General features: G+C 35.4%; 6 protein-coding genes and 2 long non-coding RNA genes across 29 annotated transcripts; 6 read left to right on the top strand and 2 right to left on the bottom strand.

Moving 5' to 3' along the window:
• Window positions 1–17,103: 17,103 nt before the first annotated feature.
• On the bottom strand, window positions 17,104–22,314 carry LOC123718229 (oocyte zinc finger protein XlCOF28-like). Its single transcript, XM_045674688.1, has 5 exons — window positions 21,970–22,314; window positions 21,221–21,356; window positions 20,769–20,828; window positions 20,504–20,614; window positions 17,104–19,667 (listed from the first exon to the last, which is right to left on the bottom strand). The coding sequence occupies exons 1-5, from the start codon at window positions 22,096–22,098 to the stop codon at window positions 18,523–18,525; spliced, it is 1,581 nt and encodes a 526-aa protein (XP_045530644.1). The 5' UTR covers window positions 22,099–22,314; the 3' UTR covers window positions 17,104–18,522.
• A 389-nt stretch (window positions 22,315–22,703) lies between these two features.
• On the top strand, window positions 22,704–46,609 carry LOC123718226 (zinc finger protein 98-like). Of its 9 annotated transcripts, XM_045674686.1 has the most exons (7): window positions 22,704–22,947; window positions 24,446–24,581; window positions 25,764–25,850; window positions 27,204–27,332; window positions 32,511–32,750; window positions 37,492–37,650; window positions 41,292–41,364. In XM_045674686.1, exons 1-6 carry the CDS (start codon window positions 22,813–22,815, stop codon window positions 37,599–37,601), a joined length of 837 nt encoding a protein of 278 aa, XP_045530642.1. In that variant the 5' UTR covers window positions 22,704–22,812; the 3' UTR covers window positions 37,602–37,650; window positions 41,292–41,364. The 9 variants fall into 9 exon arrangements, with proteins under 9 accessions (XP_045530642.1, XP_045530635.1, XP_045530643.1 ...); XM_045674679.1 differs by lacking the exon at window positions 37,492–37,650 and having other exon boundaries at window positions 41,292–43,583; XM_045674687.1 differs by lacking the exon at window positions 32,511–32,750.
• Window positions 39,086–40,822, top strand: LOC123718232 (zinc finger protein OZF-like). Its single transcript, XM_045674703.1, has 2 exons — window positions 39,086–39,359; window positions 39,686–40,822. Exon 2 carries the CDS (start codon window positions 39,721–39,723, stop codon window positions 40,819–40,821), a length of 1,101 nt encoding a protein of 366 aa, XP_045530659.1. The 5' UTR covers window positions 39,086–39,359; window positions 39,686–39,720; the 3' UTR covers window position 40,822.
• A 145-nt stretch (window positions 46,610–46,754) lies between the features above and the next one.
• LOC123718233 (zinc finger protein 845-like) lies at window positions 46,755–47,890 on the top strand. Its single transcript, XM_045674704.1, has one exon. It carries the CDS (start codon window positions 47,143–47,145, stop codon window positions 47,764–47,766), a length of 624 nt encoding a protein of 207 aa, XP_045530660.1. The 5' UTR covers window positions 46,755–47,142; the 3' UTR covers window positions 47,767–47,890.
• Window positions 47,891–58,082: 10,192 nt separating this feature from the next.
• On the bottom strand, window positions 58,083–94,714 carry LOC123718230 (zinc finger protein 652-like). 14 transcript variants are annotated; one of them, XM_045674697.1, is made up of 10 exons: window positions 94,409–94,714; window positions 93,605–93,755; window positions 93,393–93,434; window positions 92,949–92,990; window positions 92,295–92,336; window positions 91,886–91,927; window positions 84,502–84,618; window positions 83,625–83,813; window positions 74,523–74,995; window positions 73,313–73,354 (listed from the first exon to the last, which is right to left on the bottom strand). In XM_045674697.1, the coding sequence occupies exons 1-9, from the start codon at window positions 94,562–94,564 to the stop codon at window positions 74,532–74,534; spliced, it is 1,245 nt and encodes a 414-aa protein (XP_045530653.1). In that variant the 5' UTR covers window positions 94,565–94,714; the 3' UTR covers window positions 73,313–73,354; window positions 74,523–74,531. The 14 variants fall into 14 exon arrangements, 13 of the variants coding, with proteins under 13 accessions (XP_045530658.1, XP_045530646.1, XP_045530650.1 ...); XM_045674702.1 differs by lacking the exons at window positions 73,313–73,354; window positions 74,523–74,995 and adding an exon at window positions 58,083–58,173; XM_045674690.1 differs by lacking the exons at window positions 73,313–73,354; window positions 74,523–74,995 and adding an exon at window positions 70,712–71,406.
• A 1,418-nt stretch (window positions 94,715–96,132) lies between these two features.
• On the top strand, window positions 96,133–101,514 carry LOC123718145. The gene is made up of 3 exons (XR_006754928.1): window positions 96,133–96,592; window positions 96,785–97,022; window positions 97,649–101,514. It is a non-coding gene; the product is annotated as an uncharacterized LOC123718145 (long non-coding RNA).
• Window positions 101,515–105,030: 3,516 nt separating this feature from the next.
• Window positions 105,031–107,714, top strand: LOC123718200 (the record flags this gene model as incomplete). The annotated part of the gene is made up of 2 exons (XM_045674640.1): window positions 105,031–105,205; window positions 106,267–107,714. Coding segments are annotated over 2 exons (1,383 nt in total), but the record flags the coding sequence as incomplete, so codon positions are not given.
• Window positions 107,715–119,477: 11,763 nt separating this feature from the next.
• On the top strand, window positions 119,478–119,985 carry LOC123717975. The gene is made up of 2 exons (XR_006754898.1): window positions 119,478–119,610; window positions 119,798–119,985. It is a non-coding gene; the product is annotated as an uncharacterized LOC123717975 (long non-coding RNA).
• The last annotated feature ends 9,618 nt before the right edge of the window (window positions 119,986–129,603 follow it).

The raw sequence follows: 129,603 nt of genomic DNA, 5'->3' as shown, positions 1-129,603 counted from the left end.
ATGAAATTATTTGAAATATATAGAGTGGATGCAGTGGGATTAATATTAATTATAAAATGTTGTATAAAATATATATTTCCTATGAAGAATAAAGATGGTCGCCCTTTGACAAATTCCAACAACCATACTGTAACGACCAAATGACCAGAAAAGATGACACTGATTATATTCTCTCACACGATAGCCTTGTCACGTGGCCATGCATTTGACTGGTCTCGCCTGCTGCAAATCACTGTCATTTCCACTCTATATATTATTGGTTATTTTTTCTTAGATATAAATTAGATAAGTGCTTGGGTTCGTGGGGTCGTAAATGCTCAGAATTTATTAGTGATGTGCAAAGAATAGATTTTATATAAAAAAATTGAAAATTTTAAAAATTTGCACAAATGTAGTGTCGCACTGTTAATAGATTTTAGAATGAGAAATTATTTTTTGAAGGCGGATTTATTATTTTTTTATTAATCAAGTCTACGGTTAGTTGCAGAGTTAGACAACGAAATAAGCAGACACAAAATGTTTATTAAAGGACTACATTTATTTTTATTTAAAAAAAAATTAAAATAACTTTTTCTTTCCTGTATAAAATTTTTAGATGACATAATTTTGGCACCTGTTTGAATTTTTTTGATTTAAAAATAGTCTTCAGTTATTTTTAGTATTCGCTAGAATGCTCATAAATTGAACGCTTGAGTCGATTAGTAGCCCCACCATGGGTTCGACATACTCGATAAATAAGAATTAGTTTGCGTGATATATGACATACGTATCTATGCTACGATTCATACGTAAGTTAGGGTTTTAAACTGTCAAACGCATGGTCAGGCTACTTGAGCATTTGTTTGTCTGTCAAACGCATGGCCGACTGTTTTGTGTCCAATTATCGACTTGTCTAATTGTGATTGATTGTTTTGCTCGAATGTAAAATTAATCTTCAACAATAAATTTTGTTTAAGCGCTGATATAGATGTAAGCCTATTTTATTTATTGGTATATTTGTGTAAATGGTTGGTTGGTATATGTGTAAATATTTTATTGAAATATATTTTTATTTGCTGTATTTTTTTTGTTTCGCATTTCGCACGGGATCACAACGGATGTCTCTGTAGTTTTACATAATACGATGACAAGACTTTTAAAACCATTTCAGATTATTCGAGAGTAAAACCTCCACTAATGTTTTTTTTTCCATTCGCCCGCCAAAACGCTTCTCATTACAAAATGGCGTCGCATTTTTTAAAACGTCAAGATTTTACGTGTTAATAACATTGGTGTGATTACCCGATCAAAATAGACTCCGATGAATTATTATGGAGGGTCACCTCTCCCCAACCGAACCAATAGCAGTGCTAAATGCCTGGTTTCCCGCAAACCTATCAAATCTGTAATGGGGCCGTTCCAGTATTACGTAACTACTAATACACCCCCATATCTTTGACTTTCTTCTTTGGTCATTACGTCAACAGTAATTGTTTATACTTGAAAACTAAATGCATTTTTGAGGATTCCTACAAAAAAGTAACGTTTATGTACTATTACTAGAACTTTGCATACTTTTGCTGACAAGAGGGAGGGGAGGGATAAATCACAAAAGTAGTGATCCGTCCGTAACATTTTACAAAATAAGAATTTGTCCATTTATCATGTGTTAAATGGACGAATCATCAAAAATTATTAGTAAAGAAATGTAACTATATTATAAGAGTATATATCTTGAGATTTTTTTAATCATTCTTAAACAAGATACCAATGACTGGCCAATAATAACTATCATAAAACGAGTAAGAAAACACTTTTTAAACGGATTGAAGTTATGTATTATTATTCTAATTTTTTCCGACGTTTCGCGTCACTTTGACCACGCACGCGCAAGAAAGCAAAAAAAAATGAAATCTGAAATTATGTAAAGATAATTATAAGTTTATAGTAATAATACATAGCTTCAATCCGTTTATAAAGTGTTTTCTTAATGTGTAAAAGCTATGTTAACAAAAGACAATACTATAAAACGAGTATTTTATATATTTATATATGATGATAACAAAATTGATTATAATAATAATAACTCGCACTGCTGCCTATCATTAGCGTCCGCTTAGGAGTGCCCATATGCTCTCCGCAAAGTGTCTTTGTGGTAAAGTAGCCTTGATACCATGGCCTCCATGCTAAAAGAGCTAAAAGAGTGCAGGTCGTATTTCTCGCCACGCCGCGCTTAACATTATACGCCGCTCTCTTACCTAATGTTCCAACTATTTTGGAGACAACAGGCGTCGCAAAAAATGATGGCTAGCGGCATTTACATTTACTGCCAGTTCTCAAATCAAGGGTGTAAAACGGAAGAGAAGAACTGGCAATAAACTCTCCGCCACTCTTTTTAATCGCCAAGTTTTTTTTGTATTACACAACGCTTGTAAGGAGCTGCAACCACCATGTTCCACATGACATCAGCAGGATGATCGTGGGAACAATACGCAAATATTTAGTCGAAATAACTGACATCACCGCATACACGAATTCAAGTACGATCAGTCACCACAAACCGGTTGGTACTTCACGAGTATGACGCATGGTCAGCCATCGCTGCCCCCCCCCACTCTCCATATTTTAGGGAGAGAGACAACCCGATGCATGGACGCCGCCACAAGCAATGACATTTAAGCGAGCATGACGATCCTTGAAATGTGAACGTCAAGTTAGTTCAACTTTCAACGTTAGTCTCACCTCTCGGACGGATAATAAACGGCTCAAATAATAAAAGACCTTTTCCTTCAAATTTGATCTTCGATTTTGTTCAATTTGGAGTAACCTCCAGTGGAGTTCAAGTGCTCAGCTAATTTAAGATTTAAGTCGGCGCCTGTTAGATAGTACCGGTCACCCCAGAGCTGGTCCTTTCCTCGCTCAACGAATAACGATCACCATACAGCGAGGCAATGCTGCCAGCATTAACGGACTAAACTTTCTCAATTTGTGTTAATTTTTTCTTTATAATTACAGACATTAACCTCAATCATAAGTTCTAGATATATAACAAATGCAGATTTTAGAACCTATATAATTCCAATAAAAATAATTCAAAGTTTTATATACTACTACTACTTTACTTACCATACTTTTATTAATTGAATCCATTGTATATATTACAACTTTTGAGGAGTTTATAAAGACAGCTACTAATAATTGTTTAAAATATTAAAGTTAAATGTACCCGATTATAGAATGCTATATTCGAGGTCTACCAGTTCCAAGCAAGAACCTGAGGTGGTAGTCTACTTTCGTATGAATCGCGCGCACACCAAGTTGTGGGTGGGACACAACTTGATTACATGAATAAGAATTCTAGCGAGGTAGACTTATTTGTTTGTATTTTATTTATTAACACTTTGTTACATTACAAGATAAAAAAATTGAACATAATTAAATCGAAAGGATCTCTTTTTAATCGCCAACTGGCGGTTATCGCTTTCGAACGATCTCTGGCCCAGGCAACCACTGTGAGTAAAGAAAAAAAATGTATTTGTAGGTGATTAGTACATGTCGTAATGAAACAGTGATGTGTCCTGACAAGGACAGTTGTAAACGTTATCGTCATGAAACAATAATTTGTTCTGAAAAGAACAGTTAATTGGCGTTATCGTTAGACCACGATATCAAACTGTTCTGAGAAGAACACGTTCGTACTGTAGGTGATTAGTACGTGTCGTCATGAAACAATAATTTGTTCTGAAAAGAACAGTTAATTGCGTTACCGTTAGGACAACTTTTTGCCGCGCCTCGATTTTATCGTCTACGCACCCTTCGCATCTTGGTACCACATGTTACCACTAGTGGCCAGTGTAGGATAATTTTTGTATATAAATCTACAGTTTTTAAAAATTAAACACATTCCACGTTCCATCTTCACCTCTTCTCAACGAATTATTAGGAAGTTTTATTTTAACCAAATAAGGACCAATCAACATTAAACCAAAACTACCTAAATATTAAATTACATAAGATAGGCAAAAATACATGTACACAGTTATTAAGACAAAACTAAAAAGGAACAAAAAAAAACTAAACTAAAAATGATACATTATTATGATGAAATTATCAAGAATGGCAACGCAGCAAACCGTTGTTATGCGCTCCCAGCCAGTGACGACGCCTACTGCTAGCTACGCGTAATTTAACCCTCTGTGTTTATCGCAATGTAACTGCAGGTGTGTTAGGTATAGTTTATAGTGATTTGAATAAGTTTTATTTTATGAAATTTTTTTGTGAATGTAAAAATTTGGGGGGTGTAGTGTAGGGACACGTGTAAGCATGAATGTGTCGAGTAAGCGTTTTGATGTATGAAAGAGATTTATGAAGTAGCGATCAGTAGTTACTGCGCACTGCGATCGCGTGTGGACGTAGATTAGTATTGGGGAAAATATAAACTACAGTATTGAGTACCGAAGTCCTTTTATTAATCTGCGTATCCACAAGTAATTCCCATCCACAGTTTAGGATAACGTATTATAGAACACAGTTACGTTACAATAGAAAGTAAAAATACACATAAATAAAGATAATTTAAGATAAGTTCACAAAAGCTGCTTGTTATATTATAAGTTATTTATTTTTATTTTAAGCCTTAAATTATTTCCCGATCCACTAATATCCCGTTATCCTGTGTGTTACAGTTATAATTATTTGTAACAGTTAGTATGCATCAGGAACCCTCACCGGTAAAGGTCTCCTCCAAGGCTTGCCATCTTTCTCTATCTCGAGCTATTTGCATCCATTGAGGACCCGAGATTTTTTTGATGGCATCATCCCATCGAGCGTAAGGTCTGCCTCTGTACCGTTTGCCTGGTGTGCCTCTCCATGTAGTTACTACTTTCGTCCACCTGTGATCTAGATATTATTAGTTATAAGATCTTTTTATTTATATCCGAGGGGGCAATGCATTTGCACATCCCCTGCCCCAGGAGTATGCGGGACTCACCTCTGCTCTCAGACTGGGTGAGAAATACCCACTAAAACCACCTCAAGTAGTTCCTACAAAGCCGCGTTAAAGAGGCTCCGGGGTTGCTCTCGCATTGTACCGGAACCTCAATGGTATCTTACGCTCCAAAGCCTCCAGTGCAGTTCACACTACATAGGAGGTAGGATATGGGGATATCTTCTTGTATTTACTCCGCGTCATCTAACCCTAGGATTCCTAACTCCAGCACTCGTTCTGCCCTCTCCTTCTAGGTCACAGAAGAATACTGCATTCCATACCTCGTCTCTGCCGACCATTTTTTGGACAACGCAAGTAAACAAGGTTTCTTCCCACCACAAACAAATGGCGACGTAGCTAAGATCTGTATGTATGTAAGTATGATGTGTTGATTCCCGCCGCACTTATAAGATCTAGGTAAATACATTGTTAATGTTAAATCGGTGTAGGTATAATTATGTAGTTCTATCGTATTTGTAGTAAATATAAAGAATTTAACGAAATATTATATTTTTTTCAGTCTTCGTATATAAGGAAGTCGTATTAGTAAATATAACAATAAAATAAACAGTATTTACAATTTTCTTAACCTACATAGTATTAATAAATATAAAATTAAAACATATTTAAAAAGTTTGGTCCCTGTGGCAGTGTCGCTTTAACGCTGGCAGCATTTCCTGATTCTATTGCGATACTTATTCGTCGAGAAATCACCAGCTCTGGAGTCACCAGTATTACCAGGCTTTAAATCTTTAATTAGCGCCTGTGAACGTCCCAAAAACAAAAAAATTGGAGGAAAGACGTGGATATGTGAAAAAAAACAATAAACTCGTCATACTGTTTCATATATTACCTACAAACTGTGCTCAAAATAATATATAGGTATTAGAAATCTATATAATATCTCATCTGTGCTCGACTAATCAATATTATCTCGAAAAGTAAAAATCATTTATTCATATAGGTTACACAATGTTCACTTATGAACGGCAAAAAAAAAAAATATTAATTGTCTCTAATTTTACATTTAATGCCATTTATTTATTCTCAAATGAATGGACGAAAAGAATAAACTGGCAATAAACTCTCCGCCACTCTTTTTAATCGCCAACTTTTTTGTTATACACAATGTTTGTAAGGAGCTGCAACTATTGCACGATGTTCCACATGACTTCTTAAGTAATTAATAGTAAATTTGTTATGATAAAATAAATTAAATACAAAGATTTGTACTCTATCAGCAGGAGGCATGGTGAAATAGGAGCACGGAGTTACATTTCCGTCGGAAAAACACGCAAATAAAGCCGCACAAAATTCATCTTCCGAGAGCGACGGCTTTCAAACCGTCGGCCGGAAGAAAAAGCGTTCGGTCAACGGCGGTCCCCCCGCCAAAAGGCCCACTCAAGCCGCCAACCCTCCGAAGAGGGATCTTAGTTCTCTATTATCGGGAAAACCTGCGCCCCCCGCCCCCGCGGACCGCATCAAAACCCCCCCGCCCGTGTACGTTAGGGACAAGGGCGCCTGGCCGGCGCTATCAAAAATTCTCGACACTAAGTCGATAACTTACAAGGCCCGAACGTTAAGGGATAACCTTTGCGTTCAGGTATTTTCATCTGATCACCACCGCTTTTTAACTTCATACCTTCGCTCTGAAGGTATCGGTGGCCACACCTTCCCCCTGCCCGAGGAGCGCGTCCTAAGGGTAGTTATTAAGGGCATTCCCAAGGAGATAGACTCCGGGATTGTCCAATCGGACCTCATTGAGCAGGGATACCCCGTAAGGGATGTATTCCGCATGCTCAAGAGAACAACTAAAGAAGAGTACGACATGGTACTCATTGTCCTCGATCCCACCCCGAGTGGGAAAAAGATATTTAGCCTGAGAGAGTGTTGCAAGCTCTCGGGGCTGAGGGTTGAAACCCCCCTCAAACATTCCTTCACACGACAGTGTCACCGCTGTCAACTCTACGGGCATGCAGCCCGTAACTGTTTCGCTAGGGCACGGTGCGTAAAGTGCCTAGGCGACCACGGCACGGCGGACTGCAAAAGAACGCTTCCGTGCGCTGAGCCACCGGCGTGCGTGCTTTGCGGGCAACAGGGCCACCCAGCGAATTATCGCGGGTGCCCTCGTGCCCCCAAGGCGCATAAGCCGGCGTCTGGGCGCACGGCGGGGCGCGATGCGGTCCGTCGTGGCGCGCAAAGCCCACGTACGTGCCGGCCCCACCTCCTAAGAATAGTGCCTGGACCCCCCGTTACGGAGGGCCCTCCCCAGCTCACGTCAGAGGCCTTCCCGCCTCTGCCAACAAAATCGGCAGCCGTGAAGCCTTCCCAGGCGCCGGCGCCGACCCCCGTCATAACGGAGAGGCCCACACGCAAGGTGAGCCCTCCGGCTAGCGGAGGCCGCCGCGGAATCAGAAAAGGTCCGCGACGCCTTAAATCTCGCGTTTAGCATCGTAGACGCGTTAGACATAGACGCTCTTGTCGCCTTCTCCGAGGCTTTCAAATCCGCCAATAACGCGGAAGACAAGAAGCAACTTGTAATCGAGCACGTCCAGCTCCTTAAGTCCGTGCGACAATTTGCAGACTCCACCACACCGCAATAGCTACGACCACGTCTAGGATCAAGGCTCGATCACTGTCCGTAGTGACTTTCAATGCAAACGGTTTCAAGCCGCAGGCAGATTTGGTTCGAGATTTCCTCGTTCGCCACCAAATAGATATTTTCCTAGTACAGGAATCTTTCCTCAAGCCCAGCGTTCGCGCTCCCAGATTCGCGAATTACAACGTAGTGCGAAACGACCGACCTACGGCGAAAGGCGGTACGCTCATTTATTATAGACGAGCGCTTCACTGCTCGCCGTTAGACCCGCCCTCCCTTACCAACATAGAGTGCTCTGTGTTGCGCGTAGCCATGACCGGCCATCAGCCGATTATTATCGCGTCGGTGTACCTCCCTCCCGCCAAGGACATACTAGAGAGCGATCTCAGAACCCTGTTTGCGATGGGCCCCTCGGTCTTATTAGTCGGGGATCTCAATAGCAAACACGGGGACTGGAATAGCTCAAAACAGAACCCTAATGGGTTAGCCCTCAATAGGCTTATAGACGTGCTCAATTTCAACGTCATTGCCCCCATACAACCGACTCGCCGTGGCATAACAGGCAACGGCCTTCTCTCAACGGACGTCATAGACGTAGCGGTTTTACGTAACGTGGCACTACAGCCGCGAAGCGTAGAGACGTTACACGAGTTAGACTCGGATCACTTCCCGGTTCACTTTGAATTCGGCCCTAACACTGGAGAGAAGAGGTTCAAGTCCATTGTCGACTGGCAGAAGTTAGACGAGGCCCTCAAGCCCGCCGACACCTCTGCTCTCCCAAATGTCCCCGACAATTTAGTCTCGTCCGCTCACGCGTTAGACGCGATCTCCTCGGTCACTAATCACATTCAGACCAAGGTCGCCGAGTCGTCCCGGACGGTCCCAGATGAGTTCGCTCAACGCTGGGAGCTTCCCCCGGACGCGAGGCGTCTATTGACCGAGAAGAACGCGGCGACTCGCGCCTTCGCCAGAGCACCGACCGACGAAAACCGCAGAGCACTCCGCGCCTCGCAGCGCCGAGTCAAAGAGCGCATGCGGGAAATTAGAAACGAACGCTGGGATCGTCTTACCAGCGAATTGTCACCTTCGCACACGACCTATTGGTCTCTCGCGCGTTCCCTTAAAACCGACACGGTGGCGTCCATGCCCCCTCTCAAGTGTCCAAATCTGCCTGACGCATTCGACGACGACGAAAAAGCCGAGTGCTTAGCCGTCAACCTAGTGGAGCAGTGCACCCCGTATCTCGATCATAGCGACCCGGCGCACGTCGAACACGTGAACCGCGAGGTCGAACGCATCGTAGCACTGCCCCTCCCTCCCGAGCCGCTCCCTCCTACGTCGATCGCCGATGTCAAAACTCTAATAAAGAGTTCACTGCCTCATAAATCTCCAGGTCTCGACGCCATCTCGAACAAGGTCCTCCGGTGCCTCCCGCCCCATCTGATATGCCTACTAGTGTCCATTTTCAATTGCCTCCTTGAAAACTGCACCTTCTCGGCGCAGTGGAAAGAGGCCATTGTCATTGGTATTCACAAACCAGGCAAACCCCGTAACAACCCCAACAGTTACCGCCCTATCAGCCTTCTCAATACGCTTAGCAAGCTTTACGAGAAGGTACTTAAAAAGCGCCTCCTAGACTTTGCCCTAGATAAGGGGCTCATTCCCGATGAGCAGTTTGGCTTCAGGCCGGCCCACTCGTGCGTTCATCAAGTCCATCGAATCACGGAGCACATCCTCTCCGGGATGAATAGCTCCCTGAAACCGAGAGCCACGGGTGCGCTCTTCTTCGACATAGCGAAAGCTTTCGACAAGGTCTGGCACAACGGCTTGGTTTACAAGCTCTACCACCTTAATGTGCCACTAAGACTCGTGCGTATCGTACACGACTTCTTGTCCGACCGCTCAATGCGCTATCGCGTAGAAGGAACGTTATCGTCTCCTCGCCCCATCATGGCCGGAGTCCCTCAGGGCTCGGTCCTCTCGCCCCTTCTGTTCACGCTGTATACCGGCGACATCCCTAGGGCTCCCAATGTGGAGCTAGCCCTCTATGCCGATGACACCGCTCTCTATACCACCCACAAAGATAGAGGTGTCATTGTGGACAGACTCCAGACCGCTACCACGTCGTTAGGCGAATGGTTTCGGAAATGGGGCTTCCAAATAAATCCCGAGAAAAGCGTAGCAGTTCTCTTTGCCAGGGGCAACCCCGGTGCTATCGCTAGGGATAAATTTCACCTCAAGACAGAGGTAACTCTATACGCCAATAATAAAAATAGAAATTCACAGACTAGGGTAAAAAACCGCCTTCACCGGGGAAGGCGAGGACCTTTACTTCGCATTTCGCTCACTCCAGTGAGCTTCCGTCCTGCCCTTCAGGCGATTGACCACCCCGCGACGGCCCAAGCCGAGGTTCGAGTCTCACAGGAGACGCCCTTGCGCTAGCCGCGGGACAAAACGCCATTCTGGCCGAGCTACGCTCGCCAAAACAGCCCGAGCTGAGCTGTAAAGGCCCTTAAGGCCAACAGCGAGATTCCTTCTTCTATATTATAAGCTATGGAAAAAAAAAACAACTCAAGCAGTCGTTCATCGACCATTGCCCGGTGCACACGTTACGTAATTACCGAGTAGCCTTCGAAATATTTACCTATTGAATTTGTTCATTGAAATCGTATTGAATTAAGAGACTGAAATTATAATTGGAATAAATCAAGGGATTCGGAGAAAACTTTGTGTTTGTTATTTTAACAATGTCGGGGCCTGACGCTACATACTTATATACCTACACAGACCTCAAGTAAATTATTAGTATTGTTGGACTAATCGCCTTTGAATATATATTTATATATATATATTATCTTTAAAATTTGTAGTTTATCAATTATCTGCAAACAAATTAACAAAAATATTGATGAAAGATAATATTTTACCAACTTTCTTACGGACTTTCTTGGTCGCAGCGCATCTTCATAGTGTTTATAATCTATGATTTTATTGCCAACGTCAATTGCAGTAATATAATAAACATGAATTACTCGTTTTAGTTATAAAAGTGAAATTTCTTTATCGGTGTTGGAAAAAAATTCCCGGCGCATTTTTCAGTTACGCGTTACGCGCCATCTTTTTCCTGTCCCTACCACGGTTGATTCGACGGGATTCGAAGCCATTAATAAAAAAAATATAAAATAACGATAACAATGACAGTATTAATTATGTTACAATTAATGAAATTCTGTAATAATCTTAGTAGTAATAAGGTAAAATGAAATAATTGTATTCATGTCTATCATAATAAAAGGTTTTTGTTAAACTTTATTTAACTAATTTTTGTAAAGTTGCATATAGTTGATCATTTTTCGAAAAAATAAGGTCATACATTTTCACTTACGTGTGTACACTAGTACACGCACACATTTTTTATTATATTTAGAATTATTATGGCACAATTTTCTTGTTACTAATTGTTAAATGTGTGTTTAATAATATGAAAGAGATATACAAAAACGACACGGAAGCGGGAAGTATGACTGCCATTTCTAAAAATCTAATACATTTTCCTCTGCAACTGCAAGAATGGTTGTGGTCCGCGATGTGGATGCAGGAAAGCTGTGTTGTTATCTTTAGCCTGCGGCCGGTGTAATGGGCAAGCTTCTCTAAATACTTCACCATATCTGTGTGATATCAATGACCCCGAAAACTGCAAGAACTGGAGACAAAAGTCGTTAAAGACGACGAAGACAGAGTGATTAGAAATTTTAAAGCAACTGAAAGACTAGCATATTTCTCTGAGCGTATACGGTCGTTTCGGCATACGCGCTTCAAAAAACTGGCATATTTCGGCGTGATCGCTCGAACCGGAACCTTCCGAATTTAAATTTGAACTAGTTTTTATTATTATGAACTTTTTTTTTATATTTGAACATTCATTTATGTATTAAATTGAATTTGTCAATAAAAACATTATTGCTTTATTTTTAATTAGGAACTAATTAGCATAAATAAGATTAGAATTAAAATAGTTTATTTTACCTTGGAATATCAATAGTCGCTGACACAGGATAGTTTTTGAGACTAGTTTTAGGTACCATAGCTGACTAACGAACTCTTTTCGAGATACTATTAGGCCTTAGGCCTATATTTAACCGGAAGTGATAAACATGTTTGCAACTTATACCAAATCACGGCACACACTTCTTTTATTATTGTACTTAATGTTCTTTGTCCTCGACGAAAGTTATAATGCAATTCTCTCATCATCATCCACTTGTGAGGTACCTGTAGTTAACAAAAAGTAATAAGTAATATAATTTTATTTCCAGGGTTAGTTTTGCAAAAAAGATGGAAAATCATCGGACCATGCTATGCGCGGGAAGTCAAACGCCAAAAAGATTTAAAGTCTGGTTCTGGAGCCACTCACGCATATATATGTATTCGAAAAAGGGGATACATGTATTTTAAGCAGTTACAGTTTCTACAAAAAGTAGTAGCTATCAGAGAAGGTGTAGAAGAAGAAAATTCGGGGAGCACTGAAGTAGGCCAGCGACCTAAACAAAAAGTTACAAACAAACGTAAACTAATTACGAAGGCCACAGCCGAAGGTTTAAAAAAAAAACCAAATGTTTTAAACTAATTTAATTTAAAAATAAAATTACAATTTAAACTATAATTAAAATACGGCTAAACAACCCGAAGTAAGGAAACTGAATGCACATTAAATATGAAAATAATAAGGCTCGAAGAGGCTCCAATTGCTGACACTATGCAACGTGAGGTAAGTTGCGACATACGAATTCCGCTGACAACATGTTAGGGACGTGTTATTCTCTATATATTGCGAAATGCAGATTCCACGGTATAGGGCTACGTAACAAACTAACAGTGGGTGATGATCCCTTTGTTCAAGCATTAAATAATTCAATTGAGCAATGACGCCAGAGGGACAACAGAGTATGACGAAGATCGGCTATTGCTGCTTTCATTGTTGGGCACATTAAAAATCTACCTCCTCAAGTTAAAATCGCTACCAAAATAAAGATGCTAACTTTGTTGGACGCGTCAGGTTTTTCTGGTAACAGGACGTTTGATTATGCTGATCGGTGTTGATTTATTTGAGTAAGATTGCAAAAATTAATCATTGTATTGACTACTTCCTGTCATTTGAATGAGCGATCGAGCCGCCATCTTGTCGAGGCGCCAAATTGTCTTTACCTCACTCTGCTCCAGGTCATTTCTTATTCATTCCAATTTGTATCGTGGTAGGAAGCAGACATATCACTTCCAAGTTAAACAGTGAATATATTTCTTTATTACGGATACTGTGTGTGTATAATTTCCGTGCCCTAACAAGAATTACAACAATCGGTCATTTCGGAATTCTTCAGAAATTAATCCAGGTGGCAAAATGGTGAGTCATCAGACCTATCATCCTGGTTATTCGATGCAACGGCAAGTGATTGCCCCTAAATATCCTGGACCGAGTTACAGGACAAACACGAATTATCAGAATGAAACTATTACAAGTAGTCCTAATTCTCCATATAATTATATGAATACAATGACATATGTAAGTTCTCCAAGCGACACACATGATTCACATGACTCAGAACCACTTATGGATCTATATAGCACTTAAACGTTCATGGCTTGTTTGTTTGTCTACATTTTATAATAAAAGTTGCTTTAAAAATGTTCATAGTTTAACTTACCTTAATGTAACTAACAACTTTTGTTCAGAACTGATCGATTTTCTTAATATTGTGTCTTGTTTCAACAAATCATTTTCACGCAGTCAGTAATTCATCAAAGGACCTCTCGGACATCCTGACATAGTTAAAAAAACTTATCCGGATATCTTCTTAGATCGTCGTATTTGACGAATTGTCCTTTCTTACAGCGATCGGCTAAATAAGGATGAACCCACCACTATTTCTTTTTTCTCTTGAACTCTCTTTTCCTACGTACATACAGCTGCTGTCTCTTCAAGGTCCATTTTGATACTGTCGTGTGGTGTGGCGACTCTGGTGTCTTAGTTTGGTAGCTTATAGACACCCGGTGACGCAACTAGTTGTGCCACTGTGGTGTCCCGGTGAAATGGCTCTCATGGCTACGTCTGGCGTAGTAATTTATTATTTTATTAAATCAAAATTTAAAATTTAATTTTCATGTAAAATATTAATAATTAGGAGAGCACTAGCCTGACTAACAATTTCTTTCAGGATAACTAAGTAAAAAACATTATTAAGAGACTATGAAGAAGCAAAAAAAGTTCTAAGGTGTTCTAATGCGGCAGTAAAAATATAATTGTTATTTTTATTATTGAGATCAAAATGTCGTTCGATACCTAGATTTATCATAGAAATTGAAAATCGGTCGTGTATATGGAACAACGCATTGAAATACTACTCTGATCGCAACTTGAAAAGTAAATATAAAAATGAAGAAAAAAACCAGCTATGTAAGTTTTTTATTAATATTTTGAACTTATATTTCTATCTTGCCATGGCGGCAAATGCGGATCCAGCTTTGGCGCCAGGAAGGGATTACATAGTCGTGGTCAAGTCAAGAACTTAAAATTTAATTTTGATAACAATAGATACAAGTTAAAACTATGTATTTTCTTAATGGACGTAAGTACTGTACTTAAAAAATATTTATTCTTTATTGTACACTTGAAATACTAAACCATACTAACTTGTACATAAACACGTACATATTTATACACATTCTCTTGAAGAGATCCAGAGAAGAGACGCACGGAATGAGGATTTATATTCCATAACCGTAGTGAATGATTTGTCATAACAACTAGAGGTAGGTATGTCGAGGGGAATGACGCAAATGTTAAGTGGTGGTACGACAGGAGTTTCCAACAAACAAATTACAAACAAAATCAATTTTTCTTTTACGTCTTCTCCCGGAACGCGTTTTTATAAAGATGGAGAAGGGCCAGTCCAGATTTAATTCTGATTTTAAGAATACTTATAAAGGTACACTTATAAACACATTACAGGTGGAAGTCGTCCGAATCCGATTGGGGTTAGGTCTAGCTAGTAGTCCACCATACAGATTTTATGTAACTACATACCTTCAATATTTGATTAATTAAATATAATATAGTAACTTTGTATGATGGCAAAAGTTTGAGAACGAACGCATCGAAAATTTGAGTTTTACCGCGCCACACTTGTGTATGGTGACCAAATATATAAATAAAATCATTATGTTCAATTAGTAGTCCTCCTAAATCCTGGAACCAGCTCAGGGGGCACACAAACCCCCCCTGGAATCGCCGTTGGGTAGCGGGTTATGAATTACAAGAGTATGCACGTTTGTCTCGAACTGTTAATGCAGTTCTCCCTCCTCTATTACACTCCTGATCTGTAGCAGGTTGGAACCCCGTTACTGTCAATGTGAAATATTTGATAATTGGTATATTGTATGTATGTACACTCGATATAACGGCGTGCTCTAGATAAACAATAGTTGTTGTTTGTAACTGAGATTGTGTCCTCTATAAGGTCTCATGAGCATGTGTTGTCCGAAAGCTTCATCTCCTACAATTGTATATGGAATATTGTCACCATTTTCTATCAGTGGTTTGGCCTCAGGGATACTTAAAGAATTGCTCATGAGGTTAGTGTAAAAAGAACTTCAACATATATATATATATGTGAAATTATAACTAGCATCACATATTGCAAGTAAATCAAATGAAAAGTAATATTTATAGATGCAGTATAGTGATCCGGAATTTATTGGCTGAATTGTTGTTGTGTGTTCCGATAATGGCACTAATGCAATGAGAAAAGTTGGAGGTTTTTTAAATTGCAATGCTTTCCCAATCATTTTTTATAGTAGGTATTATGAACTTGTGTTCGCATATAACGTCACAAACTTCTCTTATTATTGTATAACCGAGTCTATAGTTGTAATATAGTTCCATAAATGTACAACCTGTTGCAAGATACCTGCAAAAAAAGTATTATTATTATACCTAACTTAAAATTTACTTTCAGCTGTTACATTACAAAGAAAGTGGAAGAGTAACCGGTGTTAGCAAGTGGTGGTGGATCACGTAAAAGTGAATGTCCTCTTTCAACAACTGCAATTCTTTAAAAAAAATTGTAGCTGTAAAGGAGCCTGAATACGTAGTCGACGAAGAACCTGCGGAGAATTCTAAACCAGATATACAGATGTTACCACATGTTACCACTAGTGGCCAGGTAGGATAATTTTTGTATATAAATCTACAGTTTTTAAAAATTAAACACATTCCATCTTCACCTCTTCTCAACGAATTATTAGGAAGTTTTATTTTAACCAAATAAGGACCAATCAAACTAAACCCAAAACTCCCTAAAAAGCTCTACAGAGAAGCATCGAGACGAGAGAAAATATTGACGCAAAAACTGATAACGAAGACAGGTTATTTATGTTGTCTTTGGTACATTAAAAAAGTGGCCTCAGAAAGAAAAATGTCTACGAAAATTAAGATAATGTCTATACTCGACGACGCAACTAAGTCTGAATATTACCTCCAAAGCTCATGGTCGCAATCCCATCAAATGCAACCGTCTCTTTCACACAAACCATCCTGGATATTCTACTCGTTTCGGAGATTCTGAAATGCCACACACCGTACATGCATGCTCCCGTGTCGAGTCTGTCAAGTTACTCCAAATAATCCATTTTAGACATGTATGAAAAATGTTCAATTATCTGAGGATGTCACTAACATCTGATGAATTATTGAGTTTATGTCGGCAAAGCGGCAACTACTTGGCGATATCACTGGCCACGTCGCTATGGCATCTTTTTTATGTAATAGCAGGCAAACGGGCAAGAGGCTCACCTGATGTTAAGCGATACCGCCGCCCATGGACACTCATATTGCCAGAAGGCTCGCAAGTGCGTTGCCGGCCTTTCAAGAATTGGTACGCTCTTTTCTTAAAGGACCGACTCGACCGAAGTCGAATTGGTTATACTTCAGTGGGCAGCTGGATCCACAAAGTGGTGGGCGAAAACTGCCTTAGAAAACGCTCAGTTGTGGAACGGACGTCGAGGTGATACGGATGGTATTTTGAATTTTGCCTTGACGTCCGATAAAGAAACTCAGCAGCGGGTATTAGACCGAACAAATCTTCTGAACCATGGTAAATGCGGTAGACGATGCAGAGAGACCCAAAAAGTGATTGGTCGTCGACGATTCGAATCCCTCTTCGTTGAATGCGGTCAAGTGGAAGGAGCTGGTACTGGGGAGCTCCCGCCCAGAGGTGAGAACAGTATTCCATGTGGGGCCGAATTTGCGCTTTATAGAGTTGCAAGCGGTGGCCCGGAGTGAAGTACCGTCTCGCCTTGCTGGCACACCAAGCTTTTTGGAGGCTAATTTAGCCTTCCCTTTTAAATGACCGGTGAGGTATGGACTTAGGTCCAGTCTGTAGTCTTACAGATGTCTGCACGAATTCGACTAAGAATTCTAGATTCGGAAGGGCTATGTTGATTTGTTTGTGTTTAATAATCTCAAATAAAACTAATTCCGCTTTCTAAGATTTTGCCATTATAGCCAAAACGCGTAATCTTTAAAAGATATCACGCCAAGCTGTGTAATGTCCATAGGCAGACCATAGGCAGGTTTTTCTCATATCTTCAATAAAGGACGAACCAGGTCATATCAATTTCTACCAAATAAAAGACTCGTGATATAAATTATTTATTATATCTACAATTAACCAAATATCACAAGACCTTAAAGAAACTATAACATATATGCTTATTTCTTAAATAAATGAAAATAAATGATTTTTAATCAGTCCTTGAGTATATTTACAATTAGGCGTGTAAATTTATGTTACATATGAAAAGATATTGCTATAACTTTTAATGATTGCTTAAATAGTATACGATTTCCGTTTGATTTGACACCGATTTTGGTGTCTATGAAATGCCTACTCAAGAGAGCAGTACTTAAACTAAACAAATTATTGCACTTATTCCTTAATATTCTCTAACTTATACAATTCCGTATTTACAATCAGCCAAATTATTACTAAGCCTGTCGAATCGGGATTTAAATTCAATTTTATACGTCAATGACCGTCAGTTAACGAATTCAGACGTACGATAGAATCGCAGATTAGGATTTGCTGTGCCAATTCCACGTGGTATCTGCCCCCAGTTTATTTCGTAGATGGCGGCGCTGGTATGCCTCTCCGTCCCTCTTGCTCTCGAATTAAGACACACTAGGGGAACGTTTTGGAGGGTTCTGGAAATTATGAACTAACAGAATTTAAAATAACTTTATCTATAGGTTCTATTGGCTAATAAATAATCGGAAATGGTTTTTAAAAACATATCTAATGCTTATCAAATGTCTAACATTATTTATTTATTTATTTCGTACTCCAACGAACCTTTATTCGTGTAAATGATGTAAAGTGAGAGAAAAAGAGAACCATGTGGTTTGAGGTAGTGCTTTTTTAGTTCTGTTAATAAGGCCACTCATTATAGCTCGAACGTCACCATCTTGCGAACGTTCATATAGACTTACGCATAATCGCCAAACATGTTTTACCGCATAGACTCTACTCTCTGCCTTTTTTTGCTTTCTACCGTCTTCTGTCTATTCTTCTTTCTCTTTTTATCCCAGTCTGCTTTCTCTTTGTATCTCGGGCTTAGTTCTCTTCGTATCTCGGTCTTCTATCTCTTCTTATCCCGGGATTATTTATATTCTCATATCCGTCTTCTTTCTCTTTTCCTCTCTGTATTGTTTCTCTTCATATCCCGGTCTCCTTTCTCTTTTTATCTCGGTCTTATTTTTCTTTTTACCCCGGGCTTAGTTCTCGTCATATCTCGGTCTTCTTTCTCTTCTTCTCTCTGTCTTCTTTCTCTACCCCTTTTGTATTTCTATCTGTAACTCTTGTTTTATGCTTATAACTGCCATTACTTGTTCCACAAAATAACCTTAATTAGCTTTAACACTGATAGCTTTAGCGGCATTTTCGAACTCCATCAGCGAAATACCATGATTCGACAGCATATGACTCTTCATACTACATTTCTGGACAAACGCCAGCCCACACAAACCACATTTGAACCGCCTATCATTATTATGTATCCGCATATGCTCTCGCAACGTCTTCTTTCTCGCGTACGCCTTATGGCACACCGTGCAACTGAACACCCTCTCCCCATTATGTCGTACCATGTGCTCGTCTAGCGACTGCTTGATGAAGAAGCCCTGCTCGCATAGGGGACACTTGTGGTTCCTCTCCATCAGATGCACCTTCTTGATATGCGAGGTCAATTTGGATTTTAAAATAAACGACTTATCGCAAACATTACATTTATAAGTTGCCGCGGAAATGTTGTGTTCGTCATACATATGCCGATTCCTTTGATAATAACTGTTGAACGTTTTGTCGCAGTGCGGACAGTTTGTCGTGTAGCGCGCGCTCGTGTTATGTGTGTATTTCTCGTGGCATTTCCTGCGCACGAGTGTCGTGAACACTTTATCGCAATACGTGCACTTAAAATCGCCTATTTCGTGTGTACGTTTGTGATTTTTGAGACGGTGTCTATTTATGAAACCCATATCACACTCGTCACAAATGTAATTACGGTAATGGCCGTTCATGTGTTGCAGCAGCATTTTGAACGTTTCGAATGTCGAGTTGCACAACGCGCAGTTGAGTATATCACCGTCGGTTAGTTTGAACTCGAATATATAATCATATATATCGGGGAAGAACTTCTCGTTGTGTTCGGATGTCAAATGCTTTTTTAAAGTCGGTATATTTTGCACGCGTTTCAAACACAGTTTACAATGTAAATCGGAAATGTCAATTTTTATAGATATATTACTTTTGTCGAGTCGTTTGTCCGTGTGTTGTGTGTCCGCGTGGTTGTCTTGCACGTGTGTGCGTAATTCGTTTATGTTTGTACAAGTCGTCTTGCACGATGCGCAAACGATTCCACTGAGCGTCTTATTAAAAAATGGCGTACAATTAGAGTATTTTAGTATTTTGTTCACGTTGTATGAATGTTTCGCGTTATCTGATATATCAGCATTTTTCGTGCTAAATATCTTCAATGGCAGGTCGTCACAATCTGAAAGTATGATTGTGTTGAACCAATAGTTCAAGATTCGTTCTAAACGTGATGGAGAACATAGTGAGGAAACCGGCTTTTGAGACAAAAAGTCGACGATTCGGATACAGAAGGCTGATCAACTTGCCTATTAGATTATCAAATGATCATGAAACAGATACAAAAATCTGAGGCCCAGACCTAAAAGGTTGTTTTTGAAGTGAAACTTCTAAATCGGCGTTGGAAAAATATTTACCGTCACATTTTAGGTGATTCGAAGCCATTAATAACAAAAATATATAATAATGATAACAATGGCAGTAATAATTCTATTAAAATTAATGCAATTCTGTAATAATCTTAGTAGTAATAAGGTAAAATGAAATAATTGTATTATCTGTATTCATCTAATTTAACTTCATTTAACCAATTTCTGTAAAGTTGCATATAGTAGATAATTTTTCGAAATATAAGGTCATAAAGAAGTTTCACTTCTTACGTGGGTACACTAGTAAACGCACACATTTCTTAAATTTTTATTATATGAATAAAATATTTCAAACAGAATAATAAGATAAATTAGTAGTGTTTTAGTCGCGTGCGCATCTTATTCCTGAAGTTGGATAGGACCAATGAACATTTCTAAGTGTTCAGGCACCGAAGGATCACCTACTTGACTGTTAAGATATGACCACGACAGCCACAGGTTTAAAAAAATTGAATTTTATAAAACAATGGACAAACGGGCAAGAGGCTCATCTGATGTTAAGTACCTGCCGCCCTTAGATGGTCGCCAGTGCGTTGCCGGCCTTTTAAAAATTGGTCCGAATTACTAAGCGCGGGTTACATAAACTCACCATCATCCTCTGTAAGTCTCTTACGTCTTCTCTTCCGTTTGATATCCTTCAAGCCAAATATTTCCGCTAATTTATCTTCCGAGTCTATGTCTGGTAGGGCTGTAGTCATATCTGATAAAATCAAATAACTTTGGAAATATATACTAGATTATTATTATTTAGCCCCATCCGGCTTATTACACTATACTTAAGTATAGTGAAGTAGCCCCTTAAGTGCTTCTACCCTCTAAAGGCGTCTCCAATCTAAAGGAAATACCCAACTTACCAAAAAAGTAACTGTCGCCATCATCTATCACTTCCTCCTTCACATTTGTCATTTCTTCCTCTGAAATTGCAGAAAAAAATTAATCAATAACTTTTTTGTTAAGTTTTATGGATTAGTTATGGATATGTTGAGCCAACTAGATTTATTTGCCGCTCAATTAACAGCCTAGCTGTTTAACTAGCGGCCTGAAAGATGTTCAGCTAATTGATCAAACTGCTAGGCAAATGACTTGGATCTGTGATGTTTCATTTCATTCAGTTTATAAAATGTAACAAATACTATGGCTATATATATTTTTCAGATTGTTAGTTAAACAGCACCGTCTCATTAAAAGGCTAGGATGTTAATTGAATGGCTAACTAAGCTAGTTGGCTGCGACATATGCATACAATGAAATTTATTTGCAAAAGCATATGGTTCATAAAATAGCTCTTATAAACAAAATATCTTACTCTTGATATCTTTAATGGCCAACTGAAACTCCTTCTGACATCTTAACACTTGATGCTTGAAGTCAAATGAGTCTCGGAGACGAGTTATGCATATCTCGCATATACCGCCATCAACACCTGAGATGTCTATTGGTAACTGTAATATCAATCAACACAATCAAATAAAGTGATTCTCCATAAGTTCTGATAAGCATGTATGTCCTAGCTGAATATTGACTACAGCACATATAAGAGAGGAGTACAGCACTCGACGAAATAACCACATACTTATTTAGTAAACAAGTATACAGAGATATGTGGTCTTTGTCTACCCCATCAGAAAAAGGTGTGATAATATAAATAAATAAGTTAAGGAAAATACTATAGAAAGTACTATATTTTTTAACTGTTTTAATATTGAATATTTTATAGCATGTTATGATTATAAGAAATTATTGGAAACACTTTTATTATAAGATATATTTATAATGCCTATAGATTTAAAAAAAATAGTTTAAACCATCTAGCAACTTTCAGACTTAAGATAATGATTAACTGGAATATGTTGTAGCGTTGATACAACTTCAATAAAATTAATACATACACTAGCATTTAAGTATGGAATATAGAGAAATTAAGTACCTAACATAAAAATCGTTTAGAGAACATTATAAGCATATAAATGTAACAAATGGTTTCTACTTAAAATACAAGACAACTACGTAATAAACTACGTAAACAATATAATTGAAAGTTCATTAAAAACTTACATGAATTTCAAAGCAATCTTTTAACATATCGGCATATATTTCGTGTTTTCCAAAGCAAGTGTACGATGATTTTAGCTCTTTGTCGGGGGGCCGAGCCAAACAACACCGGCACAACGAATTTGTATTCATTCTTATCTATTAATTAACTTATTACTATGAAACTACTGAAATGATTAATGAACACAATTTTTGTTTATCAAATTGAAGTTGTACGAACAAATTACAAAATATTAAGTCCAAATTAAATCATAAATGTTAACTATCACTGTCAAAATTGATGGGTTTTAGTGCTAGTCTATGATTGGCCTGGATCTCTCAATGTCCCTGGATTTCATTTTCCTAACAGAAAATACATTTACGTCGATATAACCTGTCAAAATGAAAAATATAATTGCTTAGTGCAATGATAGGTTGTAAGTGAGATTAGTATACTACGCTACAGTTATGGCTGTTCCTCTCGGCCAAGCGCGTTTTTCTGTTAAAACCGAAACATTATTTTACGCCATTACCATACCATTTGAATACCTATATTTGACCTTTGCTATAAATAAAAACGTTGAGAAATTAACTTAACATTAAAATTGCAAATAAAATATCACGCCATTTAAACGAATTTTTAATTAAAATTTACGTAACGACATAGATAAAACAATACGTTACAAGGTATTATATAGTCTGTAACAATAAATATTGTATATTACTGGCAGCTGGCAAGTGGCAACACAAATTTTTAATGTTTTATAATGGCGGATCTTCGATTAAGGCACGCCAAGAATATACCGCTAATTAATTCCTAAGTGTATAATTATTAGTGAAGTTTATGTGGAATTAGATATATAAACAATGGAAGCTTTGAAGGACGGAATGTGTCGGTGTTGTGCCTCCGAGGGTACTTATAAAGACTTCACAGCTTCATATCAATGGATGGGTGCCGAAGAAGTATATGGCGACATGTTAAAGGATTGCTTCGATATTACTGTAAGTATAGTTTAGTTAATACCTATAATAATTATATCCCTTAAGGGAGTTTCGATAAAAAGTATTTATGAAAATGATGTATTTCAGTTATTGATCGGCTGTCGGCTTGGCTCCGTATTTGTTCAGCGCGTTCATTTGTTTTACACAGCATTAGCTATTAAAACTTGTAAATATTCGTTAAACTAATATATGTTTATAATGTATTTTAAATATCGTATCATCTTACTTTCGTGGATAACATTACCACTAATAGTCACAGAAAGTACATAAAATGTTTAATATTACTTTTCCTCAGTATATCTTAAGCTTATATCAAGAAATTCCGTGTAAAATTAATACTATACATAGAGAGTATAAAAGAACTTTCACTGCTTGATTTGCGTTTTTGTGTTTTATTATGCCATAATTTTACAAAAAAAAACCTAATAAAAAGTTTTTGAATTTAAATACAATCATGTCAAACACTCATTTGGAGAATTGAGATTTGTGAGACCAAAATCCTGTTGATCTATTCCTATTTAGTGACTAATAGATTCCATTCAAGATCTTACCAATAAAAATCTGTTATTCTTGACATGATTCTGAAATCAATACTGAAATTCATTGTTTTTTTTAAAATGATGTATACAAAAAAATCACACTGAATAAATAGCTTTTTGAATATATGGAACTAACTCAGTTGAGTAAAAGTTTATAATAACAGAATTTAGAATGAAAGCTCATTCTTTTTATTTATCATATATTACTAAGAAAGTTTAATTTAATTAGACTATATATATAAGGTATGACAATCCTATTAGTCAAATATTTGGTATTTTATGTTAAAAATCTGTATTTATATACCTGTATCTATATAATGTAAAGTTACTGTAAATCTAATTAGGTAGATAACATTGTAAAATAAATAAGATAATGAAGGTACAAGCTTGAACTTATAAATTTGCAAAACATATAACATAAAGTGCAATAAAAATATTTATCTTCTGTGTAATAATTGTACCTCCATGTTCTCCAGAAAGTCTGAGTAAAATATTTGTTTTAAAAAGTTTTGTATGAAATAACTAAGAGTGTTAATAGTAAAGTAATTGACATAGTTGTTTGCAACACTACATATGTAATTTAATAACTGTTTAGTATTTATATCTTATGAACAAATACTAATAAGATGGCTATGTTTAAGAGGGACTCAAATATAAAAATCTGTTCTGATGAATGAGAGAATGTTAAGTAATGTTATATTAAGCATCATTATATGGAAGTAGGCTGATTATGTTATATCACTTGATATGTGATTTGCATGTAGGGTTTCAAAATTATAACAGTTCATTGTGCTGGGGATATACTATATTACATCACTGGGCTGCACTTCAAATGTTGAATTTACTAAACATTGCTTATACAATCCTTTCATTCTATATAAAAATAACTTTACATAAAGTACAGACAGGCATAGCAATATAGTTTACACTATTAAATTTTTTTATTTTTGTTTCAACAGCTGTCAACGTCACTGGTGAACAATGGTGGTATTTGCGAGGTCTGCATCACACAATTACGGAATGCATTTAATTTTAAAAAACAGGTACAAAATACTGAAGAACAATTTAAGAGGATGCAAGATAAGTTTTTAAAAGGTATTTATAATTTATATTTAGTACATTGGCCAAGAATGGGGCAGTGATATTCTTTAATTAGCCTTTGTTTGCCTAAGGCCATTTTGTGTTTTGACATGAATTAAACCCTGTATGTTGGAATGATTGCATATTTTTTTAGAGTAATAGTGTATTAAGGAAATATAAATAACTGACTAAAATATAGTTTATAAGAGCAGTGTTGGCCTAGTTGCTTCAGCATGCGACTCTCATCCTTGAGGTTGTAGGTTCAAACCCCGGCTGTGCACCAATAGACTTTCTTTATGTGCGCATTTAACATTCGCTCGAATGATGAAGGAAAACGCGAGGAAACTGGCTTGACTTAGATCCAAAATATCGACAGCGTGCGTCAGGCATAGAAGGGCGATCAGCTACTTACCTATTAGATTAACAAATGATCATGAAACAGATACAGAAATCTGAGTCCCAGACCTAAAAAGGTTGTAGCGGCAATTGTTTTTTTTATATACTTTATAATTCAAATTTTTGGGCACATAACTAAAACTTCCGAAAATGAAATCCTTGAAATCCTATCTCACAACTCCTTTCTTGGCGAATCCTTTAAGGCCTCTGCAGTTAGGCTATGTATTCACTTCCGGTCCCTATTAGGTTAGCTCCTTCTCTATCTTCCTCTGTACAAACAATACCTGTCCACATTCTATCCCTAACTTTCTTACAAACTACTAACTGACGTGAGACTGATCTTAAATTATGGTGATTTATGTGCACTTTTTATTTTTATGGTTTAGTTTGTTGTTTTATTTTTGTTCCTGTTGAGTATTGTCTCAACAACTATGTGCAATATGTATTTTTGCACTTCTTGCCTACCTTATCCAATTTAATACATTTTTTTTCTCTTCTCACAGTGGTTGCCTGGAAGAGATCGCTCAAAAGCGATAAGGCCGCCAGTTGCTCTCCTTTTAATTAAATTAATGTCTATATATAATAATTTCTAGAACATTTTCAAGCCATAAATTTATATTTAGTATAATATAGACCGTGGCTGCTTCTTCAAAAAATATTTTTTTTTTATTGATATTGCTATTTGCACATTAATCCTAGGTCTTGTATATTGTGATTTTAAAATCTATTTCAAATATAACTATAATATGTAACTATATCTAATTGTGAAATATTGTTAAGCATTCATCTTATTTGTTGCAGGGGATATAGTTAAAATAGAATTGAACAATGATCCAATGGAAAACTCTGATGGTGGTGATAATATTGATGATGATTTCTCTAGTCCTGGTTAGTATCATGTGTATTTCATGCTTATAATTGTAATGCTTCATCATCAATATTCATAATTCATCGGCTTCATTTGTAACAACTTTAATCTGAGCCGTGTAAGCTTTCGGACTCTTAGACTCTTATCTCTGAGAATGTGGCTTCAATCAGCCGGAATCAATAGACTTTCTTTGAGCCCTTTTAACTCTGACTATGGCGAGGGAAAATATGGTTGGAAATGCTTGCCTTGGACCAAAAAATTTGATGATGTGACTGTGAGGTTGGCTTCTATTTACCTATTAAAAAAAACAAATGATGACAAAGCAGTTATAGATAGACCTAAAATCATCTATTGCCACTGGTATTTTCTAACGAACGAATTCTTAAAGAATATTGACATTTGACTTTTTAAATAATATTTATAGGACTGGCCATTTTGAGTAGGATTTTTTTTTGAAACTAACTAACTATGAATATTGATTTCGAATTAGTATAATTAACTAAAAATGCTTTATGATATACAACATTCTTTGTTCGTTTTTCTGGCGCGTATATAAATAGTTTTGTTTGTATTCCGACAGAACTGGCCATGTGAAAAACATTGATTTCCAATATTAATGCCACAAACAATTAACGACTGTAATTATTTTATATGTATTTTATCAATATAATAACTCCGATCGAAGCATTTGCTTTAAACGATATTCAGTTTTCGTACATCCTCTTTGACGATATTTGCAGCACGCATTCAATGTCAATGTTATGTCAAACGTCATAAGGTTACATGAAAAAAGTTTGAATTGTAAAAGCGCTATGCACTGAAAAAGAATTGCTATCGTAACAAAAGTTATGATTACTTAATATGGTGGTTAAGTATTCTTAAATTGTCTAATTTTCCGCGCGATTTTCCTAAGTTTTTCTTTCATAACAACCTTCTCTTGACAGTAATAAACACAACAAAAAAAGAATTAGCAATTCGGTCCAGCCGTGACCAAGGGAAATAGGGATTCATTTATATATATATAGATAGATAGAAAAATGAATCCAGGACTCCCGAGTGTACTGTGCCTAGTATTGTTTGTTATCTACATAATAATATTTTTCTCTACTCTTACCTTGAGCTAATATGGGATTGTGGCTGGATTCGCCTGCGTTGATAAAAATATCTATAACAAAATTTAAATTATTACAAATAGTTGTATTCCCTGTTTTAATATCATTAAGAGTGAATCGCGTCTACTATAAAAAAACATCATTATTATTATTTTGTTTTTAAATCAGCTAATTTTTAATATTTTTTTATTTTTCCGGCCTATCTTTGAAACATCCAAATGTTCTGGTGTAACGCATTTAAGAGATGCTTTACAATTTCAGAATATGACGTACCAATCCAGTCGATTAAAATTGAGAAGATGGAATCGAAAACGAAAAAGCGACCAGCTAGAGCCTCCACGTCGAAGGCGAAAAAGCCCAAGGTGGAAGTTGGCGAGCCGTCGAATAAACGTAAGTGTGATTTTCGTTTAGAAGGTTCAATGGTTTTGTGTTCACGGGCATCAAGGCTTCGTATATTTGCTGGTTGGAGCAAGCTGGTATCGTCTTTTGTTTTACTAGCTGTTGGAACTGATATAACTGTTCAGTGTACCCTTACGGCTTGATGGCTGTATTGCTGTTGCCATGGTTACGACATTTTGACGGACTATACTGTTCTATCTTTCATATTAGATGTATATAGTATCTGTGAAATAGTTTAACTATAATACGTATGACAGTTAGAATCTTGTTAAAACGAAATTTTTCTATAACTAATGGGCTCATCAGGTCTGCATAATTGTTTTTTTCCAACTGTTATTTTTTCTTATAAATCTTCTTATATATACCAAATTTATAAGATTTATATGATATAGCTTTTTGATTACAATGATATGGAGAAAAAGTTCGATAAGTCAGTCACAGACTATGAAACATTTATAATACTATAGAATGATCAGCCACAGAGTATAGGATGCATGCATCAGGAATAAAGTAAAAATAAACATAGACAATAGAATTGAATGTTGCCATTCTTTCAAGATTTGTTCAATTTATACAATACAATAAATTACCGGACCTCCTTTCTGTATTCCTTACAATTACTACGTGTTCCGTTTGCAACTAAAATCCCTTTTGCTTTATCCTTTATTGTTTTATCTTTCTTCATAATCAATAATAATATTAAGATGTAATATGTTTATGTACATATTTTGTTAACTAGCTTATCATTTTGTTGACTTTTTTTCGCATGTAGTTTCCCAACCTTTTACTTGAACTTGGCATAAAATTAAAACTATTGCCATAATATAAAAAATACATTAACATTATTAAAAAATCTTTCATCGCAGACCTGTGTTATCGTTGGCCAAAGACTAGATTCTTAACATGGTCATATTTTACATCAAGCCGTATGAAGTGCTATTTTTTTTTTATTAATGTCATCTTGAACACAAAAACATTAACCTATTTATCAAGATTATGGAAAAGTTACGTAATTTCATATAAATATTAGTATTTGGAGGTCTTCTTTAAGATATTATAAGTAAAAGTAAAAAAAATTAAAAGAAACTATAAATATGGTTATGGACGTGTGTTATCTTTGGGGCCGTTCAAGATTTACGAAACCACTATGGATAGGAGGGGGAGTGTGAAAACGAAATACATCTTCGAGGATTCCTACAAATAATCACAAGAAGGGGGGAGGATATATTGCAGTAAATCTGCTTACTTGAACGGCCAACGATAATTATTAGTTGGGCTTCAGCGTTCGACTCTCCCTGAGGTCGTAGGTTCGATCTCCGGCCGTGCACCAATGGACTTTCGATCTATGTGCGCATTTAACATACGCTCGAACGGTAGAGGAAAACATCGTGAGGAAACCGGGCACGTGGGGCTGATCACCTACTTGTCTATTAGATTGACAAATGATCATGAAACTGATACAGAATCTGAGGCCCAGACCTAAAAAAGTTGTAGGCGCTATTGACTTATTTTATTTACATATATATATAAATATGAGTACAGTAAATTATTTATTTATTTATCTTGATTAAAAGATATAAAAATTCAGTTATTTCATATAGTGTGTTAAATTGGTTGATGCAAAATTCAATTAAAACATTTGAATAGGTATTTTACAGTGTTTAAAACGAAAAAGGAATTGGCATATTTAACGTTTTTTTTTTAAATTTATACGTAAACTCTTCCATAATTTTTTTCCCTCGTTATATTTCTGTGTTAGCAACACCAACTTATGACTTAGTTTGTGTTGCTGTTTGTGTTATAGAGGCTTTGCAAAGTTATAGTTTTATTCTACTTTTGTACAATTGAGAGAGAATTGAAAAATTACGAGAGTAGATTTGATTCGAAGTAAACCGATCTATGGAGGTTAAAATATTCTTTCGCTGCATAAATATCCAAAATTTTCCTTGCTCCAAGACGTTCGAACTCTTTTTATCTGCAACTGTATGTCGTTGTTAGGGATGGCCACGCTTCCGCCTTTCCAGTGGCCACCAATCAGGCAATGTTACATGAACCTACTAAAGTAGGTACGTCAATAAACCCATATTTATCAAAGTTTGGGTCCATTTTAATTATAACTTTGCATTGCTACCTGTTTTTTTAGTATAGAAATATTAGCTATTATTTTAAGACTTGAATTTACACAAACAAATATCTTTTAAACATTAAGTGAATTACGGAGTGATAGTTTTTTTTTTTATTGGACTTCGTCATCAGTTGTAAATGGGAGACGAACGCAAAGGTAAGCCAAGCCGCCTTTCCTATTTACTTGCGATGAGACTGACAATCTTTAAAAACATATTACAGAAACTAAAATAACTAGTAATAAACGAGCTATTCTTACGTATATTTAAACTTTTAAAATATTATAAACACGAGTACGAAATACTCGAATTCGTTACGTTCTAGGCAATTGTTTGGGGATGACGCGATATCCATAAATGCGCTGACTTTGAAGTGTCAAAAGTATAGTTAAATTTGGGCAAAGCTTTGGGCTTTTATACATACGTGTCATAAGTGAAAACAAGCGAAGAATATAAGTTAAGAAGATATGGATGAAGATAATTGAGATTACTTCGTTTCTGTTATAGGAACAGAAGATGATGCCCCCAAACGCAGAAAGCGGAAAGTGAAATCTGATCATAGCGCTACCCCGGAGCGCATTGAACATAGAGTTAACCTTACAACAATACTACAATACTCCAACGCCAGCCCTTTTAGGGATAAAACTATGCGCGGCTTCTCCTGTCTCTACTGCGCGAAATATTTCCAAACAATTGACGAGTTACGCAAGCACACAGCGCTACAAATCGAAAAGAATAAAATCAATAAAATGCTCGATTATAAACTCAGCTACAATCCCATAAAAGTCGACATCACAGACCTCGCGTGCAGCATTTGCCAACGCTCGATGAAGGACTTGAACGAACTAAAAGACCATTTGACAAGCGAACATAATAAAACAATTCATAGAAATATAAAGGATATAATCCTGCCGTTCCGATTAGAGAACGGACAGAGTTTCGCCTGCGTTCTGTGTTCGGTCGTTCATATTTCGTTTAAAAATTTGTATCATCATATGAGCAGTCATTACAGGAATTACTGTTGCTCGAAATGCGGCGTTGGTTATATAACGATAGCGGCTTTGCGTAAACACGACAAGACCCACTTTCAGGGCAACTTCTCTTGCGACTTTTGCGATAAAACGTATACGTCGCTGACGAAGAAGCGCAACCACGAGAAAGGCGTGCACACTGGCGGTTGGCTGCGCAACAAATGCCCGCACTGCCCGGAGATTTTTGTTAGCTACTACGATCGTAGCGAGCATTTGGTGAAAGCGCATAATCAGGCGCCGTTAATATTCCCATGCAACGCGTGCAACAAGACGTATAAGAAGAAATTCGAATTGAACAGGCATATACGGCATCATCACCTCCAGCAGAAGAGCTTTCTGTGCGATAAGTGTAACGCGAAGTTCTTCTCGAAGCGCGGCCTAGTTGATCACATGACTAGGCACACGGGCTCGGAGGTGTGCTCGTGCGATCTATGCGGCAAGACGTTTTCGCGGCTGCGCACACTGAAGGACCATTTGAAAATACACGAGGACGACAAGAGGTACCAGTGCGAGGTCTGCAAGAAGACGTTCATGCAGAAGTGTAGCCTGAAGAGTCATATAAAGCTGCACCAGGATGACTTGGATATATTCAAGGAGTTTGATGATGTCAAACACTTGATTGATAATCGGGAGATGACGCTGAAGGAAATTGCGGCTGAGAGCAAGAGGAAGGCCGAGGAGGAGAAGAATTGGTTTGGCAAAAATGATGCGGACAGCTGAAAGAATAATCACTGTTTAGCATTAATGAATATAAAGATTTTTTTATAACTAATATTTTACTACAGCTTGATGCGTATAGTATTCTTGTAATACATGGATACCATTGTGTATAATACGAAAATTGTATATAGTGTATGTTTTACCACAGACTTGAATAACATAGTTTTAATGGGTATATGAACGTTCAACTTTTCGCGTGAACTATACCGGAGGGGAGTGGTAGATTTTGACATACGGGAGTTATGGTACGCCCTAAGGATCGTTTCTGAAGCTTAGCGTGAGATTCAGAGTCCAGACTTAGCGCCGAGTCTGGCTCCCGTACGTCAAAAATTATAGTCAATTTTACACAATACAATTCCGTTCGTAGTTCTTTGAAAATTATATGTTACAATAATCAACATGAATATTTCGTGTCCGTGTCAATTAACGCGTATATCAATTGATATGTTTAATATATGCGATCGTTTAAAATATGAAAACACAACCCTGCGTATAGATACCGGTAAACATCTTGAACAAATGTCCTTTCCTGAAGCGATGTTCAGGTTTCACTTGGGGGGGGGGCAGGGGGGGGTGACGTGTCGATCGCGTGATTGGTAAATGAGTTGACGTTTGTGTCTCGCGCTGTGTACGATACGTTTGTAGAATTTGAGGTTTGTTGACGGTATGTCAAAAGTTTATAAATCAAATAATAAATGAATATAAAATGTTTATTTCTTTAAAGTAATCTTGAAATTCTTAATAATACAATTTCTCGTTAGACTGTCCCGTACACAAACATGACGATGGTATCAAAATAAATTTTAATAAATATTTGTAGCATTCGAATGAACTTAAACATATAATCAAATTAATTACAGCGAGAAATAATTAAGAAAATGTGTGCGTGTACTAGTCTAGTGTATACACGTAAGAAACGAAACTTCTTTATGATCTTATTTTTCTAAAAATGATCTACTATATGCAACTCTACAGAAATTACTTACATAAAGTTTTACTATACTTTTATTATCAAAGACACGAATACAAATAATACAATTATTTCATTTCACCTTATTACTACTAAGATTATTACAGAATTTCATTAATTGTAATAGAATTATTACTGCCATTGTTATCGTTATTATATATTTTTGTTATTAATGGCTTCGAATCTCTTCGAATCAACCGTGGTAGGGACAAGAAAAAGATGGCTCGTAACCGAAAAATGTGACGGTAAATAAAGAAGTTTCACTTCATAAATCAAATTAATCACGGCGAGAAATAATAAAGACAAAAATATTTTAATTTTTCAGTTTTCGAGATGCGTTCAAAAAATGCAGAGAAATGTAAAAAATATCGTAACCGAAAAAAAGAGGCGAATCCAAAAATAAAAAAAATAACATTAACATCGGCAGAAAGGTCTCGGATGTATAGGTTGCGGAAAAAACAACTCGTTCAAGGAATTGTATCATCTGTGAATGAAGTTTTGTATACTCCATCATCTTCGAACTCGCTAATGACGTTTGATCAATCGCCTCAGCCCGTAACTGCCGGTAAATATGATTCTCTTTTCTCCGTCATAATTTAATTGAATTATTGAAGTTATACTTCATCTGGCGCGTTCGAGAAAGATGGGAGTTAATTACGATGCGCACGCGCATCGTTGCAAAAAATCTACACCCTGTAGCATAGTCAACCTTTTAGTTGTTTCTATTGTTAGTGTCGTTTTTTCTACAAACGTAGAATGAGGCTAATGATACAATTGTTGAAAATATTTTTATCTTGTTACGCCAAAGAAGTATAACTTCTAACGCGTGTACATAACGCACACGTGTTTTTTTAAACTTATTAAAAAAAATCTATGCTCTATGTTTCGACAACTATATAACTCGGTTGATGTCAACAAACAGTTGAAATCTTTTTTTCTATTGTCTATGTTCGTGTGTGGATAGCTCACTCACGTGTTGCCACTCGCGCGAGTTGCACGCGTTGTCGTGTCGGTACTTGTCGTTAATCCATCTATACAGTAACGCTAATAGGTATATTGGTCAAATTATGTTTCATTCGATATTGTCAATCTCTTTTGAAATTGACGAGACTGTCACCTAGGGAATTGTATTGCAATAAATAATTTGAATAAGCTGCTTTTTTATTGTTTTCGTTTCGCTCCTAACAATATTTCAAAATTTTATTGATTTTACCTCTGTTAAGGAGGGTTTTTTTTCTTACAAAATATCACAACCATATTTCTGTAATCATTTTGATGTACATTTATTTTGATATTATTATACTAGCGGACCCGACAGACGTTGTCCTGTCTTAACTATGGATATTGAATTCGAATTGGTACAATTAACTGAAAAAAAATTACAGAAACCAAAGGGTTTATTATTGTAATGTTTTCTGATGTGCATCCTTTGTTTGTTTTTCTGGACATCTGTAAATTCAGGATTCTATTGTATTCTTCATAACCAAGTATACCAAGTGTTATTTTAGTAACGTGTTTGTTAGTTTGAAATGAAATCTCAAATTTTAACTATAAAAAGTAAATTAATGAAACAAACAACCTTTTTAGGTCTGGGGCCTCAGATTTCTGTATAACTGTTTCATGATCATTTGTTAATCTAATCGGCAAGTAATACTATGTGTTAAATGCGCACATAGAAAGAAAATCCATTGGTGCACAGCCGGGAATCGAACCTACGACCTCATTTATGAGGGCCGCACGCCGAAGCCACTAGGCCGTCACTGCCCTAAACCCATAACCATTAATTATAATAACAGCTCGAATTTTGATTTATATCAACCAGTTCAATTAGTAGTACAATAAGTACAGTATGTAGTACAATTATTACACTCATGAGCAGTGTGGTCGCTCTGTGAAGCCTGTGAAGTGCCCAGGAGACTTCCGTGCTTCTGGATGGAGTTAGGCTGGCTTTGTTAGCCAGGACTTTACGCACAACGGACCATTTATGAGTCTAAGTGCGGAAACTGAGTCCACCAAGCTATATATAACTTGGGAACAAACCGTGATCCATGTGGTATCAAATTATTTCTATTAATATTATTTTCTATGTAGCCAAGTTGACATTTCAAGGATCGTCATGCTCGCTTAAATGTCATTGCTTATGGCGGCGTCCATGCATCGGGTTGTCTCTCTCCCTAAAATATGGAGGGGGGGGGAGCGATGGTTGACCATGCGTCATACTCGTGAAGTAGCAACCGACTTGTGGTGACTGATCGTACTTGAATTCGTGTATGCGATGATGTTAGTTATTTCGCCTGTGTATTTGCGTGTTGTTCCCACGTGAATGTAATTGCGTGCCCCTATTTCACCATGCCTCCTGCTGATGTCATGTGGAACATGGTAATGGTTGGAGCTCCTTACAAACGTTGTGTAATACAAAAAAAAACTTGGCGATTAAAAAGAGTGGCGGAGAGTTTATTGCCAGTTAACACACAAAATTTCACTAAAACCGTGACTCGAGAATTTTTTTAGACTATCGAGGTTTTCATATGGATCCCTAACTTTTTTTTATAATATTTGATAACCCACAGAATGTACTGCATTCTCTCTGGTGTAAGATTTTTTCGATCCACTAATGGAGTATATTTCATCCAATCAAATTATTTGTGTAGACTAGAGTACTAGACGACTCCAGTATGTATTTGAAATTTGCGTACAATAATATTACATACGCTTCAATGCTTCTTCAATTGTTTTGTTGTAATTTACGACCAAAAGTTAAACGGTTAAAGTTTACGTTGCTTAGTTTAGCAGTGTGATATGCCGAACGGCGGAAAGCTGAACGCTCTTTTTCTTTTATAGGCCGTACCGGAGCACGAAAAAAACCAAAACGGACCTTTAAAGAAGATAATGATAGTGAGCTGTGTGATAACGATAAAGTATATCGTGAAAAGCATGTGTCGGAAATGCAGAAACAGTGGCACAACTTGAATATACTGCTAACGTGTTCGAATATAACACCGTTCAAAGATCGCAATGATGCTGGATATATATGTGCCTACTGTTTCAAGACTTTCCCCGACCCAAACGAATTAAGGAGACACACGCACTACGATCACGTTAAGGAGAAACACTCGTACAAGGCAGGCTCCGGGATGAGCAGCTTTGTTGCGTTTCTGGACATTGTTGATCTGAAGTGCAACTTATGTGATAAGCCAATGGAATCTATTAACGCGTTAACAAATCATCTCGTCGATGACCATTACAAGGAGTACTACTCGGACGTAACGGATTATTTCCAACCCTTCAAACTAACGAATGAACAGCAGATCAACTGCTGCCTCTGCACTGCAATTTTCCACAATATGAAACTGTTAATGCAGCACATGAACGAGCATTACAGGAATTTCATATGCACCATATGCGGCGCTGGTTTCGTTAATAGCTTCCGTTTGAATCGACACGAGACGACTCACGTGAAAAAGAAATCTAGTTTCCCTTGTCGGCACTGTGGGCTGGTCTTCGCTGCCGAGTCTAAAAAGAAGGCTCACGTCAATACAGAACATAAGGGCGTTGCTGGCGATAGTGTATGCCAAATATGCAAGGCTCGCTTCAAGAATTACTACCAAAAGACACGGCATATGTCGCAAGTGCACAATGTCGAGGGCATCAAATGTGATATGTGCGAGAAAAAATTTAATTTGAAGTCGAATTTGATGCTGCATATGCGGAGTGTTCATTTAAAGGAACGCCCGTATGCATGCTCAGTGTGTAGTATGGGTTTCTTTATAAAGCGCCATATGCTGGGCCACTATCTGGCGACGCATACGAATGAGAGGAAATTCAAATGTGATATATGCAGTAAGGCATATGCAACGCAAAATAGTAGGAGGAAGCATATGAAAAAAAACCATGGTATCACTAAAGCTAAAAGCCAAACCGCTCTCGTGTAGTTTAATATCGTGTGATGAATATTTATAATATGATTTTATATTAATATCTTATACATATGTGATAATATAGCGCTTAGATCTGTAATGTTTTTTATTAATTCTACGATAAACACACACTTTAAATTATGGGACGAAACTTTTTGGTGCTATGTTGTGTCACAGAACAAGTACGCATAAGCATTTACTCAAAATTAAATATCCTCATGTATCGTAAAAATGTTAGTAAATTCGTAAAGGAGGAACAAAAATTTTCCGCCTTTTCTTTAGTTGTTAAGATAAATCGTCCAAATAAAAACGATGTTGGAACATTAGAAAGCCGTAAAATCGTCTTAAAATATATTTAAAGATTGAAATACAAATATGTATGTGGTATTTGTAAATAAAACACTTGAAAAACAATAGAAAAAGCTAGGTTTGCTTCCTCGCTCCAATTTAATAGTAATCAAAATTTACGAATAAAAAAATGTGTGCGGTTACTAGTGTACACACGTAAGAAGTGAAACTTCTTTATGACCTTATATTTCGAAAAACTCACTATAAACTTTAAACAGAAATTGGTTGTTAAATTAGAGAAAGTTTTACTAGTCTTTTATTATCATAGACATGAATACAAATAATGCAATTATTTAATTTTACCTTATTACTACTAAGATTATTACATTGCATGAATTGTAGTAGAATGATAGTATCATTGTTAAACGACATTCTATCCCTACTTCGCTAGAGAAAGTACTCTTCGAATCAACCGTGGATAAGAAACAAGATGGCGCGTAACGGAAAAATGTGACGGTGATTGTACGGTTTTTTCCAACGCCGATGAAGAATTTTCACTTCAATAATTATTTATTCAAACAGACAATCATAACTCCATATGGTTATTACTATATTATTTACAATATGGTCCTAAATATTATATGAGTAGGTTAGCTTTAAAGTAGATTAAATCTTAAAATTATAATGGCAATCCAGTCCTCTCGCTATTACGCTCTGGTGAGTCAGTTATCCTTATACAGCTCGTATAACACGTCGGGATCGTACAATTGAAAAAAATATTGATAATATCTGCGTGAAGCGGCATTATCAATGATCCAAACACATCTATGACTATGTTAGCATAGTACTAATACTAATATTTCTGATACATTTTTGTTTAAACCTTAATATATGCATGGTGAACTTTAAGCGATAAATTTTCTAAAGGTCTTATGTATAAAATATAGTATGTATTGTATAATGATGTTACGGGTTTGGGAAGATACGAATTCTGATATATGGATGCTTGTATAACTTTCTAGAATGTGACGAGCGTAAACAATAGAAGCACAAATGGAATCACCGACAAAGTAAAGGATTAACTAGTACTTTTCTTTGTAGGTGACGTCAGCAAATTACCTAAAACAACTTTAATGGAAAATTCACGGTCTAATATATTTGAACCTATTGTTAACCTAAAGATTGGAGAAGAGGAGGAGTATTCCCTCTAAGATATCGAAGATTGTGAACCCAAATATCTCATTTATGACGAATATCGAGGTAAGAAAACAGATGGAAGCCACTGAGAAGTTCCGAATTAAAACCTATATATACGAACTAATACTTTTACAAATGCCAGAAGACCGTGATTACACTATAATGTTTTTATTTGGAGATAAAAAGGATAAAAGTGAGATAGACGAGAAATTAATAAGCTCTAAACATAAACAATTGAAGGATGTCGTAAATGAAACACACGAAAGAGAAATAGAAAAAACTCATTTTAATTTAAGACAAATTACAAAATTCACAAACGCGACACAAATCCGCACACTTAAAAAAGCACACGGCCTACCACAAGCAAATTAGTGAATTGAATTGCAGTGGGTTTGGTCATAAAATGTCTTCATCATTCTGCTGCATCATTTGTGATAAAATCCTCAATGATGTAAATGAAATAACCTCACATCTTGAAAACGAACATAATCAAAACATTCACACTGATATTAATAACCAATGTACCAATAAAATTTAAATCGGATACATTGCGTTGTGTCATCTGTTTTCGTACCTTTAACAAATTCAAGGCTTTGTTAGAACATATGAACACACATATTAAGAATTATACATGTTCAGAATGGCTTCGTTAACCGGGCACGGCTAAACGACTGAAATACTGGTACATATAAATGTAATTGGTGTCCGAAAGTTTTCACGAAAGCACGCAACATGAAATTGCATCGAAAAATTGTTCACATACGCTGTGAAAATGTTAATAAATGTTCTCAACATACAGATCGTAAGAGACACATATAATAAGCCTGCGTGGAGGCAGAGTTGAACTGCTTAAGTGCAAGTTGAACATTTTCTACTAAAGGAGCCCTCAGAACACATACGAATCGTTTGTTTGAGAGGCGTTTTGCCTGTACGCTGTGTAAAATGAATTTCTTTGTTAAGTCAGAGTTGCAAGACCACGTGGTTAAGCACACCGGCGTACGGACCTTTGAATGTGGTGTGTGTCACAAGACACATAAGATACATGAAGACGATCGAAGGTTATGTGCGATTACTCTGGAAAAGTGTTTATTCAGAAGGTTACGTGGCGAAGCCATATCCTTTCGAAACATCGCGTGGATGTTTAGGTATTTCTTTCTCGGAATATATTTTTATTATTGATCTTTGGTGTACGTTGAAAGGTTTTTAATTGTTAGGGTGTTAACTCTTGGTTGAATTATTAATAATTACATATTTAGTTATAATAAAGCATTGTTAACTTAGAAGCTTTATTTTCAAATACCCACAAAATATTAGTCTGTTACTGTCAACAATATTAGATATTTTTTTTTAATTTAACAGCGTAAAAAATTTCAAACAAGAATCGTTTAGGAAAATAACGCAATTAAATAATCTTGATTTTTTAGATTAAATTAAGTATATACTTTTTTGAAATGTGTTACCATGGTTCATTGTTTTTTGTATATAAGTCTGGTTATGATTGAACACTTAATAGTAATTTAGTGATTCTTGACTAACGTGAAGATATCTGATGGTTTCTGCATCTCTTTTGTAGATTTTTTTCTCTTCAATTTTGATTGCAGACATCAATAATTATTGAATTGAATCATTGAACGACTGGATGCTAGTAAATCCAATATAGATTCAATACCTGATTAAACTATGATTATCAAGTATAAATGAAACAAATCGCTTACAACTCCGAAGTTCTTGCGGCATTTTGACTACTTAACTTTCAATTTACTCTTATTTTCGTGAGTATCACATATGTCACAGAAAATCGTAATCACTATCCAACCATGCCTTACACACGAATCTTCGGCACCTTTTGGAACGTCACCAAGCTCATTACCAACCTTCTGGGTAACATCCTCATACAGTGCTTCTTCATGAAACTAGCAGAAAACTATAGCAGCTTGCCTTTGGTATCATGGCATTATAAAATCTGTAAATTTAAGATCGGATCTCTACGGTAAATTTATATACTGCGTAATTACTACGATGAATTAATTTATTGCATTGCAAAAGACGCGTGATTCACTTTCTGAATATCAGTAAAACCAATATTTTATCTTTATAGGTAAACGACCGGGTGTTAAAATTGAAACCGAGTCGATGGATACTGTTAAAACAGTGAAGAAGCGCATTACAAGAATGAATACAAAAAGTAAGCTTCAAATGAATAAACATATGCACAATATTGAGGAGATATTAAAGTGTTCTAACGCTACACCTATTCGTGGCTACGAAGGGCAAGGCTACAGATGTTGCTATTGTTCCCAACAATATTTAAAACCAAGCGAACTCAAAGCTCACACTGTTGAGACACACGAAGGCATCACCAAAGCAGATTTCGGATATCCCCATATAGAAAAATTTAATGTTAAAGTTGATATAACCGATCTTCGATGTAAACTGTGCGGGCATAGTATTGATAATATAGATGTACTAATTAATCATCTCATCAATGATCATAATAAAGCGATGTACACAGATATTAAAAGTCATATAATACCATTTAAATTTGACAACAGTGAAGGTCTTCGTTGCTTCATATGCTCGAACAGATTCAATGCGTTCAAGGCGATATTGGAACACATGAAATTGCATATAAGAAACTTTGTCTGCCCAATTTGTGACGCTGGATTCATAACTCGAAGTCAGATGAGATATCACCGCCAGACACATAAGACTGGTTCATTCAAATGTGATCATTGCGACAAAGTGTTCAGTACGTCCCTCAAATGTAAAAGTCATGTGAGGAGCGTTCACGAGAAGAGCGTTTTGAATAAGTGCGGATTTTGTGATGCGACATTTATATCCTATAGGCATAAACAGAAACATCAGTCCGAAGAGCACGGCCTGGAATGTCAAGTTAAATGTGACGCATGTGGGCGTTCCTTTCAAAGTCAGGGTTCATATAGAAAGCATTTGCGGGCGAACCACTTAATGGAGCGTCAGTTTGAATGCTCGTTCTGTGAATTGAAGTTTTTTACGGTCACTGGATTGAATAGGCATATGGTAAAGCACACAGGGTCAAGAGACTTTAAGTGCGATGTTTGTCAGAAGGCGTTTGGACGTCGAAATACGTTGAGGGAGCATATGCGTATTCATGCTGACGATAGGAGATTTAAATGTGAATATTGTGGATTTGCTTTTGTCCAAAAGTGTAGCTGGCGCGGCCATATGCGCACGAGGCATGGTGAAGAGGTTTAGATTGAAAATATGATTATGTTTATGCAAATATGTTCATTATTTTATACATATAGTATTTATAAATAAATAGATGAAGAATTTAAATCTTTTTCTTGAATATATCTTTTAAGAGGTATTCATAACTCTACCGAACTACATGATCATACAATTTTCTTGCAAAACTTTGTTTCTGATTATGTAGTGTTTTAATTTCCTAAGGACACTGCCTATTTGGTGTGTGTTGATTCATTTTTGACAAATCCTGCATTATAATGATCAATATATTTGTACTGTTAAAATCAAATTTACTATGTTCTGAAAGTTTATAGAAATTATGCTTCTGCAATAACAACAACTGAACTATATGTGTTATTAGTTTGAATGATGTACTAAAAGTAAGCAATAAAATCAAAATTGCTGAGACACTTTACTATCTCGATATAGAATTAGAAAATGTTTGAACACCAATAAAATAAACGTTTTCTTTATAGGTATACCCACGGATGTTGTTGTTAAAATGGAAAGAGTAGATTCTGATTCGGAAGAATATGATGAGGAATGGCAATCCAATTTGGCAGTGTTTACATCGACAAAGGAATCTGAGAAGATCAGCTTAAACGAGGAAATGAACAAGCACTGGGTTAACATACGGGAGATACTGAAGTGGTCCAACGCTACGCCAATAAGGAGTTATGGTGGCAGAGGATACCTTTGCTGCTATTGTTCTAAACAATTCGTTGATCCCAGGGACTTGAGAGCTCACACATCACAGTCCCATATCGGAATAAATGATGCATGTTTTACGAAGAAAGCACATTTGAATGGCTACTGTATTAAGCTGGATATAACCGAACTGTTTTGCAACATTTGCGGTGAATCCATAGACAACGTGGAATTGCTGTTGGACCACCTTTCGAAGTATCACAGTATACAAATCTACACGGATATTAAGAACCTTATAGTTCCATTTAAATTTAATAGTGAGGAACTGCAATGCTGTATATGTGATGAGAAATTTGGTGCTTTCAAAGTGCTGTTGGCGCATATGAATGATCACATCAGGAATTATGTATGCGAAGTGTGCGACGCTGGTTTTGTCAACGTGAAGCAACTGCGCGGGCACGCAGAGATCCATAAAACTGGGTCGCACAAGTGTGAGCAGTGCGGCAAAGTTTTCTCCACGATGCGCTCCTGCTCGTTCCACATGAACAGGGTGCATCGCCGTACCTTCGTTTATAAGTGCGGTCACTGCTCGCAATCGTTCAAGGAGTCCAGACAGAAGCAGAAACACCAACTGGAGGTGCACGGCGTGGGTGCTGTGATCACGTGTGAATATTGCGAGCGTTGCTTCAAAAATCAGACGACTTACAAAATCCACGTAAATCGTGATCATCTGAAATTACGGAAGTTTGCCTGTACCATGTGCGAAATGAGGTTTTATAAGTGCAGCGATTTACACGATCATATGGTGAGGCATACCGGTGAGCGTGTTTATAAATGCGACATATGCCAGAAAGCGTTTGCGCGACGTAAAACATTGCGGGAGCATACCAGGATTCATCTTGACGATAAAAGATTTAAATGTGAACATTGTGATAAAGGTTTTGTTCAGAAGTGCAATTTGCGTACACACCTCTTAAACAAACACAAACTAATTATTTAAAGCGAACATAACAGCACCTTATATCCTCATATGAAATCATTCAAAACTCGAGGGATTCTTAAAATATTATTCGAGTGTTTGAAAGATCAAATGGTTCGATATTTGCTAGAGATAATAAAGTGTTCAATTATTGTTACTGTTTTTCTTTGACAATGTCAAAAGTTTAGAAGTTATCGTGTATATATGTATTCATAACGTGAATTAATGAATTCGAAAGGACTCTGTTATTCTGGGTTCCTTCAAAGCACATTGCTGCTGGTCTGACGGCTCTAACTCCTTTTTAAGAGAAAAAGTTCCTAAATGCTTTTTCATGACATTCGTTTTGTAGACAAGCTTTTGGCTTGACCTCTGCCAAAGGTTTTGATGTATCGTTCTCATGTCAATCATAACAAAATCATAGATTCGTGTACGTTGATAGTTAGAACTAGTCGCAAAATGTACTTCAATACAATATTTCTGTCTTGCTCTTTGCAACTTTGAATTGTAGTGATATATTTCGAAATGAAATTTTTTTGGGGAACTCTTGATAACTATACCAGTTTTGAATTAACGAGAGTCGACTGTATGTTACAGTACGAGGCATGCCTTTAGTTTTGACGTTTGAAGACAAAAAACACAACTAGAACCTTTAGTACTTTTTATTGTTTTTCAAAGTATCTTAATACACTTTTCCATTCGCTCGTAACAGTTATTCTCAAGTGAAGGTGTTCAAAATGGCCGACTTGAAAGCGTCGACTACTTCTTCACCGCGAAACCTTTGACCACGAATACTTTCTTAATTTTAGGAAATGTACAGATATCGTTAGGTCAGGACTCAGGACTGTATGAGGATGGTCAAGAATTTCTACGTTTGAGGAGCGCTTTTCGAGAAAGATTCATTTTCGTACATAACCTGACAGTTCCTAATAATTTTGACGTGACAACGTCTTATAATTCGATGGAGCCGGCTGCACGCACGAATAAACATGACTCATGCGGCGTTACGTCGCTCTGAGACGTTCTATTTATGGCTTGAAGTGCAAGCGAGAGCGCGGTACGAGCGACAAAGAGGCACAATCGGCAGCGTTCAACATCCGTAATTGTGTTCTCCACTTACCTCCTTCTCTATATCCATACAAAATATCTATCAAACAAATAAAATTAAAGTTTCTTTTCAAAAAGCAAAGATTCCATCAGTGTTTTCTTATGACGTTGTCACGTTCAACTATTGTGAGTTATCATACAACCGATTTTTTTTATATAATGGCAATAGTTATCCTAATACATTCAACTGTTTTGAAATTCAAAATGGATTCGATTATGATTCGAATATAGAACATTTCCAAATTCAAAATTGCCGTGTAATATGAAAACCACAGAGCTTAAAAGGCTTGCCTCGTATTGTTAGGGTTATGCAAACGCGTAAATCACGATATGAATAGTTGGAGTGTTAGGAAGTTACCGTTGTCGAAAACAAATACTTGAATCTGATATGGATTTTATTAAAGTACTTTATCAATTGCTTTTTTCTTTAATTCACTGTCCTTACAATTTCAATTATAATCCTGGGTTTTCATGGAAGTAAAAATACAAATAAGATAAGATTCCCATATGTGCCTTATGTTTGATATTTGTATGTTGTGGCTGCAATTTATAAAATCACCGGCGTGAATTGAACGTCCACGTTGAACTGTAAATTGTCTAGAAATAGAAACCATTTATTTTCTTCAATTATATTTTTCTTCTGTCTCATTGTTACGTACTAATTTACGATTGGTTTAGCTGATTATAGGGTATCCGGAAGCTGTATACATATATTCCCTTACTCGGAAAAATAATATGAGCTGGCTGTCGCGTGTCAGTATACAAAAGGAAGGAATCCAAAAATCGAACAGACTAAAGTATTGCGGTGTGTCCAACTCCACGCATTGGATCCTTATTAATATAATCAGTAAATGCGGTATATGGTCAGTGCGCACGCGATAACGGTTCGAAATAACTTCGTATGCTTGCGCCATTACGCCGGAACACCACCTCTCATATCGGGTTCGTATGTCAAAGTCAAAATTGTCAATTGTCATCCTTTCACTGACTCCGATTTATCACAAACATTGAGTATAAAATATATAAAAATTTGATTTATTCATTAATGTGTCCTGTGATTTTTTCACATTTAACAAAATTCATTCTTAAAAGCACTCGCAACCTCTGGCATTGAGTGTCAATGGTTTGTTAAAATCAGGTGAGCGTACTCGATTTTCTTTAAAAAATAAATAAATAATACTACTTCCTATAGTTTATTATCGACTATATAATTATATTTCAATAGTTCAACATATGTTGTGTGTGTCGTTACCCTAACAACTGAACAATAAATAATTAAATGTATAATATCTTCTTATTTCTATTAATATTGTAATTCTAGATTACACACTAAACATGAGTTTTCAGTACAAACTGTTAAAATCTAGAGTAGTGGGCGATGTTAAATAAAAAATTCGATATGACGATGATTCGTTATCGAAAATGTATTATTATGTAAATATGTTAAATATTTAAACGAATTTGGTCTTAGACGCCAACAATGAATTACATAAATACATTTCTGGGATGTTCTCAAACTTATAACATGGTCGTGTATGCCGTCACGGTGCCAAAGCTCCGTTGAGTTGGTATATCCTGAAAAATCATTACATATTTACCTCCACTATAAACTTAATATAAGAGTACAAACATGTACATTTTTTGGACAAATCACTGACGGAATATTATTAGCAATCAACGTGCCATATACATAAATCGAATAAAAGATTGCCTAATAGGATGATGTTCAGTCATGAAAATAATATAATACTAAACAGTAATCAATGTACTACAAAATACGTTTTCTTTATAGGTAACACTCCCAAACCTGTCGGATTAGCAAGTACCAGGAACCCAGAATTAAAAAAACATTTCGATAATATAGAGCTCATATTAAAGTGGTCCAATGCGACTCCAATCAAGACGTATGGCGGTAAAGGCTATACGTGCTCCTACTGTCTACAACAATTCCTAGTACCAGCTGATCTAAAGAAGCATACAATTGAAACACATAGCAAAGTTGTAGGCCCAATAGTAAAAAAGTCTGACTTAAGCGTTTTTCATATGAAACTAGACATTACTGACTTGGAATGTGTATGTACAAGAACACTTGATGATATAGAGGAGCTTGTAGATCATTTGATTGAACAACACGATTTATATTTTCATACTGATGTCAAAAATTACATGATACCTATTAAGTTTAACAACGATGAACTCCGATGCTACATATGTAAAAACAAATTTTGTTCGTTTAAAATGCTTATAAAGCACATGAACGTACATTTTAGAAATTTCGTCTGTAACGTTTGTGACGAGGGCTTCGTTTATAGTAAGCAGTTGAAGAATCATTCGGCAACACATATGACTGGGTCCTTCAAATGTGATAATTGTGATAAGTCATTTGACACAAAGCAAAAGTGTGGGTACCATATAAGATCCGTGCATTCTATGAAAGCGCGAAATAAATGCGGGTACTGCGGAGAGTTTTTTAGGGACTACCGTACCAAAATTTCACACCAGTACAAAGTGCATGGGGTGGCATGTGTCTTCAAATGTACCGCATGCGAGAGAAGCTTTATAAGCCAGCGGGGCTATCAAACTCACATGCAAAGGTATCACCTAATGGAAAGACGACATCCCTGCAAATATTGTGATATGAAGTTCTACTCAACTTCCGAATTAAAATGCCATCTTGCCAAACATAATATTGAAGTCCCTGTGTTCAAGTGCGACATTTGTATGAAATCGTATAAGAGAAAATCGACGCTACGTAATCATTTGAGAATCCATTCTGATGATAGGCCATACAGATGTGAGGTCTGTAGTAGAACCTTCGTCCATAAGTGTAGTTGGAGGAGCCATTTGACCTCTAAACATGGCATTATACAACCCAAAGTATCGTCGTCTTATTGTAAATATGATTAAAACATTAAATTGGAAAAATATATTATATATAATATATCCTTATTTCCTGAAAATATTTTCTTCTAAATCATTTTACTGCTGCCGTGTCGATGATTAAGTTGTATTACCCGCCCTCGGTTGATTGTATTGATGCCTAAACTGTACGAGTATATAATTGTGCGGAAGTGGTTTAATATGTCCTTTTATTTATAGGTCCACGACGTAGCCACACAAATGATCTTATTGATGATCAGAGTGTCAAAAAACAAAGAGAAAAGAAAGGTGTAGAATTGGCTAAACATCGTTACAACTTGGTGGAAATTCTGAGAAACTCAAACATCACACCAATACGATGCCGAGGCGGTATTGGATATGCGTGTTGCTATTGCGCACAAGAATATACTGACCCAGCACATCTTAAAGCACATACATTGAACGAACATGAAGAAAATGAAAGGCTACGTCTATTGGACGGAAAAGACTTGTATAAATTTCACGCTAAACTTGATATAACTGAACTGAAATGTACGATTTGTGAAACAAAAATCAACAGTCTGGAACAATTTATCGACCATTTGATTAATAATCATCACATCAGCCTGCATACAGATATAAAGAATCAGTTGTTCCCATTTAAATTCGATAAAGAAGCACTGAGGTGCTGCATATGTGACGGTGTTTTTCACAAGTTCAAATCCCTCCTTGAACACATGAACGTACACTACCGGAACTATATTTGTAAAGACTGTGATGCAGGTTTCGTCAATCGCAGTAATTTAACTCAACACGCAAAAAGCCATCAGCTTGGCACGTTCAATTGTGATTTTTGCTCGAAAGTATTCGATACATTTAGAAAGAAACGGTCCCACGAAAAATGCGTCCACACCCATTCACATACACTCAACAAATGCGGTTATTGTAATGAGAAATTTCGGGATTACAGCAGAAAAGAGAAGCATTTAATCGATGTTCACGGTGTTATTAACAAGGATACAAAGTGTCAGGCGTGCGACAAAACATTTAAAAATCAAAAGGAATACAATTCACACATAAAAAGGTTGCATCTAATGGACAAGCGGCACAAATGTTCCGAGTGTGATATGGCCTTTTTTACTTCTGGCGAGTTGAAGAATCACGCCGTGAAACATACGGGGGAACGTAGTTTTGTGTGTGATGTGTGTCATAAAGCGTATGGACGGCAGAAGACACTCAAAGAACATATGCGTATACATAAAGATGATAGGCGGTTTAAGTGTGAGCATTGTGGCAAAGCATTTGTCCAGAAATGTGGATGGCGTGGACACATGTGGGCGAAACACGGAGAGCATAACTGAGTGTTATTTCCATAACTTTTTAGAAGTGAAACTTTTATGAGGGTAATTTTTTACGGATGAGACGTCACGATAATGTGCAGCGTTTTTTTCGATGAACAGGGAGAGAGCGATTGAGAGAGTGAGAAAGGGAGATCGAGAAAAATACGCGCTATTGGTTGATGTATTCGTTTAGTAGTTACATAATAGAACTAAAGCTCATGGCAATTCTGTCGCATAATGTCTTGTGCAGTAAACGCAGATTTTTTATTTATTTATATTATCGTTAGCACGTATACGTGCTTACGATCTACGTACGTGGGGCTTTTACCTTAGTAATAATTAATTTACAAAGAAGTCTCACTTCTGACATGTCTACTTTGAACGCACGCACTTTTTTCACATACAATATGTTTATGATGTTTCGTAATACACTTTCTCATACATACGTAATTGTACGCCAATTTCAAAAACAGTAGTGTAGTTCCAAATAAATGGTCATAATACGAGTATATTTATGTGTTTATCTAATATTTTGCAAACACACCTGTTGCAAATAAATCTCGAATTAAAAACTTTTCTGTCAAGATTACAATTAAACAAAACTTGATGCTTCGAGCTCGAAATCAATTCAGAATAATATTTTTCCTTATAGATATATATATATAACGGTAACTGCTTTGTTTATAACTGTATATAGTAATACGACTATTCTTATTATTAATATTTATGTATATTTTGTACATATAAAATATATTTAATACAAGATGGCTTTTTTATCCGGTCCGGAGGCTTTAGCACATAGTATTTAAATGATCGTAATCCTTGGGAATGATTTGCTCCAGTTCAAACAACGTCCTTGTCTTGTTAACTGCTAGTAAATGTAAATTTAGAATCAAATTAATATCTATTCCGATCATAAGTGTTCTTTTTTTACCTATATGAATAAATATACTTTGACTTTAAGTTTGAAATACTAGAACTAGTTTCTTGTATCGAAAACTGGAAGCGAACTTCTCTATTAAGATGACTATATTTGTGTAATGTTACTGTTTTTTTTATAAAATCTTTGAAACTCATTTTCGTAAAATGAATGTCATGAATTCTTAAATCACGTAAGTCAATAACGATTTGATGTACTGCATAACCACAATTAAAACGTACTAAGTGTAAAGGAGTTATCTGGCAAGTGAACTTCAAGATTGTAATGGTCTCGTTTTCTTTATAGGTGGAAAGAAAAGTCGCACGAAATTGACGTCTCAAAGAGATAGTGAAAATGATCAAAATGATCCACCAAAGGTTAAACACGGTCACGAATTAGAGAAACATCGGACAAATATTAGAGAGATTATACTTTGGTCAAATGCAACGCCTATTCGTAATCGCGGTGGCATTGGCTACGCGTGCTGCTTCTGCGCTAACCAGTTTCCAGACCCTGCAGACTTAAAAAGTCATACGATAGCTGCCCATGATGATATTACTAAATCCACGTTCATGAAAGGAAAAGATATGTATAGCTATTTTGTGAAATTGGATATAACCTTTTTAACCTGTAAAATTTGCCTACAAAGTTTCGATACATTGGAAACGTTAATGGGACATTTAAAGTGTGAACATAACAAAAATATCTCCACTGATATCAATAATCATATTCTTCCATTTAAGTTTGATAGTGAACCGCTTAGATGTTTCATATGTCTTAATGTTTTTAACAAATTCAAGGCGCTGCAGGAGCACATGCATACGCATTACAGAAATTTTATATGCGACGTTTGTGATGCTGGATTTGTTAATAGACATATACTCCTCTGCCATAGAGAAGCACACAAACTTGGTACATTTAATTGCAAACATTGCACAGAGGTGTTTGATACTATGCGAAAGCTAAAGCAACACGAACGAAAGATACATAACGGCTTCAATATGCCGTACAAATGTGGTTATTGCGATGAGAGATTCAAAGAAAGTTTTCACAAGTATGAACATCTCGCTAAAGTTCACGGCATTGTGGGTCCCACTGTTAAGTGTCAGGCATGTGATAGAACGTTCACAACGCAGCAGACGTTGTTGCTGCATACAAAGAAGTACCATTTGATGCAAAAACAGCATAAGTGCTCGTACTGCGATAAAGCATTCTTTGGAAAGAGGGAACTGAACGATCACATAGTCAAACATACTGGAACAAGAGAGTACCGTTGTGAAGTATGCTTCAAATGTTATGGACGGTCAAAAACACTTAAAGAGCACATACGTAGACTGCACTCTGATAATAATTAGTGCTTTCCTGACTTTGAATATTTCCTTTGGCCATCATAACTAAAATACACTCAAAATTGGGCTATGATCACTGTGAAACATGTACCTTTTATGAACTCTATAAAGCGCAAATTCGGTCACATATGGAGTACTGTTCTCACCTCTGGGCGGTAGCTCCCCAGTACCAGCTCCTTCCGCTTGACCGTATCCAACGCAGTGCGATTCCAATTGTCGACGACCAGTCTTTCGACACTTGGAGCACATACGTAGACTGCACTCTGATAATAATTAGTGCTTTCCTGACTTTGAATATTTCCTTTGGCCATCATAACTGAAATACACTCAAAATTGGGCTATGATCACTGTGAAACATGTACCCTTTATGAACTCTATAAAGCGCAAATTCGGTCACACATGGAGTACTATTCTCACCTCTGGGCGGTAGCTCCCCAGTACCAGCTCCTTCCGCTTGACCGTATCCAACGCAGAGCGATTCCAATTGTCGACGACCAGTCTTTCGACACTTGGCGTTGCGTAGAGATGTCTGGTGTGTCTGTATCTTCTTCCTCATTTACCTTGGTTTTGTTGATTGATGTTTTAAAAGTTTATTACTTCATTTTGATTTATTGTATTTGATAATAACCATTAAACAAACGTTTTGAGATGAGCTAATGTCGTAGATGTTACAATAAAAATAAATACACTTACGTGGATATGGCAAGGGGAGCGGAAAAGTGGAGAAACAATAAATGGAAAGGAGGAAGACAACCTAGAAGGTGAATAGAACAAATGAAGGAAAAGAGAAAATATAGAGTACAGAGAAGCGGGATTCGGAGGAGGCCTTGCCTATGAAGAGGAACACAGATACCTAAAAAGATGAGATAATATGTTTAATGATAATATAAATGTGTTTAAGTGTAAATGTATCTAAACAAAAGGCTTTTATTATTATTTTATTAAAACATATTAAAAGTTTGTACAGCTTGCAAGCTAGTGTACTGTGAAATGTCTGTTTTGCCATGTATATTATTTCCAGGAAAAAAATATTTGTTCAATAAAAATAACCTATGTACTATAATAAAAATAGGGGTTGATCGTAGAGGGGTGACAATTAAGGGTAGCATAAAAATATTTTTTTTAAATACCTACAAAATAAAAATAATATTTGTGGGTGGACAGCCCTTATCGCTTAGGGTGTTGATTAAGACTTACTGAATATGCATAGAGAACATTCATAAGCATCGGTCGAGCCGTTTCGGAGGAGTATCTGTATAGTATATGTAGTGTATGTATGAGCAAGCTGCACTGGATAACTAAATATGCCCTACATATCCATAACCCCTACAGACGCACCCTAAGTCATAAATAGTGAGACAGGCGGAGTCCTACGGTTAGGATCAAAGGTTCAAGGTGGTTTATCGCAAAGCAATCGGGCAGGCTCACCACGATAATTAAGGGCTTGAAGGAGTCTTCAAGGAAGAAGCGAGAAATGAATAAGACAGAAATATTCAAATCTGATTTATTGTTCAAAGACAATATCTTAATAATAACACACACACATACGTGATATTATTTTAGTGAGCTGTTGGTGTACTGAGCACCTTCAGCTATTAACATTTACAACGACCACGTGAGATGTGTCAGCAGTTGATCTATATCCAAATAAGATATAATTAAAATTGCTCTTCAGTTGTTAAGAATTGGATCACATGTGATGCAGCAGTTGGTTGATGTTTGAAAATGAAATGAGAACATAGTTTATTTTTATTTATTAGTTATATTATGGCTTTATATGCGAAATTTATCAGTTTGTACTTTTGATATTTGAACATGTTTTAAATTAATCTGATTATAATACAATTTTTTATTTCGTAACCTAACCAATATAACAAAAATTATATTTAATAAAAAATAATTATACTAATGAATAGCCAAAGATGGAATACACAATATTTACAAAAAGGTTCGAACATTTACAAAAGAGTAACAATAAATATTATTCAATACATTTAACTAAGTACACCTAATTTGGCTGTGTTGTGTGATGGTGTACTCGTGATGCAGGTGATTTTGTGCTATGAATATTCTAAATACACCTGTTATATATACAGTATATTTCCCGATAGTTTAATAAAACTTAGTGGTCGTTGTTAGTCCGGACTTCACCATACAATACTGAAAATTTTGATACAATATTTTAAAAAAAGTTGAGTGAATTAAAATGTCAGTTCTAAAACAAACTAACGATATTGTTACTAGTTAGGTATGTGTTTCTTTACCAAAGGGGTGTAAGTCATTTTGACACCGAATTTCTTGGAAAAATTACCAGGTTATTAGGCTCCATATAAAACTGCTTCAAAAAGTTTAGTCTCATAAAAAACGGTAACTTTACGTAAATTTTACTTTTTTTTCTAATAAATAATAATATCGTGAAATATTTTATTCAACCCGAATAATATTAAACAATTGAGAAAAAAAACACACACCCCACATTCATCGTTATCTCTGCTTTAACTCGTATTTAACCTATCCTAAAAGTAAATTTGTATATAGACAAGACACTTTTACTAGGGCTATTAAATATTTTGAATTAAAATTTCAAATAGGGTCGATAATTAATCACAAAAAATCGCTCATAAGATTGCACTATACTACCTTATTTCTTTAAAAGGCAAGTATAGAATTTTCAAAAAATTTAAAATCTAAATAAAAAGCAAATGATTTAAAAAGATTCTTCTTTGTAGGTGTTCGAACAATAACAATTGAAAAGGGAGACGCGAAACGGCGGATACAATTGAAGATGTTACGACATGGATCAAACCATACCGAGACGACAAAAGACAAACAAAATCTAAAATATATTCTCTTATACTCTAACGCGAATCCTATAAGGAATAAAGACAGCCTTGGCTACGGTTGTGGCTTCTGTCCGGAACAGTATCAAGAACCCTTAGATCTCAAAAAACACTTTTTCAAGGAGCATAACGACGAAAGACTTATAAAATTCATGTCTGATAGACTATTTGAGCACGTTGTTAAATTGGATATAACAACGTTAAATTGTGCAATCTGCAACGTACATGTTTCCGATTTAGATGAGTTGATCACGCATCTTAAAATTCAACATCGAAAAAAAGTGTTCACGGATATCAAAACCCCAATATTGCCATTCAAATTTGATACGCCAGAGCTTCGTTGCGCTGTTTGCTCAACTGAATATACAACATTTAAATTACTCCAAGAGCATATGAGTTCGCATTTTGGAAATTACATCTGCAATATATGCGGTCACTCCTACATGAGTGAAAAGCTGCTTGCAGGTCATTTGAAGAGGCACAAAGTTGCCGACGTAAAGTGCGATCAGTGCGATAAAGTGTTTGCAAATATATTCAGAATGCGCGATCATCAAAAGCGCACGCACCTCGGTCAGACAAAACGGAATAAATGTCTAATTTGCCTCGAGAGATTCACGGACTATTGGAAGAAAGTCGAGCATATGGTTAAAGAACACGGTGCGCCTCCCGTTGTTTTGAACTGTCAGGCTTGTGATAAAGTGTTTCACAACCAGAGAGCTTTATCGATGCATACCAAGAAAGATCATCTTATGGAGCGACCGCATAAATGCGAAGAGTGCGAAATGAAGTTTTTTAATAAGAGTGGATTGCAGCGTCACATGGCCAAGCATACTGGCTTAAGACTTTTTCAGTGCGACGTTTGCTTCAAGTCTTATGGTAGAAAGAATACATTGAGAGAGCATATGAGGATCCACGCTGATGATAGGCGGTTTGTATGTGGACATTGTGGTCAGGCTTTTGTACAGAAATGCAGCTGGCGTAGTCACATGAGGTCGAAACATGGTGAAGAGCATTAATAGTGTAATTGTTATTATTTGGATGGTTATTAAAATGGTATATGTATAAAAGTAATTTTTATTTTCAAGAACAGTGTAATTAAGAAATAAAACAGTATGTTATAACACTTTGACAACTGCATGAATCGAGTCGAAACAGTTACTAAACTCAAATTCTTAGACGTCCGATGCAATAACTTTATATTTAACGTTTTTAAAACATTCGTTTTATTAAATAGACTTAGTCTCACGGAATGTAGGCTTTTAATTAATCTTAATACATAAATGATTTACTTAAAAAGAGTTCATGTCAGTGAGATAAATATGATTCAACTTTAACCAACGTTCATATTTTAAGACACCAGATAAGTGACTAATATGTTGGCACAATCCGAACTATAAAATTACTAAGTACGTTAATTTACTGAAGGTGGTTAACATTACTTGCTCGAATGATGTGATATTTGTTATAGGTGGCCGCGCGAAAAAGAAGATTTGCTTAGTAAAGATCGGAAGTGACGCAAAGAGGAATCTAATATTTAAAAAGTTCAATGACATCGACAAACATCTGTTTAACATGAAAGAAATTTTATTACATTCAAATGCCACGCCTATACGAAGCAAAGGCGGAACTGGATATACATGCTGTTTCTGCACCAAGCTGTACGAAGATCCAAGAGATCTAAAGAAGCATACTATTGAAGACCATGACCAAGAAACCAAATCGAATTTCATGAAAGGCAAAGACATGCACGGATATTTTGTCAAACTAGATATTACTGACTTGCAGTGTAAATGTGGTGAATATTTAGACACTTTAGAGAAACTTTTGGATCATTTAAAACGCGTACATAGCCCGAGGTTTTTCACAGATATTGAGAATCACATATTTCCCTTTAAATTTAGTGACAAGACACTTCGGTGTTGCGTTTGTTTAAACATTTTTAATACGTTCAAAGCTATGCAGGAACATATGAACGTCCACTATCGTAATTACATATGCGAAGTGTGCAATGCGGGTTTTGTTAACAAAAACATTTTGTCTCGACACTGTGATGCTCACAAAACTGGCACGTTCACCTGTGAGGAATGTTCGAAAACTTTTGACACAGCCAGAAAGCGGCTCTTGCATATTCGAGGAAAGCACTCTGGGATTAAATTGCCGCATAAATGCGGTTACTGCAATGAGAGGTTTAAGGAGGTTTTAAAAAAGCACGACCATATAGCAAAAGTTCACGGAGTTCTTGGAACGGAAATACACTGCCAGGCGTGTGATAAAAATTTTCGCTCAAAGCGCGCTTGGAGATTACACACGACTCGGATTCATCTAATGCAAAGGCCGCATAAATGCAAGCACTGCGATATGGAATTCTATACTAAACAGGAGCTGGAGAGCCATACCGTCAAGCACACAGGTTCTAGATCATTCCAATGTGAAGTATGTCTCAAATACTTCGGACGACAGAAGACAATGAAAGAACACATGAGACGATTACATAGTCAATAAAGTCTTAGGTGAATTAATTAATAATTATATGGTACAAAATATTTTGTGAGGTTACGAAAGTCAAATCCGAATCCTTTAAGATGTTATCTCCCTTAAGAATTGTTTTCTAGAACTTAGAAAATCTTATTTTATGCTTTATTTATAACGAAGAGATAAATGTATATCAAGATTTAACAAGAACAATTTCGTTTTAGGTACTGTTTGGCCAACAAAGAAAGTATTTATCAAAAATCCGCGACCACCGAGCTTGAAGAAAGAAATTAAAATCGTTCCCAAAGAGGTACCGACGGTCAACGTTTTTAATAAAATGAAATTTGAACTAAATAAACATTTGGATAACATTAGAAATATATTAGTTTGTTCGAATGCAACTCCTATACGATGTCGTGGAGGATTTTCATACAGCTGCTGGTTCTGCAATAACAAATATCAAAACCCGGACGAATTAAAAACGCACACCTTACAGACACACGACGATACTGTGAAGAAGACATTTATGAAGGATGGTTCAATGATTAACTATGTAGTTAAATTAGATATAACAGGTTTACAGTGCAGCCTTTGCGGCAAGGACTTGAACGAATTAGATGATTTAACTACCCACATAATAGCGAACCATGGTAAAGAATATCATACGGATATCAAAAGTCATATAATCCCTTTTAGATTCGAGGGCAAAGACTTCAGATGTGTCATATGTAAGAACAAATTCAACAATTTCAAAGTCCTCATCGAGCATATGAATGCACACTATAATAACTATATATGTAGCATCTGTGGTGCGGGTTTCATAAACAAACGAACTCTCCAAACACACGGCTATAGACACAAGACTGGTACCTTCAACTGTACCTTCTGTCCAAAAATTTTTGATACAAGTATCAAAAAGCGAGATCACGAAAGAGGCGTGCATATACTGCGCAATAAAAGAAGTAAATGTGGATACTGTGGTGAGAAATTTACAGATTATACAAAGAAGAATGATCATTTAGTGAAAATACACGGTGCCACTCCAATTGTGCTGCAGTGTCAAGCGTGTGATAAGACGTTTGGTAATCAGAGGTCATTGACAATGCATACGAAGTCATACCACCTTTTGCAACGGAAAAAACCAGATAAAGCGGTGTAAATATCCTTTTTAGCACATGAACTTTCTTCTGCATATAGTGTGGACGTCTTCCACAATAGTATAAGAGTCGTGCTGACAAAGAAACTTCGTGGGGTTGAGATTTCGGATTCGTTTTTTTTATGTTACGTCATTATAGTTTGACAGTCATCTTGATACTTGATATTAAAAATGATTTTGTGAATGAATGAAATGGCAGCGCGAGCAAATATGACCTTTTATATCAATTTTAGTTAGTAAGTAGGTAAACTTGCATCGTCAGCTATAAGTGTCGATATGATATTATCGATAATAGGCTCTTTGACAGTATGAAACGTGTTATTGAAAGAAATATGTATAAAACATTTTTATTTTTAAAACGTTATGGCGTTAACTTATCAAAAAAATCATAGCTAAAGGTATTTTTATACTTCTGTCACGTGACATAACTTGGTCACAGATTAGTCAAATCGATGATAACCTACGGTTGTAATGTTTTCGACATATAATCCTAATACTGTTTAGTTTAATTTCTACGGAGACTGTTTTTGATCGAAATATAATGTGTATTTGTTAAATTGAAGAATTTAACAATGATAATTAACAAAAACTAGAAATTTGCTTATGTGTTTAAAAGCATACGTTACAGAGTCTAGTGCGACGCCATCTTTTTTAGAGAAGCGTTTTGGCGGGTTCTTAAAATTATGAATATTTAATTTAAATACTGAAGACAATTTAAAATAAAAATTTGTATCAATTTGCAGTCTATAATAAATAATCTGAAATCGTTTTTATATAAATAGTATTTTGTCAAATAGCCTTTTAAAATAAATATCTATAATTTACGCCAGTGCACATCATAAAAGAGAATGTATTAAAATGACTAAATCTATAGGAAGTAAAGACTTGAAACGCTAATCTAAGGTAGTACTGCTTTGAATTAGAAATTATCATTAAATTTATCAAGTAATAACAACGCTGATGTATCAGCTCAGTAATTAAAATACACATTCAGAGATTCTTTAGAAAGTTTTAATCCTGGTTGTAAAACGTTTATCTATGGATAAAATTCGAGTCAAAAAAAGACTATTACTATTCCCGTGTAACAAAAACTATCGCTTACACATATGAATAAAGTTCAGAGGCATTCTAAAACTCAGGCTTACTCTATGCTAAATTGCACGGAACAAAATCTCTGACTTATCCGAGACTTGGCCATATTGACAGCCAATACAGCTAATGTAAATTAAAAACTTTGCAAACATTAAAGCTTTTGTTTAATTTATATCTATGTAAGTATACATTTCTTTCTTTCTAGTAAAGAGTAATTTGAATAGATTAATTTTTTCGGTTATGTAAACTCCTGGCTTTACAGATTAATTTATTATCTATAGTTACCGGAAATAGGTTGCCTGACAGTCCAGGCTCGATCTTTACCGCGCAGTCTATGCCGGTATACAAATAGTGATTCCAATATTAAAAAGAATTATCAACTTAATTGGCATAATTCAATTTTACAATAGAGAAAATATCAAAATTCTCTAGGGATTAAAAGTGTTAAATAATAATATTTTTAATAGTGTCTTTATTTAATCTATATACAAACAATGTTGAGTCTTGATTCAGTCAGATCCGATCAGTTCGCAGGTATATAATACTAAAAACGTTGGTTATAAATGATCGTATTTGCGTCGCCCAAAGTCTTAGTTACATCTGTGAAAGTCATGCTAATAAAATTCTTAATTCTGTATTTTCACTATATTTATTCAAAAGTATAAAAAAAGTAATAATATAATGCTTGTAATCAAGCTATTTAATACCAAATCCGTTTTGTCCTTAGGTAAAAAGTCTGCAGGCGCCATCGAGAAAGGAACCCACGAGAAATGTGATATTTTAGGCAAAACGAAAAAGAATTTAAAGGAAATATTACTATGTACAAATGCGACACCGATCCGTGGCAAAATGGGAATCGGTTTTGCTTGTTGCTTCTGTTCAAATCAGTTTCTGAAACCAGAAGAATTAAAGAAACACACTTTGGAAGCACACACAGACAATATTAAAACCATGAAAAGTCTTACAAATTTCTCATGTAGGGATCGTAGTAAGCTATGTATAAAACTCGACGTCACTGAATTAGCTTGTATGCTCTGTGAGGGTACTTTACATTTTGATAAAGTTTTAGAACATTTGAGGACTACCCACAAAAAAGTTGTTTTCACAGATATTCAAAACTTTATCGTACCTTTCGTATTTCAGACGGATTCCTCTCGTTGTTATTACTGCAATCGAGAATATAATTCATTTAAAGCCTTATTAGAACATATGAACGAGCATTTAAATAATTATGTATGCGATATTTGTTCAGCTGGATTTATTAATATAACTAAATTAAAAATGCACACCATGTCCCACTTATCAGAGGACTTTAAATGTAGCTATTGCACAAAATCCTTCAGGACACAGTTTAGAAAGAGAGTTCACGAAAAATCGGTTCATATGAAAGACAAGAGACTATTAGTTTGTGGATATTGCAAGGAGAGATTCAAAAGCCAGTGTCGTAAAGATGATCACCTAAATGTGATTCATGGCGTACCGCTACCGAAACGTGAACCCGCGAAATGTGTGATTTGCGAACGCGAATACACAAATCAAAATAAATTGAAATGCCATATGAGAAGAGTGCATTTACAAGAAAAGAAGAATAAGTGCGAACACTGTGATATGGAGTTTTTTACAACGTTCGAGCTGAAAAAGCATTTAGTGAAGCACACGGGGGCTAAAAACTTCCGATGTACTGTGTGTTTAAAGGCATTCGGTGTCAAGGAAACTCTAAGAGTTCATTTGATGATACACGAAGGAAAAAAAAGATTTAAGTGCAATCATTGTGGATATAATTTTACCCAGAAGCATAGTTTGCAGAAGCATATTAGTTCGAAACATTCTGGAATTGTTGAAAAGTGATATTTCTTAAGAAATTCAAGATATGCAAATATTACATTTTAAGGACCTAAACGGAACTAATTAGATCATAGAATCAGCGTTTCGAGGTGTTTTCAGCAAACGTCATTTTAATGAAATAAATGTCCGAAAAAGGCATTTTACATATATATTTATTGTGTTGAGTTTTGTTCGAAAAGTTAAATCCATTTTTATCTTTAAAATGTTTGTAGTATTAATAGATCTAGATAGATTTTTTTGATGATATCTCTATATTATATATATAGACGATATTCTTCTTTAATTTCTTTAAATTTAATTCAATAAATTTGGTACATTTTGCAAATATGAGAATTTAATAGTTAGCCAAGACTTTAAGCTAAGTAATCTCGATCGGTCCAACTCATAGACGTGTAAACATTATTTATACGGGTATCAATATTAAACATCTCTGTAATAAAACTCTGTTACCTAAGTTGGTATATAAAAAAAAAATCACAAAAGAATTATCGCAATATAAGTATTCAGAAAAATATGTGAGCATACATACTGTTAAAAAACTAGCACATGTCTTAGGAAATCTAAATATGTCATATTACCAATGTGACATACAAGCTGAAAGGCCGGCATAGCACTCGCGAGCCCTCTGGTACTGAGAGTGTCCATGGGCGGCGGTATCACTTAACATCAGATGAGCCTCCTGCCCATTTGCCTCCTGTTCTATAAAAAAGGCATATCATTATAATTTTAAGTCAATAAATATTTGTTGATGGAGGCGAGGGCGCGGACCGATATCCGATACCCCATATCTTGCAAGGTCTGAATGTTTCAACTGCATAATATATATTATAGAAGAGAAAATGCATTAGGATATGATACTAAATATAAATTGGGCTAGGCTCTCAATTACGTGGTGGTTTTGCTACATATGTTAAGTTGACTTGAATCATATGGATGAACTATTTTAACATAAACTAAAGAAAACTGTTCACGATTGTTACCGTATGATCGCACTAAAACTCGAAACGGTACAATTGTGTTGCTGTCTTCCTAATTTTTTTTTTTAAATTAATCTCCCAAATGGTGTGTCCATAGACAAATATACATGTGACGCTTGTAAAGCGAACGATACCACAAGATCGGGAATTTTAAATTCCGTTTGTATAGGAAGTTCAAGTTAAACTCGTGAGAAGAGAATACATAAATAATAAAACATTAAAACTGGTTTTGTAGTTTTAATCCCTACGGCAATCACTTTCATTGGTCGTTCAATCACGGTGATAAATAAAATTATACAATTGAATCGAAAACCGCTATGACAAGAAGTCGTTTAAAACGGTTAATAAAACGCGCGAATGGTGAAAATTAAAAAGCGGATGCGGCCACAGATAAGTATAAATTTGAATGAGCCATAAAGTATATTGAAAATTTGGACGTATAGCAGAATATATGTGTTTTATGTATTCTGTGTAGAACGTAAAGGTCATTGTAGATATTGGTTCGACGTTTTTTACTTGTGTAGGTAGGTATTAAGGTAGATTAGGTTTAGATTAGGTTAGAGACAAGTTATTTACACACTAAGTTATCTCCTAAATGTTGTCTGTTTCACGTGCGCTAATGAAGCTCTTCGGGTTCACGGTGTCCGTTCATTAATTGCTTATTTTAGCTTTTAATATATAATTAAAGCTGAAATAGTAATTGAGGAAAGATCACAAATATCTCTAAAAATGGATAAAACAATTTTAACCATCTATGGTTTTAAGGTGTGTCGAATCAGTAATGACAATTTCTATATATAAACTAATTAGATGTCAAATTGTCTAATCTAAACTTTATATTCATAGGTCTTAAAGAAGACACGGGCAACCCCAAGAAGATTGATATAGATATAGAAACAGACGAAAGCGAAGCGGATATTAAAAGATTACTAACCAATAATACTAAAGACAATTTCAAAGAAATCATTATATGCACGAATGCTTCTCCAATACGAAGCAAAGTTGGACGTGAGTATCTATGCTGTTTTTGTACAGATAGATTCAAGGATCCCGCTAAGTTAAAGGAACACTCTCGTAAACACTTGGCGAGGTTAGATAAAGACCAACACAACGAACGAATTTTAAAGCAAGTAATTGATGGAAAGAACCGTTCGCCGTTCATCAAATTAGATATAACAAATCTAACTTGTAAACTATGTGGAATGGTAATTAAGACTTTGGAGGAACTTTTGCAACATCTCGTTGAAATTCATAAGAGAATAATGCACCTGAATATCAAGAATCTAATAATACCTTTCAAGTTTGAGTCTGATGAGATGGTTTGTTGCATTTGTTCCAAGGAGTTTGCGTCTTTCAAATGTTTGGTTGAACATATGAACACGCATACGACAAACTTTGTTTGCGATCTTTGTTCAGCCACCTTCATTGCTATGGACAGACTGAAATCTCACATAAAACTGAGGCACGCATTAGGCGAATTTAAATGCAACTTTTGTCCCAAAATATTTAACATGAAGGTGAAATTATACCAACACGAGCGGAGGATGCACAGGAAGGCGAATGAGGTCAAAAAATGTGATTACTGCGATGAGAATTTCGACACGCAATGGGCGAAGCAAAAACATCAGTTCAAATTTCATGGAGTCACAGTTTCCGTTTTAAAAAAGGTTACATGTGACATATGTGTTCGTGAATTTCCCAATGTGGGTACTTATAAAACGCATTTTAGACGGTTTCACCTGTTGGAGAAGAGTCACCAATGTGAATATTGTAAAATGAGGTTTTTTGATATTCGGCAATTGCAGATACACATAGTGAAACATACAGGGGAGAAGAATTATCAATGTGATTTATGTATGAAGGCTTTTGCGCTAAAAAAGTCTTTAAGAAAGCATTTGATTAAGTTTTCTTGCCGTCGGTAAAATTGTTATTGTATTTATTTTATAACTATGTTTATATTGTTACTTGGAAATGGGCCACACTGCTTGCATGAACAATGGAAGATTGACAAAGAGGGTAACAAAATGGAATGGACCACCAGGGAAAAGAAAGAGAGGTCGTCCACTTCCACAATTCTGTCCCACGACATGCTTAAAGAAGTTGGGAGAAGACTGGGAGGAAAATGGTCAAGATAGAGAGAGATGTAGACAGTTGGAGGAGGCCTATATTCTATAAGAGGTCCTTGGCAAAAAATATATTATTATTTCTATACAATTTTAAGTCTGTGTATCTTTTATAAAGATGAATGAATGTTTTAAGGAATAAATGAGGATCAATTGTTTCTTGGTTCTTTTATTTTTAACGACTTCAAAACATTGTTTGACTTATATGAATTTGGTACTTTTGGAGTTTGATAATCCTTGACTATAATGAAACCATTTGTTATTCGATGTATATTTGCCCAAAAAAATTATGATAACCAAATGTAAATCAGGATAATCCTTTTTCATATAAATCAGGGATGAATCTAAGAGAAAATTCTAAATTTTATTAAAGAAGATCTCATTTTCTCTTATAATGGATTCTCACTGTATGGTTCCTGGGTCAACGGGGTGCTTTAAATAATAGAGGTTTATTGGTTTACTCTATATTAACTACTCGCGTGTTACAATAGAATATGAGCGAAATAATGACGTGCTAATTGCTATGTACCGAATAAATGCAATTTTAACAGTCAAAGAGAGTACCTACGTCTGGCTATACTCTTGGGGTGTAACTCCCATAATTTTGTTAATTGCTACCTGTATATAACTGAATAACTGTAATGTAGAAGAGAGTGCCTACGTCTGGCTATGCTCTTGGGGTGTACCTCCCATGATTCAGGCAATCGTCAAGCTTATAAGTGATCGAAATGTACAGACTTTGCACGCAAACATAGGAAATTGTCACGATTGTAAAAGAGCAAATTGTACGAACCTTGGCACGTACATGGGGATCATCACGCTTATAATTCTAAGAAATCCTGAGTGAGCAAAATGTACAGCCTTGGCTCGTACACTCACTAACCCGAGTTTTTAGCTTGCAGTGTTACAGAAGGGGTCTGCCTGACATATAGAGATTTCTAAAATCCTGTAACATAATTACCCAAAAATCTCTGGATTTCTCACTTATAAATGACTGTCAATTATACATCTTTCATGTTTTTCACTTATAAAAGTTTTAGGAGGGGTTAAATAATGACGGGACAAAGTAAATACTTTCATTAATAGAGTTTTCTCATTTATCCAGCTGCCACTTACACAGGTTTGACTGTATATGAATTCCAAACAGTAAAATGTTGAAAGTTCAATTACTAAAGCAGTTAATTTTCCGGATTATTGGCACAGAAGGATCATCTGTCTTAAAACTGATGAATAAAACAAAATTGTGTTATTCTCATGATTTGTTAAGGAGTTCAGCCAAATAATCTATTCGATTTCGCCTATAGGTGTGACTAAAAAAACAGGGGTCTGATATATAATATAACCTCTGGGTTAGATAAAGTATTATATTTAATATTTAAGATAAAGCAAATATTTATTTATATGTTTCTACTACTGTTTTCGTAAACGTCTTTAGACTAACTATTGAAGTCAGGGGTAACACAGAACCGGAAGAATTAAGGGTTCTGAGTCAAGCTACACACTGCAATAGGCATTAAGACCAAATATACAAATTCGTAAACCGTTAATCACCTCTTTCACACTGTTCTTCTCTAGCCCTTTCACCTTTATTTTTACAGCGTTTATCAAACATACCAGAATCTGAAAGATAATGAGAAGTTAAAATGGTGTAATACAAAAACAATCCGTATAACCTCGACGTCCGTCGTTCCACAACTGATCGTTTCTTAAGGCGGTTTTCCGCGTACTATGTAAAACCAGCTGTTCAATGAAATATTTCCGGACCAATTCGACTTAGGCTCTACCACTACTGTACACGGTTCAACAATTATCCCTTTTACACGCCTGTCTCACGTTTGTATCGTTTGATTCCTCTTAACAGATTGTTGAGCATTAATAATAATACAGTGATGAAAAATTACTCAGGGGATATTTTCAGCAACTCCATGGAAGCATTTCGCCGAGTCGTCTTAGCAACTTTGCAGTTTTCATTATTTGCTATTATTGTTCTTTTCTTTATAACATAATTATTTAATTACAGTGTCTATTCACGGATAGTGGCGGACCCATGCGCTTCTTCAACACTAAGAGTCTTCAACTCTTGGGAGTGTGCTGCGATATTGCGGGCACATCGATGGTGAGGAAGTTGCATGGTTAGCGCTGTGCCTTTTTAAGTTGTCATGTTATTTTTACACATATATTTTCTACTATTTTCATAAGTCCTCCGTGAAACATGTTTGATGTTAGAGAGCAAATTTAAAATTACAATAGATATATGGTGATTAAATTGATTTCGCTTAATTCCAAATTAAACATACAAAATATTAATCAATGAATTTTATTTCATAGGTAATAAAGAAGAACTTGGATACCAGTTAAGTATTGAATATGAACCAAGACCTGGAGAACCCAAGAGCCGCAAAGAAGATGTTAACACAATTATCAGTAAAACTAAGTCAAATCTCAAAGAAATATTTGCGTATACAAATGCGACCCCATTTCGAAACGTAGTAGGAACGAATTTCGTGTGTCATCTATGTTCTACAGGATTCACAGTTTCCGGTGAATTAAAAAAGCACACGTTGGAGGAGCACATTCGACATTCTGGTGCTGAACAATTCGATGATGTCGTCAATGAAATATTCAACGTTAAATTTATTCCAACCATAAAGCTGGACATTACTTCTTTAACTTGCAAATGCGATGCCACTATTAACAGTTTAGAATACCTTTTCCAACATTTACTAGAAGAACATAAGCGTGTAATAAACACTGATATAAAAAATATTTTGATTCCTTTCAAATTCGAAACGGAGCAATGGAAATGTTGCGTGTGTGTAAGAGAATTCGGTACATTCAAAACGTTACTGGAACACATGAACAGCCATATCAGTAACTATATGTGCGAATTATGTAATTCAACATTTATTACGCAGGAAAGACTGAAAATTCATATGAAGTTTAGCCACGAGTTGGGAACTTTCAAATGCAAATTCTGTCCAAAAGTTTTTAGCACAAAGCTCAAAGTCTATTACCACGAGAGGGGAGTGCACACGAAGAAGAACAAAATAAAGAACTGTGAACACTGCGATGAGCAATTCGAGACGCTCTGGGAGAGGCAAAAGCACCAATTCAAAGAGCATGGTATTGCTGTACCAAAGTTGACGAAAGTCAAATGTAACGTTTGCGATCGTGAATTTTCCGATCAGAGCGCTAATAATTTACACTTTAGGAGATGCCATCTGTTGGAGAAGAATCATAAGTGCCAATACTGCGATATGAGGTTCTTTGATACGTCCAGTCTACGGAAACACGTTTATAAGCACACGGGGGAGAAGAATTTCCACTGTCAGGTGTGTTCGAAGTCGTTTTCGTTGAAGAATACGTTGACGGAACACATGCGAATTCACGATAACGATAGACGATACAAATGTGAGCATTGTGGTCAGACGTTCGTGCAACGGTGCAGTTGGCGTGGACATATGCGGACAAAACATGGTCATCATATTTGAGACAATTATTTTAGAATACCTGCTGTGGGATCAATTGTATTGGTAATGCATTTATGCGGTATACAAATGATATAATCTAAGCTAACTTTACATAATCACGGTTACACTGAATATTATGTCACGATACCTTTTGGTATCGAACTGTATATCACAATGAAAAGATTGTAAAAATAATGTAAATAAATATAGTGTAAATATATGTTATAAATTACGACATTTTGTTATTTCAACCCGATTTTTTTTGTAGAAAATCCTAAATTTTATTAGATTGGTATTGGATCTAATAATAATGATGTATATCTAAAATTTAATAAATTAAAACATGAGCTTATAACTAACTTAATAGAAATAGTGACCAAAAACTAACTTGACTTTTTGAAGGGGTTTTAAATATAAGTGACACTTGTGTTTTCTAAAAGTAATATAAGTTTAGGTCGACTATTGGACATTATCGGAAACTAGAATTTTATATTACAATTTATTAACTACAAGGCACTATTATTATTAAACGGTTTCGAACTATTAACAAAAATATATATGTAATCCAATGTTACATTACATAACTCTCATTTCTATCTATTAAGTTTTTTTAATATGAATTACCTGCATTTATCTATGACTATATTATTTAAATGACTAAGACCCGAAAGATATAATACATTATTTACTTGTCCGGAGAATTGTGTACCACACACAAGATGAACGTATAACTTTTAATGCTATGCTAAATTAGTTGTATTGTTAAAATAAAAATAAAAAATCTATTGCACATCTAAAGTCACACATCTGTACATCAATTACAGATACCGGCAAACATCTTGAACAAATGTCCTTGCCTTGATTTTTAGGTATCACTGGGAGGGGGTGGCGGGAGAGACGTGTCCATCGCTTGATTGGTAAAACAATTGACGTTTGTGTTCCGCGATGCGCAAACTTTCCCCCACTCCCGTGTTTAATGCTCTAGAAGTTTGCCAGTATCTGTTCAGAGCTTAAGAGCGATAATAAGCTTTGTATCTCTCGTAAGCAGAACCATAGTTAGGGCGGTCGGTTGTTTTCTTTGTTAGTTACCATTTAGACTGGATTAAAATGATTTTATTTGTACCAATCCATATATTTAGCACTATTTATAAAACCTATTTTCTTTTATGTAATTGGAGGCAAACGGGCAGGAGGCTCACCTGATCTAAGGTATACCTCTGCCAATCGACATTTACATTGCACACAAGTTTTAATATGTTTAAAGAGATTTACTCGGGGAGAACTAATTAAATTAAATTGAAAATCTCGAACGCTCTGCCTTCGAGCGGGATGGTGTCAGGAGCCAAAAGACAAATAGAACGTCGATTATGCGATCAAATATTATATTTCTATTAAAATTACATCATAACCAAGTATTTTACGAACCTCGACTTACTAAATTTCATACTTACCTTAGCTAAAACTTCTAGCTTTCTACGACTAATAGTTTTGTAGTGCAAATCCTAGCTTAGTTTGAAAATTTATATACAATATATAACTCTAGTACAAAATAGTCAATCATTTATCCTCGCAAGTGCGTTGCCGGCCATTCAAGAATTGATACGCTCTTTTCTTCCAGGACCCTAAGTCGAATTGGTTCGTAAGTACTCTTAAGTCTTTGGAAGGCTATATTTAACCGCTAGATAATAATTTGTTGACAAGTTGACTGAGAGAATAATGATCTTAATTTTATAGCAAATACAGTACAATGACTAAAATTAAGATATAAGCCTTTATTCACTGACAAGCTGGAGTGAAGTCAAACCAGCTGCATAAGATTGATCAGGCCGGAAATCTACCAAGGGTGTCCTCCAAATTACAAGATAAACTTAATTTACAGTTAACAATAATTGTGATAGTACTGTATTTTTAAGAATTTTTGTTCATTAAATAAAAATTTGTTATCTACTTTTCGTCTCCTACATCTTTAACTGTCGTCGTCTTTTAAAATCTTGTATCCCAGAGAATTAACAAAGTAATAAAACATATATACTTATTACAATTCAATAAATTCAATTATTTATTTTTGGAAGAACAACTTGGAACGCTTGCTATTGCCCCACTATTAGAAGCTTTTTACGAAAACGCCTCACCCAGCTTTTTGTTTTTTTTTTTAATTATTTTAGAAATAAATATACGCACAGTTGTAGGTTCTAATGATAAACGACTTCTTGAAATCAAAGTTTATGTTTATTCCTTTAAACACATGTGTAAGAGTGTGTTACATGTGTGAGTGTGAGTGGGAGAGTGTGTGGGCGGCGATTATTACTTTATTTTATTGGTACCTTGGAAGAAACTTGAATACACGATCTTAATTCCGATCTTATATTTAACCATGTAATTCTAATAACACTAATCTTTATTTCATTTTCAAACCACAAAGACTAATATTGATACTAAGTAATAGAAAAGGAATAATAATAAGTTGGAAAATCAAATTTGGGAGGCAAGTATATCTTTTTCATAGCACAGGGAGCAAACGAGCTTATATGATATTAAGTGATGAGCCCATGGGCACTCTCAATGCCAGAAATCGCGAGTGTGTTGCCGTTCTCTCTTTTTTGAAGGATATCAAATTGCACCCTAAATCAATGTGGTAGACTCCTTTAAAGTACAGTATCTATACTTTACCGTATCTGAAAGGAGAGGCCCATTATTGAGGAACATTTCCGACGCGCTACCAAAACAAATACGGTTACGAAAACATTAAGTTACTTTTTTGTATAGTTAGTCCAAAATTGGCAAAAGCAAAAGGTTTTGAACAATTAACCTTAACAGTATGTGGTGCCTTACGAGTTCTACAATATTGGCCACAACATATTGAACGAATTTGGCGTTATTATAAAAAATATAGACATAAGAGAATATAGACAAATTAAACGACTTTTTATTCCTTTATTAAGTAGTCACTATATAACTTCCAATAACGGTTACGTCCGTTGTTATAAGATCTGGGTTGACTTAGAACCGTGGCAGGGATTAATTCAGTAATAACATCGTGTTCGGACCGGCTGTCCAATGTATGATGACGTCAAGGCAAAATACAAAATACCATCCGTATCACCTCGACGTCCGTCGTTCCACAACTGAGCGTTTTCTAAAGCAGTTTTTGCCACACACCACCACTATGTGGAACCAGCTGCCCACTAAAGTATTCCCGAACCAATTCGAGTTAGGGTCATTCAAGAAAAGAGCGCACCAATTCTTGAAAGTCCGGCAACGCACTTGCGAGCCTTCTGGTAATGTGAGTGTCCATGAGCGGCGGTATCGACGAAATAATGTTCAACTCATTTAATAATGGTTAAGAGGCATATTTTTGGAATTTGCTGTAAATGTCATACAAAAAGTTGTTAAAAGAGATAGATAATCATGGTTGCCAATACCATTTACGTAAGGTATTTACCTCCGACGACTATATAGTCGGGAAATTATCTAGAATTATATAAAATAAAACAAACTAGGTCCAGCATTGAGGGCTGCACCACTTGTACTATAGTTGCCACAATATATATTGTATATATAATTAACAAAATAAACTGTATTCAATTTTGAACAGTGTTGTCTTCAGCGAGCGACTCCTCTCGTGGTCGCAGGTTCGAACCCAGGCTGAGCACTAATCAACTTTCTTTGTGCGTTTTTAACACTCGTACGGTGAATGAAAACAGTGTGAGGAATGTTACTAGCCACAAAAGGGCGACGACGTGTCAGGCACAGGGTGAACTTACTGGCCTATTAGAAAAATGATCATGAATCAGATAATCAGATTTCGTTCATTCAAGGAACTTTTTTATATCGAGATGTCCAAATAATACTTAATAATAATAGTTAAGGACATATAAAATTGTATATTTTAATAAAAATTGTTCATAAAGTATGATTAAGATGATATACTGTGTCTACGTCTAACCAGGCTCCTGAAGATAAACCATTTATATGGAAATTGTATTCGTACAATAAACTCCCAAGCGAAATAAGAGAATTATCACTAAATTAATTCAAATCCTTCGTTAAACCTAAATTAATCAATAAAGATTTTTATAAATTCGACGAATACTTTAATGATCTTAATCGTTCGGAATGATTTTCTCCAGTTCAAACAATTTGTATGACTCAAAACTTAGCGATTAAAAAGAGTGGCGGTGAGTTTCTTGCTCTACGTCCTTGTCTTGCCAACTGGTAGTAAATGTAAATTTACAATTAATTTGACTTCTTCTCTGACGTTCATAAGTCTACTTGTTTACCTATTTGAATAAAGTTATTTTGAGTTTGAGTTAATGTAGCAAACCTGCAAGAGGCCCATATGACGTTAAGTGACTCGCATTGGCTCGCGAGTGCGTTGCCGGCCTTTTAAGAATGGATACGTTCTATTCTTGAAGGATCCTAAGTCGAATTGGCTCGGAAATACATCAATGTACGGCAAAAACTGCCTTAAAAAAGCTCAGTTGTGGAACAGCGGATGTCGTCAAAGAATGTTAGGCCTCATACCTACTTCTGAATATGTTTCGTGATGAAATTACTAATATGCCAGTAGTACAGTAGTAGTACTTTCTGTGCTAAGGCAACTAAGGCATAAATTTCCTCACGATATTTTCATTCACCGTACAAGCGAAACAAAGCAATAGGAATAGAAAAAAAAAGCGAAATTTTGATTTAAAAGAAATAAATAAATTTATTTAGCGTAAAAGATTAAAATAAAGTTAGAGTAACGTGTTAAACATTGCATCATCTGTATTTTTAATTACATAATTCTCCTTTAGTTGGCGCCAGATTCGATTTCCCTCTAGACTTCGAGCTTTTCTGAACAATTGACTTATAACATATTATCAGTATGCCGCTTCGTAATATGATATTTCAAACTGCTCTGTTGCACGAACGACTCGTTGCAAACATTACAAACATGTTTCCTTACATCCAAATGCATGTAGATATGCGTTTTCAAATTCTTCTTCCACCTGAAACTTTTATCGCAATAGCTGCATTTATACGGACGTAAGCCCGTGTGTATAATAGAATGTTTCAATAATAAAGTTTGTGACACGAATTTCATCTCGCAAATCGCGCACGTGAACTGCTTCTCGCCCATATGGTACACTTTCTGATGGCGCAACACTTGATTTGGGAAGGCGAACTTTTTGCCACACGCCCCGCAGCTGGGGAGAGGCAGTCCGTGGGCCTTTTCCATGTGAAACGGCCGATATTGAGTTGGCACTTTCTCCGGACAGAGGTGGCAGCTGCGTAGTTTGGGACGTTGTTTGAGGTGAACATATTTGTAGTGTTGGTTTAGAAGGTCGCGTTTTTTGAAGTTCCTGCCGCAATCCGCGCACTGCCATACAGTACAACCGTTCTCTACCCTTTTTATAAACTTTATATCTCGTTCATCTGGAAACAAATAATTTTATAAGAGAAATAAAACTGTTAATTTTTAGTAATGTAAGGAAGTGAATAAGAAAGTTAAATGTTTATAAAACGCTCACTAACACCAACAGACACTTACAGAGAACACGCGACATACAGACACAATATATACATCAATGACATTTAAAGGGCATTATAATCATAAAACAATGTTAAATACAAATATAATTTAAAAATTGCCACATGGACCAAACTTTTTGTTGTTTTAATTTTCTTTTATTTATTTTTATTATTCTGTATGTAGATTAAGGAAATTTTAAATACTGTATATATTATTGTTATGATTACTAATAAACGGTATATAATAAAAAATTAATATATTTCAGGTTTGCATTTGTTATTGGTGACACAACAATGGCTGCAGGACCAGCTTGAAGAATTTGACGTATCTGCGTAAAACGCCATTCTTGCCGAGCTACGCTCGCCAAAACAGCCCGAGCTGAGCTGTAAAGACCCTAAAGGCCAACAGAGAAACAAATATCGGCACGCAATTCTCTGATTGCGTCGAGGTGCAAGGACCGCAGTTTGTAACCGAGTGTCACCTCTCCCTCACTGCTATTATTTTAATTGATTAAATTATTAATTCAATTGTATTTCGTGCTTTACTTCTGATATCTGAGTCAATTCCTACATGTATATGAATGTTTTGTATAGGATATAAATATTTGCGGCTTTGGAATAACCTGTAATGGTAGCTTGTTTTTGTAAAAATAAACTAAAATATATTATGTACTGTCATGGTACGTAATTTTCGATTCCACTAATCTGTGGCTGTCTGTGTCACGTGACTGACGTATAAATCAATATCTTTCAGTGTGGATTGTTTGATAAATTAATGAGTAAAATAACTTGTAAATGATACTTTATTTTTATACTGTCAAACAGCGCACTCACATATATTATTGATTTAATTAATATTGAGTACCAATACATAGAGGTACAAATCGAATAAAAAAACTAGATGGAGAATGAACATTGATACCTAAGTTATTACTGCACAATATCTATAGATATCTGTCAAAACATAAGCCTTGTCAATGCTGTCAACTTGAGAAACCTTTGTCATGTCTACGTGATGCATAAATAAAACTAAGTTTAACTAATTAATATCTCGTTTAATTAATAATTTCATCCATAAAAATGTAAATCCTATAATTATTACAAAAAATATAGAAAAATATTATCCCAAGCACAGTATAATAATTAAAAATAAATAATAATAACATTTAATTGCTGTATTGCGATACCTATTCGTTGAGAGAAGAAAGCTCCACCTCTGGTCACCGGCACTGTCTACCAGACGCCAAATAATATCGTAAAATATACAAAATAAATAAATGAGTCATAGACAATACAATATTGTCTATGATAACATAGACAACAAAACAAACAAAGCAAAGCATAAGCTTTAATAAGCTTTATTACAATCAACGTTTCTTATGCAAATGTCCAGCCATATGCCGCCTCAAATGCTTCTTCCATTTAAAAGCTTCATCACAGAAGTCGCACTTAAAGGGTCGTTCCGTTGTATGTTTAATGACATGTTGGCGTAAATTGGGCTTAGTCCCAAAGCTCATATTGCAAACTGGACATACAAAATTCCTCTCGCCCATGTGGAATGTCTTCTGGTGTTTCACAACTTGAAATGGGAAGGCAAATTTCTTCCCACACGCACCACACGTAGGAGCCGGAATCCCGTGAACTTCCTCCATATGCTGCGCCCGTAGATAAGCTCTGACCTTCTCGGGGCAATAATAACATCCATGCAGGCGAGGCCTTTGCTTCAAGTGAACGTGCCTGTAGTGCTGTTTGATTGAGTCCTTTCGTTTGTATGTGTTCGAACATATTTTGCATGTGTAAGTTTGTGAGCCATCCTCTTCGAGTCGTGTTGAGCAATATTGTTCTTCCAATTCTAGAACAAAAGAGATCCTTGAAGAAATCATGAGGTGTAAAATGTGTACCTACTCTCGGTCTTCTCAAAATTCTGTATATTTCGAAAGTAGGCCTTCTGTGCCTATCACACGGTCAATTTACAGGTCTAAGGTATCGATGTTTTCGTTCACCGTATCAGCAAGTGTTGCCTAATTACACACGGAAATAAAAGGCCATCGGTATACAGCCGTCATTCGAACGCAAGATCGCATATGCAAATTAAAAAAAATACTAGCGTTACAACCTCTTTAGGTCTGGACCTCAGATTTCTGTATCTGTTTCATGATCATTCGTTAATCTAATATGTAAGTATGTGATCAGCCTCCTGTGCCTGACAAGCCGTTGACGTTTTCAAACGTCGAATGTTAAATGTGCATAAGGAAGAAAGTCCATTGATGCACAGCCGGGGATCGAACCTAGAAGATGAGAGTCGCAGACTGAAGCCACTGGGCCAACACTACACGATGCCAGTTTTATAGGTTATAAATATTAATTTTGTATTTGTATCTACCCCACTAACAAACTAACCAGGTTCTGTAAGGTCCACTCGCTTAATATTTATTTATTTACTGCAAAGTAAAAACACATCCTTTTACTGTTTTACGTCACGCGACGTTGATTGACGTTGACATTAGGGAACGTGTCAAAGTCAAGTTGCACATATAACGTGAGGTTTTTAATTTAAATTTAACCATACGGTTATGGTTTAACCCATTTGTGTAACGACGACACAGAAAACACATTTTTCTTGTATAAATTTATTGGTCATATAAAACTAGTTTTATATATAAATATCAATTCATATACGAACTATAGTTATGTGTTTTATCTTTATCTGTGTTCTATCTATAGCTGTACACTGACAGAAACAAAAAAGTGCGGGGCCTGAGATTTAAATACTTTACGATATTATTTATTCCTAGACAAATTCGTCTGGCGATTTTTAATTTTTTTTTTAATATAAAATAATATTCGCACGCTCTTACTTGACGATAGTAACGTTTATAAAATTGCGTCAACCGAATTCAAAACTTAGAGTGAGATTCAGAAACGAGACTTAGAGTTACATCAAATATAAATTTGACATATAGGAGTAATTTTAATTCGTTCCTGAATCTTTGTATACACATATGTAACTTAGCACATACAGTTATAAATTAATTTTGTCTATGCTTCAACATATGCCTGGACCATTGCTTTCGCCATTTAAAGCGTTCATCACAATAATCGCACTTATGTATTTTCTCGGTCGAATGCTTGACCTTATGCTGGTACAAATTCACTTTAGAACCAAACTTCATATCACACACCGGACACGCAATATTCTTTTCACCCATATGAAAGGTTTTTTGATGAAGTATCACTTGATGTGGATATGAAAACTTTCGACCGCACGCGTTGCACGTAGGCGCGGGGACGCCATGTTTTTCTTCCATGTGTTTCGCGCGCAAATGCGCTCTCACTTTAAGCTCGCAGAAATGACAGCCTGTCATTTTAGACGTCAGTTTGAGGTGCACAGATCTATAATGTTGGATAAATAGTCGCTTCTGTTTAAATATTTTTCCGCATGTTCTGCATTGGTAGGCGCCGGATTCTTCGATTATTGAATACTCGTCGTCGCCTAGAACAAAAGATGGTATCACTTCTGTTTGTCCTCTTGTAATCCTTATTGTTTATAAATATTCTTCTCTGTTATAAGCCCATTATATATATGCACTAAATCTTGTGTATGATTCACTAGATTAATTTATATTATAAACTAGCTGCCTCCGCGAACTTCGTTTCTCTTTAATGTGGTCTTAGTTAGCCTTAATACCGTGACACGAAAGAATAATTTCACTGTATTATCGTCACTATAATTTGAATTTGATTTACACTTTGGTCTAAGAAACAGGTGGTTGGCTATGCTAACACCAAAAATTAAAAAGTAGAAATAACTGAATTTCACGGTATTTCGTTTACTACAAAATAAATTTAATTTATACTTTAGCCTCAATAACACGTGGTAATCATGATATTGAATTGTAGCTTATATGACACGTTTGTCGGTTTACCATAGCAATGCCATCTATTGATTACTTAATCAATCCAGTCGAAAAGTATCGACATCTGTTTGAATCTTTTGGAGTTATCAGATAATTGTGACTGTCAATTAATTATAGACAATAAAATAAAATTGCGACTATAATTAAAGATCTAAGCTATCCTATCTCTTAAGTTGGACCAGAGTGCTCACTGTGTGCCAATTTAATTTAAAATCGGTTAAGTAGTTTAGGAGTCCATCGCGGACAAACATCGTGACAGGAGATTTATATATATTAAGATTAACGTGGATTAGAGACTGATATTCAGTAACGGGATTATGAATTATGACAGCTGGATGTCAAATAATATATTTCTGTTTGATTGTCGGGTTTAACAGATGTCGGCTTCTATGCGTTTTTTTTTTTGGGACCGGAGGCAAACGAACCGGTATTTATACCATACCAACAACGAGGGCTAGCGGGTATGTTGCCGCCGCTGTTTTATTGAAGACCCCTAAGCCAGCTGGTTCCACAGAGGTGGTGCGCGGCAGAATCTGCCTTAAAATGTTTTGCTTAGCATGAACAAACATTATAAATGAAATTCCTTTAGTAAATAGCCGGGCATGTACGACTTGAAGGTTGCATTATTGAACGAATCCGTGTTAAGCATATTTTAAAAAGTAAAATAATATCAGAAAACTGTTTTCGCATTATCATTTATTCTTAAATATACTATTAGTAGCTGATCCGGCAAAAGTCGTTTTGCCTTGTATATTATTTGCAGGAAACAATTTTTTAGTTCAATAAAAATAACCTACTATAATAAATCTACTATAATAAAAAATAGGGGTTATATATAATACAAAAAAATAAAAATACTTTTTTTTGGGGTGGACACCCCTTATCACTTATTCGTTTAAAATATAGATAGTAGCCGATTCTCAGATTTACTGAATATGCATAAAAAATTTCATGCGAATCGGTCAAGCCGTTTCGGAGGAGTATGGGAACGAACATAGTGACACGAGAATTTTATATATATAAGGATTATAGAAGCGAGTGTATCATGTCTCAGGTCACAACACAGGCTACACGCCTGGACTATAACGCATGTTCGGCTCTATACTTCAAAAGCAAACGAAAGAACGTGAAGGTGCAACCGCGGACTAAATGGACTTCCGTCAGTTATTAGATATATAAACGTTAAACAACGTAAATAAGCTGAAGAATTGTTATATCATATCTAACTATAACACTCATTATGAGGATATGGATATTTTCCACCTCACCAGATAGGATATAAGAAAATATTTAAAGAGGCAGGAAGACTTTGTTTAAGAGTATATATTTTCGTTTCGTACTTATGTTTTTTGTTTATCTATGTAATCTGTTTTGCCTTTCTGTACTGTCTAAGTGTTTTGTTTTATAATATGTATGTTACCTGTGAGAGTACTTATAATTAACTAAATAAATATATTCTGTAAAATAAATAAATAAAAACGACTTAATTTATTGCAATTATCTACGTGTTTCGTAAGAAGTTTTCCTAGTAGTCATAAGGCTTTTTATATTTACTTTAAAAATAAAAGGAGTATCGTATTGCAGAATATTTATTAAAACCAGGAATTTCAATCCAAGTTTTAAAATTATTAAATTCAAAATCGTATAAGTAACGCAATGCACACTTATGAACGTCAAAAAAAGATATGTATTTGAAATTTTACATTTACTGCCAGTTCTTAAGTCGAGGGCGTAGAACGGAAGAGAAGAACTGACAATAAACTCTCCGCCACTCGTTTTACACAACGTTTGTAAGGAGCTACAACCATAACGCCATGTTCCACATGGCATCAGCAGGAGGTATGGTGAAATAGGAGCACGCACTTACATTCACGTGGGAAGAACACGCAAATACATAGTCAAAATAACTAACATCACCGCATACACGAATTCAAGTCCGACCAGTCACCACATGTAGCACCCGTTCACGAGTATGACGCATGGCCAGACATTAAGCATTACGGTCAAGATTAAAATTACTTAAAAACCTTTGATAATAATAACTTATTTATTTAAGATTATATCCATATAAAGTTTTAGTTGCAGTTAGTAATAATTTAATATTTAACTCTTATAGTAGGTCATGGGCAGGATACTAACGCTTTAAGATATACGTGTTCTTTGTGAACAACATATAGAATACCATTGGTGCCTAACATGATGCACCAAGGATGCCACCCTCTTCCGAATGATAGTAATTAAACAATCCGTTCAGATCTTGGTATACCTGACGCATTGCAGAACCTCGGCATGCCCAAGCTAAACCTGTCATACTGAATACGGAGCGTATTTAACGACTTATGGATAAAATGGACCCATAGTTCTTTATTATATATTTATTAATTATTATCTTGTTCGTTCAATCCTCTATTATCAACAGCACAAATGATGGTGAGAAAAAGTGGTATGTCGAGGCATAGTTCGTGTATAATTCGTTCGTAAATTGCTTATCTTTTTATTTTTCTTTAATTACTTTCTTTGTTCCTACATTCCGTATTTACAGTGTATACTCGCGGATGCTTGACGGCCCCGTGCGACTTATTCAATACAAAAAGTACCTAGAGTTGTGTGCTGTATTTCGTGTTCCTCAATTGTCTCCGTTGCATGCGTTGCGCAATCTTTTGTCATTGTATTTTTACATACTTATATCCTTTCTATAACATATATAAGTATGTGATGGTCTTTCCTGTAACTAGTGTGATGTTTTCTCGTTAATTTTTTCCAGTTTCCGCACCTTTAAAGCTTGCCGACCCCAGCTAAGCCTTATAAAACTAAAAATCCACACTCGGATGATACTTCGACATATGATAATTCAAACTGGCCTTCTGCACGAACGTCTTCTGACAGACTTTACACACTTTCCTTTTATCTCCCGTATGTATCCTCTCATGGAACTGCAAAGTCCCTTTTCTCAAAAACACCTTGCTGCAAAACCGGCACATGAAATCCTTTGCCTTCTTATACTTAATCCGATGTTTGAGTAAAGTTCTTGAACTAAACGCTTTACAGTCTTGGCATTTATGCAGCTTTCCCAACATATATATGAAACGTTCATTCAAACGACGCTTCGAGCTACATTTCTTTGAGTACACCGGGCATTCAGGTCTCTCATCATATTATGTGCTTCAAGTTAAAGTTGTGTTAAATGGTTTTGGAGTCCAAATGCAACATCGCAGTCTACGCACTTATACTTCGGGTAGTGTTTCGCGTAAATATGAGTAATGAGAGTTCCTCTATTTTCACTTTGCTTGTCACATCTGGTACATGAATACATTCCATCATTGTATTAATAGTCTGTCGGTTGGAGTATCCAGAGCCTAAAAGAGAAAAGCACCTAAATCTCGTTTTCTTGACAACAATCTGGTTACGATTATAACAATATTCAGCTATTTCAATTTCCTGGGTTGCTTTTATCAAAATTAGTTCTGCGGCATAGGTGTGAAGGCGTAACAGGTGATGCTGTGAGAAAACTTGTTAGTATGTAAATTGAAACTGAGGATTTTTGATGATTATATGATCAAGTTTTGAATAAATACAAACATTTATATAAACTTTATTCTGCGTAAACATGTAGTATTTTGCAAAAAATAAAAGTATCTTATTCAGAATTGTGCGTTGAGCCACAGCTCAAATAAATAATCAAAAACATATGTGTCTTCCATTGTTTAGCATAATAGTCTACACATAAAAGACGTATGTAGTAATGTATATACAATATATGCTCTGGGATTGTCGCAACTATTTACGAGATACATTTCCATATTTATATAATTAATATGGAAAACTATATTAATTACCATGAGCTACATTATAATGTTTAAACGTTTTGGTGTGAAAGAGCCATGCTTTACGAGTATTTCCAGAACTTTGGTACTTTGGTCGGTCAGAAATCTAATATTTTAAGTTAAAGTTTGTGAGATCGTAGTGAGAAATCTATGTTAACAAAAAAATAACAGCTGTTAGGCCGTGAAATTAAAAATCGTTATTTTTTTTATATTGTTACGGAGACGGGTCGACTGCAATGTTTCTAGATTTTTCCACTAGTTAGAGAACTTTTCAGCAGGCTGAAATATGATTTCTGACCGTTTCAGGAGAGGGTCAATCACATATTAGAACATTATAATTTCCATAATGTTACCCTAGTTTTCAGGAAGCTGAAACCTTTTTTTAGTCGGTTTCAGAACATGTGGAGTGGTGCAGTTTTCAGGAGACCCGTTTTCAGGCCTAGGTATATATACCCCATTGATAGAACGCCGTACGACAAGGATGGAACAATGTGCGAAAGAGACAAAGAGTGCGGACGTTCTAGAATTGTGCAATCGCTACTCAGTAGCAAGCCCGCCTAGAAAGTTCTCGAATATTGTTTAGAATTATTCCCAGGGATATATAAGCGAGCCGAAACGCGACTAGTCGCCTTTAGTTTGGAATGCGATAACAAGAGCGAAACACCGAAGCGATAAAGTGAATACAAGTGATAAAGTACTGTGTGAAGTGTGCATAAGTGAAGTAATTAGTGACTGTGTTTTTGTGTGTTATTAGTGCATCTCTGCAATTAATTTGTGCCCATAAATTCCTCATTGATTTTTCAAGAAATAAACCTACAGCATTTTCTATCCGATCCCCTAGCTCGTAACAATATAAACGTAATCCTCTAACTGTATTGATAATGAAGATGAGTTAACATTATGGCCATCATTCTAGGGATGTAACAGAACGCTGCCTTAACGATCAGAGATATATGTTTGTCTTGTCGAGAAAACATATAGAGCATAATAAAGCCTACAAAAGCGACACCTAATAATTAACTTTTATATTATAAAAACAAGTCAACATCAAAAACAACTGCACGGAATTTACACCAATATTGATTTGCCTAGATTGACTAATTTTTAAGCTTTATAGATCCGAATGGGAAGGGGATAGTGTTACAATTAAAAACATTTTGCTTATATTAATTTGTATAATATAAATTTCATAATAAACATAATTAGTTTTGTTCAAATAATATAAACATTCAATTGTTCCTACCCTCAAAATATATAAAATTACTTATAACATTATAACTTAAATTTTTTAATAGAAACATCACATTTAAATTATTATTTGATATTGCGATCCTTTGAAACATCTACATTGTGATTGGCCAATTCTACTTATAAAATAACAGTTACGTGACATTGTATAAAATTTAAATAAATAAATAACTATATGTGTGTGGTGTGTTCATTGTGATGTGACTCCTGACAAAACATTTTGTCAACTCCGTGATGCAGGACATCATATTAATATAATTTCTTTGATACAAATAATAAAACTGTATTTTCTTAGGAGAATCGCCTAGGATGCACCAAGAGTTTGCCCGTCTATTAAAATATTCTAAAAGTTCACATTGGGATGATACTTCGTCATGTGATAATTCAAACTGGCCTTCTGAACAAACGCTTGACCGCATATTTTACAGACCTTCCTCCTGTCCCCCGTGTGTATCCTCTCGTGCAGTTCCAACGTTGCCTTTCTCAAAAAGGCTTTCTTACAAAACCTACAATGGTAGTCCTTCACCGTCTTATGCTTAAACTTGTGTTTATACAACGTTTCGAAACTGAAGGTCTCATAATCACACGAATCGCACTTATATTTCTCCCCCAGCATGTGAAATCCATTTATATGTTTGCGTAACTGACTCGGCGCGTTGAACTTAGTGTGGCATGCGGTACACTCGTATCGCTCGTCTATATTATGGTCGTTTAGTTTGTGCACCACAAATGGTGGTAGCGTCATGAACTCCTGGTCGCAATATTGGCATTTATATTTTGGTAGCTTGTAGTGTTTCGAGCGAATGTGATACCTCAAGGATTGGATTGCGCTGTATGGGGTGTCACACCGGGTGCAGGTATAGGTCCCATTATTGTATGTAAAATCGCCCGGCCGGAGGGAGAACTTTGGCTTCGTGCCTAAAAGAGAAAACTCTGTTAATCTTCTTCTCAATCTTCGATCTTCTAATCATTTGGACAGAATTTCTTTCAAATACTTTCCAGACGATAATAGTCTTACACTGAGCGCTAATACATTCTGATTCTGGTAAATTACAGTAATAAAAGAGGGGCTCTACGCTGGTTTTAATATATTGCAGAGTCGAGACTGTATGATTTTCGTATACCAAATACAATACATTTGTGACACATTAAGCATGACTAATCTCAACTTAAATCATATCCAAGTCTTGCACCGTATAAGGTTTCTTAAAACAATTCATCATACTCATTAATAGGCATTTCAAACTAAGAACAATTTAAAGTACCCGTCAAAACTCATCTATGCAAGATGGCGTCGCAGCACTTCCTATGACGTAAACATGTAGAAACGTCAAGTTTTTCGTGCACTATTTATCATGCGATTTATGTCACATGTCAATACCGATTTCCATGAAACTCGTCACACAAAGGACTAAATATTTTAATGTAAAAGTGTATTTAATTTAACTATAAATTTGAACGATAAAAGATATTACTAGTGGTCCCACTAAGAATAAGTCCAAGAGTTATTTACTGTGTTGTCTATACTAACATAGTTATGGAGCTATGTTTTCCGAAATAAACAATTTTTATTTTTATTTTTATTTTATACAATTATATTCATAAGAAGTATTGGAAAATGGTGGCAAGGGTGAGAGATAAATGGAAAGGTTTGGCCTTCACTCCGTCGGAGGTCGTGAAAGTTATTTCCTTTTGACTATACCGAGGCAAGCAGATGGCAATTGACCCCCCCCCCCCCCCACGTTTAGCGAGCAAATGTAAGCAAAGCTCTTAAAAAATAATAGTACATAAACTGAGCAATATTTTGTGGGAATCCATTTAGTTTTCAAGCATAGACAAGGTGTATTACAAGATCTCACATGTGGCCTATCCAAGTAGTCTTGTGTACAAAGGTACTACCGACAAATGGGGTATGTCCCATGCCAAGGCCAAGGCGAGGGCCAAGATTGTTGAGTTGGGTTGAGCAACCATGGTTCTAGTCCTTGTTATCGACGGACGACATCAAGGACGAGAACCAGTCTGTTGCACAGAGCCTCGTTGACAAAGACGTTGCTTACTGAATGCTGTATACCACACTATGGACATCTTTGTGTTCGAGTTCACATTAGCGATATTGTATATTTTGTACATTTAGTTTTGTATATTTTATTACGTAACATTTATTTTCGACATTATAGTATTGGTTTAACTGTAAGGAAAGTGTCTTTTTGTCTTTTATTATTCCATATGATGATGCGATTTTTTTTCTGTTTTAGGTTATTTTTCAATAGATATGTTATATTTATATCGAAATTGTATACAAAATTAATGTTGTTATATATAATTATACTTCATCGATTTAAATTTCCTATCAATGTCATAATTCACAGATGACAACTGACAATTTGAAGATACAAATGACAAAGAAATTATTTCTCACCTAATGGTTAATTTGATAGTTGAAATATAAAGATTGTTTCAGTTCTATACGGTTTTTAGTTTTAGTCTATATTAACCACTTGGGTACATTATAATATAAGCGAAATTATGAAATGTTAATAGCTATGTAACGAATGAATGCAATCGGAAATCGCTACGCTTATAAAACTAAGGAAGCCTGAGTTAGAAACTTGTACAGCCTTGGCTCGTACAAATTACTTTACGATTTAACGCGAAAAACCCGCATACATAAAATCGACATTTAATATTTATAAAATTCTCGTCAGTGACAGTTTGACAGTAACTCCCTCAATTTACGATAGATTTTTATGAATTTTGTGTGTAGGGTACACCTTCCAATCCCCAATTAATAGAAAAATGATGTATTACATATAGGTAATTATAACCAAATAATCCAAAATGGCACTTAATTCAGACACATGAATGATGGATACGTTAAAGTTTATTTTTATAGATCAGATAAGATAAGGCTCGCAAGTCCGTTGCCGGCCTTTTAAGAATTGGCACTTGTCTAGAGCCATTTTGAACGTTACATTTAAAACTTTTAGATATATATACAGTTATATCGCATTATAAATGTTGTTTATTGTATGTCTTGGAGCAAATACACAACATATGAAGTTAACACTATTTATTGGAGATATTTTCTCAAGCGCCATTTTGAATTAAAACAAAACAAAAGTACTAAACTGACCTTTTCTCTCCGTGTTATCTTCTTTCTTTTTTTCCTTCTTTACTTTCTTCTCTTCTTTTTTCACCTTCTTTTCTTTCGGCGGCTTTTTCGGTTTCGGCTTCGGCTTTGGTTTCGACTCCTGCGCTGCCTTAATCTCCGTCACTTCCGTTGTCTTTTGAATTCTTGATCTAAGTGGTCTTTTGAGGTGTTCTTAAATCGAAAAAGAGTTGCGTTATATTTTTATTAACACCAGCAATATGTCAGACCCAAAAATCGATGTACAACAGACTGATTATTAAAAAAAAACTTTTAGGTCTGGGCTTCAGAGTTCAATCTGTTTCGTAATGAATTTAATAGGAAAGTAGGTGATCAAGCTTCTGTGACTGACACACGCTGTCAACTTTTTGAGTCTAAGGCATCGCAAGCATTTCCTCACGATGTTGTCTTTTACCGGACGAACGAGTGTTAATCGAACATAGGAATTCCATTAGTTCACAGCCGAGGATCAAACCTACGACCTCAGTGATGATAGACGCACGCTGAAACACGAGGTCGACATTGCTAATTACTTATTTACCTATACGATAGAGGAAAGATTCTACTAGTCCATCGTTGATAACAACCCTGGAAGGGGGGGAGGGGTTTCTTGGAGGATTTTTGATTATGAGATGACGTCCACAATAATTATTTACTTTTTTTACACATTGTCTAATTGAAAGTGAAATGCATTTTCGAGGATTCCTACAAAATATTAATACGTTTATGTACTATTATTTTTGAGAGCTTTGCTTACCTTTGCTGACAAAAGGGGGGGGGGGGGGGATTGCAGTAAATCTGCTGAAGTAATACTTGAACGGCCAATGATAATTATAATAGTATAGAAACTCTACACAAATACCTTCAATCCCAATCTGTTCCCCTGGTTCAATTTTTAAATCTGTGTCATTGTCTATATCGTTATCTATATAATCATCCATCTCATCATCTAAATCATCATCCATATCATCGTTGTAATCTAAAAGAATTGACACAACATTAGAGGCTAGAAAGTATATTTACAATATCTTTTGTTAGTTTTTAATATTTATTTAATTTAATAAACATGTTCTTAAGAATCTTGCTACAAGTGCGCATGTGCAATAGTTACTCATTTCACTAGTTGGGTTGTTTACGAATTGACTCGAACATCTCCCTGAAGTGGGATGGTCAAGCCGGAGTAGGGAGATTATAAAAGCGGTTGTGACATATGGGACACATGCGCACGGGCACTAGTATTTAAAGTCCGTGTAATTTTTCTAAATTACTTTGATAGATAAAGGCCTCTGCATGAATCATAAAGTTAATGCTAATGTGTCTAGTAAATGTATGATCCATAACTTGTTTCTATGAATAAAAATTGTGATAAACTGAAATCTTATAGACTTACAGATTAGAGAGTAGATATACATTCTGAACCAAGCCAAAACAATAATTGCCAGGCATAAAATCAACATTATTTTTACTATTGCAATAATAAACAGCCATATAAGGAAAAAAATACCTTCACTATCCATTTCAGGTTCCTTTTTAATTTGTGTTGACACTGAAAATTAAAAAAAAATAAGAATTTTGGATTAAATACTTGGCTTAGTCTATTTTGTTTATAATCAGTTAATACTATATCAATCTAATATTATTTTTATAAAATCCACAACTGATCTAATGTACAGATCTGATATTATTGTGTTGCCAAAAATAAAACCCAAGCCAGTTTTAGGCAAACTTACTGATTCACAGTGGCAATATTTCTAAAAGTTCCAGTTAATATTTACCTGCAATTGATGAAGATGTTAACAATTCATAGAATTTCTCTTCACATTTTAATACTTGCTCTTTGAAAATTATTGCTTCACGTAACTTTACAATACATTTTGAACATATTGAGTATGTTGGAATACAAAGACCTCCTGGCACAGGATCAATCTAAAATTAAATATCATACAAAGTATTATCTCAATTTAACCAAAATAAGCCCTCCAAAAAAGGGTACAACATACAACAACATTTTACATATATAAAGGATGTCAAGATGAATCTTTGGAGTCCTCTTCCCAGTATAACTAGTTAGTAACGGGACAAAAGGACTACTAGCGTCTATAAATTGTCAGTCTTATTTTCAGAAACATTTAGGGGGATATATTTTATTAGCAACTTAGTTAAGCATCTACTAAAATATTACCTAACACCTATTACTTTTATACGATAAATAAAACTTATTTTACTTATTATTTTTTAATAGATTAAGGACACAAAAGAACAACAATACAATTGTAGACAATCTGCAATTTTAATAGTTTTGCACCTTGAACTCTATCTATGGGTCTAAACATTATGAGACTAAATAAAATATAGCTTGACAATGTTGCCTTTGAATAAATTAACAATAAATAAAAATATACAGACATGAATCAAAAATATAAAATCCAAATTCATATGTTAGGGAACGCTATAGATAGTGTATAAATAAACCACCACTATTTTAAATTTAAACCATATATGCGGGAAATTACCTCTATATCAAAACAGGTTCTTAACATATCGGAGTATATTTCTTCTCGATCTTTAAATGTATTAGGCGTCGCCAAATTGAAAAAATCTCCTTCAGCATGACAACATCTACACAAGTCTTTCGCAATCAACCAGGTACTAGCGTCTTTTGATACCATTTTAATATTTTATTTTACATTTGTGTCACATAGCGTTATTATTATGCTTTGTTTTTGTTTAAAATATTGCTTAACATTCTAAGAATTATAGGTACTTAAAACTGAAATTGACATAATATAAATAAAGTGCTATTTAGTGGCTATCGTCTACAGACTACAAACCGCAGACCAAGAAGAGGTAATTAGTAAATATTATAAAATTCTATCCACAGAAAAATATTTAAACATGGTTTTTTTAAATAATATTGTTTGTTCTAAAATTATACAGCTAATTACACAAAATTATGTTGACGATCGCTCCAGAGTCTGGAAATGCATCGGAGAGATTCATTCGCGTAACCTCTTTATACTGGAGCAATTCATGTCCAAGCACTAGGATCGTTAAAATTTTCATATATTTTAAAAGGCCTAAGCAAGCAGTTTTACTTTAATGTACGATTTAAATTTATTTATTGACAACTACTAATTACTTGTATCTCACTCAGGGATTTTGTTGAAAAACCGTAAAAAGTTGACTTGTAAAGAATTACTCGTTCCGTGCAGCCTTGTGGTTGGTGCCCTAATTTTGTCTTTATTACGACTACTATAATTATGGAAGCTACTATGACTTTTAAAGGTATCTATATTTTCATTCATATATTCATTCTCATAAATGTATTGACTTGCTAAAGACAAAAACATGTAATTCTTTAAACTTCCTTAGGACTGACCCCCGTGGAGACAACCCACAGATTGCTCTTATAGGCCGCTTTTGCACTGCAAATATCGATTGAATGTCAGCTGCATTACCCCACAAAATAACACCATATGACACGATGCTATGAAAATAGTTGAAATAAACGAGCTTTGATGTAAGATCGCGTATCTTTTTCACTGCGAACGCTGCAGAACTTAGCCTATTCGAAAGACTTTTTATGTGTAGGCCCCATTGTAGTTTACTATCTAAAGTAATTGCCAAGAACACCGCATTATCAACAAAGTCCTCATCTTTATTTATTATTTGAAAACTACTACTTTTTACATTTCTAGTTACAACTTTAACACATTTTGTCTTCTTTTCGTTTAGCTTAAGATTATTTGTATTAAACCATACACTGATATGATCTATACTGGAGATGACACTGTTTACATTCTCAAGCGATGTATTTCGTCGTTTCACTTTAAATAAAAGCGAAGTATCGTAAGTAAGTAAGTATAAACTTTGTGAGAATATCCTAACATGAGTTTTAAATTCATCACTGTCATTATACTGTTTTTCATGATACAACTTATACAATTTTAGCCTTTTCTTGTGTAGCTCCGGAGTTGCCCAGTCACAAAAGGTAGCTTTCTCCGAGACCAAAAAAGTCTTTGGAGTGAACACATTTTTGAATTCATCAATAAATTAAACAAAAAACGTGTTATATAAATGATCAGGGCATTGCTTAATATGCAAAAAATGGCATTTAAAACATCAAATATTACCTAATCTGTCTAACCGAGCATCTGTTATAGAAATTGAGCATATTTTCATTTTTGGAGTTTTACATTTAAGTATTTGAAATTCAAACAATTGACCAGAGTATATTACTATAGATATTGTCAATACATGTTGCCGTGGTGGCTGGTACCCTAGTAGGTATAATAAAATTGTTAATTAAATTATATGATTTAGCATAACATAATTTACATTTAAGTCTCCACTAACGATGAATTTTTTCTTCGATTTTTGCAGTTTGTACAGAAGCTGCTCTAATATTTTTCTAAGCTATCATATTGAGCTGAGGGAGAGCTATACAAACTAACAATGATAAACGCTCCAGCTCCATAAAAGAGACTTCAATAAGGCGTTCCTAAATTTTTTTTACATAGCAATATTAACGAGCCACCACATTTGATGATTACAAAAATTTAAGTTCACTTGTCTGTAATACACAATATGTCAACAGCTGTTACAGCGGAGTGCAGCAAATAGTATATCACTGGACGACGACGCAGTACCTATAAGCGAGTACGTATTCAGTCGATCCACTCATCTGGCGGCATGAAATTGCTTGTGTATTTAGTTGATTTCGAATAAAAAACTTTATGTTGATCGAAAGAAATTTTATTTTCGTTTTCGAAAAATTATAAAGTAATTATTGTAGTCGACAATAAAAAAAGACAATGGTAACTCGCAAAGAGTCATTCATAATCATCTGAAATGGCGCTAGACGAAAGACGCTTTTCATAATATCTAATCAACTCTAAAATAGTAAAACTTCATCTATTTCACTGTTTATCCATAATTTTCATTAAAAAATACTGAAACAGCTAATATTTTTTTACACCAACCCTCCAATTATAAGATTTTATTCTTTCTACTTAACAAACGGTTACATCGGAAAACATTGTTACTTAAAATATAACACTTACATAAATAAACCATTGTCTCTTATAACACAATATTAAATTCAATGCAGTCTTATGCATTTTTCTTGTTTAACAAAAATATAGATATATTTTTTTACAGAATTAATCCCGGAACTAAATGTACCGTGCCTACATATGCCCTACGAGATAACATAGACCAATAGACAGACCCAGTAGGTATTTTATTTGAAAAAAAAAATTGTCTTGAGTACTTAGAGGTCGTTTCACTTCCACTTACACACCGTCACTTCCGTTGGCTTTTGAATTCTCGATCGAATTGGCTCTTTCAGTAGTTCTTAAATCAAAAAAGAGTTGCGTTATATTTTTATGAACACCTACAGGTATGTCGACGTACCACAGACTGATTATTAAAAAAAAAACTTTTAAGTCTGGGCCTTAGAGTTCCTTCTGTTTCGTAAAATTCTAATAGTAAAATAGGTGATCAAGCTTCTGTGCCTGACATACGCTGTCAATTTTTTTAGTCTACAGACAAAAATAATTATAATAGAAAAGAAGCTAAAAAAAGATGTGTGCATGTATTAGTATACACACGTAAGTGAAACTTCTTTATGACCTTATTTTTCGAAAAATTATCTACTATATGCAACTTATCAGAAATTGGTTAAAAAGTTAAATTAGATAAAGTTTAATAAAAGGCTTTTATTATCATAGACACGAATACAAATAATACAATTATTTCATTTTACCTTATTACTAATAAGATTATTACAGAATTACATTAATTGTAATACAATTTTTACTATCTCTGTTATCATTATTATATATTTTTGTTATGGTAACTGAAATATGAAATATATCGAAAAACTCTTACCTCCTGATTGCAACTTCGCTTTTTTTCGGGTTCTATACTCTCTTGCTCGCTCTGCATCTGATTTCTTATGTTTTCGATGATTCACTAATAGCTTTTCCCTCTTTTTCCGAGCTCTATACTCTTTCATTCGCTCAGCAGCTGTTTTTGGATAACCAGGGCGGATTGAAGGAAGATAAGTCGTTGCTTGAGTTTCATTCCCACAGACATGGCTTATTGTAGTGATTGATGTACTAAGTTGTGAACAATGCTGACGACGGACATCAACTTGTACAGTAATTGCCTTTGAAGATGCCTCAGGATTTGTGGATATTTCAACAGTTGAATCTTTAAAAAAATTAGTTAATCAATTAAAAAAAAAATATATATATATATATATATATTTCAGAATTTGTAAATAAAATAAATCCACGGAGCTATAACCTTTTTAGGTCTGGGCTTCGAGTTTTTGGTTGGTTTCCTCACGATGTTTTCCTTCACCGTTCGAGCGAATGTTAAATACGCGCATAGAAATAAAATTACATTGGTGCACAGCCGGGGACGAACCTACGACCTCAGGGATGAGAGCTGAAGTCACAACGCCAACTCTGCTTTCATAATATTTCATGATAATTAATTGATGTTTGTTAAATTAACATGCGTATTAATTAATATAAGTATATCAGTTAAAAGGCCGGCAATGCACTCTCGCGAGTGCATTGCCCTCTGGGCTTGAGTGTCCATGGGCGGCGGTATCACTTAACATCAGGTGAGCCTCCTGACTGTTTGCCCCCCTGTTTTATAAAAAAAGGACGTAACTATAGTGTTATAAATAAGGGTGCAAAAGAAAAACGGTCAAGTCTAGTGGTGGTAAGTAAGTGCACTTACGACCAAAATTAATATTCAATCTCAATCTAATTTTAGCCATCTTAGATCGACAGTTCAATCCATTTCTACAGTAAATACATTCAATCCATAGATTGAGTTACCTATCTAATTATTCAACCAATCCTTCAGAGGACCGATCAGAGATTGAAGTAAAAATTAATGTTTACACATGCTAATAACCTATCTGTCAATTTCACAGTTGCTTAGATTAAATAGAGACTTTAAACGTTTTTATTATTAGCTACAACCAAAAATATTTGTTACTATAGATACATAGTCTTACATATTTTGTTTCATTCTAACAACAATTTTGAGCGTTAAAGCGTTGTTATCCGTACTCCGCTCTTTGAATCAACTGTGGTAGGAACAAGAAAGAGGCGCGTAACGGAAAAATGTGACGATAAATTTTTTTCCAACGCCAACAAAGAAGTTTCACCTCAAAAATACCTTCAATCCCAACCTGATCCCATGGTTCAATTTTCAAACTTGTGCCCATGTCATTGTTATATGTATAATCATTCATTCCATCACCCACATCATAGTTGTAATCTAAAATAATTGTGATATAACATAAGAGGCTAGAAAGTATTATACATATTACTTAGCTTTTAATATTTATTTAATTTTTTATGAAACATATTCAAAAGAATTTTGCTACAAGTGCGCATGTGCAATAGTTACTCATTTGTCGGTTCACTCGTTCGGTTGTTTACGAATTGACTCGAACATCTCCCCGAAGTGGGATGGTTGAGCCGGAGATTATAAAAGAGGTTGTGACATACGTGACAGTGACACAAGCGCACGGGCAATTCCTTGGTTCAAGTTTGAAGTTATACAGTTTATATAAAATCAGTCAAGTGAATTATAGTGAATCAAGTCATTATTGCAGGTTGTAAATTATATTATTGTACTATAGTATTATTATTATTAATACTTCCTAAGCATAAAGTTACATATATACATAATTTAAGGTATTCATTAACCACATATTTCTGGTGATATGTATTATAGGTAAATAATGTTGACCAGTACTTAAAAGTCAGTGTGATTTTTCTAAATTACTTTGATAGACTGGAGCAAATCGGTTTCCATTTTAAATTATTAACCTTTAAAATTTTAAAGTATACATACATACAAACTTATACACATTTTTAAACTATTAAGATTTTTATACTGTAAACATAAGATTTGTTGAAAAATAAATATTTCCCAAGAAGAAAAAACCTATTATAATTATTTCAATATAAGCATATCATAAAATCTCTATCATGAATCATAAAGTTCATGTTAATGTCTCTAGTAAATATATGAGCCATAACTTGTTTCTAAGAATAAAAATTGTGACAAATCGAAATCTTGTAGACTTACTTAGAGAGTAGATTTACATTTTGTACCAAGCCCAAACAATAATTGTCAGGCAATCAACACTATTTTTACTATTGCAATAATAAACATATTACTAAAATTTTACAGACATAAGGAAAAAATACCTTCACTATCCGTTTCAGGTTCCTTTTTAATTTGTGTCAACACTGAAAAAAAAAATTAAGAATTTTGGTGTAAAATGCTTGGCTAAGAGCATTTTGTTTATAATCAGTTATTACTATTTAAATCTATTATTATTAAAAAAAATCCACAACTGATCTAATGTACAAATGTATACACATTTTTAAACTACTAAGATTTTTATTATGTAAACATAAGATATGAAGAAAGATAAATATATCCCAAGAAGAAAAAACTTCTTATTATGAGCATATTTTAGTTCTCATCCACAAGTGGATTTACATTCTGCACCAAGCCAAAACAATTATTACCGGGCATGACATAAACATTATTTATACTAATGCAATAACGAACATATTCCTAAGATTATACAGACATATAAGGAAAAAATACCTTCACTATACATTTCAGGTTCCTTTTTAATTTGTGCTGACACTGAAAATAAAAAAGCAGTTTGGTGTAAAATGCATTTTGTTTATAATCAGTTAATACTTTTCAATCTCATATTATTAAAAAAATCCACAACTGATCTAATGTACCCATTTTTAAACTACTAAGATTTTTATTATGTTAACATAAGATTTGTGAAGCATATGGGGGGTAATATACTGTGATTTAAAAATGTACTTCGAAAAGATCAGAGGATAGCAGGAGGTTTACTGTCAATTTTGTAAAAAGCATAATTGTATTTTATTTTAGTTTTATGTTATTTTTAGGTAGAATTTGGCCATGCATGGAATGTAAATAAATAAGATATGTAGAAAAATAAACATTTCCCAAGAAGAAAAACTTATTATTATCCTTTTAAGATGAGCATATCATAAAGGTCATTGATAACTAGTTCCTTTGAATAAAAATTGTGATAAACTGAAATTGTGTAGACCAAAGTGTGATATTTCTATTTATGTTATAGTTTTCATCCACAAGTGGATTTACATTCTGTACCAAGCCAAAACAATTATTACCAGGCATGACATAAACATTATTTATAATAATGCAATAACGAACATATTACTAAGATAATACAGACATATCAGGAAAAAATACCTTCGCTATACATTTCAGGTTCCTTTTTAATTTGTGCTGACACTGAAAATAAAAAAAAATAAGAATTTTGGTGTAAAATGCTTGGCTAAGAGCATTTTGTTTATAATCAGTTATTAGTATTCAAATCTATTATTGATTTAAAAAAACCAAAACTGATCTAATGTACAAATGTATACACATTTTTAAACTACTAAGATTTTTATTATGTAAACATAAGATATGTAGAAAAATAAATATTTCCCAAGAAAAAAACACTTATTATTATTCTTTTAAGATGAGCATATCATAGTTTTCATCCACAAGTGGATTTATATTCTGTACCAAGCCAAAGCAATTATTACCAGGCATGACATCAAATATGCAATTGTTCGTTATTGCAAAGAATGCAATAATGAACATATTCCTAAGATTATACAGACATACATACATATAAGGAAAAAATACCTTCACTATCCATTTCAGGTTCCTTTTTAATTTGTGTCAACCCTAAAAAATTTAGAATTTTGGAGTAAAATGCTTGGCTTAGTGTATTTTGTTAATAATCAGTTAATACTATATTAATACTATTAAAAAAAAAATCACAACTGATCTATTACTATCAACCAAGTTACTCATTCACAGAGGCAATATTTCTAAAAGTTCCAAGTAATATTTACCAGCAATTGATGAAGATGTTAATAATTCATAGAATTTCTTTTCACATTTTAATACTTGCTCTTTGAAAATAACTGCTTCACGTAACTTTACAACACATTTTGAACATATTGAGTATGTTGGAATACAAAGACGTCCTGGCACAGGATCAATCTAAAATTGAATATCATAAAGAGTATCTCAAATTAACCAAAATAAGCCCTCCAAAAAAGAGTAGAAATATAAAAGGATGTCAAGATGAAGCTTTGGAGTAGGCTTTCCAGTATAACTAGTTTGTAGCGGGACAATAGGACTAATAGTGTCTATAAATTGTCAGTCGTATTTATATGGATATATTTTATTAGCAACTTAGTTAATGCATCTCAAAAATGTTATCTAACACCTATTACTTACAAATTATAAAGAAAAACTTATTTTACGTATAATATTTCTTAATAGATTAAGGAAACCAAATTAATAGTATACAGAGGATATAGACATCTAAAACATACAATAGAAAGACTTTCTGCAATTATAATTGTTGTTGTTGTCATTTTGCACCTTGAACTCTATCTATGGGTCTAACTATTATGAAACTTAATAAAACAAGCTTGACAATGGAGCTTTTGAATAAATTCGTAATCAATAAAATTTTACAGAAATGAATCAAAAATATAAAATTAAATTCATATATTAGGAAACGCTATAGATAGTGTATAAATAAAGTGGATCAAAATAATACATGTTTTTTTATGGATGTTTTTATCGTCGTACCACAATTTTTAATTTAAGCTTGTTGTGGTACACCATATATTCGGGATAATTACCTCTATATCAAAACAGGTTCTTAACATATCGGAGTATATTTCTTCTCGATCTTTAAATGTATTAGGCGTCGCCAAATTGAAAAAATCTCCTTCAGCATGACAGCATCTACACAAGTCTTTCGCAATCAACCAGGTACTAGCGTATTTTGATTCCATTTTAATATTCTATTTTACATTTGTGTTACATAGCGTTATAATTATGCTTTGTTTTTGTTTAAAATATTTCTTAACATTCTAAGAACTAGTAGGTACTTAAAACTTAAATTGACATAATATAAATAAAGTGCTGTTTAGTGGCTATCGTCTACAGACTACAAACCGCAGACCAAGAAGAGATAATTAGTAAATATTATATACAACACCGAGCCCATAAAGCCACAGGTAAAACCACAAAACAAATATTACATATACATGGTGGTACATATACTTATACAAATATAAGTATATGTACCACCTTATTAAAAAAAGACTGTTCAGAATTACACGACACTTTATGATCGATTATGCATAGCTAAGATTTTTCTCAGTATTTCTTTATAAAAACATACTAAAATATGTACAAAACCTTTAAAATATTATGAAATTCTTTCCAGAAAAAAATATTTAAACATGGTTTTTTAAAAATAATTTTTTTTGTTCTAACATTATACTTATAGCTAATTACAAAAAATTATATGTAATTCATATTCAAAATCATTTATTAATTTAGGTTACACAATGTACACTTATGAACCTCAATAAAGAAATAGATTTTAAATGCTTTTAATTATATATTTCCCGATTTCGTTCAAAAATTTTTTTTAAAGAACTACTTGCTTTATGCAGCCTTATGATTGCACTAATTTTGTCTTTATTACGTATTATATCTATATTTTACCGCACATATCAGCAAACAGTACTATCGTATGAAGCTTCTTTCCAAGAAATGGTAGGTAATTTATGTAGACGTGGAATAAGAACGGACCAAGTATGGAGTCTTGCGGTACACCCATAGTAACAGACGATCCCCGTCATGTCGTTCCATATACATTTACCTTTTGAATTCTATCGCTCAGGTATGAATCCAAAATTTAAGCGCCACTCGACAATGCCATAGTGTTGAAGTTTGTTGATTAGGATTTCTTGATAGACATATTCAAAAGCTTTTAATATATCGCAAAGAAATTCCAATGGCATTATGAGAATTTAACCAAGCATTTAAAATATCGGAAATTAATTTACCAGCATCGGCTCTAGAGCGACATCTTGTAAAACTATACTGCTGCCTAAGCATAAGTTTATTTTACTCAATGCTGGCAGGACGAATACTGGTTTAGAATTTATGGAGTCAGAAGGCCCGTTATGCTGCCCGTTTTGAATAAAGGTGTGATTTTACTTAGCTTCATTAGCTGGTCTGTTAAAACCCCACAATCTATACATTCATTAAATATAATCATTAGCAAACCCTGAACGAATAACATTTATTACTGATTGTAAAATGTATACATATACACCCCAAAGATTTTTTGTTATTTTAGTTGTTTAAATATTTTCATATTATTATTGCAGTTAACGGCTATATATAAACATATGATTGTCATTGAGAGTGTCTATGGGCGGTGGTATCACTTAACATCAGATGAAACTCCTGCCCGTTTGCATATTTTATTTAAAAAAAAATTGTTAGACGTTAGTTAAAATTATTCAACGATAGCAACATTATAAAGCGTCTGTCCCGAAACTTAACAATTTTTTTTTAAAGCTCTAACCGATTTACTACCCTCGTTTAACTGTTACTTTTCGCGACATCTAGGCATAGTAATTAATATAAAATTTATTTTTAAATAATTATTCTACTGTTATTTCTGCAAAGTATAATACGATAATTGTACTGGCTATTTATTTGCACACTAGATATTTTTAGACTACCTATTTCGCTTTTAATATCTTTTTTTATTTCTATTTACTAAGCCAAAACAAATTACAATCTAAAAAAAAATACTATGATTGATTATATATTTGTGTTGTAATACCAACAATAAAGAACATATTTACTGTGCTATATTGACGCTTTTGTGTTGTACTTTTCCAAAACATGGTAGGGAAAGGAAGTGTAAAATGCTCAAAATGTGGCATAATATCAAAAGAAGATTCTTCCTTAACCTTCCATAGGTTTCCTCTTCCATCCAAGTATGGGTCTCTGAAGTAAGTAGATCAAACATTAAATTTAGATACACATCCTCCTGATTCTACAAGTTGTCCCTTTTTGCATAACTAAAAGTGTACCTACTTTATTGATGAATTATTTTGAAGACGGCTTTGAACTATGTATTTTTAACTTAATGTAAAACTACTTCTTACTTTATATCTATGTACCATGAAAACCTCATTTTATAGGGCTAAAGTTTGGGCTAAATTTTGTTTTCCTGATGGTGATTGGACATCAGATGAATCATTAGAAAAGTTGAATGCACAGCATAGGATGCTATGTGGCCATCATTTTGATGATTCTTCATTTACCAGCAGCGACAGGAAAAGACTTAACAAGTTTGCTATTCCATCTGGAGCTCAAAGTTTACTTTCCCAAATAAGAGATGAACAGTATAGTCCATCTAGAGCAAGTCATGACATCCAAGTGAGTATTTACATAGTTTACTTTATAAACATAAAAATATTTCTATTACAATTATTAAACAGTTTTAGGGTATTAAATCATTCTCATCTGGCTTACTACCTAGAATGAAACTGTTGATGTGGTTGAATAATACCTAGTGCTTACTGTATGTCTCTGTTTTTTTCAATTTAAAACTTATTACAAACAATACCTTACTACTATATTTAATACAATTATCATAACTTAATCAAATTTCGCACTGGTTAAGCCAGCCCATCAGGCTGAAGACTGAAGATGTCACTAGTGTGGCTCTACCACATAGAAAATGTACAAATATTTTATAATAATATAACTGTAAGTATTAAAAAAGTTGAAGGAAATAAATCTAGGGATTTTAAATTAATTTAACTTAATAAATATTAAGCCAAAATTATTGGGCCTTGCTCTATAGGGTGAGACTATAATAATATTTATGTTCTACCTAAGTCAAATAGACTGATATCACCTTTTTTTACATAGAGGTAGGCAGTACAGTTATGAGATACATCTAGGTGATATGAAATATTAGTTTTCAATTTTCTCCATCCACTTATTGGATTTATTACCGTCTTCAAATTTGTGATTCGATTATTTTTGTTTATTTCCAGGGACCATCATCATTAAAAAGTATTTTGATGGTTTGAAACTTACACCTTAACAGCGAAAGCTGTATAAGAGATGTAGAAAAAATCTATCTGAAATAGAGATAAATGAGGCTTTGAAGAAAGTTTATAGGTGTTAAAAGCAAATTAAGTAGTTCATTTTATTTACTATTACAAAGTCAACTGAAAATTAAATGGGTGGAGATGGACACTGGATGATATAATGTTAGCCATAAGCATCCATAAGACATCAAACTCTTCTTATAGATTATTGAGTAGGTTATTTTGTTTGTTAACAAAATTCCTATGATATGTTGAATCAACAGCCAAGTAATGCAGACAGTAAAAGAAATCACAAAAGACCGAGATGTCAATGATAATTCATGTATATCTAAATCTCATCATATATAAATCTCTTAACTCCGTATTCCTTTTGGTAAAGGCCTCCATCTCTCACCGTTGAACTTTGTTTTTTGCAACTCTTGTCTCCTGTTGTTCTTACTTTATTTTAAATGACAGTCTTGTCTTCTATTTTCTCTGCTTCCTGTCTGATTTTACTGATGCCTAATATGTTCCACTTCAGATTTTCTAAAGCTATGACCAGTTCTTGTAAGCTTTCTTTTGTTCTCAGTGTTTTTCTGTTAAATGTTTAAAAACAGTTCTCAGTGTTATTGTGTTAATTGGTTATGACTGGTGCCAGTCCCAAGTTGACTTAAATCTTTGTTTTGACCAATAATTTGGTGTTTTCTTATAAGATTTTGTGTTTAAAGATACCTTTTTTTTCGTTTTACTTTTATCTAAAGTTGGAGGATAGCGGTTGTGTTTCCCCAAAATGGCTATCTATCTTGTTTTGTTTCCTGGTTTGCACGAGTTGTCATTGTTTTGCTTTGCTTCTTGCAGCTGTGTTAAGTTAGTTGATTGGTGGTTTAGAGACGATTCAATACAGCACACTTCATTAGGATTCCATGCTATTATCCCCCACTAACGAAAAGCCATTTTGTGGGTGTTAATCTATATGTAAAATTTACTTTATATATAATTATATACAAATTTACAGATAATATCCAAAAAGTTTTTAAATGTTATTAATCACTAAAGCTATTAGCTAAATTAGTGAAGCAATTTTACAATAATCACTAGTTTTCTTTTGTTATTTCCAACTTTAAAATTGGAACTACAAACTTGCCAAGGATTGGACTTGGAGGACAAGGATGCTTCAAGCAACATGCCAATACATAGTCAAGTTAATAAAACCTTTTTCTTGTAATGTTTAGGGAAGTAGAAAAAATGAAAAAAGTGCCTGTATTTTGCAAAAGAGTGTAAGAGATGGGGGAGGTTCTTTTCACCCATTAAAACTCTATATTAATTTAGTGTCTCTGGTTTTGCCATTAAGTTGTTTGTGCATTGATGTAACTAGCGTGTTAGGGTGATTCTTAAATGTGAATAATCGAGACTCATATTGCATTGGGTTATCTCTAGCTGTCTTTGTTATATTCGCATACTGGAAAGGAAGTTAAATTTCTTCTAACGAAAGGAAAATAAATTTGACAAGATGTTTTTTTAAGTATTTTTTAATTTGTTATTTTCCCATGTCTGTATGGATCTCTGTAAAATTTACAAAAAAAATATATCCTTTTCCATTTTTGAGATAACTAATGTCCGCTGTGGCGAACACTGACAATGTTAATGTTAATGTTATATAGTAGTTATAAATATACATGTACGGAGAAGCGGCCAGTACTAATATGCAGTAAATAAAAAGTTATGAAGTATTTTGTGGACAGATATAATAAAAAAGAATTTAGTTATGACTTATGACATTTACACATTTATTTAGTATGAATATTAAGGAAACAGTTTCTGTCATTTTTTCGGTAAATTTCTGCAACGTCCTTCATCCATAATTGACGGTAAATGACCTACATCATCATATTTTACAGGACTTGAAGGGTTTGCTGCGTAAGGTTTGTTAATTTTTGAGTGCTCTCTTTTGATTGTTTTGGCACTTCAACTGGCCAAAAGTAGGTTTTCATATACCTGATGTCTAAATACCTTTAGAATTTTTTTACTTTCATGCCCATGCCTCGATAAACAAGCCAAGCATTATTCAGGCAAATATCAACTATTTGTGCAAAAATACCAAAGTACTTCTACTTTTGGAAGGTACTTTGTACAATGATATCAGTATGTCTGCAAGATCTACACCTTCCATGTGCCTATTATACTGACGTACTATTTGCGGACATTGTACGTCAATCTTTTTTCGCGAGCTTTTACAATATCTTTGAATTTTTTGCTTGTCACAAGCTACGCATGGGCTTATAAACGTGATAGCCTTGTTATCATTCCACCGAGCTAGGCTGTTATTCTCGCATGTCGATTCTGATAACGCCCTTCTCTCCATCTTCTTGATTTCCTTTCTCCGGGAATAACTTCATCAGCTCCTCGAAGACTATTATTCCTTATTGTTCCGAGAGCGAAAATACCGTAATTTTCACGGAGAATATAGAAGAGCTCTGGCGAAGAGAAGAAATTACAATAAACAGTATCAGGCTTACGATGATGCCTCTTCTTTGGTGAAAGAGTGACGCCTAAAAGTATCTTCGCCTCCATACATTATAAAGTCATAAATTGTGCCAGAGACACCAGCCCGCACATAGTTTTTAAATCCCCATTAATTGGGTTTATCCTTAATATATCGTTTTCCAGCCTTACCACCTATGTATGCTATCATCAATACTAAATATTATATTATTTCGTTCTTGTAGCTTTAAACAATTCTGCCTTACTTTTTCGAGAATGAGTCTTATTTTTTAATACCTCTCACCATTATCGTGATTATTGTCTACAAGATGTAAGGAGCGACAAATTTGCTGATACCTCTTTAGTGGCATTATTTCTGCTACATTATTATACCTGAACTTTTGTGACCAATAGGCCAGGTATGACTCGGTAGCAACAAGCTTTTCGTGTTGACAAATTGTACATGGTAAAATTGTGAACAGATAATTTTGTCTTATAGTATATGACACTAGCCTGAAGGTAGGGAGCTAATTTTACTAATTGAACATTTTGCGTAAATACATGACATGTTATTCCTACTATTGCCAAATTTTTGTCAGTATCTTTTTCTTTTCTTGCTTTGTCTTTGCTATCGCGATGTATGTATTTCCAACTTTATGACCACAGCATACATCGCATTGATCTTTTTTGGGATGAAACAGGCTAAGATTCTGTTTTAAGGGCCTATACGGTTGCAAGTTGCTCTAAAAAAGTACATAAAAAAAATATATTGTGGAGTTGAGTAGTTTATGTATCCATTTTGAAAGATCGATACACGCTTTAAATAACTTCGCTCGATAGAAAAAAATCCAAACATAGCCAATTTTTGACACTTTGATTTCCTGGTATGACGAAAATGTATATAGAACATGATTTTGAAATTTACATGATTTTTATTGCAAGCCATGTAATCCATTTCAGAAAAAAAAATTGATAAAATTACATTAATTTAATGTTATACGTAACTAATTGTTATTACGGGCCGGCCCCCTCAGCGCTCCAACTCTCCATTGCGTACCGCAGTCCACCCCGAGAAACTGACACAGCAATGCGTACTGGTACAGGGCCTTAAGAATACATTGTCAAAATCCCTACAACTAACATTTTAAGGAATCTAATTCGCTGAAACTGACGTATTCTTTGTATAATTGTGCCATGGTTTGAAATACTGATTCTAGGTATTGTCTGGATGAGCTTGCTCGACAGTAGTGCGATGGCATCTTGACCATCAGAGTTCTTTTTGGAGCAATCTACGTTCCGAGTAATCACAGAATGCGGTGGCATAGCACATTCTATCGTTTTCCAGCAGACAAAGCATTCTTTAACGTACTTAACAACATTTTTACACACTTGGTGACGTTTGTTGTCAATCGTGAGAATGTACGCAAGACCTTACTTGTTTTTTATCATAAGCATACAAAAAGCCTTCGATGCTCCCAAGACAAAGAATTTCTATTAAGTTTTTCCTTTCGTCTTCATCTATGTTATTACAAATCGTTCGGAAAATCCAGCCCCGGTCTTCAGGAGAGCGGTATCGGCCTTCAAAGGCCCAACCCGAGGTCGCAGTCGCAGATAATGGGGGGCCTACGGCTCCTACATTGGAACGCACGTGGCCACGCTGGTAAAGCCACCTACCTGAAGCACCTTCTCCGCTCCCAGGATATCGATGTCACCTTGGTGAGCGAGACGTTCCTCGCTGCAACAACAAGGTTTCGCCTTGTTTGGCGGGATACGAAGTATATCGCCAATATCACACCAAGCCACCCGACCACCGCCGAGCCATCCCGCGCGAGTTAATGCGCGCGGAGGATCCTGATGCCGCTTAAGGTTCCGGTTCCGACCCGACTACATCTTAAACAAATGGGCTGGGAACCTCCCGCCGGCAAATCGGCGCGCTCAAAGGACTTCGTTCGCAGGTCCCTCGCGTGTCCTGTGCGCGCCCTACCCCACTACCGCCTTCGTGTGGGGCTCTCCAGCCCCATTAACATACACATACACCAGCGAGTGCTGCGAGAGCGACTACGCTCCGCAGCACCTACGAGGCCTAGGGCCACTCCAGGCCCAACACAAAGACCGCCGTTGAGCGGGGCGTGAACAGATACCCCTCGCAAGCCTTTGGGCGTAACGGGGTTCCCGGCGCTACCCGTGGGTGCAAGCGCGGAAGAAAGCAACAGGGCACGCATTTCTCTGGTTGTGTCGAAGTGCATGGACCGCAGTTTGTAATCGACTGTCACCTCTCCCTCACTGCTATTATTTTAATTGATTAAATTATTAATTCAATTATATTTCGTGCTTTACTTCTCATGTCTGAGTTAATTCCGACAAGTATTTATTTCGCTTTACGACAGAAAGGTTTTACAACATCAAACAAATAAATTTTAATGAATGATGACGCAACAAGAAATGTCAGTCACAGATACAAAAAGTCAAAGATTACAAAGAAACGTAACGTATTATATAATATAGTATAGTAAATTAAAGCGAGGCGAAGGAGTCCAACCACACAGCCATGTCGCGAGTTTATGAATAATTAACCCTTTAACCGACAGCCGGCAGCACTCTTATAATACGGGTACATTCAATTAATTGTAAATACTTTTTTGGTTTATACCAAACCGTTTATACCAAAAAATTAAATAAAATCGAATGTCGATTTTTAAGCGAGAAATATCGATTCACTGAATCAATACAGTAAGTACTACATATCGATTTAAAAAATCGATCTTTTTGGCCCTAAAAATCGATTCTTCGATTAATCGATCTCAGATCGCCATCCCTACCACACGCCACTTCGACAAGGCTAAACACCATCCCAACCCATTGGTGCGTAAAAGCATTAACTACAACCCCTTCCCGACAAAAAAGGCTCGTAGGAGGCCCCGACACATACCAACGCCAACAAATTAAAAGCCGCCAATAATAATAAAAATAGCTAAAAACACGTACACATACGTACCTAGCTCACTCCAGTGAGCTTCCGTCCTGTCCTTCAGGCGCCAGATATACCTGAGGAGCTGAAGCTTGCCAAAGAAAATGTTATAAAAAACTTGGAATCTATTGTGGCAGACGGAAAATCCGTGGAAAAAATTCAATTTTCCAACGCGATAGCAGTGATTGGCTAGAATTGAATTTGAAGAATTGTCTGCAGATTGTCAGAAATCTTTTGAAAACATAAAAAAACTTATTGTGCTCACAGCCAATTTTAGAAATATTTGATCTAAATTTGGCATTAAATATTCACACAGATGCATCTTTCATCATCGTTTTACCATCATTAGAAGGTATTGGGTAATGGAAAAAATAAGCTAGTGACATACTTCACAAAAAAATTAAATCAAAAGAAAAAAGGCATTGCATGCATTTTCAAAATACAAGCCATTTTACGTTTTAAGTTTTTCCATACAATCGAGCGATATTAAATTTCCATAAAGTTGTAGATTTTAGTAATTCTTGCGCTCTGTTAGAAAAAGTAGCTTATAATGTAGAAAAATATGAATTCATGTACAGTGAGTGTAAAAATTGTTACAAAATTTCATTAATTTATGATTTAAGCGCTATTTCAGATGAACCAAATATAACATGGTTTAAGTTAGAAACAGTAAATCACTCGTATAAAAAAATTGTAAAGATGGAGAGCATGATATTAAAATAGAAAACGGAACTATTACAGAATTAATAAAACTCTTTGAAGCTGATATAGCAGTATTTAAAAATAATTGTTTTAATTCATCACACCAATCGAATTTTATTTAGACTGTATTCATAATCTATTGGATGACGAAACAGCAATTGATTGGAATTTTTCTCGAAACTACGAATGTAAGATGTCAGAAGAAGTACACTTTGGTGTGTCAAAGACACAGGTTACGTTAAACACTGGTGTCATATTTTTTGGACAGAAATCATTTTGTCGCTGTTAAAGTCTTAGTTGCGAATCTTAAAACAATCCACATATTTTCAACAAAAATCTTTTTCCTTATTTCTCATTTTTCTTCCGTATATAATGTCAATGTCACTTGGTAATTTTTGGAAAGCGGACATAGAAAAGGTATTACTGATGGTATAGGGGGAGTGGTTAAGAGACGCCAAGACAAGCAAGTTGCTTACGGTAGAGATATTACGAATGCTGCTGATGTTTATTCAAAATTAAAGTCTTCAAGTAACGCTTGTTGAATCATTTTATGTATCTAAAGGTAAAATAAATGTTATAAAACAATGGTTACCGAAAAACATAAAAGGCAAAAAATTAACTATAATATTCATCAGGTTGTTTCGATCCATGACAAAGGTCAATTACGGCATGGAAGCTTGAGTTGTTTCTGTTCCAAACCTGATATAAACTGCTAACGTTTTAACGTTATTGTTGGCACAGCCTAGAGATGATACGGATGACAAGGAAGGAATAAAGGAAGTTGGTGTGGTGGAAACAAAAACTGTAGTTTTTCTAGCTGAGTTGTGCTGTGCGGAGCAAGAAAATAATGATGACCGCATGGGAAAATGCAGGCTGATAATAGAAAACTTCAATAATACGATGGAATCTAAACTGGAGAGCAAAAAAATCGACTCAATTCATACTTTCGCACCCAAAGTGCTCTAGGTTTAAAATTAAGACAATTATCAATTAAGGTCTTAAAATCTTTAATTTCTAGATGTTAGCTTTATAATTAGTACAAATAATCTTGCACAATTTTTTTTGAAGAATAAATGCTTTTAAACTTTGCGAGTAATGAAACTTGAAAAATTAAGGATAAAAAATTAAAAGAAAAAACAACATAACATTTTAAAATAAACTTTATTAAACATGATAACAGCTTTAATACCTGGTGTTACCCCCTCTTGCTCTGATTACAGCTTCTAATCGGTTCCTCATTGCAATTTACGACAAAAAATTTAAAGAGTGTTCAGATTCTAAATTGAAAATTAAAGCATGGAATGACATCAGTGGTATAATATTTTCTACAGTTTGGGGTACGTTGTCGTCACAAGAAAGAAATAAAGCCGGTGAGTTTATTTGAATTTTTTGTATTTGTAGCTAACATAACAGTTGTACAAAAACATAACGCTAAAAGTAAAATTCAGATTTTGTCATATTGCCATGACACAGCCCCTTGTGGTGAAGTAAAGTAATTCGCAAAATAATTCCGTATATTTGCTGCTAATATGGTTCTCTCTGATGAATTTGTTGCAATACCCTTTAATGGACAATCGTAAACAGTGTCAGTAAATTAAATGCCATCTCTGCACCGTACAAAATTATGTAAAACACAACATGTTTTTACTATTATATCAGCAAAATCAAGACTGACGTCAAGGGGCCTGTGAAAATTCGCCATTTGTTACAAAGTATACCAAAAGTGCATTAAACCATACGTCGTGCCCCAGTGTGGCGATAGTTGTTTACACAGTAGACAATGATTTTCTTGCATATGGTCGCAAAATATGCCTCGACAAGCCAAATGCCTCATCTACGACCAAACAAAATGGCATTTTTTTCCATTTTCATCATATGGCAAATTACAATCATCTGGTATGTTTAATTGATTTTGCTGTAATCTTTTGCCCATGCCAGAATTCTGAAATACATTAGAGTCGCTTGCTGCTCCATTAGCACCAACATCTATAAACATAAATTAATAATCTGCATCTACCCATGCCATGAGAACTGTGGAAGTACTTTTTGTAATTGAAACACTGCGAACCGGCGTTTTCCGGCTTAATTATTCTAACATGTTTCCCTTCAGTTGCGCCAATTATGTTCGGAAAATTTGTCCGTTGGTAAAACTGATTCGAAATAGTATACCAATCCTCTTCAGACTTTTCAGGCATGTATAGTCTATGTAAATTCCAGATCGCGGATCATGTATATTTTAGAATTTCTCGTGCTGTGGTGGCCCCTATCCTCCACCTATCAAATATTCAAATGATATGCTGTAAAAGTTGTTGCCGGTTGCAAGATATCTGAAACAAAAGAAAATTAAATATATAATATAAAAGTAAAGTTAAAAATACATAAATTAAATAAATGACTGATTGTTATAAACTAGTTAAATATTTATTTTCAGGTAAACTTGTACAAAAACGATGGAAGAATTTAAGGGCTTGTTTTTTACGCGAGCTACGTGAGCAAAAATGTACTAAGTCTGACCAAGCCGCTACAAAAAGAAGAAAGTACAAACATTTTGACCAACTTTTATTTCTTATCCCAAGCCTGGATACTCGAGAAACCTCAGGAAATGCTGATTCTGTAGAGGAAATTAATTGCGAAGAAGATAGTCAGGATGCCAGTAGGGAAGTACGACAGCGAGAAGAATATTTCCGAAAGAAAAATAAGAATAAAATATGTTACGAAGAAAGGCTTCTAGAGATTTTAAATAACAAAAGAGTTGATGATAACAAGTTTATTGAGGCTATGAGAAATAACAAAAGTGACTGTAATGACGATGACAAGGAAAGGCATTTTGCGCTGTCTTTGGGGCCGTTGTTAAAAGCAGTCCCAGAGGAGAATCAACTAGACGTACAGATCAAAATTTTACAAATTTTTCAGGAAGTTCAGAAACAAAACACTCAGCGCAATAATTATTCTCCTATGAATAGCCCATCCACAATTTATAGAGGAAGTCCTCAAAATTTCCTAATCAAGCCCAAATATTCTGTCTCTCTACCATCGCAAAGTCCCCAAGACCCATTACACTTAGCAAGAAACACTCCACTGATTTTATCTCCTTGTTCAACATATATTCCATCTAAAAACCCTCGAAATATGCAAATCAAACCCAAATATTCTATCTCTCTTTCATCGCACATTCTCCAAAACTCGCTCCACTTAGCAAGAAACACTCCACTGATTTTATCTCCTTCTACATATATTCCATCTAAAAACCCTCGAAATATGCAAATCAAACCCAAATATTCTATCTCTCTTTCATCGCACATTCTCCAAAACTCGCTCCACTTAGCAAGAAACACTCCACTGATTTTATCTCCTTCTACATATATTCCATCTAAAAACCCTCGAAATATGCAAATCAAACCCAAATATTCTATCTCTCTTTCATCGCACATTCTCCAAAACTCGCTCCACTTAGCAAGAAACACTCAACTGATTTCATCTCCTTCTACATATATTCCATCTAAAAACCCTCGAAATATGCAAATCAAACCCAAATATTCTGTCTCTCTACCACCCACCGCACAGTCCGCAAAGCCCACTCCACTTAGCAAGAAACACGCCACTGATTTTATCTCCTTGTTCAACATATATTCCATCTAAAAACCCTCGAAATATGCAAATCAAACCCAAATATTCTATCTCTCTTTCATCGCACATTCTCCAAAACTCGCTCCACTTAGCAAGAAACACTCCACTGATTTTATCTCCTTCTACATATATTCCATCTAAAAACCCTCGAAATATGCAAATCAAACCCAAATATTCTATCTCTCTTTCATCGTACATTCTCCAAAACTAGCTCCACTTAACAAGAAACACTCAACTGATTTCATCTCCTTCTCCTACTTATACATCTACAAGTTCCCAAAATTTGCTACCCACTACACACACTCAGCCGAATTCATCTTCACAATCATCGCCTCCTAAGCAAAACCCGAAAAACTCCTCAGCCACCTCCTCATCAATTCAAACCTATATTTCAGAGTTTACAGATGAACATTGAGAAGATTCTGAATTGTATGACATCTGCCAGGAGTACAATATCAACACAAAGAATAATTAAAGATTATTAGATTTCAATAACGTTTTTCTATTTTGATTGTTATTAAAAACATGTTTTAATTTGTTTTCAATATTTTTGTATTTTGATTAAAATAAACAATGTACAATTACATAATATTCTAATTTTATTTACCTCAAAGTAACAGCGAGTCTTTCTTCAGCCGGAATAGACAATCTCATGTTTGTATTTTCGTATGTCAATGCAGATCCTAAATTACGAAGTAATTCATCAAAACTTCTAACACTCATTCAAAAATACTCAAAAAATTTCTTTGGATGTTCCCGAAGTTCATGAAACATGGTGTAAAACTTTCCATTTATTAACCTGTCACTCCTAAGGGAGTGTATCCAGTATTCTTTTCGCTTTTTTTCTCTTTTGAGTTTCCATCTCATAAGCTCACAGATGACGACTGTCTCTTCGAAATCCATTTCGACAAATGACGCTTTAAAAAAAAATGTCACTGTCACGTACGGCGTTCGGTCTTCTACAGAGATCGAAAGGAAAATGGTTCAGAGCAGGTCTAAAGCAGACCAGAAGATGAATGTGCGTTAAATAAGTAGTGCGTATTTTGTAAAAAATAAGTGATTTCGTGAGTGATTAAAACATTGAGAAAAATTAATATCGACAATCCGTGCATCGAGACAGTTCGAAAACGATACGCGTCGACCGATATGGAAGCTTGAGACATTCCATTACATATAAGGAGAAATGAATTAGTTACACTGAACTTGAGTGACATGATAGAATGACAAATAATCTTAGTGATATTCTAGATAAGTTAAAGTTATTACGAGAAAGGCTCGTGGTGTAGTGTGGTGACACCCTCATCTCTAATATAACTATAGAACGTTTTGTGGCGTTGTAGACTAATTTTTCGACAATACATAAAGAATAAACTTTACATACTTGCCGAACCCAATGGTATTTTAAAAGTTTATGTTTATACCAGTACGTTCGATGAGACTGCCGGCAAAGGACACACAGAAAATTAAAAAAAATATATATTAGAAGGCAAATTGAATGCCGGCCATGCACTGTATATGGAAAATTACTATAACAGCTACGATTTGGCTGTCGATCTATTGAAAAATGATACTTATTGCACCGGCACCCTAAACAAAAAACGCAAACAAAATCCATCTGAGGTCATGTCTAAAAAGCTAAGAAAAGGTGAAAATATATCATGCTATCATAATGGTGTCCATATAGGCAAGTGGAAAGATGAAAGGGAAATTTATTATATGTCCACCGCATTTTCAAACAAAATGCAAGAAGTGTCCAATAAAATATAAATAGAAAACACTTAGATGGTACATGAAAATTTTTGTTCACACGCTGATGATGAGCTTGATAAATGCTCGGATGCTATATAATAAATATTCCAACCAAAGAAGTCTGCCACTATATGATTTTAGAGAAAAAGTTATTGAATCCTTTTTGCCTGAAATAAATACAGCTCAACTGCAAAACACATTGCAGAGACATGGAGACACGAATATATAGCAACATAGGCTGACTTAAATTGAAAGTCATACCACGATCATTTGCCACTGGTAAAACTACAAACGCCGTAACGAGACAGGATTGTAGAAACTGTTATAAAAACAAAAAAAAGAGTAAACACTACCATGGAATGAAAGAACTGTCCTGGTAATCCTCCCCTATGTTTTGATTGCTTCTTTGACTTACATTATTGTACTCCCAAGTAATATTACGATTTCTTGTGTGTCATTATTTTGTGGAAAGTTATGCCAATTATGAAACTAAAATTATTATGTAACTTTAGTTCCTATAAATGTTTAATTTCAAGGACCTTGCCACGTCTTCTTACGTGTTTCTCAGGGACTGCACTGTTGGTGGTGCTTTGAAGCCAGCATACTCTGGTCCCCACAAGGTCTAAACCTTGTCAGGTTTTCAAAATCTTGGTAATGGTAAACAGGTGACCGTATCGATAGACCGGATTAAGCCGGCCTTCATACTGTGTGACCCAGACAATACCACAAACACACACCATTCACCTAACTTAAATAATCATCACAACACACCACAGACACCTCCTCACACAATTACTCACAGCACACTCCAAATGCGGAAAATCGAGACATACTTCGTGCTGATGATGATGACGATGTCGTCAGGACGACGAGATCAGGGCGTCGCGTACGATTTCCAGACTATTATCGCCCTTGACGGTCTCTGGAGGGGGGTGATGTAGTGCCCTATGGCCTACTTATTTTATTAACTTGTACCTATACTAAATTTAGAATTTGAATGAGCAGACGGACGGGACGAAGCGTGTTTTATGTAGTTAATTTTGTTTAGTCGTGCGCCAGCTCAGGTGGTCCGCGGCGACCAGACCGCTTTTGCACTCCATAATTGATAGTGTGAGGACTGGCAACACTGCGCGGGAGTCGCTAGTTTTAACCGAGCTTTGTCGCCGGCAGGTCGTACGATCGTACCTACGCCACGTATCGCGACACAAGCTACTAGTAGACAGTTTTAAACGATACATTGTATTGATTTATTTAGTGTAAATATACATGTGTGTTTAAGTATATGGGGTTTCATTTCTACCAACTCTACACCCCCATAATAGTTTTAAATTTTAATGATTATTTGCTTGCGTTAAGAAAATACTACTCCGCTAAATTTTATTTCTTTTGTATGTGCTATTTCTTCTACTGAACTTTTTACTCCTTCTTGCTTATCTTCTGTGACGTGTACTGTGTACAATAAACTTTATTTCTGTATTGGCACTTTGGATTTTTAATTGTAAACTACGTCCACACTGTAAATGAAGTAAATTTAGATGAAACTATTGATGGAAACTGTAGTGACAATCATGAGCGGTCCCCAACTCCCCAGTCAACTGCTGGTTCATCTACAAGTACACAATATACGAGCACCTACTTAGGGTGACAGGGTGACGTGTCGGAGGAGCCTGGTTTTGGAGGACTGGGCGGCGGAGTTGGGCCTTGTTTTCCTGAATGAGGAAACGGAGCCCACCTGTGGTGGCCCACCAACCACCAAGGATCGAGGGTGGAAGGGTGACCTTGGTTCTGCGGTGGCTGCGCAGAGTCTGATGTACGGTGTAGACCTTATCGGATCATCGATACATCGGGATGCGTCTACTTTAATGAGGTGGGTAGCGCGGAGGCCGACTCCAGGGTCCGGAGAGTTTCCGCCGCTGATGACCGGATGGACCACCAGATTGCGGAGGAGGTGGCCACTGTGGATGTGCCCACTAGTGTTGTGAATATGGAGGAAGAAGCTGGCAGATGGGGCCTAAGCCTCCGAAGAGGCGGATGCCCAAGGGGAGAAGGTCGGTCTACTGGTGGATATGGCGATGCCAGAAGGCCTACTACAGGAATCGCCGGAGCAGGGGAGATAGCCCCTAAGGAATATGTCGTCGCTGGTCACTTAAAAAATAGAATAAAGAATTAAAAATGTTTTATTTGTTAAAATAATATAATTGTTAAACACCCTGGATCTTGAAAATAGCGCCTTCTAAAGGAACACAAGCAAATAATATGGCCGAGATGCACATCCAAGTAATGATAAATTTAAAATTACAGACAGACTTTCTAGTGAAGACTTTAGTAGTCACTTAAAAATAAATAGAAAATGTTTTATTTGTTAAAATAACTTAATTGTTAAACACCCTAAATCTTGAAAATTGCGCCTTCAGAAGGAACAAAAACAAAGGATTAAGAACGGCCATGTTATGATACATTTGGTTGCGCCGAATTCTCATCTATTATAATGGTTGCTCAATATACCTATCGTAATTGTTCCTAGACCTATAATCTCATCACACACTTATAATATGTCCAATCCTATGGAGGCACTTGTTCCGGATCGGGCCGTAAGTGGCGCGTGCGTCGATGCGTCTACGTTGGAAAAAAAGGATTAGCGGCCATAAGCTGTAATTTTGACGACACGCGACATGTTTTTTCGTTTGTACGCGGCAAAACAAACAAAACGGTAAAACAAGTAGTAAAATCTGTTAAAAAACGCCAACGACCTGAATTGATGACATGAGTGAAAATAAAACTAACAAGAAATAATTTAAAAAGATGGCCCTTTTTGGAAAGTTATTATAAGGAAAGGTTATATATTGGAAGAAAACTTCACTAAACTAAAGACTCATTAAGAAAGACAAAAATGCAAACGAGGAATATCTACAAATATAGTAGACAATTACAGACTATGGAAAATAAAAATCAAAGCAAAATTAGAATGCAAGGACAACTTTTTCGAAGGTGATTCTAACGGCCATCAAGCAGAAAGTAAGAAAAAAATTATGTCTCGTAAACAAGTTAAAAATCAGAAAAGATATTTACTTGATACCATGAAAAATAATTGAAAACCACTCCATGTGTAATTAGTTATTCATATTTGCCTGACTTAGACTATTTTAGGTAGTTGGATACACGAAACGACAACATGGATCTTCAACTTGCTGCTCTAAAGAAGGCAAATATACTTGCAACAGTGAGTAATCATCAAAATATGTTGGAACTGCTTTGCTCTGATCGATATTCTCAAAGATATCTCGGGAGAAAATGTGACCTGTTGCTTAAAAACTCTGGACTTCTATATAATTCGATAACTCAAAACGAATATTAATAAAACGGTGAGTGGGTAAGAAAAAATGCATATCAGATCTGAACTGAACGAACGCACACCATCGTTAATGATAAGTTGTCTGAAATGGTCGCTTTTAACACTATTTAACGCATTAGGTGACTGGCACAGCTTATATTCCCAAGAATCTTGAACTATGAAGTCACTATGTTGCTTTTGTGATACCAATGGATGTAATCATTACAAGCTAGGAAATACGTTAAAATCAAGTTGGCAATGCAAATAACTGCTCGAGAGACTGAGCAGATTACTGTAATACAGGGTGGGCCACGGAGGTATCCGAATTTAAAAACGGTATAGCGTTGAAACGGCGAATGGGAGCGGAGCGCGGGAAGTAGGGATCTATAGCTCGGTTTTCGGAAACTTAGTCGCGATGTAGCACTTCAATGGTAAACAGCGTGCGATCAAAAATGCCGATTCGTTATTATTCGACGTTTATTTCACTCTTATGCAATCACTATGGATTGCATGACTTAAATCAGTTTAGGTTCGGTCTTCAATCAGAGTGAAAGTTTGATAAGAAAAAAGTTCAAGGTGAAAGTTTCTTCACCTGTTCGACCCTCAATCAGAAACCCAAGGAACCCCAAAGGACAAAACAGTCAGAGAAAACCATAAACGAAGTTGGAGATTCCGTACTACGCAACCTGGGCAATCAACTTGCAAGCGATCAGCTAAGCTCTCTGTATTCAAGAATGACTGCGCCGAATTTTGAAGAATGATTTACAATTGCACCCTTATAAACTAGTGCAAGATATGAAGCGAAATGATCACAATAATTGTGATCAGCAGCAGTTTGAAGCTACGTGTTTTGGGTTAGGTCCCTTGTTCGTGGACATGATACACACCAATACATATTACATATTATATACAGATATTTCACCAATGTTAAAGTTGCTATCCAAATTGTACCACCTGCTGCCAGAGATAAGCTGATTGACGACAAAGACGCATATTTTTCCTTGGAGAAACCACACAAGAGTCTTAGTGCAAAGTGTGTGCGGTCTGCCATCATCTACAGCTTACCCTGATGGATGTCCCAATTAACATAAAAAAATTACAAAGATATTTCCCAGAAGATGAACAAATTCGAGCTTTTTATAACACTGTTTTTGAAATTCCAACATCTAATAGAGAAGAAATTGAAGAAAATTAGTAATATTTTGATATAATTAATACAAAACCGATGTTAATGTTGAGTTTTATTTCCGAAACTGATATTTATTTGAGATACAACATAAGTCAAGCATTTTAAATGTTAAATATTTACATACAACATTATGTTTTATTGAAATACAATGTTTTTAACAATATGATACACTATTATCTACCTTTTATTATTTTCATTATTAAGTTTCATTCAAAATTTTATGACAAACAGATTTTTTTGTTTCTGAAAACTTTAGCTTGACTGACTCATGTGGTTTCTCAAATGACCGATTCAATTACAATACTTTTATGGGGGCGTTGATTTGGCTGACAGAATGTTGTCAGTCTGCTCTAACCGATACAGGACGAGAAAATAGACGCATTGGTTTTTAGTGCACTATTAGCGCTATCCAACGCCTGGCTACAACATAACAATGAGTCGAACACTCGACGCGTAAAGTTCGCTTTTAAATCGCTTCACAACCCAATAATGTTCAAAAATCACGAAAGCAGTAATTAGTGCTCAAATAAACAGAGAGAGGAATACAGTGGTGTATCGATCTGCGTTTAGCAGTTTTGAGTCGTGTCCGAGCGATTGCAACGCGGGCAGAATTTTATGCCAAATAAAGAATTTTGCTAAACGGCGAGCTCGATGATACGAGCAACCAATCTTGAACAACGATCGATTTCACTGGAAACTATCCATCACATGGCAACCACTTCAACCATTGTTGCTGTTCCATCAGGAAATTTATAATAAATATGGAACCAAAGATGCACATTGCAATGCGTACCTTACATGTTTTCCGACAGAAAGAGCTGCAGTGCCACTGTCACCAGTTCTGATCACCAGCACCACCATTCATACTGCTCTATCATAATCCACCAGCTTAGATAATAGCTTGAGTTCTCAAGCATTACAACAATTCAGATAATAATTTCAACACATTACGAAATATAAAAGAGAATCCACATCCATGATTTCGACATGGAAGTAATACAAACAAAAATGCCACCATGATTTGCGGTTATACGTTAAGACAACTTTTACACAAGACGGGATATATATTTAAAAAAATTAAATCTAAGACACATTTCAATTGAGTGGCCCAGTATTGCTGAATGGCGAGTGAGGTATTTAAGAGCTATACGGAAATATATAAAAGAAAACATATATTTTCTGGACGAAACCACACCTCCGATATGTATTGCCAATCAGTCTGGAATTTATGCTGATATTGGCAACGTATAGTGACTGTTCATGGTCGTAATAGAGACGGATTAGTTGACGGCGCCTTGACTTTAGAGCGGATTCGAAATGCGGAGATTACCACATTAATTTGAATGTTGTTATCTAATGGAATTTTCATAAGTTCGTCACAAATTGAAAAATAAACTAGCTCCTAATTCAATGGCCGTAATGGGCGGGTTAGGAAAAAACCAACCATGTCAAGTTTAAAAAGGTTAGATGCAAGACTGGTTACGCGAACGTAATGGTGAATTTGGACCATTGAGTGCGCCGAACTCTTTCATCAAATAGAACGCAGTCTGACAAAATTTACACCATTGACGAAATTATAAACGCTGCAGATCATATCGTTTTTCGCCTTCTGCCGTATCATCGCGATCTCAACACTATTAGCTTCAAAATATATAAATTCTTCATTAGACGACAAAATTCCAATCATCACAAGATTGTTTTCTGAATTCACTCCGCAAAAATGGCAAGTGTGATGACCACGTACAAAAAATTTAGAACCAATAATGGGATCACGACATTAGGTTTGACAATGAGACAGACGAGGTCATCATAAACCTGGGAAACGATTTTAATTCTGAGGAGGATATGGAAATTGAAGACACGTCTAGTAATGAAGAAGATACTGAATAATTTTGTACTATAGGGATGGTTGTGAACATAATATATTAACTTACTTATTGAGAATTGTTATTTCGTTAACAAAACTATTTTGTATCACAAATAATAAAAAATATGAAATGTCTATTTCTGTTTATACCGAAAATTTAAAACTATAATATAATAATTAACCCATTACAATAATTAAGACAGATTTTAACATGGTTATCCGGAGATTTATATGTCATCAAATCTCACGTGCGTCTTGTCAATCGCACTGAACCCGTCTCAGCCCTCACATGCCTCAGGCGGTGACTAGCACTTCCACGCACAATATAATCAACAGCCCCTTAGTTATCATTATCCCATTGTATAGGTATGGATTCACTCGAAAGTGATAATTAAAATGCAATCAATTGTGAATTGTAAGCTATGTTAATAAAGTTTGTGTTAAAGAAACAATATGATTTCACTAAAAATCAATTTCAACTATTTCCTAATTTCATTTCCACATTACGAAGTTTCCCTTATTCTGTGAGAAAAGAGTTTCACTTATCCTTCACACACTATGCTCTTATTTTTTTAATTAAAATAAGGCACCTCTATTCATTGTCTTCTTTAAAATGTTGCATTTAAAATAAAGCAAATCTGCTAATACAAAACAAACATTATTACTGAACAAATTCAAGTGAATCAAGCAGTCAACGCTAGGCGCATTTATTGACATTGAGGGTGCTTTTGACAAACCCAATTTCACAAGCATTACCAGAGCACTTGAGACATGTGGAGTATCATCGACCCTTACAGAATGGATCAACAACATGTTAAGACAGCGAGCTATACAGTTTACCGTGAATACCACCACACGTGGTATTGTCATAGCAATCGAAAGCACCTTATGTGACCTCATGAGGAAGGCTTTCAGATTGATTGAGAGATGGTGCAGTCAACATGAGCTATCTGTCAACCCATCAAAAACAGAACTGATCCTTTTTACTAACCGAAGAGTCCTTGGACGGTATAGACTACCAAAACTCTTCGACACAGAATTAAAACTAAAGGAAAACACGAAGTACTTAGGTGTGATTCTAGACAGTAAACTGCTCTGGAATAAACACCTGGAATACAAGCTAAGCAAGGCAACGATCGCGCTTTACCAATGCAAAAAGATGCTAGGCGTGAAATGGGGTCTATCGCCTAAGATTACCTTATGGCTATACACTGCCGTAATCAGGCCAATGCTAGCTTACGGAGCCCTGGTTTGCTGGCCGAGAACAGAGCTCCAAACGGCAGTAATCAAACTTGGACGCTTCCAAAGGCTTGCGTTGTCCGTTGCAAGCGGCTGCATGAGAACAACGCCCACTGCAGCTTTGGAGATAGCCCTACAAGTTCTGCCTCTGGACCTACACATAAAGCAGGAGGCGGCACTGGCTGCCATCAGGCTGAAGGTGTTGGATCTATGGGGCAAAAATCACTACAGCACACACACAGCGATTCTTAACAGGGTGACAGAGTACCAACCTCTATTAGCCGCTCCATGTGATAGGATCGCAAATCCGAACATACTTAACAGAAGATACCATGTGCAAATGAGCGAAGAGGACTGTGATAGATCACCCCTGAATGAGCTGCGCATATACACCGATGGCTCAAAAACAGGTTGTGGCTCCGGAGCTGGCATATTCTCTCTTGATCTCAACATCAACATACACCAACCCTTGGGCACATACAGCTTGATCTTTCAGTGCGAATGTGTCGCTATAACTGAAGCAGCCAGAGCCATGCAGCGGTTAGGGATTAATAACTTTTGTATTAAGTTCGTATCCGACATGTGCTGATGGCGTTGGTAAGCAAAAAGACCAACAGTAGACGGATACTGGAGTGCCACGATGCACTGGAGGCAATAACCCTTAGTCTTAGTCTTATTATCTTCCATTTTTCTGAAAAGAAAATATTAATTTTGTTAGTACTTTGATGAAATAGAAAACTGACAAACTTGTTGAAGATTGCACCAAGGTTTATTCACTAGGTATTATAATTTAATTACAATAATATATTTAGAACTTCTAATTATGTTCTATAGTGACTGCTTTCACTTCTGAAATATACAAATAAAATGTACTATTATTTCACTATATGATTATAGCAATACACTTAAATGCTATAAAGTACAAAGAAACAACTTTTAACTTATAAGTTTCATAAGGTCTTTCATATCAAAGTAAAGAACAATATCAGTAACTTACATGTACCATAGACCTGCTTTATCACTAGAGTGCTATTAATGAATATCTCTAAGACCAAATTGATGACAAATTCGATTGAAGTGCCAATAAACATGAACAAAGATGAAGTTGAATATGTAAATGAGTATGTTTACTTAAGACATTTGATAGCTAATAAAGAATGCATGGGCAAAGAACTGGAACCATAGAGTTACATACACTTGAAAAAGGTGGTCATTGTCAGAAATAATTAAAAACAGAAACTTGAAAATGTTTTTTAAAAAAAAAGTATTTGATGCCTGTATATGCTGTGCCAGATATACGCATGTCAAACCCACGGAGTAAACAAACTAAGAGTATGTCAGAATAGCATCAAAAGGAGAGTTCTAGGTCTGAAATTTAAAGATAGGGTAAAACTAGAAGAAATAAAGGACAAGACGAAGTTTAAAAATTCTGTTACTCCTAGTAAAATATTGAAATGGAAATGGACAGGACACATTATGAGAGACGATAAAAAGATGGGAAGATGATGTGCGAAGAGTAGCTGTATGCGTAAAACTAGAATCAGAGAAGAGGCCTATGTCCAAGAACAAGGTGTATAACAAAAATCGTATAACGAGTATTTTTAGTGTGAATTTTTTAGTAGTCCCCTTTTTTATGTACTAGTATAAGTAATTACAGCAATAAAGCTTTTATTATTATTACATTTACTATAAATATTAATCAAAGATATCCAAACAACTAGGATGTGTGAATTGCAGTCTTTTATACCTAGCTTAAAGGAAAAGTAAGAAATATTTACCTGTACTTATTTGCTGATATTTTTCATATTTATATTATCCTTACATTGATTCATTGAAAAACTAAAATTCTTAACTATATTTTTAATATAAAAAGTTCAAATAATTCTAATTTTAACGAGAACATTAATAAAAGGATAGATAATATTAAAATTACAAATATTAAAAACTAAATCTCTTAAGTCTAAACTAAAAAACCTTTACGTTAAAACGTCCAAAAACTGACATATTTTTAAAACGGTAGCAATTAAAGATGGCGATAGTTGTTTTTTTTTATATTGTAACAATAGTTTAGGCTTTATGCCAGTTTCAATTAAAAGGTTGGAAAACTACCCGCGAGAAAAAATAAACACAGCATCAAAAGGAAACAAAGGGATAAGCTAAACAACAACTTTTGTCTACACTATCGAAACATTAATTGGCCGTTGCATACCGAAAAGCGTGATTGTTAATGTGTGTCTTTTCGTAACACTGTCATGGCATCGTTTATTGTATCCCGTCAGGCTACCGACTGTCGACACGAGCTGTCATTTTCATATAAATTTAGGTCCATTACTCGCCATCTTGTCTAGATACCCAGAATATGAAAGGATACCTAAAAAACACTAAATTAGTTTTACATAGCCCAAATTATATCAATTTGGTACGGAATATACTAAAAAACGGTCAGACTGTTTTCGACTTTCTACATACACTACTGTTAAGGCTTCTTGTCTAAGCCCCCTGGACAAAGATCGCCTATGGTGTATGTTATGGTCTCATAACATATTTTCTACACATTATATTTTTATACTGGTAGGTTACAATGTTCTGTATTTTGTCTATGACACTTAGAAATGTGTTTATATTATCTGTAATTGTAAAAAATGTCGGTTAAGAATAGTGAAATAATTGTTCTAAGCGAAACATAATATATAAATAATTTAGAAGAAGAATAGATTTTGAATGAAAATATTGGAGAATTTAGCTCTGTTAAAATAGGCGTAAGCATTACTCGGTATGTAATCAATTTCGCTCCTGTTTTGATAGCAGGGATTTTTCTTTAAACATTGTAACTCAAGCATGTCTACCATAGAGGTTGATTTATAGTGCCTACATTAGCTTCGATCTTGGCATACCTCATTCGCTTCTTCCACATATCAGTGTTACATACTCTGACCCTTAATTTTTATTTATTGTTTTAGAAACACCAAATCAACGGGACTAGGAACACGAAATCGAAGAAGTCCAGGAAACTGGGTCACCAAAGAACAAAGGTTGCAAATATCTCAACATACTAATCATATGATATGAAGCAAAATTAAAAATATTATATTTGATTACAAACCAGTGAAAAAAAGTCAGCACCTGCAATTTAAGTAAGAAAAAATTACCTTACATGTTTTATTTCAATACACAAGCTACAAGTAAGTATGTTGAAATCCTTCACGACCAGGAATAAAGACTTTGAAATGATGATGAAGAAATTACAATTATTATGAGTAATTTGATTAAAGACTGAAAAAGATTTGCAAAGTTTTAAAGGGAGTTTCTAGTTCATCAAGTAATGGGTGGTGTGCTATTTCCAAATAAACTTATACTAAAATCGAATATATAACTTGGGAAGTGTGCCTAAATGTATATACATATATATAATAGATTAATAATAAATATGATAAGGTCGCGAGGTAGGGTATTAATCATAAACCAGACTTTCAATAATTATTAATTTTAATTTATTAATAATTTTATACTACCTAATCAGCTAATTTTTCAAATCTAAAATGAAAATAAATAAACATGTTTTAATTATAAATTAACAATATAATAAAACAAATTAAAGGCATGCCTACATAAAAAAGAATGATTTTAAGCTTTCTCAAACACATTGATATACTCCTTGAAGGAGTAAAACATCTCCTGCCCTTTCAACAGAATATTTGGTGGAATATTGTGAACCTCTTTAAACCACTCAGTATTTTCAAGTTTCATGAAAGGTGTCAAGGATAAAATGTCCCTTAACTTTACGTCTTTTACTCCAGATTTTTCTAAAGAGATTCTCCAGAGATATAAAGTCTAGTTTAACATATTGCTGTATAGCAAACCGAGCTTTGTTTTTTCCTGTGGCTGTCATAGACAAAAAGACCTTTAAACCTTTATTCTAATCTTTAATAAGGTAGCTAGCCCTCAACATTGAACAGGATAGGATTGCTTCTTGCTGATCACATCACTTTCAAATATTGTTCAGCTGACTCAATAGTATCCAAATATTTAAGTAATATGCCATACCTTCAGAAATTTGTCACATTGGTTATAAGAGTGGCCTCTTATTGGAAATATATGTTAAATTAGCATGATTAAGCTTTTTACCAATCATGTGACGAACATTACCACAGTTATATTTTTATTTTGGCCTCCACAAGCATCAGAAATAAATACGATCTTAAAATCAAAATCAATAATTAATGCAAATCTTGCAACGTTTCTTTAACAAAATGATGTATGAAAGAACAGACAGTGTTGAGCCCCTTTTTGAAATCAATTTCCAAAAGAACATAAAAAGGAACTTGTTCCATCATTGTGACAGTGAATGTTGAAGTTGAAAAGCCACAACAATCTTTTATAAAATTGTGAAGTTGTAGTATTGTCTTTTGTTATCTTAATTGTGAAGTTATGTTAAGTTTTGGTATAATTTTTTTCAAATGCAATACATATTGAATCTGTCATGGATCTTCAGGTTTAGTTTCCAATAGAACTTTACATTTGGTATATTTATATTTAATCAATTATAAATCTTCTTGAATCGCCCGCTAGGTAAGAGTAGAGTCTTGTCTAATAAATCTAAAAATTTTCTAGAGTCGCCCGGTAAGACTTTTGTGCCAAGATGGCCAAAGATGGATGTATACCAATTTAATTTTGGTTAGATGCCCATCTAAGGTCTCCTACAAACCTTGTAGTTTTTTAACTAACTAAACAATGTATGGTATGGTCAATGTGTTTCAATTGTAAGTTTTAAATGATAAAATATTTAAAAAGTTAAATATGGTACTTCATAAAGCAACCTTCAATGCTAAGGTTAACATTGCATTCTAGACACTTCCATATAGTTCTGGCAGTGATCTTTCGCTGGGCGCACATCCAACAGCGAGCTTGTTTGTGCCCATTTCTCATTGGAAAGTGTCGGTGTTCTAGTTGAGGTCTTTTGCTTGTTGTTGGTCTTGTTCGCGTCGTCAGTGTCAGTCCGGTTCGAGATGTTATTAGTCGGGGTTCCGTAGTCAGGTCCATATTTCGGTGTATTTTTTAATAAGTCTTCCGCCAGAATTGTCCTAAACTGCCTATGGGAAATTTTGGGATTTGCCGATTTAAAAATAACAAAGCAGTTAAATAATGCAGCATACGACGGAAATGTTTTTATACCAAATTTTGTTGAATGAAAACTTTAGTAAAATAATAAAAAAATCAACCGTTGCATATATATTGTTTTAATTAATACAAAATCCAAGCTCACTAATGCGGATATTATTTACGAAAAATAACGTCGTCAAGATGACTTCCACCACAGCGTATGCACTCCTGCCAACGTAGACGCATATTTGCTATTACGCGTTGCAGCATTTCTGTCACTTCTTCCTCGATTTTTGTCTTCAACTGCAAAATATTCGTCGGCGTCTCGACAAAAACTCGACTTTTTAAATAGCCCCAGAGAAAGAAATCAGCTGGTGTTAAACCTGGGGACCTAGGTGGCCAGGCTATGTCCCCAAACCTGCTTATGACTTTACCAGGAAATAAAGCCCTGACCCTGCTCATCGACACCCTAGCAGTATGAGCGGTAGCCCCATCTTGTTGAAACCACATTTCCTCATCAGGCCCGTTATTTTCTTGGAGCTCCGGCACAACAAAACTGTTTAACATCGCTACGTAACGATCGCTAGTAACAGTTACTGCGGTGCCGCAATTATCTTCAAAAAAATAGGGTCCGATTATTCGTGTCGCAGACATCGCGCACCAAACGGTTACCTTAGGACTGTGTAATTGCTTCTGATGCTTTTGCTGTGGGTCGCTCGGCGACCAGTAGCGACAATTCTGTCGATTGACGTAGCCTTCGAGGTGAAAATGGGCTTCATCACTGAAGAAAATCTTATCCAGGTCATTTTCCGGTCCAAAATTCTCTAACATTTGTTCACAGTAAGTTTTTCGCTTTGTGAGGTCTTCAGGTTTGATTTTTTGGACTATTTGAATTTTGTATGGATGGAATTTAAGGTCTAATCGCAAAATTCGGTGAATGCTGGAGCGATGAATATTCAACGATGCCGCAAGTTTTCTGACGGACCGCCGCGGGTCATTCCGTACAGCAGCGGCGGTGCGGTCAATGTTTTCAGCTGATCTTACGGGTTTATTTTGTCGACGATTTGCTTTGTTGATTGTTGAACCAGTTAGCCTGAACTTCTCTGTCCACAACTTGATTAGTTGAATACTTAGTGCGTCGCTTAATCGACGAATTTGGAACCGCTGACAAAACGCGAGCCTCGCTTGAGTAAACGAATTGGCGCCTTTAAATACGCTTCTACCGCAAACGCGCGGTGTACTCCTGACCACTGCGGCATGGCGACTAACCAATCCGCGTTCCCCCGCTATTGGATGACGCCCCCCTCCCTGCCCTCGCTTGTTTCGAAATTTAGTTTTACGTGAGACACACTGTATTATGATAAACTTATAATTATTTTACATAATTATAATTTTTTTTGACGTTTTGCGTGCTTTATAGCGTGCGTGGTCACGGTGACTGAAGAAAAAAGTTGTTGAATATCAAAAAGGTGGGGTGAGATGAGATTGGGATTACAGCCGCGCCCGTCTGAAATGCGAACTAACTTAAGAATATAATAAAACTGAATACACTAGCAAATCGTATTATATCGTATAGATCGATATTTCCAACTGTACTACTGCCACCATGCTGGAATGTACGTGGATACTGTAATAAAAGGATTATTTAATTTGTACAATTTAGTCTGGGACTAAAATAAGTACCTACGACATTTAGTGTAAAAATAATAGAAGTAATTAAAGGACCTCTGGTGACTTAAAAAATTGGTTGCGTTGCAAAATACATATTCTAACAGTTATATCCCCTAACCGTTGATATTTAGTTCCTTGGGCGCCTATGTGGGGTTTTGCAGCTGGAATCATAGGGTCCTGCTGTTTTGTAGTCGAAATCCACTCAAACTCATTATCTGCAAGAACTGTTGCAGGCAGGTTTGCAGGTTTTGTAGAAGACGAATGGCTCCAATACGAAATGGCTTTCCTAATCCGAGCGTGACTAAGTATCTGGTTGAAAGTTTTAATGAATTCTTCCATCATATTTTCTAGTATAAGCTGGCTTTGCTGCCTTGCTTTGATTTAACCAAAGGCTTCTTGGTTTTTCCGAAGGATTATTCATTTCATTGTGGACCGTTCCGCCGCTGATTCTAGCCAGCCTAGTGCCATCGGATGAATGATTAGGCACAAATACAATCACCATTCCAATAGTTTTAGTTTTATGTTACGATAGACTTTTTCTTTGAATAGCTAGACTAAGGTTCTGTTTCACAATGTATGGACAAAGTACCAAATACGTCCAACGTTTCCTCCTCGGAGGACCGCGCTACCCTGAAATCGACACTGGTTGGGGCCCCATAATTGGAAAGGTTCCCCACACTCATCTCTCCTAGCCTCGACTAGGCAAGAGTGGGCCTTCAGACGCCGTAGCTCTGCCTCTGCCTCCTTCAGTTCTACCCTATGAGAAGCCGCCCTCTTCGGCAGCTTACCCTTAGCAGGTGGAGAAGTATTTACCTTGCTGCCTCTTTGTGAATGTCCGTTTCCTGTCACCAGAATTAGTTACCGGAGCAACACACTCTACATCGTCGTCGCTGTCCGAGAACGACAGTAACTCTAGCCCTGAAGCCCTCTTCATATCGGCTATAAAATCACTAACTCGTACCCGACTGTACCTTGTACTCTACTACTTACTCTACGGTAGAATCGGAGTCTACCGTCGACTCTAACCCCCGCCTCAACCTCCAACTCTACCCCTAACTCTACCCCCGACTCCACCTCCGACTCTACCACTTTACCTACAAATTTATAAATAAATAAATAGATGATTAAATAAAGATCTGGATATACATATAGATATACAACACACAAGACAATATTAATTATCCAAAATTAAAACAAAAATTTACATCCGCTTCGGTCTGACGAAATACAATTTTCCGACGCCCACTCACTTCAGTGTGAGAGACGTCCGACTTCCAGATGTCCACCGAATAACCGAAGCTTCACCGAGATATCCCGACCTTGGCACCAAACTTGTAAATAACAAGATGGCCGACCGACGCTTCACTAGATTGCCCAACCTTTAAACACAAAAACCGGGGCAAATTCCTCTCGCTTGTGTGCCTTGCGGTTGACGCACATAAAGCACAAATACATAAAAAGCATTAATGCCGAAACTTTTAGTACCACACAACCTTCTAAGGCACTAAAAAGCCACACCTCCCTTCACTTCACACGATTTTCCAAACTCGGAGCGAACGAAAATGCAGTTAACGCTTAGACGGCTTGACGCGTACCTTATCAGTGACACTGATGAGATGTTAACAGCCAAAGCACGCACTCATTGTGTGCACTTGTGACGGACCAAAATAATAAACGAAGATGCAAGTCAGTCGAGTTTGCGATTAAAAGGACCTAAACGCCGTGCAGCACTCATCACTTACGCGTTTTACCGCGATGTCTTTCACTGTTACTCCTGACGATGCTAAATCAAAATTATAAAATATTATACACAAATTCTACTTATATACTGACTTACATTGTTTAAATACAATTAAACTACAATATTGGTTGTTACTTAAAAAAATTCTTAAACAAAATGTGAAAAGAAAGTATATAACAAGTAAAACTTTAAAATATCTTGGTGTAAAATAACTACGTGTCGTTCGATAGTAAATGTGCAAGTGAGTGTTTTTGTAGTGTGTACGTTGAGGGATTTCAAAGATTTGACTTGTTGCACTGTGTACATACATGTCCCATACATACGCGTTCGACTTGCCATCCCAAGATTGGGTCACGGACTGCATTCACAAAAAATAATAACTTAAAACGAATTTAAAAACATATCCTAACTTAAAATGTCAAAATATGGGGGCTGCTTGTTTTTCCTATTCCTAGCGACATGTGTCGTCGCTAGGTCAACCAAAGGCGGCCTTAGCAACCGGATAGGCAAAAGCCGGAGCACAAGTATAAGCAGGAGTACAAGCACAAGCAAAATCGGGAGCACAGAGAAAACAGGAGAGTTCAGGTTTAGGAAGAAGCAAATCTCGCCTGGCCACTATTAATTTACCCATTTCTCAGACTTTGCACAACTCACATTTTATCTCTTTATAAATTTTTGTTGATTTTATTTATTTATTGAATTATTAATTAACACTTCGTTACATTAAAATATAAAAATTGAACATAATTAAATAAAAAGGAGGGCAACTGGCGGACTTATCGCTTTCGAGCGATCTCTTCCAGGCAACCACTGAGTAAAGAAAAAAGCATTTTTTTTTCAGCTGCAAAGAAATTTGCCGCAAATTGTACGGTCCTCTTACTACCGTACGATGTCTTACGGCCAATCTCAATCCATTTCTACAGAAAAGTTTCAATATTAAATTCATAGCTTGAGTTACCAATCTAATTATTGAACCAATCCTTCAGAGGACCGATAAGAAAATATTCTCTCTCTCTATGAAAATTAATGTTTAGACATGCCAATAACCTATCTGTCCATTTTCACAGTTGCTTAGATTGGCCAAATCAATCCCCCAAGATTAAAGATCGGGATTACGATCTAACTTTATATTCATTAGTAAAATGTGTTCATTTTCGTCGTCCTCCAGTTCTAGTGATAGTGATTTGGAAGTTTTAATGCAATTATCCCATTGGTATAGTAGAGTTATTGGTGACATAACATCTGCAATTACTAAGCTATATGACGAGTATGTTTTTATACACTAACAGAGTATAGAAAAATTATATGAAATTGCTGGATTTCCTAGAGTTGTTGCCAGTGATTGCACTCATTTACGAATTCAATCATATAAGTAATTTATATATTTCTTTTAATATTGTACATTATAGTATGAAGTTGTAATAAAGCAGCATTATTTTGTGTAATTGAAACGGACATTTCTCTTTAAATGTACAGGCTGTGTGTGATTCAGAAATACAATTTATTAATGTTGTGCCCTATGACCTGCTGCCAAGAACCTTACCAGAACCAGAAGCTGCCTTATTAATAATTATTTTGGGAAAATTCATATAATTCTTCCAAAAACAAACAAATATTTTATTGAATTGTCCTTTTGTACATATAAAATACTAGTACTTATTTTTATTAGAAAAAACTCCCGCTAAAATTTAAATCATTTATGTAGTTAATCTATCTATAATATTCTCTACAACCAATTACTTCCTTAACTTTTCTATTTCAAATTTTTCTAACTCTAAGACTAGTTTTTCATTAGTTCTAAGTTCTTTATTTCTTAATATTAAATGTTCATTTTTAAAATTTATATGTACAGTAGAGTCCGTTTATAATGACATCGAAAGGAATTGACAAACACGTCATAATAAGCGGTCGTCATACAAAGCGTTTTGTGTAATGAAAAACCTTTTTTATGTAAATATGTACATATGTTTGTACTTAAGTATTTTAATACAGAAACATAGTAATTATGTACATGTATACATTCATATTAATTCAAAATCTAAATTGCACGTAATCAGCACATTATAACACATACACGTGTATTTTTTAATGTTAATATGTAATCTGTAATTTTTGTCTGCTTTTGTTTTTTCCATTTTATTGTAAAAGCAGTCTCTAATACTATTTGTATAGAAGACATAGCTATGTTCAAATTATCATTTTCAATATTGCTGTGAACAAATAGTGATAATAACTCTGCAGCTTTTAATGCCTCTTCTGCGGTAGGTAATGGTGCTTCCTCGACTTCCTCTTCCCCATCACTTTCGAGTTGTTCCTTAGCACTAATGTTCCGTACGATATTTTCATCGGTGGGTTCTTCGAATGTGAGGAGAGCTCTATCGATGTCAACATAATCTTCCCACATTTCCGGTGCTGCTAAAGAATCTGAATTTAGGTTTCGTGACCACAAAGATAAAGGAATGTCATCTTCTTCATCAAATTCATGTTCTGATATTTAAATAGGTAAACCGTCGTGGCTTTCAATGAATCCTGCATGTTTGAAACAGTTATGAATGGTACTTTGTGAAATTTTATTCCAGGCATCATTAACCATCAGAATTGCATCTAGCACCGTTATTTTTGTTTCATTAGCATCAAGACAATTAATCATTTTGAGCACAAGGTTTTTCCTTAAAGTCGTTTTGAGTGATCGTATTATTCCCTGATCCATTGGCTGTAGTACTGATGTTGTATTCGGCGGAAGGAAAAGCAAGTGTTATAGACTTTAAATCAGCAACATTTGGATGCGCCGGGCAATTATCAACCAGCAATAGAATCTTTGTCTTCTTCAGCAAATCACGATCCCAATCACGAAGCCATTTTTTAAACTGTCGTCATCCAAGCTTTACGATTGTTAGCATAATCGACAGGTAATGATTTGACACTTCTAAAACATCTTGGTTTTTGTGACTTTCCAATAATGAGCAATTTCTTCTTCTCTGTGCCACTCATATTCGCTGCTACCCAGTCTAAAAAAGTCCAGTTTCATCAGCATTAAATATCTCATCATCAGAAAATTGTCTTCGTAAATTCGGCCACACAGATATCAACCAGTTTGTTGTTGAATTTTGATCAACAGACGAAGATTCACCGACAATTTTTCCCGCCACAATGTTATGTCGAACTTTAAAACGACTGATAAGCTGGATCAGTGGATCAGAGCAGAACAATTGAAGTCGAGAAGACCAAAACGCGCGGCCATTTGCCTTTTCCTGTAGCATAGGGCCGCTGACAGGTATTCTTTTGTTTCTCATGTTTTTAAACCACTGTTTATCTTATTATAAACAATGGCGAGACTGGAACTTCCTTTCGACGCGACTCGAGACAGATAGCAGTAATATAGTTATTACAATTAAATCACTTACAGGCTCAGGAACACAGCGATATAATATGTTACGATTTTAAACATATTTTGGCAATTAGCCGTTTTACGCAAAGCACTGCACTTAAAGACACTTTCACTTTTGCACTTTTGGGTATAGCCCTATAAGACTTGTCACAGTGAATTTTACACTTTCGAATTTAAATCTTTCGGAAATTTGGCTTTTCGCGGATACTTCTACTCGGAGGGTACGCGAGATTTATAAAAATCCCTTTTCGCTGCCACCAATTTGTTACGCGGAAAATGCTTGGGATCTTTAAAAAAAAAAGATTATAATGATTTTCACATAAGTATATTAACTTAGATTATAATTCACAAAGAAAATAGCAAATAAAATAAGAGCACGTCTGCTCGTATTAGAGTTAGGAGAAAGACTGATTTGATGGGAATGTAAGGTTGTTGATGCATGGGAAGAAATGATGACGAGGATATAGCACAGGGTATGTCAGCAATATAGGATGCATAGAGGAGTTGTAACAGTGTGTATTTCTTAATTACGGCCATAATCTCAGTTCTGGCATCAATGGGGAAGAATACTGACTTTTTATCCCGACAGAGGGCGTAAAGTCGAGTGGGCTTAAATGATCTGTCAAAGCTGTCAAACTCCATACATTTATTGTTTACGTTAGCGTTTCTCATCTCCAAGAAGTCCATCAGGTGAAGCTCCCAAAAACGGATGAGTCTGTGATATAAATAAACCACATGGCTCCACTGTCAAGTCATACATTTCACAGTACTTCTGTATTGCCACAGGCCACGGAAATATTCAGCTGCTGGAGCATTGTAGGCTTCGTCTTCCTCGACTTCTTCAGCGCCAAAATTGGCATTCCGGT

This window comes from Pieris brassicae, chromosome 14 (genome assembly GCF_905147105.1).
Source record: "Pieris brassicae chromosome 14, ilPieBrab1.1, whole genome shotgun sequence".
Taxonomy (NCBI): Eukaryota; Metazoa; Arthropoda; class Insecta; order Lepidoptera; family Pieridae; genus Pieris; species Pieris brassicae.
The sequence above is the reverse complement of the archived record's forward strand: the minus strand, read 5'-3'. Positions and strand labels throughout refer to the sequence as shown.

What these genes read in the sequence shown, in the direction of transcription:
- LOC123718233 (XM_045674704.1), top strand. Translation starts at nt 47,143, where the DNA reads ATGAACGTACACTACCGGAACTATATTTGTAAAGACTGTGATGCAGGT.
- LOC123718232 (XM_045674703.1), top strand. Translation starts at nt 39,721, where the DNA reads ATGGATACTGTTAAAACAGTGAAGAAGCGCATTACAAGAATGAATACA.
- LOC123718226 (XM_045674679.1), top strand. Translation starts at nt 22,813, where the DNA reads ATGGAAGCTTTGAAGGACGGAATGTGTCGGTGTTGTGCCTCCGAGGGT. An exon ending in TGATGATTTCTCTAGTCCTG is followed by an intron (nt 25,851 to 27,203) that starts GTTAGTATCATG and finishes TTACAATTTCAG; the next exon opens with AATATGACGTACCAATCCAG. An exon ending in TGGCGAGCCGTCGAATAAAC is followed by an intron (nt 27,333 to 32,510) that starts GTAAGTGTGATT and finishes TTAATTTTTCAG; the next exon opens with TTTTCGAGATGCGTTCAAAA.
- LOC123718229 (XM_045674688.1), bottom strand. Translation starts at nt 22,098, where the DNA reads ATGAATACAAATTCGTTGTGCCGGTGTTGTTTGGCTCGGCCCCCCGAC. An exon ending in AAGATTGCTTTGAAATTCAT is followed by an intron (nt 21,357 to 21,969) that starts GTAAGTTTTTAA and finishes TTGATATTACAG; the next exon opens with TTACCAATAGACATCTCAGG. An exon ending in GAGACTTACAGAGGATGATG is followed by an intron (nt 19,668 to 20,503) that starts GTGAGTTTATGT and finishes TCATACTTTCAG; the next exon opens with ATTGTGACGACCTGCCATTG.
- LOC123718230 (XM_045674689.1), bottom strand. Translation starts at nt 94,564, where the DNA reads ATGGAATCAAAATACGCTAGTACCTGGTTGATTGCGAAAGACTTGTGT. An exon ending in ACCTGAAACGGATAGTGAAG is followed by an intron (nt 84,619 to 91,885) that starts GTATTTTTTCCT and finishes CAATTCTTTTAG; the next exon opens with ATTACAACGATGATATGGAT. An exon ending in AGATAACACGGAGAGAAAAG is followed by an intron (nt 81,410 to 83,624) that starts GTCAGTTTAGTA and finishes TTTCTCTTTTAG; the next exon opens with GCACGAAGCCAAAGTTCTCC.